The sequence below is a fragment of the Lithobates pipiens genome, unplaced genomic scaffold (assembly GCF_037356315.1).
Source record: "Lithobates pipiens isolate NorthernLeopardFrog02 unplaced genomic scaffold, aLitPip1_a1.2 Scaffold_19, whole genome shotgun sequence".
Classification (NCBI taxonomy): Eukaryota; Metazoa; Chordata; class Amphibia; order Anura; family Ranidae; genus Lithobates; species Lithobates pipiens.
Window position 1 is genome coordinate 458,665,313 of NW_027507764.1, and position 144,179 is coordinate 458,809,491.

At 43.8% G+C, this 144,179-nt stretch overlaps 1 protein-coding gene across 1 annotated transcript; it reads right to left on the reverse strand.

Moving 5' to 3' along the window:
- Nucleotides 1–14,264: 14,264 nt before the first annotated feature.
- Nucleotides 14,265–71,791, reverse strand: TTPA (alpha tocopherol transfer protein). Its single transcript, XM_077492776.1, has 5 exons — nucleotides 71,517–71,791; nucleotides 42,054–42,207; nucleotides 39,687–39,880; nucleotides 25,163–25,273; nucleotides 14,265–22,237 (listed from the first exon to the last, which is right to left on the reverse strand). Exons 1-5 carry the CDS (start codon nucleotides 71,718–71,720, stop codon nucleotides 22,064–22,066), a joined length of 837 nt encoding a protein of 278 aa, XP_077348902.1. The 5' UTR covers nucleotides 71,721–71,791; the 3' UTR covers nucleotides 14,265–22,063.
- Nucleotides 71,792–144,179: the final 72,388 nt, after the last annotated feature.

Below are 144,179 nucleotides of genomic sequence, written 5' to 3' on the forward strand. Positions count from 1 at the left end.
CCGCAAGGCGCTTCTTAAAGGGCAATGTACAGGTGTGCGATTCTGACTGTACGTGCCCTTCTGCCGCAGGATATGTGTGTGAAGTAGAGAAGGTATGTATGTTGTAATCACCAAGCTGTTAGAGCCTCAGCATTAGAGGGATAGAGCACACAGACCTCATCCAGCTGCTGCCTATGCAGCTAAAAGGGTAGCAGTTGGGGGTGGTAAAAATGTTGCTCGATTGAATAATTTTACAGCTCCCTAACCACTAGTGTGAATGAGCCCTAACATTGCTGGTGTGGTGTCACAATCAATCTCAATATATGTAAAGTGAACTTTCCCTCGCCCTCCTCCTGTTACCATAAAGGTTTTTTTTTTTACTAATCTGATAAATTATATATGCCACAAATGTAAGGGCTCATTAGGCCTCATGTACACTGCTGGTAAACGGATGTTCAGGAAGTAGTTGGGCATTTTTTTCCAACTGCTCCTGAACCCTCCTCTATGTTATCTTATCAGTACATGTACACAGGGTCGCTTATAGCCGTTTCTAGGCAGTTGCATTTAAAGGTTTTTTTTGGAACCCAAAAAATGCGTTTAGAAGCTGAGACATTTCAAACGCTAAATGTGGCTACCCACGTTTAGGCGTGTTTTTTCATGTAATAGCGTTTTTAAAGGGAAACATTTTATTTATTATTTTTGAGCCTGGAAAATGCTAAAAACACACCAAAAACTCTATCACTGTATGCAAGCGTGATATACCATGTGATATTCCTCTCATCAGCCAATTATGCTGTACAATACACAACTTGCATTACTTGACGCTGAAGTTGAATAGGAATTTCAGTCACCCGTCAACCATTGAGAACTTGCAAACTAGATGGGGTTCAACCTTTCCCAAGAGAACGTCAAAGGTGGCAATTGACATGCGTGTAAAATTAAACCATTTCTCTGGGTAATTACACAGCTGAACGTACATATTAGAAGAGTATCCTGTGGACATGCGTTGAACCATCAATGGATGTGTCTAGTAGTGACGAACTCTGGTCCTCTCACACAATTTTCTACGTCTTTGGAGCCTCAGCGAAAGCAACATCAGGAGCATTTCCTGACAAATCAGGAGCATTTCCTCACACATGCTCATCATGGGATCCATATTAACAAACCAACCAAAAAATAACAGCTAGCTACAAGCACACTGCTTTTTTCAGCTGAACTCACATGGTTCTCTCACAAAATGGCTGAAATAGTCAATAAATACTTGTTTTTAGTGCTTTCTAGTCATTTGGGAGTGTCTCCTGAGGTTATCTTTAGTAAACGCATCTCAATGCAAAAGCGGCTTGTAAACGCTGCTAAACACGCGTATTTAAATGTGAATTATTAGAGCTGTGATGTTCCACGTTCAGGAGAGGTTGACAAACATCCCGTGTACATGAAGCCTTACATTTGCTGTAAGGGGGCAAAAAAGCAGGCATTCGAGCTATGGTTTTATTGCCACCTGAACTGCTGGTCATTATCCCTGCAGAGCCTGGACCCGCTCTGTGACATCAGCCGACAGTGGGCTTTAGTGGAGGGGCAGAGCTGAGGCAGCAATGTCCAGCGTGGCGTGCACTTTGTGGATTGTCTGTGGTGTAAGCCTATTACTGGTTGGAAGCCTCTGTGGAGGCTCTCAAAATTTAGAGTTAGGACTACAGAAAACGGGGTGCCTTGATGGAGCTCTGTAGCATATAAATGTATTTGTAAATGTATGCTAACTAAACCCCTGATTTCAATGCACACTGTTAGACAGAATAATTTGGTTGGTTAGCAGGCTGGTCAGTAAGTTGATCTGGGAATTTCTTTGGTTTTGTTTTGCATGTGTTGCCCTTCTATGTGCTCCTTGCCGCAAGGACCAGTTATAGGTGAGGGCAGTGGCCATTTGTACTGAAATTTGAAAGTACAATACTTGAACTTTCAAATAAATACTCTTTGAAAGGGTTTTATGCACTATGGTAAATTTTATTTTTCATGCATATATCATAGCTCCCAACTGTCCCTGATTTGGAGCACTGTCCCTCTGTCCCCCTTTCCCTCCTCATTTGTCCCTCATTTTGGTCTAATCTATAGAATTGTATATAAAATGCACTTTTTATCTTTCAAAAAAAGTGTTTCCAAGTGCTAAACCTTTCATCTGATTTCTAAATTGCTGCATTTGTACGTTTTAAAAGCCAATATAAAGAAATTGTGGTGGTTAAAAAGTCCTTGTGGATTTAACCTTTTTTTGGGGTAATTCTCCTTTAAGAGGGTGTGGCAGAGCGCATGTTCTATGCCTACATACGTTTGTTAGTAGGTGTCCCTCATTCCCAATGCAAAATGTTGGGAGGTATGTATATATTATGACTGCAGCTACCGTGTGATGATGTCAGTTGGCGAGTCTTTGAAAACTGAAATGCAGCTTATTCATTTGGAGCCAGTCAGTGGGATGGTGATGCCGGATTACAATTAAATGTGTTTGGGCCTATGTATTGTGGCTGCAACCTCTGGTAGCGCCCTGTATGCTCACAGTTGTGGTGGCGGCGGCGGCGCACCAAAGTGGGTGTAAATATCTCAAATATCCAGATGAACTTTTGTTTTATTGCACATGCCACATTATTTTTGGTGGAGGAACAAAAAATAGCCGTCAGGATATCCGCTTTTGTTTGTAATGCATAAATTAATTTAATCTGATGGTTTCAACTTTATTCACTTATTCTAGTTATGTATGTATCACTTTGTTTGCACTCAGCACTTCAAATCATTTTGCACAGCATGAAATCGGCACATTTAATATTTAGGTATTTGTTTGTTCATTCACACTTAATGCAATGTGCTGTTTTCTCCATGTTATTATCATTTTCTAAAATGTTTGGGTGAATTACTTTAGTTACTATTTAACCTATTTCTCTTAGGCCACTCCCACTGTCAGGTGTTATATCTGCATGCAAAGTACTTTATTTTTTTTTTTGTGCCCTAGGTCTTTCACAATCCTACCAACACCCATGCACCATAGGGAGAGGCAGTATTTAGCTTTTCCTTGCTAATAAGCAATGATGGAGGGGTGTCAGGAACCTATCTGTGGTCTGCAGAGAAATCTTGCATCTCCTGCCATCTAGTCGATAGTAGCCTGCTGGGACTCAGGGCCGTCATCTTTGGCAGATTGATATGAGAAGGGCAGTTGTTTGTGGTGCACAGAGGAAGTGGTCTGGAAGAGCTTCTGGTGTTGGCATGGGACAAAATGTGACAGAGTTTACATGGTTCTCTGGCTTCTTTGCAGCCCTTAAAGTGGAAGTAAACCCTTTTTTGGCACCTGTTCCAAACTTGTAGGCAAAGTGAATATCTCTTAAAGTTGTTGTATAACCAAATTGTACACTTTTACCTACAGATAAGCCTATAATAAGGCTTACCTGTAGGTAAAATTAATATCTACTAAACCTGTATGGTTTAGGCGATATTCCCTTTGAATTCAGCCGCTGACATCAGAAGCTCAAGCTCTGGCCGGGAAGAAAACTCCTAGTGATGTAATCATGGCTCCAGTCACAGCATCGGAGCCTCAAACCCGGACGACACACCGAGGGCAAGATGTCAACTCCCTCGGCTTAGACTAGGCTCTGATACAGGACTGCGTTCTTCATTCTAGTTCATTGTGACTTTGCCTTGCCTGGGTTTTTTTGTTTTTTTTTTAATGTCTGGGTTTACTACCACTTTAAACCTGCTAGGTTTAGGAGATATTCATACTGCATGCAGGTGGTGACTTCACCAGTGCATGTACTCTGAAGGGACTGTATATCCGTGCCATCACTTCAGAGCTTTGTGCACAGCGGAGTGACATAAACCCGACACGGCCAGACAGCTGGAGGATGTGAACCCGGAAGACCAGGTGAAGATGGAAGCAATTGTCAGTGGTGACATCATGGCACTGGAGGGCTTTGTTCTAATGTAAGTATTTCATAATGTGCTAGTATGTGATGCATAGTAATATGCAAGGGAAATAAAAACCAGCATTTTAGCTTGCACATAATTGGATGATAAAAATCATCAGAGTTTCCCCTCATTTCAGATCTTCCCCTTAGATTTAGAGCGACTGCACTTACAGTGCAAAGTGGATTTACCTTTGTAAAATAACCCCCATTGTCTTTACTTTGCAGGGTTTAAAAAAAAAAAAAAAAAAAAAACACGCTTTAAATTTCTATAAGGATGGGTCTGTGGGACTTTATATGAGGAGAGGATGTTGTCATCAGCCTCCATCCCTATTTTATTAAAAAAAAACAAAAAAAAAAAAACCAAGGAGGTTGGACTTTAAATGAAGTACACAGAGGTTAGTGTTATGTGGCATTATAATCAACATATCTATAATATATGTAAAGGAGTAGGACATTTGTCTCATAATTCATATTCAATAGAAAATCGATATACCACACATATAATCGAATACCTGCATGGAGTAAGATATTAAATTAAAAACTTTATTTCGTGCAATACATAAATAATCCAAAAAATGGATGGCACATGATACGTATAGAAAAGCCCAAAATTGGATAGCACATGATTAAAATATAGTCAAATACATAATGCATGAACAGAATCCACAATGACGTGGTAGGATGAAGTATGCGATTTGTCACTCATCAGGAGAAAGCGCGTACATGTGCAGGAAGATATCTCTGTAATGATATATTGTGCATTTGTAGTTGGTCTATCAGAGGTGTGAAAAATATAAAAAGAAATGGGGGGGTAAAACACCTTATGATACTTACAGGGCATCCATGTGCAAATGGTACGGTATTGATGGTCATGAATATCCCCACATGGGAAACATCTCCTCCGGAAGCTGAGATGGTATGCTAAGCGGCAGTCAGCCCAACAGGCAACCCTCCAAGAGACGATCATGCATCAGGCTGTGATGTGTGAATGAGCTTGTGTGATCACAACAAGGTTATTGTTGGCTCTGGCACCTTGCTAGGGGTTATCATTGCTGGTCCTGACATGTGCTGGGGGCTCTTAATGCTGGCTTAAATGGAGCTTATTTTACTTCCACAATCTCTTCAATGTAACTCCAGGCCTTATTTAGCCGATAAAAAGAGGCAAAGGTGGCACTCTACGAGCTATAGACTCGGAAGAAACACACCATTTTGACCACATCCATATTTTAGCCACGCCCACACTTGTACTTCCAGAACCTGCACAGCACTCCCAAAAAATTTCGTCTGGAGCCGCCACTGTGTCTGCGCTCCTTGAAAAGTGACAGACCGAGCGCAAATTTATGAATACAACAAAAGGTCCAACTGCTGAGAGGGAAAAGGGTGGATATAATAGCTGGGGGATTTGGAGGAGGGAGCTGACATCTTTAATAAGGGAAAGGAGGAACATTACAGATCCACACAACCCCATATCCTCGTTTTATCAGTACATCAGACAGGAATTTCAGCATATTTTTATTCCCTAAAGCAGAAGGTAGACTATAGGAAGTCAGGAACGGGGCCAGCTCCAGCTAGAGGTGCTTCTGTGCCTTTTACCTGGTAAACATGAAATGATTGGTTTTCAGGGGGATGGGTGGGTCTGGTGAGAAGCAGGGCCATACAATAGCCACCTGATAAGCCAACATACAAATGGGATTGATGGGGTGGGGCTGCAGCTGGCGTGAGGAGGGGCTGTGCATGTCTTACCACCATTATTATTTTTATAGAACGCGTCCTCTTACCAGACGGGTTTCCTCATCTGACAGAACATCGTGTTCTGTCAAATTATCAAACCATTGCTAAGGGTTTCAAAGAGAAGGGGCAGGCACTTCTGAAGCTGAGTCGGCCATTTACAGTAAGGGATAAAGGGAAACCAGAGCAAATGTGAGATACGTGACGAATCAAAACCACAACCATATCATTATGTTAGCCTATATCAGGTGGTGATTAGATAAAATATATATATTTTATACCAAATTTTGTTAGTTGCACAAATGTGTATCGAAATGAGATGTTAAAGATCCACTACAATCACTATTAGCACACACTAATACAACATAGCTTGCAAAATTCCTATTAGGAATTCCATTAGGAATCTCAGCCAGTGAACATCTCTGCTCAGTTCCCTGGTGGAAGTCTCATCCAGCTCTGAATCTGATCACATAGATCACCCTTCTCATTTACTAATACTGCAGCAGAAGGGATCAACATAGCTCATAATATTGTATCTACTCCCCAACCTCGGCCATACCTGCTAATGGGCTGCCGTGTCATATGCCATTACATGTCTATAGTGTGTGTATGTGTGTATATTTTTTTGGATATGTATTATAGCAGAAAGTAAAAAAAAGTTTCACAAAATTGTCGCTCTTTTCTTGTTTTATAGCGCAAAAAGTAAAAACTGTAGAAGTGATCAAATACCACCAAAAAAAAGCTCTTTGTAGGGGAAAAAAAAAAAAAAAGGACGGAAATTTTGTGTGGGTACAGTGTCGCACGACCGTCAGTTAAAACGATGCAGTGCTGTATGGCAAAAACAAAATGCTCTGGTCATTAGGGCGTAAAACCTTTTTCGGGGCTGAAGTGGTTAAAGACACCCCGCAAACAGTTTGCAAAATGCAGCGTGTTGTTCACACCCATGCGATCAGATTCTGGTGCGAACACAAAAAAGGGTCCTGCACGAATTTGGTCCAAATGCAATGCAAATTCAGACAGTTTTTATGGCTGAATTTGCATCTCACAGACACCGTATGTGATCTGCACAGCAATGCGGTGCGAATCAGATGCAATGTTTGGAATCACACTAGTGTCAACTGGCCATACCATTTTTGAAATTTCTCATTTTATCATATTTCATTTACAGCTTTTTCACACTTTGTAAAAGATTCCCCAAACCACAGGACCAATAGAAGTAAAAAAAAACAAAAAAAAAAACAATTATAGATAGAGAGATATTATATATATTATATATGCACAAATTTTTATCGAAATGAGATGTTAAAGATACACTACAATCACTATTAGCACACACTAATACAACATAGCTTGCAAAATTCCTATTAAATCTCAAAGATAAAATGGAATCTCATTAATAGATCTTTAAAAATGATTAATTTTGGAATTGTGCCTTTTGTGAACAGATAAAATTAAAAAGTGCAAGACTGTAAATGAGCAAATATTGCAGCACAACATTGTAAACAGAGTTTTAAAAGAATGTTACTGCAGAACAAAAGTAAAAAAAAACAGCCTAAAGCTCATTGCCAAAAGGATTGCTTTAAATTAAATAACGTGGGGCAGCCGGGGTGCTGTGTCAGGGAGGGACATGCGGCGTACGTGAGAGGGGAGGAGCCTAACTGCGGCTTCCACGCGAGCGGATGGAGGAGGACCTGCCTTGCCGTCCGAAGCTGAGCGCAGTGAGAGAGCGCGGCGCTTCGTAATGATGCCTGTTCCTGTCCCATCGCACGCACTCGAACGTCCGCTCACTCGAGCCTGAGAGTTCCCTCGGCGGGACTCGGAGGAACATCGCCGGCAGACGACACGGAAGATCTTGCCGGAGCGGACGGAGCCCTGGTTCTCCCCCCCCCATATTCACCCACCAGACGCCCCAGCGCTGTGACATCCCTGTGAGCTGAAGAGCCTATCAGAAGTCTACAACCAGGTCAGACCCATCCACCTCATTTACTCGGTTTGTTATACAATGATCGGTTAATGACCAGCTAAATACACTGTGGCAGCATTTTCAGGAGTATCTGCACTTAAAGGAAGCCTGTAGACTTAAGTTACAAGAAGTGGCAATAGACATCTTTAAAACACGTGTCCTGGAGTAATCTTGCTGGAGGCGGTTGGATAGGAAGAAGGACGGGAAGGGCTGTCCCGGGCTCCACCACTCCTTGTCTGGAGAGGGTGTCCTTCTCCCCCTAGGACAGGGGTGTCCAAACTTTTTTCAAAGAGGGCCAGATTCGATGAAGTGAACATGTGTGAGGGCCGACCATTTTGCCTGACATTCTTTGAACCATTAAAATTCGGTCATTCGAGCACTCATACCTGGCCCAACAAAAATTCTTGTGCCTTTGTCGCGCTCGTTTGCCCGACACACAGACGCATGCTCTGTTCTTTAGGGGTACCGTTAAGTCTTAATGGTACCCCACACATTGGAAACATGGGGTGCTTTTGGTGCAGCGCAATTAAAAAAAAAAAAAAGCTCTGGGACTTCTTTCCCTGCATTTTTGTGGGTATGGAAGCCCATTGAAATGCATGGGCTGCCCTACACACAGCATGCAGCCATGCAGATGTGAGCCAAGGGCTTATTGGAGGGGCAGTAAAACTACATGGTTGAGCCGTTTTTACCACCCCCAACTTCTCCCCCTTTAGCTGCAGAGGGAGCAGCTGGGGGTGTACACATGCTGTGGCTGCAGCTGGAGGTATGCTCAGGGTGAATGGGCCTGCACTGCAACTACCCCGCAAATGTGTGGACTGCACAGTTGCGGTATAGTGATGCTACATTTACGGGCTTAAAACAGGTGGTGAGGAGGCAACATAATGCCTCTTTACCACCTTTCAAATGCCTCTAAAAAGCGATCTGTATATGGATTGCTTTTCAGAGGAGCAGCAATCCTGGCTGCTATCACACACACAAGCACCACAAAAGCAGTTCTGATGGTACAAGAATGGGGGGGGGGGTCTGGATTAAAAGTAACACACATGCATACACATACACACAGACATACACACATACAGACACATGCATATACTTACATACATACAGACACATGCACACACACACATACAGACACATGCACACACGTACGTACATACATACATACATACATACATACAGGCACATACATACATACACACACACACACACACACACACACACACACACACACACATACATACAGACACACATACATGCACACACATACAGACAGACATACACGCACATACATACAGACAGACATGCACATACGCATACATACAGACATACATGGACACACACACACATACAATCATACATGCACAGACACACACACACACATGCAATCATACATGCACAGACACACACACACATGCACTCATACATGCACAGACACACACACACACATGCACACACATGCACATACAGACACACATACACACACACACATACATACAGACAGACATGCACACACACACACATATAGACACACATGCACACACATACATACAGACATGCACACACATGCACAGACACACATACATACAGATACACATGCACACACACATACATACATACAGACACACATGCACACACATGCATACAAACATGCACACACATACATACATACATGCACACACACACATACAGACAGACATGCACACACACACATACAGACAGACATGCACACACACATACAGACACACATGCACATACATACAGACACACATGCACATACATACAGACACACATGCACATACATACAGACACACATGCACATACATACAGACAGACATGCACACATATACATACAGACACACATGCACACACATACATACATACACACATGCACACACATACATACATACAGACACACATGCACACACACACACACATACACATAAATGAAGCCTTTTTAAAACGAATCTAGCTTGTAGTACAGTACCTTTCCATTCCATTTCCTCATTCAGCTGGGTACTGCACTGTAGGGGGAAGCAGAGAGCACAGCACACTCCTCTGCACTTTACTTTCACTTTTGAAGCCGACTGAGCTTCACACAGTGCCGGGGATCGGCTCATTTGACAGCCCTGATCCCGCAGCACACCAGGCGGGCCGTTCAAAACCGGACTGCGGGCCGCGATTGGCCCGCGGGCCGGACTTTGGACATGCCTGCCCTAGGAGGTGGGGGATAAGGGGGGCAGAAGTGGAAGACCGTAGTTGGAGTTACACCCTAGAAGGTATTGCTTGTATTGGGGAGCTGTGCCCCCCAATGTGAAGTATAGGCCAGGTTTGGGCCAGGGATTGGGGAGGGGGGTGGGGGGAGGGATGGGGGGGGAGGGGGGTGGGGCGGGAGGAGAAATGCCTTGCAGAGGAGGAGACCAAAAGAAATGTGGAAATCGCGGGTAGATTAAAAAGGTGTAGATTAAGCAGGTCATCAGTTTGTCTTGGATGACCGAGGTAAAATTTATGTCATACAATGTGAAAGGATTAAATTCTCTTAACAAAAGGTAAACTTTTAAAGGAACTTCAGCATTACGGAGCAGAAGTAGTATTTTTGCAGGAGACACATTTATCCCAGGATACAAATATCAAGTTATTTTCAGATAGCTTTCCGACTTGGTTTTATGGGGATTCCCCAATAAGGAGGGCGAAGGGAGTGGCAATCGGATTTGAGAAACATACAAGATTTACTCTGCTCGATCGGCTGACTGACCCTGAGGGACGATTTTTGTTCCTCAAGGGGGAACTAGGAAAGAGGATATTTACTCTTGCAAATGTATACTGTCCAAATAAGAATCCCTTAGGATACATGAAACAGATTTTACGGAGATTAGCAGATTTTAAATCTGGTGATGTAATCCTAGCTGGGGACTTTAATTTCTGTATGGAACCAGTCTTGGATAGTACGTCCCGTGCAAGAGGGAGGAATGAGAGGACTTTGAAAAAAATTAAACATCACTTGAAACAACATCAAATGATGGATGTATGGCGGATTCAACATGAAAAAATGAAAGACTATACTTTCTATTCCCCTGTGCACGGGACACATTCCAGGCTGGATTATATACTGGTGGACCACAGGTTGTTGGAGGATGTTGTTGAGACAAGGATAGGAATAGTTTCTCTGTCGGACCATTCTCCAGTATTAATGAAGATGAGGATACCTGGTTTATATAGACAACCTTTTACTTGGCGCTTAAATGAAAATCTCCTACAGGATAAAGAAACCTCAGAGATAATTCGGAAAGAATTAGAATTCTACTTCTTGACGAATGATACAGGGGAAATTTCGGGGACCTCCCTATGGGAAGGACATAAAGCATACATCAGGGGTATCCTCATTTCCATAGGCGCAAATAAAAAAAAAAGTTAAAATACAGAAAAGGGAGAACTTGATAAAAGAAGTTCATAGATTAGAACAAGAGCATAAAAAACAAAAGGTCCAACAGCAGGAACTCTTTCACCTATTGCTCAACAAGAGAGAGGAACTTAAGGATCTCATGGAGTTGGAAACAAGGAAGGCACAGGAGGGGCGCGTCAGAGAGAGACACTATGGGAAAGATAAAACCGGTAAATATTTAGCGAGACAGTTAAAAGGGAGGAGGGAGATTAACTTTATTGATAAAATACAGGATAAGAATGGGAAGTTGGTCCATTCCTCAAAGGAAATCGCAGAGGTATTCAGGGAATATTATAATGCCCTATATAATGTACGCCAAAAAGGTGGGCATTGCAAAGGGGACAAGGAAATTATTAAAGAATTTTTGTATGATACCAATTTACCACATTTACAAGAGTGTGATAGATATAATATAGATAGACCTATTACAGAGGAGGAAATCTATCAAGCGTTAAAGGATACGGCATCGGGCAAAAGCCCGGGTCCCGACGGGTACACGATTATTTACTACAAAAAATTTAAGGATTTCTTAGTCCCCAGAATATGCAAATATATGAACGGTTTAGGTATGAAATGCAGGCCGAGGCCTTGCGGGCCTCGATTACGGTAATACCGAAGGAGGGAAAGGATCACTTACTCTGCTCTAGTTACAGGCCAATAGCTTTATTGAATGCGGATACAAAATTATTCGCCAAAATACTGGTGTCTAGGCTGAAGAATAAGATGTGCGAATTAGTGCACCCTGATCAGGTCGGATTTATACCCGAGAGAGAAGGTAGGGATAATGGTGTGAGGGCTTTACTCCTCCTCCAGGCCCTAAAAAATAGTGGGTCCCCAGGTCTATTCCTGTCTATAGATGCTGAGAAAGCATTTGACAGGGTAGACTGGGGACTCATGATAGAAACGTTGGAAGCCATGGGTATAGGCCCGAGAATGATCCAATGGATCCAGGTACTCTATAACCATCCGCAGGCCTCGGTAAAAATTAATGGAGAACCCTCTTCTCAATTTCAAATGGGAAACGGTACTAGACAGGGGTGCCCACTGTCCCCACTTCTCTTTGTTTTATCCTTGGAGCCATTATTGACTTTTATCCGAAAAAATCAGGATATAAGGGGGATTGAGATGGGAAGGGACGAACACAAATTAGCCGCTTACGCGGACGATGTGCTTTTTTTCATCACCAATCCTAGGATTACGATCCCGAACTTGCTGAGGGTGTTGGAAAAATTCGGCAAAATATCGAATTTAAAAATAAACCTCGGCAAGTCCGAAGTTATGAATGTTAATATTGGTAACCAGGAAGAAGAGAAACTCCGGGCAGAATTCCGCTTCCCCTGGTGCAAGAAGATTAGATATTTGGGAGTTTTTCTTTCGGATACCATAAAGAAAATATTTACGAATAATTATATCCCCTTACTAGATGAAATAAAAAGAGAAATAAAAAAAATCTCAACATGTCCCCTCTCCTGGTTAGGACGTATCAATGCAGTTAAAATGATAGTGGTCCCGAAGATCATATACAAGTTTCAAATGTTGCCCATTCCGCTCTCTCAGGCCTTCTTTAGATTAATGAAAAATATAATTTCGAAGTACATATGGCAACATAAAAAGCCGAGAATTGCCTCGGCCGTGTTAAGCAGGGGGAAAAGACAAGGGGGATTGGCAGTCCCGGACTTAAAAAGATATCACAATGCAGTGGTTTTGTCACGCGTAGTGGAATGGGCGAAAGAGGCAAACGAAAAGAGATGGGTGAGTGTAGAGAACACAATGAGTCAAGCACTATTAGGACGCACAATATGGAATCCTCCTCAGTTTAGGTCCATTGGACCAAAAGCACATGAGATAACACGTTTAGCACTAAAGATTTGGGATCGTACACATTCACAAAACAAATGGGGTTATAATTCACCCTTGATTTTTCTTAAAGAAAATGATTATTTCACACCTGGTAAACAGGAGGTGGGGGGCAACTGGATAATGAAAGAAAACGCACAATTAAAAGATATATTAGTTAGTGGTAAAATAGCCCCATTTCAAGTACTGTGTGCGGACACAGAACTTATGAAGATGGATGTATGGCGGTTCCTCCAGCTTAGTCATTTCATCTCAAATTTACCTCAGCCAATCCGTAGTGAAGAGGAATTGAGACCTCTGGAGCGGCTATGCCTGAGAGAAAAATCTAAAAAAAATATAAGCCTTTTATATAAGATTCTCTCAGAGGGAGATGAGCTGGAGGACCCGCCATACATCCAAAAGTGGGAAAAAGAGTTAGGGTCACGATGTAGTACACAAATCCGCAATAAGATATTTAAATTAATTCACTCAGGGGTTGCAGACAATAAGCTGATAGAAACAAACTACAAGTGCTTAGCTAGGTGGTACGCGACACCCGACAAAATGGCCAAATACGTAGTAGAGCAATCTGCGGATTGTTGGCGTGGGTGTAAAAAAATGGGGACCATGGCCCACATTTGGTGGGACTGCCCCATTATTAAAAATTATTGGAGAAAAATTTTAGAGATAATAAAAGTTGTAACTAAAAAGGAAATTAGAGAAGATCCGTGGACGGTCCTATTTCATGGGACAGACGAACCCACTAAGCAATATAAAACCTCGTTAATTCCCATACTGCTAGACACCGCCAAAAATCGAATCCCTAAAAAATGGAGAGAAAGTACGAGCCCCAAAATATCGGAATGGATTTTCCGTATAAATGAAATACAAAAAATTGAAAACTATAATGAGGGAGATGAAGCCTCAACAGTAGCTGAGGGAAGCTTAGATAAATGGGCCTCGTGGGAAGAATTTAAATTGTCTTGGAGATATGTTGAGGAAATTACACAATAAACACAAGAATAAATCAATACCCGGTTAGAAATAACGATCATAAATTAGAAACCCATTTGAAACCTGCAAGGAAAGGGGGGGGAGGGTAGGGGAAGGGGAAAGCAGAGGGGTATTTAATATTAGGATGGCGTAGGTCTTAATCACAAAGAAATTAAGGAATGTTTGTATATATATGTAAACAAGGTTCTTTCCTTTTTTTTAGTTTTGTTATTTTCTTTCTTTTTTCTGGTTTGAAATTGTCCTAAATACACTCTGCTGGATGGAAAAAAAAAAAAAATTTTTTTTTTTTTTTTTTTTTGAGATAAATAAAGAATAAAGAAAATTAAATAATGTGAATAGATTCCTTTAAATAAGGAGAGGAGGCATGTTAATGTTAAATTCCCAAACATTTATTTTTAAAAACAAAATGTATCAAATTTCAGCACAGTTTATAAAAGGTTCAGTACACAATTAAAGATGAATTATACATTTGAGATGAAAAGGGTTTATAAAATAAACTTCACCTTTGCATATGTATATTACTTCTAAAATACATTAGCAGCATCAGAGAATGGGACATGCTTGACCTTGCCTCATTACATTACAAATCAGCAGTGACAGATTTCAATGTTTACGGTTTCTTTTTAACTTTATACACGTTCTCTTAAAGCTAAACCTTTCCTTTTTCTAACTTTTCCTGCTGACATCATAAAAAATGTTTGGTACCTGGCTGTTATATTGATTATTCGGATTACTGACTTGGAACAGCAATGCACTTTAACCGTTTCCTGACCATGTCACGCAGATATACTGCGGCACAGTGGCTCTCCTGGGCAAAATCCCATACGGGTATGTCCTACCCTTTTTCAGCTACCAGAGGGTGAGCACGCGCCATGGGAGGTGCATGCCCGCCCGCTGCATGGCGGGGGGACATGATGCAAATGTCAGCAGGTGCATTTTTTTGGGGAGGCTGCAGCTATAGAATTCTAAGCACGGAATCCTTTGTTTAAATTCGTTAACAATTACACTTCATGTTCAATATCCTATATTTAAAACCTTATTATATAACCTTACTAAAATGCAATTAAATAAAAAGGCACCTAACAAATCTGCATTTCTCGTAAGTTACATCTATCATCACAATGAACATCAGTTCTTCTGCTCTTGCAGTGACTTACAGCAAGGCCTCATTTACACTTGCGATTGAGGCGTGGCAAAACCTCCAACTGCTCCCTCTGTTGCTGCCGAGGCAGCGGCCAGGGGTTTACACAAGCTGCAGCAGAAATTATACCCACTGTCACACTTAAAGTAAAGGGGGCCACTATGCAATCGCCGTTACTGTCACTGACCCCCGCCGCAGTCACTATACCCTTCACTGACCCCCGCCGCAGTCACTGTACCCGTCACTGACCCCCGCCGCAGTCACTGTACCCGTCACTGACCCCCGCCGCAGTCACTGTACCCGTCACTGGCCCCCGCCGCAGTCAGCGTTCCTGTCACTGGCCCCCGCCGCAGTCAGCGTTCCTGTCACTGGCCCCCGCCGCAGTCAGCGTTCCTGTCACTGGCCCCCGCCGCAGTCAGCGTTCCTGTCACTGGCCCCCGCCGCAGTCAGCGTTCCTGTCACTGGCCCCCGCCGCAGTCAGCGTTCCTGTCACTGGCCCCCGCCGCAGTCAGCGTTCCTGTCACTGGCCCCCGCCGCAGTCAGCGTTCCTGTCACTGGCCCCCGCCGCAGTCAGCGTTCCTGTCACTGGCCCCCGCCGCAGTCAGCGTTACTGTCACTGGCCCCCGCCGCAGTCAGCGTTACTGTCACTGGCCCCAGTGCAATGTTCTATCAGATGCAGACACAGTTCACGTATTCAGGCCGCCACTGGTGCAGCTGCTGCTTAATACAATAGCCATTTAGGCAACATCTATGCTGTAGCAAGTCTATGGGAGAATCAACAGATTTTCTCTTACGCAACTGTGGGCTGTACAAGAGAAAACCTTGCCATGTATAGCTAGCCTTTTACAGCAGGGAATAATGGGATAAATGGAAATTCCACCAAATAAGCACAAAGCGCTTCCTGAATCTGTCTGCAATGGATCATAACATGTCTCAGAATAAGATATATGTGAATGAGCAGTACTAGCATTACACATATTGCCCAAAGTTGCTAATGATATGTTGGCCATTGTTCATTGAAAAGAAAACCAAATCTCATATCCATTTGCCTGTTAAATATAATCACCTTCATTCTTCATAAAATCGGCACGCTCAATAATATTGGCCTTTTTAAAACCAATTTTGTGTTACTTCTATGAACCCTATACAGTGTCATCCACTGAACATTAGCAGCTCATTCAATTTGACAAGGTTTTACTGATGCAGAGAGCTTCGGTGGACAGTGGCTCCAATGGTTAACAGATAAAATAATGGGTACACAACAACAACATATACCATTGAACATATTCAACAAGTGAAGAACAATATGCCTGGTGCAATAATGGCAAACAATTATAAATGAATTCACTTGTCTGACTTCAGAATAGTAAAATGGTTACTATGAATCATAGCACTTTACACAAAAATAGTATTAGAGTTGCTTCACTAAATAAGCAGATACACACATACATTCAGTAAATATATAATTGGCCAGTCACCAAGAAAATAGATTATTCTATTAGATAATTTTTTTCACATTTCATTTAAGGCTACGTTCACGTTTCACAAAAAAATAACAAATGCACATATTTTTCAGATAAAAAAAAAAAAAGTGCAGTTATTTTTTTTTTTTATAGACAGAAGCCTGCAAGGTATTACACCCGCGATCAGCGGATATTGGGTGCAACGCCAGGCTCCTGCACGTTCTCTTCAACTTTCTGCTTGTACCTGTGTGCAGGCTATCAATTGGAAAGCTGGAGGAAGAGTTCAGGTAGTTCATTTATTTACAGATTGCTAGATACACCCCTAAATACGGGTGTAACATGTTCCATATTCAAAAAGGTGAACTTATTCTTGTTGCACCGATGCTCTAGCCGACTTCATGTATCCATTTAAAACTCCCTCCTTATTTAAAAATTAATTTACCTTTAAAAGAATGTATCACCTTAAAATGGAAAATATAGCATACATACTGTGATATTACAGTGTTTGGATGTGAATTCACATCAGTGTTTCATGTATCTATATAAAGTGCTTAAAAAAAAAAATATAATATATATATATATATATATATATATATATATATATATATATATATATATATATATATATATATATATAGGTTTTCTTTGTAAACTACAAAAAACTGAGCTCCAGTTACTACTCAAAGCACCGTTTAAAAAATGCCATCTGATCAAGGAAGGCACTGAAAAGTAGAAATCTTCATGTTGCTTAGGACTGTTGCCAGACCATTCATTTCAACAAAAATAACTGCATAGGACTTTGTGTGCAATTACCACAATTTATGCATGTTCTATACATGCAACCACCTCCCTAGTGTAGACACCCAAAATGCCTGAGTCTTCCGCTAGGTGTAGCCATGTTGGATGTGATGTCCGCAGTCCCAGCAGTCTCAGAGAGGTCACTCAAGTGACACTCTATAGCAGTGATGGCGAACCTTGGCACTCCAGATGTTTTGGAACTACATTTCCCATGATGCTCAACTACACTGCAGAGTGCATGAGCATCATGGGAAATGTAGTTCCAAAACATCTGGAGTGCCAAGGTTCGCCATCACTGCTCTATATTATTCCCCTTCGCTCCACTCCAACAGCTACATAAAAGGTTATGTAGGGAGGATGAAGGGATGGAGGACCTTGGCCAGCACCGTGTAATAAGGCACTCCAGCATGGGAGAGTAATAAGGCACATGGCAAGTGAAAAAAAAACATTTTTGGAAAGGAAAAAAAAATAATTAAAAAATTTAAGTGAACAATTTTACTTTTTTTTTCAGCCCTTTAACCTGCAATTTTAAAGTTGGTGACAGGATCTCTAAGGGAAAAATACAGTAAGACATGTAAACCAATTGTATAATCATTAAAATGATTAAACTGCAAAAGAACAGAAATGATCTTGCACAAAAAATTACAACTTACCAATAATACTCAGTTTAACTAAATATAATCATCCAACCGTTTCATTAATTCAGGAATGTATGGCATGGTCGTGTAGTACACAACAGTAACCAAAACCCCTCTTCAGCTACAGCAGTTTATATAGAAGACATATTGTAATAGGCAGTTTATCTGAACTATATTGCTTTTCGAAATGGTACACACCGGTTTTAAATGGCTATTGTCCATCAAATGTGGTTCTGAATAACCAAACAACATTTTGGCAGCATTTTAAGTCTAATGCCGCGTACACACGACCGGACTTTCTAGCAGACTAGGTCCAAAGGGTTAGTCCGAAAATGTGTGGGCTAGTCCGATCGTTGGAGAAAAAAAAAAAAATTTCAGACAGACCTCTCAATAGAGCAGGTTTCAAATCTATCAGATGGATTCAATTCCGACGGACTCAAAATCGGGAAAACCGTTTGTCTGTATGCTGGTCCAACGGACCAAATACGACGCAAGGGAAGCTATTGGCTACTGGCTGTTAAACTTCCTTGTTTAGTCCCGTTTACATGATCACGTTCAAAATGAACGGACTTTCGCACGGACTTAGTCCATTCGTGTGTGGCCAAGTCCATTCGTTTGGAAAGTCAGTCGAAACACCGCCGAAAGTCTGTCAGGAAGATCGGACCTAATCTGCCAGAAAGTCCGGTCTTTTCTACGCGGCATAAAGAATAAACAGGATGCCATATTTTAAAGAATTCCAGACATCAGCATGTTATACATAGTTACATTGGTCCAGCTGGCATACGATATACCTGGCTGATGCCACTGGAAGCTGGAAATCTCTGAAATAGATGCCGATAATTCAGTGATCTCCACTTGCTTCCAGGTCCTGCACTGAGCGGCTACTTTTCTGTATTGTGAATACAGGAGGCCAGCCACTCGGCACAGATGCAAAGCGTTCTCCGATTGGACGAGGTGGGGAGGTGATGTCACACTCTCCACCTCATCCACTTAGAGAAAGCTTTGCTTCATTCAGAAAATGCAAAGCATTCTGTGAATGGTGCCCGCGCTGAGCAGCCAGCTTCATGTATTCACAACACACCAAGCTTGCCACTCAACACGGGAATTGGAAACAAGTGGCGATCACTGGAGTAGCGATGCCTACTTCAGTGATTTCCACCTTTCAGGGGCATCAGCCAGGTATGTCAAATACATAGTTACATTGGTCCAAGATCTCAAAAAGAACAAAAGGGCTGTCAGATTGTTTAATGTGCTAATATACCGTTAATGTAGCATGGTTTTTAAAAAAAAAAAATAGAAGAATCTCTGAACAAAAGAATCCCCACTACCATAAAAAACAAAATCAAGTTTTTTCTCAGTACAAAATTAACGACTATTTATATAATCATAGTAAAAAGGAGATTCTTTGTACTAAAGACCCGCTAAACAATTAACTTCAACCTCTAGTACAAATAATGACAAGCCGTGAAGTTGTTACAACTTACTCAAGACAAAATTATCAATAATGCGTATAATGGAGAAGAGATTAGAGGGGGACTTCCAATATTATAGGATTTAGAGCTGTATTTTTCAACAGACTCCCTTTGCGCGCAAATTATCTTATTATTTGATGTATGCAATTCCTGCATTGTTTTGTCTAGGATTAAGCAATACACTCTTACTATGGATCACTGTGATTCATTAACAGTCCCCCCCCCCCCCCCAAAAAAAAACAAAAAACAAACAAACACACACACACACTAGCAAGTCACACACACACTAGCAATTAGCCATCACATGCACAGCCTGCCCACCTCATGCACTCTATTGCTGCTGAATGGCTTCCAATCCAGCTGCACATCAGTGAGTTCTGTGTGAGGGCTCAATATCTCCTCTTTCTTACCCCCATTTCCTATTAATAATCCACTTAGTTAAACATATTAAATAATACAGACTTTACTAATTTTTTTTCCCCCAACACGTTTACAACTTTTGCAAGATTTAAAAAAATATATATATATATTTTTCTCTGTAAACTCTCCTCTTTTAAAAAAAAATATATATGAGGTGTGTCCAGAATGTAATGAGAATGATATTTGAGAAATGATTTTAATTAAACAAGGTCTTCAAAGTATGCACCTTGTGAGTGTACACAACGCTCCAAGCAATATTTCCATTCTTCATAGCATTCCTGGAAGTCTTCGGGTGGGATGCGTAGTGGCTCTTTGGAGGTTATCCATACTACCAAAATGGTGTGAAATAGGAAGAAGGGAGCACCCACAATGCCAATCCCATCCAACACAGCATTGGGCTGTCTCCCAGGGGTATGCCTTCATTGTCGTCATAAAAATACTTTTACCTGTAGTCTTTATATGCTGTTTGGCCATACTATGTGTCACCAGCATCTACTAAGCTTTATGCGGATGGGATTATGTCCTCTATTGGCTGTCCCCATTGATGGTAATTTACTGAATGAGACTTCTTTCCTGCCATCAGAATGTGCCACTTGCTGTCCACTCTATCACAGCGTGGTTGACTGCCCCATATATTTTGATCTGTCCTGGTTGCTATGACATTTGTCCTTGAGGCACAGCTCATTTGAAGATAGTGAGATTTATTATTGTTCTCTCTTGCTACATCTTTGAACCTTTTTCCGTGTCCTGAGGAAGCCTTTACGGCGAAACGCGTAGACGCGATGCACAAGGGCTCATTGTACAAATATCATTTCATACGATTTTTATATTGTTTTTAACACTGTTATAATATTGTATTTTTCAATAAAATTGATTTTTTTTCTACTTCCCTATTTGCTTCCATGCCTTAAAAGTCCGACTGTTTGGTATCATCTTTGTTTTCCCTTGATACCAAAATTGTGTCTTTTCTCATGTTCAAATCCCGAGTCATGATTTCATAAACAATTGACTTGGCAATTCCCGTTTCCTCTGCAATCATTCTGACAGAGAAGTCGGTCAAAAACAGAACAGAATGTGGATGCAGTGAGGTCTGTTCTCAACCATGACCAACAGCTCATGACTGCAGAGGAAACGAGATTCACCAAGTAAATTGTTCATGAAATTTTGACTCAGGATTTGAACATGAGAAAGGACACCATTTTAGTAGCGTGGAGAACACCCAAAGAGCCATTAGTCATGCTCTGAACGTCATCCCATTTGAAGGTTTCCAGGGATGGTATGAAGAATGGAAAAGTCACCGGAAGCGTTGTGTACACTCACAGGGTGCATGCTTTTAAAAGGAAACAATGTGCAATTGTATTTACATATGTAAATACATTTTTCAATAAAATAATTTTTTTAATATTCTCATTACTTTCTGGAAACACCTCGTAAATCTACAGTTTATAAGTCTAGCAGTGCTTTGACCAATATTCTTTTGCATGAACAGGAATATAAATCCTTACACTACTGGACCAGTTTAATAGAATATTTACTATGCATTTTTATTAATAGTGTATTTGTATCTCCTTTCATATTTCAATGTATGCATAACATTTGATGTTAAAAAGTGAAATTCTCAAACACATCTTTCAGATCTACCCTACCATGTATTTATTTTTTCATATTTGCAGTATGGCTTATATCCATAAGGAATTTTTTTTTTTTATATCCTCTTACTGTAGGTTTGGAGTTTGTATTTGATTTTTTGAATGAAAACCATACCATTTTTACCTAACCCACTTTATTCGCTATAGAGCTTGCGCCACATCTGAAGAATTAATTCGTTGAGAAGCGCGATTGGTGCTCAATTAATTATCAGTTTTTTTTTATAAAGAGGCCTACACTTTCAGAAATATTATTTCTACATTCTGAAGACTCCACCCACCTATGGGCACCTCTGCTATCCCATGGGCTTTTTTGATCCTATATATCCACTTAAGAAATATGTATATTTGTGGTCATTTGGTGCTACACAAAATATTCACCCAGGTAATCTTGGAATATACAGTACATCCATGTTACTGATAACATGCTCTGTTCAATTAGCTGCTGGATTACCATACTCCCGCACCATTCCATAACCACAGTTTTTTTTTTTTAAGCTGGTTAAAAATGACAAATCACAGTAAATATATAACTAGCTTATTTCCCCACAGGGTCTGTTATATACAAAGTGCGTAATTTAGAGAAAGTTATACGTTCTCCGATATACTGAGCAGGTAATCCTCAGAATCCATGATGTAATCAGTCCATTCTTTGCAGAGATCCATGACTGGAGGTCCTGCTCCACCATATTCTGGAGGTAGGATATTCTCAGAAAAGTGCTGGTGTAGAGTTGGCATGTAATAGCTACCATGCATATGAATCTAAAATAACAGAACAAAATAACTGGTCAGGCTTTATTGTAAAGTGCTGGCTTCTTGTGAACAACTGGAACGATGGTCTATATCGCAGCGTTCCTTTTATTTTTTATAATAGCTGAATTTTATTGGGAAGAATGATGTCCAACCCCCTCACCCAAAAGGACATACCCATTTTTCCTTTGGTTGAAGTTATATCAGGGCCATGGCTGCAGTCATGACCCTGGCATCAAACTTTTCAGCCAGAGATGCTCCATAAAGTGCTGAAAGTTACGCAAGAGTTTGAAAAATGTATAAAAGGTGTTTAGCCTTCCTTAAGGTTAGCAGTCCCCACAACTTTTGCCTAATGGTTGATTTAGCCCTGGCACAGGTAAATTACAGCATCAAAGAAGAAATGGGGCTTTAATGCACCTGAGTGGCCAAGAAAGGGAAGATTTGTGGCTTGGGATGTAAACAATAGAGGCTGCAGAAGTCAGATCTGGTTAAATATACATCTGAGAATGGGGGTGGGTATGATCGGTTAGCTGAGGGCAAAAACAATAAGTGCACTTATCCTTTTAAAGTCCTGGTACCCAACAAGTGGCTGTGGGAAAGTCGATTTGTGGGTACACTTGGGGGATTTCTAGCGAATGGGGAACATTGATGGGAGCTGTGATTCCGAATAGGGCAGATGTAACCGATTGGCCAAGGAAGCTGCTGTGATGATTGGACACACTCAATTTTCTTTTTGTCCAGCATGCACAGCGAAAACAGGTAGGGCCACACACAGGTTGAAATTTGTCTGGTCCCTGCTCGAGCCGATTATACCCACCTTAAAGAATAGGTAAACCCAACATTTCATATTCCTAATATGTGCCTCCTGTACCACATTAAGGTGCATCTCATAAAATTCAAATATCATCAAAAAGTAAAATTTCAGCAATTAAAGTGAAATTCATATTTTATATAGGATTTGTTACACACAGGGTGATGTATTTCAAGCATGTATTTTTCATTTTGATGATTATGGCTTACAGCTAGTGAAAACCCAAAATTCAGTATCTCAGAAAAATAGATTACATAGGACCAATAAAAAAAGAAAGATTTTTAATACAGAAATATTAGCTTAGTGAAAAGTACTGCTATATCCATGTACAGTATAGTACACGCTCAATACTTGGTAGGGGCTTCTTTTGCATGAATTACTGCAGTGTGGCATGGAGGTGATCAGTCCCTGGCACTGCTGAGGTATTATGGAAGCCCAGGTTGCTCGGTTGGTGGCTTACAGCTCATCTGCATTGTTGGGTCTGGTAGAGGGATGCGCTGACGTTGGACTTGATAAAAACACAGTGGACCAACACCAGCAAATGACTTGGCTCCCCAAATCATCATGGACTGTGGAAAATTTTGCATCTCATTTGGAAATCAAGGTCCCAGAGTCTGGAGGAAGAGTGGAGAGGCATCTGCTGGTGTTGGTCCACCGTGTTTTATCAAGTCCAAAGTCAGCGCAGACCTCTACCAGGAAATTCTAGAGCACTTCATGCTTCCCTCTGGTGACCAGCTTTATGGAGATGGGGATTTCATTTTCCAACAGGACTTGGCACCTGCCCACACTGCCAAAAGTACCAATACCTGGTTAAATGATCATGGTGTCACTGTGCTTGATTGGCCAGCAAACTCGCCTGACCTAAACCCCATTGAGAATCTGTGGGGTATGGTCAAGAAAAAGATGAGACACACCAGACCCAACAATGCAGACGAGCTGAAGGCCGTTATCAAAAGAAACCTAGGCTTCCATAACCCCGCAGCAGTGCCACAGGTTGATCACCTCCATGCCACAACACATTGATGCAGTAATTCATGCAAAATGAGCCCCAACAAAGTATTGCGTGCATACTATACTGTACATGGACATACCCGTACTTTTCAGTAAGCCAAAGTTTCTATATAAAAAATCAGCTTTTTTGTTTTTTATTGGTCTTGTGGAATATTCTAATTTTTTGAGATGAATATGTGAGTTTCACTTTTTGAATTGAATTACAGAAATAAATGAACTTTTTGATAAAATTCTAATTCTATGAGATGCGCCTGTACTTGTATGAGAAAGTATCCTCTTCTCTTTGTATGGCTTCCTTTGTGTTAAATCACTGGCGTTCCTGCCAGCCCCTCTGCTTTCCTATCAAGAACTGACCACACAAAGCAGGAGAACACACTTTGGTCAGCTCACTGGGAAGTTCAGTGTGTTGCTCTTCCTACTCCCCCAGCTCCCATGCACCAGAGAACGCAGGGAATTTGATCACTTATAAAAAAAAAAAAATTAAAAATAAAATAAAAGAAGGGGGGAAAAGGTGTTTATAATGGTTTATCTATACACAAATGTTTTGCCTTTTTTCTATTTTAAACTGAACTCATTGTTTTACAAGCACTTTAACAATGTGGATGTTTGCACCAAACAACACTACAAGGTTGATTTACTAAAACTGGGGAGTGCAAAATCTGGTGCAGCGCTGCATAGAAACCAGTCAGCTTGCAGGTTTCTCAAAGTTGAATTAAACAATCTGAAGTTAGAAGCAGATTGATTTCTATGCACAGCAGCACCAGATTTTGCACGCCAGTTTTACTACATCAACCCCCATGTGTGGATTTGCTTGTCTCAATTTCCCTTTGCCTAATGAGTCACATGACAATGGGGAGGGAAAATGGCTAATTGTGCCCAATTTGGCCATTTTTACTTAGGGGTGTACTCACTTTTGTTGCCAGCGGTTTTGACATTAATGGCTGTGTGTTGAGTTATTTTGAGGGGACGGCAAATTTACACTGTTATACAAGCTGTACACTCACTACTTTACATTGTAGCAAAGTGTAATTTCTTCAGTGTTGTCACATGAAAAGATAAAATATTGACAAAAATGTTTGAGATATATATAGATTTTTTTTTTTTAGCTTACTTACCCGTTCTTTGATCTTGTCAGGTAGGAACGGACTGATTAAGGCATATACTGGGTAGAAGAAAAAAGGCTCGTTTATGAAGTGTATTCCACGAACTTTAAGAGGGAAAGAGTCCTGAAAAACAACAAAATCTGCTTTAAAGAAAAAAAAAGCCCAAATCAACTTCCAATTATAATACACACCATTTCATGTACCCTTGTGCTGGCCAAAGACCACCAAATTATATTTTTGTTTTTAAACTAGTCCAAGTTAAAAAGGATCTTCACCCTAGAGAAAACTGTAGCTGCTGACTTTTAATAAAAAGACACTTACCTGTCCAGGGATCCAGTGCCATCCTCAACTGAGCCAGTTCTTCACCGGTCTTCGGGTCCCCGGCTGTAACTCCTTGCAGCTTCACAGCCAGCTTTCCAATGCACATGCATGTGCCACGCTGAGCTTTTGAATGGTCGCACAGCCTTCTGACACATGTAACATGTCCCAGAAGGGTGCGGGCCGAACTTCCTAGGCTAGCCAGGTGGAAGAGTGAGTATCAAAACTAGGTACCCCCCCCCCAAAAAACCTTAATAAACCAAATATGGTATGGTAAACATAAATGTAACTTAAAAGGGGAAGTTCTGCTTTCTCTATGGGGAGGAGAAAAAAAAAATCTATAAAAAGATCTAGGAGGTTGAAACAAAAAAAGCAGACATTGTTCTGCCTCCAGCAGGATATTAAGTTGTTTTACCTGCAATATCAGATTTGGCCACAAGATGGAGCCAGTGGTAAATTTACAGTTTTTTTTGCAGAAACTAGAAACCTTTAAAGCGGAGTTCCACCCATTTTTTTCATGATTATTGCAAGACAATGCCCACCTGCAGAACAGTATGCAATGGCAATTCTTTTTTTTATTATTGCTAAATACCTTATTTTCACTGTGTAGTCTGCACTTTCTGTCCCAGCCACCTAGGCAATTTCATCATTAGGCAATTCCCTAGGACACCTGGGATATCAGTGTCATCTATCCCAGAAGTCCTAGGGAGGACCAACAATGAAATCTCATGGTATTTCCAGACAGGAAGTTCTGTGTTGGATTGACAGGTTGCCATAGCAATGGGGCAGGAAACTCTACCGATGCCGACATTGTTATGGCAAATCTAAACAACATTCCGACGCTGCGCCATTACTGCGCAGGCGTGAGCCAGCTGCTCAGAATCCCGGTAGCAAATGGGAAAGAGCTTCAGGTGCCCACATCATGAATGGTCGCTGCCTGTCTTCTGGGATCCTGTGGATATGATGTGCTTTTTTGAAAGAAATTGTCAAGGAGGCTGGAACTCCGCTTTAACTAAAGTTCCCATCATTCTTAAGTCTAAGGAAGAGAAACAGGTGCATGCCGGGAGCTCAGACTCCATCCTAGAGACTGAAAGAAGGAACCAGCTATCAGAGCACATGTTGGACTAAAATTTGCATCTGCTTGCATCTCATAAAAACGCAGAATAATTTATCGCCATCTACAGCCTAGCGCATACATATACACATTATATATATATATATATATATATATATATATATATATATATATATATATACATATACATATACACACACACACACACACACACACACACACACATACACACATACACACATATATATATATATATATATATATATATATATATATATATATATATATATATATATATATATATATATATATATATATATATATATATATATATATATATATATATATATATATATATATATATATATATATATATACACACACACACACACATATACACACACATATACACACACACATACATACATACATATATATATATATATATATATACACACACACACACACACACACACTTATCAACCAGTAACTTTATAAATGAGATGTACACAAAAGCAATTTGTCATGCAACAGTTCAATGCTTGGGTTGACAATAGGTAAAATTTGGAAGCAAGACTGTAAATCACCAGGCAGGCTGCACAGCGGTCACGTTTTATAAAATATTAGAAACATGCACAACATGGGAAGGGTTGTAGGCAGCTCAGGATACTTCCCCAGCCCCTACGTCATTACAGAGCACAGTACAGATGTGGGAATTGGTGAAAATCCGCACTCCCAGAAGTGTTGTTTTCTGAAGACGACTTCAGCTGGCCATTTCTCTTCAAAAGAATGGTGTTCAGAAGTGCAGCCAGCTGGAGAGAAAGTATTTACTTTCTTCTTAACAGGTAACTGGTTTTATGGGCACTTACAGTTAACATGCCATACACTTACCACATTCCACCATCCACATAAGAGAGTGGATAAAGGAATATACCGAAGGGCTGGTTCACTACTGAATGAGGTGTGGGAAAGGTCACAATCTGTGCATATTTCTGGCACTGTGTTCAAAACGCACTGTCTTTGCGATCTGCTGCGGGTGCCAATACATAGTACGTAGTGCATTTGTGGGTACTGTGGTACCTTGCGATTTGGCAAAGTGCGTTTTTCAAAAGTAGTGCATGCACTACTTTGTGTGATTGGTGCAATTTCAGCTTTCAATTGAATGGGCTAAAAATGGCACGCCAGTAGATTGCATGGGTGTGAACTGGCTCAAATTTTTTTTTTTTTAATGCATTCATGCCCTAGCCTATTTCTGACATTTGTTGCTTACAAGTTAAAATCCATATTTTTTGCTAGAAAATTACTTAGAAACCTGTAGAGGTAAGATGCACTGAACGATCCTTGAAGTGCAAGCAATCTAGTCCCTCCCATGGACAGATATGTAGAAACAATGCGTATTGCTGCACAAAATTATTTTATTTCCAAAAAGTATTACATCAGATAGAAATATCTGATGTAATCCTTTTTGGAAATAAAAGAATTGTGTGCAGCAATCTGCATTGTTGTTTCTATATATAGAGATAAAGATGACATTTTTAGCAGAGACCCTAGAGAATAAAATGGCAATTGTTACAATATTTCACGTCACACAGTATTTGCGTAGCGGTCTTTCAAAAACTCAATTTTTTCTAAAGTTTACCCAATTTTGTATAATGTGAAAGATGTTACGCCGAATAGATAGATACCCCAACATGTCATGCTTTGAAAATGCACACTCGTGGAATGGCGACAGACGATGGTACCCAAAAATCTCCATAGACGACTATTTACATTTTTTTAGCGGTTACCAGGTTAGAGTTACAGAGGAAGTCTTTTGCTAGAATCATTGCTCTCACTCCAACGATCGCGGTGATACCTCACATGTGATTTGAACACTCTTTCCATTTGCGGGCGTGACTTACATATGCGTTTTTTTTGCTGCGCGAGCACAGGGGCGTTTTAAGTTATTTGTATTTTTTTCTTATATAATTTTATTGTTTGCATGGTCCCTTAAAAAAAATATATAATTTTATTCTGATCACTTTTATTGCTGTCACAAGGAATGTAAACATCCCTTGTGACAGTAATAGGTGGTGACAGGTACTCTTTATGGAGAGATCAGGGGTCTAAAAAGACCCCAAATCTTTGCACTTAAAAGTATTCAGATCGGCAAAATTGACGATTCTTTACACTGTCATTTTAAAAATCTGCGCCATTGGCAGCAGAGTGGACCGGAAGTGACCATGTTTCTGAGATATTACATCAGAGACCCGATCAAAGCCAAATCCGGCTTTGTTCAGGTCTCAGCCTAGGCGGCGGACATGCCGGCTGGTGGCTCGGGTCTCCCGGGAAGAGCGGTGGAAGGTGACACCCCCTCCTGCTCCTTAGGATAACAGCCGAGCGGCTTTTCGCCGCATCGGTTGTCATCACTAAAATGCCAAAAGCTGGCTCTAAAAAAAAAATAATAATAATAATAATAAAAAAAAAAAATGGCATCACCCCGGTTTAACCCCTTCAAGCCATGAACGCAAATTTGCATACGGTCGGTGATAAAGGGTTAATCTAACTTTATTTACAGATTTTTTCTTTACAAGTACAGAATAACAGACACTGTCACACAGAATAAAATAACTAAAAATAGAGAAATGTATAAAAATTTAAAAAAAAAAAAAAAGGAGGGAAAATGTATCAAATATATCAATGTAGCACCTGCTATAAAACATTAAATGGAACAAACAGAACAGATGTAAACGGACAACATCAGTTTATGTCTGAGAAAATGGGAAAGGATGCAAACCTTTTTCATTTTATTTTGAAAGCACAAATAAACTCAGATGTAAACAGACACTGTACCGTCTGTTTCCACCTCCTCAGATATACATTGTGGTTGAGTCTGGGCCTGTGTGAAAAACTGACAGACAGGTCCAGACTGAACACCCATGTGAAGGGCCCTCAGACGGCAGAATCGCCCTGAATAGTAAACCTTCAGTCAGGTTACAGCTTGTAGATTAGTTAACATAACTTGTCAACACATTTTTGCCTACGGTGAGCTCTGCTCGCTGTACTGATTACACGATTATTGGTAATCATTTTTGTTTGTGATTTGGAGGGCGGTTTACATTTTTTGGATTTTTGATAAACTTTACATAACTTGCAGATCTACTTGGGAGTCCCAAATCCAGGCATGCCCTTACCACACCTCGCTGTTGGTACCGTATATACTCGAGTATAAGCCGAGATTTTCAGCCTCTTTTTTGAGGCTGAAAGTGCCCCCTCGGCTTATACTCGAGTCACCGCTGTCTGACTGCTCGATCAGCGTATCGAGCAGACAGACGGCGGACATTCTAAAATTCAAAAGCCGCGCCTCCGTCTCCGCCTCCGCTTGTGATAGGCGGAACACTGAATTTCCCAGCAGTCAGTGTTCCGCCTATCACGGACATCCGCTCATCCTCGTACTACGGACGAGGATGAGAGGATGTCCGTGATAGGCGGAACACAGGCTGCTGGGAAATTGAGTGTTCCGCCTATCACAGGCGGAGGCGGAGGCGCGGCTTTTGAATTGTAGAATGGCCGCCGAGAAGAGCGGCGATCCTGGAGCGGCGATCCATCGGCACGACACGGGACGGAGGAGGCACGGGACGACGGAGGCTCGGGACGACGGCTCGGGACGGAGGAGGCTCGGGACACAGGTAGGCTGGACACACACACAGGGATGGATGGACGGACACACACAGGGATGGATGGACGGACACACACAGGGATGGATGGACGGACACACACACAGGGATGGACAGCCATGTCTCACCCTCGGCTTATACACGAGTCAATAAGTTTTCCAGTTTTTTGGGGGCCTCGGCTTATATTCGGGTCGGCCTATACTCGAGTATATACGGTACATTACTACTAATACACAATTAGAAATGCCTCAACCACTCCATACACCATAGATGGACAAATCTGACATAGCTATTGCAATCTCACAGCTGTCACAACACATGAACAGCAGCTCCATCTGATTGGATATTTTCCCTCATTTACTATCCCACTGTCAATTTCACCAGACGGGATTTGAGGAAAATCTTCAACAGCAAAACAGGCAGAATAAAAACACGTCTCTGCTGCAGACTCTCTCACTTCCTGTCTGGTGAGAACCTGGTCACAGCAGTAAAAACCTTGAGGGGTTCTAATCCTTCTCCACTCTAATCAAAACTAGAAGAAAAATAATAAAGAAAAAGAAAAAAAAATGGAGGTTTTGGCTGGGAATACACCGACTTGTATTTAAATTATGGGAAGTTGTAAACATATAATTAAACCTAGGCAGGCATATGCTGACATTTTTTAAACTTGGGTTATAGTTTTCGCTTTGCTGTGTTAAACAAGGGTTATGCTTTACTGCTCTCTCACTATGTAATGACATCAATACACTCCCTCAGATGTTATTTGTATACCAGAAGTTACCAAGCAGGAAGCTTGAGTCACACACCGAACTCCCTCTAGTGGTCCATCTAGAAATCACTACATTTAGTAAATTTGGGGGAAAAAAAAATGAAGAGCTTTTGAAAACATAAAAGGTCAAAGAATTTATTAAAAAAATTAAGATAGACATTGCCGTTATAAAAAAAAAAAAAAAAAAGTGAATGAAAAAGACAAAAAACTTTTTTTTTTAGTTTTGAGTAAGGATGAGCCGAACACTCCCTGTTCGGGTTTGCACCAGAACCTGCGAACAGACCTAAACTTCATGTGAACTTTACAAACCCTATTAAAGTCTATGGGACTCAAACGTTCAAAATCTAAAGTGCTAATTTTAAAGGCTAATATGCAAGTTATTGTCCTAAAAAGTGTTTGGGGGCCTGGGTCCTGCCCCAGGGGACATGGATCAATGCAAAAAAAATAAAAAATAAAAAAAAAATAAAAAGGAAGTTTTTTCAGCAGCAGTGATTTTAACCACTTAAGGACCGCCGCATGTAAATATACGTCGGCACAATGGCACCGACAGGCACAAGCACGTACCGGTACTTGCTTGCTTCCAGCGGGTGGGGGATCCAATCGGACCCCCTCCCGCTGGCTGCGGCGGTCCGTTTCGCTTCAGGAGCGATCCGGGATGAGGGGATGGCCGTTTGTTTCTGGCCATTTCCTATCGATCGCTCCTGGCAAATGAGAAGCTTCCCTTGCCTGTGTAGTGTAAACACAGGCAGGAAGTGATGTCATTCTCCTCGGGGCGGTCTTTTTGACCGGACTGCGAGGAGAGCAGAGATAGTAAGTGTGCACCAACTGACACTGACATGTAGGTACACATAGGCACACAAATCACCCCCCCCGATCGCCCCCCCCCCCCCCCCAGTCACACAGTGTCACTGATTGCAGTGATCATTTATTTACTGATCACTGCATTTAGTGTCAGTAAAAAGTATCAGGGCAGTTAGTGTTAGGTCCAGGGTAGCCCCCTACCCCCCCTAATAAAGGTTTAACCCCCTTATTGCCCCTAGAGTTAACCCTTTTACTCCCTTTTGCCAGTGTCACTAAGCGATAGTTTTTCTGATCGCTGCATTAGTGGCACTGGTGCCGCTAGGTAGCTAGTCATTTTTTTAGGTTCACCGCCAGGTTTTTATAGCATTAGGTACCCCCATATACTACCCAATAAAGGTTTTAACCCCCCTGATTGCCCCTAGATTTAACCCTTTCACCAGTGATCACCGTATAAGTGTCACTGGTGATGCTGGATAGCCAGTTAGTTATTTAGGTTCCCCGTCAGGTTTTTATATAGCGTCCGTGACCCCCATATACTACCTAATAAAGGTTTTAACCCCCCGATTGCCCCCAGGTAACCCTTTCACCCCCTTTTGCCAGTGTCACTAAGCGATCATTTTTCTGATCGCTGCATTAGTGTCACTGGTGCTGCTAGGTAGCTAGTTATTTTTTATGTTCACCGCCAGGTTTTTATAGCATTAGGTACCCCCATATACTACCTAATAAAGATTTTTAACCCCCTGATTGCCCCTAGAGTTAACCCTTTCACCAGCGATCACCGTATAAGTGTTACGGGTGACTCTGGTTAGTTAGTTTGCTTTTTATAGCAACCACCATTTATTACCCAATAAAGGTTTAACCCCGTGATCACCCGGCAGGTGATATCGATTAGGTTTTAGGGTCAGGGTCTGCGTCGCCCCAGGCAGAGCTAGGTTAGTACCAGTACCGCTAACACCCACGTGCAAAGCATAAACCTCCCGTAGTGGTATAGAATCAATATCTGATCAGATCTATACTAGCGTCCCCAGCAGTTTAGGGTTCCAAAAAAAAAAAAAAACGCATTGTTAGCGGGATCAGCCCAGATACCTGCTAGCACCTGCATTTTGCCCCTCCGCCCAGCCCACCCAAGTGCAGTATCGAGCGATCACTGTCACTTACAAAACACTAAACACATAACTGCAGCGATCGCAGAGTCAGGCCTGATCCCTGCGATCGATAACAGTTTTTTTTGGTAGCATTTTATATTTAAATCCTGAAGGCGGTGCTTGGTTTTTCGGGGTCCTGTACGTGGCTAGGCTCCCAAAAAGTCCCCCACATGTGGTATCCCCGTACTAGGGAGAAGCAGCAGAATTTATTTTGGGGTGTAATTTCACTTATGCCCATAGCATGTGTGAGCAATCAACTTTGTGTAAAAAAAAAAAGTTTGTAATATTCCCACAACTTGTGGCAAAATATAAAATATTTAATGGACTCAACATGCCTCTCAGTAAATAGCTTGGGGTGTCTACTTTCCAAAATGGGGTTTGTGCTATTGTGGCATTTTATGGCCTTCGAAACTGTGATAGGTAGTGAGGAGTGAAGTCAAAAATTTGCACCCTTAGAAATCCTGAAGGCAGTGATTGGTTTTCGGGGTGCCGTACAGGGCTAGTCTCCCAAAGAGTCCCACATATGTGGTATCCTCGTACTCAGGAGAAGCAGCAGAATATATTTTGGGGTGCAATTCCACATATAACTATGGCATGTGTGAGCAATATATCATTTAGTTACAACTTTTTGTAAACTTTTTTTTTTTTTGTGTCATTATTCAATCACTTGGGACAAAAATGAAAAAATATATTCAATGGGCTCATCGTGCCACATTTGGAGGGGGGGGGGGGGGGGGGTTTGTACTGCCCTGCCATTTTAGCCCCTCAAGAAATGAGATAGGCAGTCATAAATTAAGAGGCTGTGTAAATTCCAGAAAATGTACTCTAGTTTGTAGACGCTATAACTTTTGCGCAAACCAATAAATATACCCTTATTGACATTTTTTTTACTAAAGACATGTGGCTGAATACATTTTGGCCTAAATGTATGACTAAAATTTAGTTTATTCAATTTTCTTATAACAAAAAGTAGAATATATCTTTTTTTTTTTTTTTTCAAAATTTTCAGTCTTTTTACGATTATTAAAAAAAAAAAAAAAAAAATAAATAAATAAATAAAAAAAATAAAAAAAAAAAAATCGCAGAGGCAATCAAATACCATCAAAAGAAAGCTCTATTTGTGGGAAGAAAAGGACGCAAATTTCGTTTGGGTACAACATTGCAAGAGCGTGCAATTACCAGTTAAAGAAGTGCAGTGCCAAATTGTAAAAAGACCTCTGGTCCTTAGGCTGACAATTGGTCCGGGGCTTAAGTGGTTAATAATGCTTAAAGTGAAAGTAAGTGTAATATTCCTTTAAATTTCGTACCTGGGGGGCATTTCTGCAGGAAAAAAAGTCATTTAAAATCACTTGCGGCTATAATGAATTGTCGGCTCCCCGTAATACAGAGAACAGTCATTGATAAAAAACAAAAAACAAAACAAAAACAAACATGTGGGGTTCCCCCAAATTCAATTACCAGGCCCTTCAGGTCTGGTATGGATATTAAGGGGAACCCCGCGTCAAAAAAATAAATAAAAAAAGGATGACGTGGGGTTCCCCCTCAATATCCATACCGATTTTAAGAGGAACTCCATGCCAAATTTAAATAAAAAAATGGAGTTCCCCCTAAAAATCCATACCAGACCCTTTATCCAGGCCGCAGGAAAAGGGGGGGGGGGGGAGGAGAGAGCGCCCCCCCCTCCTGAACCGTACCAGGCCACATGCCCTTAACATTGGGCAGATGCTTTGGGGGGTCTGTGACCCCTCAAAACACCTTGTCCCCATGTTGATGAGGACAAGGGACTCATCCCCACAACCCTGGCTGGTGGTTGTGGGGGTCTGTGGACGGAGGGGGTGGCTTATCAGAATCTGGCCACGAGTGCGGTGGGCCGGCGAGAGAGAGCGGGTGTGTGGCATGAGAGACTGAGCGGGCAGGCGGACGAGAGACCAGAAAGATTACATTATCCCTCATCGCCCACCCTGTATCACCACAGTTCCACCCTCATACTGTGAAGCAGAGCAATTACATCATGTCTCACTGCCCGTCCTCACTCTGGGACCCAGACAATGCACATGTCCTGAAAACCTGGGGAGAGAAGCTGCTTTCTCTGCTGTCACTGTTGCCTGATAAATTGCTTTTACATTTAAAAAGTGACAAGTTGCATCTGGTATATTTTGGTGGCAGACAACAGTGGGAAGCTTCAGCTGGTGGCAGGATAGTGACAAGCTGCATCGGGTGGCAGGGGACGTGGCAAGTGACACACTCAGGTCTCCCACTGATTCTGCATTATGGCGAGTTTAACCATTTTATACCGTGTTTCCCCGATAGTAAGACACCCCCGATTGTAAGACGTATCAGGAGTTTCAGAGGGGTCGGCTAATATAAGCCGTACCCCGAAAGTAAGACATATGTCTTACTTTCGGGGAAACACGGGGGTATTGCCGCCTCCAGTGGCGTACTAAGAGTGGGGCGGGGGGTGCGGGCCGCACCGGGTGCCACACCCTGGGGGGGTGCCAGGCCAGCGCCCTCCCCCTCCGACTGAAGAGACAGCGCCGTTCTGATCAGTCTCGGGCAGCAGCTGTCACTCACAGCCGAGCAGAGTGAAGCCACCTCTCCCTCCTCTTGTATGGCTACACAGTGCTGTCCATGAAGGAGAAGGAGGGGGAGGCGGCTTCACTGAAGCCGCCCCCCCCTCCTCCTCCTCCTCCTCCATACACAGCACTGTGTAGCCATACAAGAGGAGGGAGAGGTGGCTTCACTCTGCTCGGCTGTGAGTGACAGCTGCTGCCCGAGACTGATCAGAACGGCGCGACGCAACCACAGAGAAGGGGATTATTGCGCCAGGTCCCGGATCACTGCCGACAGGTGTCACTGGCTCTGTGTCCTCCCGGTACAGGTCAGTGCTGGTCATACAGAGAGAGACCAAGGGGGGGAGGGGGGGTGTGAAGAGATTCTCTGCAGCTCTTATTATGTAACCGCAAGATGCAGCTGAGGAGGACTACAAGTCCCAACATACCGGGCTGTGTGGGCTTACAGTTCTCCTCTTCTGAGCATAGCAGCTTTGCATGCTTGGACTTTTAGTCCTCCATAGTGCAGCCTTGCATGCTGGGACTTGTAGTCCTCTGTAATGCAGTGCAGCCTTGCTTGCTGGGACTTGTAGTCCTCTTCTGTAGCGCAGTGCAGCTCTGCATGCTGGGATTTTTTTCCAATATAAGACATACCCCGAAAGTAAGACATAGTGGGGCTTTTGGGGATAAAAAGAAAGTAAGACACTGTCTTACTTTCGGGGAAACACGGTATTATAATGTAACAGAAATATTGGGCTTCAATCATCCTGACACCATATCAACGCATGATGTTGTGATGATTAAAAACAATAAAACACCAGCCATTGTCCTGACAAATTGCCAGTGAAAAAATGCTTCCCCCTCCCACTGACCCCCCCATCCCCAAATAGCTCAAGCAAAAAGATTTTACCAAGGAATTAGAAACACTAGGTCTCAAACAGAACAGTGCAAATATTTGCTCCTTGATAGTAATTAAAGCCAGAGACACCAGATTGCCAAAATGTGCCCCATGACATATGGTCAGGGATGAAACTTACAAGCCTCACACCTGACAAAGGGCTTTCCATGCATGATGCTACATCCTCCAGGAGGTCACTTGTTTGCCTTAAGGGAGGGTAGGAATAAAAAAAAAAAAAAAAAAAAAAAAAATCATAAACAGCCATGCTGTCAAAGGCTTGATTACCAAGAGATTTATCAGGCCTGCATACCACGTACTTCTTGGCCAAACAAGTACAATCAGAATCACTGTCCCGACCTTGATCCTGTGCAAAAGGTTAGGAAGAAGCTACAGGAAAGACATACTGTCTATCAGGGAAAAACCGATCCTACGGAGTCACCAGGCATCCATCAGAAAATGGCTGAGAATTCTTTGCCTGGGACAAAAAACCTTTTCTGTTGGTTGTTGAATCTTGCAACCAAGTTTCATAGTTTTATAGTTAGTAAGGTTGAATAAAGACACCAGTCCATCCAGTTCAACCTGAGTGAGTGTCTACAAATTGTCCCTATCCCTGTACACTGCACACTCACATCAGTCCCTACCCTCAAGGAGCCCACAATCCAAGGTCCCCATTCATATACTAGGGCCAATTTACCTACCTGCATGTCTTTAGACTGTTGGAGGAAACCGGAGAAAACCCACGTAGGCACAGGGAGAACATGCAAACTCCAGGCAGGTAGTGTCATGGTTGGGATTCGAACCAGCGACCTTACTGCTAGGCGAGAGTGCTAACCACTACACCACTGTGCCGCCCACATCCAGTGTCCCCCCACAACATACAAATATTTGAACAAATCTGGGTGAAGGGCCAATTCTGCTGGATTCAGTATATGATGACTGATAAAGCTGCCTGCCAATTTTTCAATGTGTACGGCAGAGGGCCAGAATATGAAATTCTGCCCAAGACAAGATCAGGTCCGCTTCTTCCTGAGCTGTGCACCTTCTTGTCCCTCTTGATTGTCGATGTATGCTACAGCCACGGCATGGTCTGACCCCTGAAAGTATACAGATCAGTGTAGGAGAGTGAAAGTGCCCCAAGTTCCAGGATATCAAATGCCAAAATCTGCTCGCTTTCCATGGGAGGTTTGACAGAACAACTCCCTAGTCCGAAAAGCTGGCATCCATTCTGGTAAATCAGAAAGAAGGATTGCCCAGTATCCAACATCTGAGCGCATAGCCACCATTCCAATGCCGACCTGGTCTTATACCAACATGATATTGAGCTAAAGAGCTCTGGAATGAAACTGGGCATAGGAGAATGCAAAGGCAGCTACCATCTTCACTGGTGCCCTCATGTAGGTCCAAGTTGAGAGACTTTACATGACCTGAAGAACCCCACCTTGGATGGAAAGGATGGGCCTGTGCCATGCGGAAGGCTAAACCCAAATACTCCAGATGTTTGGTCAGAACAGAAGCTAACTTCTGAAGGTTCAGTACTGGACTGAACCTTTTCAGGACATTTGAAATGAGCAACTAAGCCGATTGTTCCATGAGAAGTAGGTCGTCCATTTACCCACAATGGGAATACCTTAGAGCAACGCCCTCTGATTCCTCCTGTACTGAAGGCCCTCACGCTGTAAAGCGCTGTGCAAACTGTTGGAGCTACAGAATGTCAATATGGGGTGCTGTGTGTACATTAATGAGGAAAAAAATGAACTTAAATTATTTTAGCAAATGGCTGCAATATAACAAAGAGTGAAAAATTTAAGGGGGTCTGAATACTTTCCTTCTCCACTGTATATAAATCCTGTATAAGAATATTAATCTTCAATTACCCTGCAGCCAACACCTCTGGGACCATGGGCAGGCTGAATGAAAATGCTACAAATCACTAACACCAGGAAGTTCCCCTGAAGAGGCAAGGTAGACCAGGTAGACTCCATCTTCTACCTTGCCTCTGGACATTGGCTTCATACACTAGTTGCCTCTGGACAATGGTACCATATTCACGGCCAGGGCCGCTGATAGAAATCATGGGGCCCTGTACAGCCTACCTGACAAGGGCCCCCTTCAGCTCCACCCCTGGTCCCTCCTTCAGCCCCACCCCTGGCTCCGCCCGTGGCCCCTCCCCAGACCCCGCCTTGAAACTGTCTCTGCAGCACATTACGGCATTGGCAGCATGAGTGACCATAACGCATGTGCTACCTGCAGACAGTGTCACCCACGCGACCAATGCCATATTATGCTGCAGACAGTGCCACCCATTACGCTAATGCCATAATGCATGTGCTGCCTGCCGACAGTGCAACCCATGCCATATTGTGCTGCAGACAGTGCCACCCATTCCTTATGGCAATAGCGTCATGGGTACAACTGTCTGCAGCACATTACGACATTGGCGGCATGGGTGGCACTGTCTGCAGGCAGCAAATGCGTTATGGCCCATACCGCATGTGCTTCCTGCAGAGACAATGCCACCCATGCCACCAATGCTGTAATGTATAGATGCTGCTGCAGTAGTAGTAGATCTTTAATCCTCCCCCCAAGCAAGCACACACCTGTTAGACGGTTCCCAGGAGTCACTTCCTCCCTGATCCTGCTGCCTGGACTGGAGTGTCCACAAACTATCTAATTCAGATACCAGCTGCTTCTTTTTATTTTTTTCTCCCACCGGCGCCGCCAGTCGCCTCACTGATTCTACTCTCAAGCAGAGTGAGGAACAGAGCAGAGGGGGGAGGAATCACTCCGCGGCGCCAGGGAAGACACTACAGAGTACGCGCTGGCCAGGACTTAAGCCAGCATGAGGAGTGGGCACGGAAGAGACATTCTGACATTGTTCCACACCCTAAAATAGGAGAAATAGTCCCTCTCCCTGCCGCCACCTACACCGTAAAAAAATGTTTTAATGAAAAAGTACGGGGGGGGGGGGGGGGGGGGGAATGCTGTTGGGGGTTGTGTGTGAAGCGGTCGTGATAGTTGGCCGGGGGGGGGGGGGGCCTGGGTGGGACGTTGTTAGGTCTTGGTGGCTGGAAGAGTTTTTCTTTTTTACATTACATTAATTCGTTTTCTGTTAAGGTCGCCCGGGCCCCCCCTGCTGTTCAGGCCCAGTACAACGGGGCCAGTTGTACTGGCCTATCAGCAGCCCTGTTCACGGCTGCCTTTGCACACTGGTCTTATACAAAACTGCTGCCTATTGCAACCACTACCTTTTAATGCCCTCAAAGCACAAAGAACATAGTGATAGAAAATGGCTCTAAACTTTGCAGTTGTATAGATTTTAACTTACTGTCATAACTGAAGCTATTCTTCTAGCCAAAGTTGGAGAGACTTGAAATGCATGGGTCAGTCCAAATCCTTCCAAGTCAAATATAGCCTTAATGCCATTCCGTTGTGTGTCTGCATCTCTCACTAAAAGCTCAGAGGTTATCAAGCTTACTCGAAACACTTCATATGCTGTAAATTGCTTTGTGTCCCACTTATCTGTAAAAAAAAAAAAAAAAGTGTAAGAATACCATTTTGTTGTACAGTTATGTTACTTCAAAACAGAAAAACAAAACAAGCACCCACAGTTACTTGCTGCAGATCTCATCCTTTATTGTGGCTATTGCGTGGTTGAATACTTGTTCACGATCTAAGATTTAGAAGTAAATGCATTCTTCGATGGAGACCAGAAAGATCATCCCTTACATTTCTCTTAGATGTGCTATAAAATATCCAGTTCATACGATCAGGAGAATTAAAAGCGTCAACTCCCCAGAACTGATAATTTACTTATGTATATTTGCATTTAAGGTGCATATGAACCCAGATACCTAAAGGCCTATTTACAGGTGTGCCCTCTGGTGTGCATTGTGCACACACACTCTGTACAGTGCTTGCTGTTTTTTTTCATATATGCATACACTCGTTGTAAAAGGGGTTAAGGCGAGCGATTACACAAAGTGGAATTCTGCATGAATTGGCCTGCTTATTTTTTTTAACCGACTAGACTTTTTGGGAAAGAAAATATACATTTACAGCTCAAGTACAAACTCCTTTAATAAGCTTATACCAATAGTGATTGATTGCTTTGATTAACTGCTAAACATTTTACTAACCCAAATTGCCACAATAGCCTAGACTGAAAGTATCATAAATATTGAAAAAACAAAAGATAGCCTCAAGGTCCCCCTCTATCTCTATATCCTCAAAGAAAGGAGATTTGGGAGTCTCTTGTCATGAGAACATGAATTACCCAAGAATATAAATACTAGTTATGGACTTAACCAAAAAGAGTAGACATACGTCCGAGGCAGCTGGTAGAACCGGCGAAAATCGGTCAAGTTGGCGTTCTGTCCGCCACTTATCTTAATTTGGACGACCCGGTGACTTTACTATGGAAGCAAACATGGCTGAGAGAAAGTATATAGATTACGAGTATTGGGCAAACGGTTTGGCCCAAGCACAAGTTCGGGACGAACTTTAGCCGTTTGCCCCATTGGGGGAGCACTCGAATATGCAGGGTGCCTTCCATAAAGGCCAGATTTGTGAAATGCATGACTGATGGTTGTCCTGTGGACAAATTCTCCCACCCGAGCTGTGGATCTCTGCAGCTTCCCCAGAGTTACCATGGGCCTCTTGGCTGCTTCTCCAATTAATGATCTCCTTGCCCGGCCTGTCAGTTTAGGTGGATGACCATGTCTTGGTAGGTTTGCAGTTGTGCCATACTCTTTCCTTTTTCGGATGATGGGTTGAACAGTGCTCCGTGAGATGTTCAAAGTTATTTTTTATTTATTTATTTTTTTATTTTTTTTATAACCCAACCCTGCTTTAAAAAAATAAAATAAAAATAAAATACTTCTCTACTTTATCCCTAAATTTCTGACACTTGTTGCTTACAAGTTAAAATTTGTATTTTTTTCGCTAGTAAAATTACTTCGAACCCCCAAACATTATATATATATTTTTAGCAGACACCATAGAGAATAAAATGGCGGCAGTTGCAATATTTTATGTCAAACTGCATTCATGCAGTGGTCTTTTCAAACAATTTTTGGGGAAAAAATACACCTTAATGAATTTAAAAAAGATAAAGCGTAAAGTTAGCCCAATTTTTGTGTGTAATGTTATAGACGACGTTACGCCGCAAAAATCCTGATCTTTATTCTAAGCAAAAAAAATTGAGATTCTTATTTTAGCTAGAATAGTGCAGCTCTACTGTATGGTGACTTTTTTCACCTCTGTGGTGACTGGGGGGTTCAAAGTTTATGAAACCACATGGACACTAGTCTCTATATAGACCCTGCATGTGTTGTATCAAATCCATCAATGTAGGATCCTCATGGATATTTCCCAATATTTTTGTCATCACAATATATTATATAGGAGGTTTGCCATTGCAACCTCAATACCCTGTTCAAATTATATACAATAGGCACTTGGTTATCCGTTTATAAGTACAGTGGAAATCGGTTTCTACAATACATTTATGTACAATGAAGTGGATTTATACAGGGCTTTGGCTATCAAGATTGTTGTACATAAAAACACTTTCCATGTCTGGTTGAGCATTTATATTCTTGGCAATTCATCATACAGAATATACAGATTGTTAAACGAAGGGGCTGAGGGGGGGGGGGGGGGGGGGGGGGAAGGGAGGAAGCAAATCATTTACCAATCCTGTAAATAAGAACTTTGCTGCCATAAGCATCCCTTGACCTTAGGACACCATGGTAGCCAGCGTTGTACAGGTTAAGGAGAAGAGATGGCTTCAGGTCTGCAGTAATCTCCGGACATTCTTTCCTCCACCTTTGGTAGTTTTTCAATAACTGTAATAAAAACAGAAATCAAGATATTGAGCATTGCAAGTAATACATTTTACATACAGTATAACGAAGGAATCAGGTTACACTTATCGGAGATTACGGTGCATAATTATCTGTAGGTTAGGAAATGTTTAGAGAGCTGTGAAAATATGATATAGCAAAATAAAAATAAACCAACTGAATTTAAAACATAGTTTCATGTACTAACGTATGCAGTATTTTGCCACGGTCTACCAAAAAAATAAAAATAAAAAATAATACAAAAAATAAAATGAAGAAGAAGGGATAGATTTCAGAAGCAATAGGTCTTTTTCCAGGAACTCACACATCACATCATTTGAGATTACTCCCATCTGAGGAGGAGGAGTCTTGTCCTCTTCCATTGAGCTGTCAGATTGCAGAGCCTTTGTATCTAGTGAAGGTTCTGAAGGTTCTAGTGCTTTAACATGCATGCATGCATACAGGCTCCATTTGATGTTGCCACCTTTTCTTCAAGTCAAACCCAAGCCCTTTAGCAATGCATGGCAATTTTTGTTTTGTAGTACATACTATATGATTGTAAAAGATCTGGGACACCTTTGGGTGGCCCGAGGAGAGCAGCAATGTGACGTGCGTAGTGTGCCACTAGTAAGAGTCTCACAGATATGTATAAACCTCAGCACAATCATAAAAATAAAAACCCCACAACCTCTTCCATTACATACGATTTTATGTACATTGAAAAAAAAAAAAAACAGAAAGCTATCACTTCATCTGAGCCGACCTTAAAGAAAATCTTTATTAAAATAGTCAGGGACCGTTTAAAGTGGTAGTAAACGCTTTTAGGACTTACCTACAGGTAAGCTTAAAATAAAGCTTACCTGTAGGTACTGTGAAAATCTCCCAAACTTCCACTGTTTAGGAGATATTCAGAGTGCATGCAGCCAGTGGCGCATGCGCTTTGAAGGTCTGATATACCGTTCCATACCTTCAGAGCCTGTGCCGTAAAAGTCATTGCTACCCAGCCACTCATGTGGGTGGTGAACCCGGAAGGAAGACCGGGTGAAGATGGAAGCCCTCTCAGTGGTGACAGCGCGCCGCTGGAAGGCTTTGTTTTCATTATGACATTGCCTTGCAGGGAAATTTTTTTTCCTTCAACTGCGGTTTACTACTGCTTTAATTACCAGCATCTGTTGACAATTAACAATGACAATTACCACTTTGGTGAGAAGTATGTAATGTACAATATAGTGCAGGAGCCTGAAATGTTTGGGGGGAGGGGGGGGGGGTCTCCTAGTGTGTACAGTATGGTTGAAATGGGTGTAGTATTGGGGGAACGGGTCTTTTGGTTGACTAGGTAAAGCAGGACATTATTTGTTACTTAGGATATACAGTCCATTTTTTATTTCTATGTGTTCTATTGAGCCTGGGAATTCCCAATAGGCACCGTTTTGTATTTCAAACCTTTGAAATTGAAGAAAAAATAAAACAAAAAAATAAAAAAGTAAAAATAATAATAATAATAGCCAAAGCTCTATTGGCTATACTCCTCCTGTGGACCACAGCAGTGCACTTCATTCTTCACTTGCGTGAATTTTAAAGTCGGGATCCACCCAGATACCCAGACTTGCAAACTGCAGAGAGCCTCTCCCAGCCCTCCAGAATTATTATTTTTATTTTTTTACAAAAAAACTGAAGCTGAAAACAAAGATACTTGGATGAGGTTTGTAGCTGCAGGCATCGTACCGTTATAACCTCTTCAACCTGGCCACGTACCGGTACATCGGAGAGGCTGAAGTGGTTTATTCCTGAACCTTTTTTAAAATCCAAATTTAGATTTTTTTTTAAATACCTTGCTTCCATTCACAGTCGCAACATGAAATCTTTGGTTCTCTTCACCTACCAGCTGCCCATACATTTTTTTCTACTATTTTTTTTTTTTCTACTATTTTAGATCACATCTTGAAAAATAGAGTTGCATAAACGAATGATCCCTGAAGAACGCGTGTAATTAAAATCTGTAACGCGTAGGCTACATCATATGCATATGCATATCATCGATCTACCTGCTTTTGTATATGTGATTATGCAATATAGATGCTACATATATATCTTCTTGCAATAAGTTTGGTTGCATGTAACTAGGTTTTACATTAGAATATATTGAATTTTTTGTGTGTTTTTCACTTATGTTTTTTGATACATTGTCAAAATAAAGCTACTGTATGGTTTTATATTTATGTGTGCAAGTCTCACAGTTCATGCCTGTAAAAGTCCTGCTATTCTGAGGGGATTTGCTTTTTGGTAGAATCTCTACGTATTGGGATGTTGGCTTTAGAGAGCAGAGTATCTAGTATACCTCCACCTCTTTGATTTTTATCAGCTGCCCATAGCCAGTGAGGAGAATCATGGAATGCATAACCCAACTCCCCATTACAAACTGCCCTTTAGTGGCAGTTCAGCACAACTCACATTTTCAATGTTGCATGATGTCCTTCACGCTGCGCCCCATCCCAATACGGGTGCAACATGTAGCTGATACCAGTCAGGGGATGTGGGGCATGAATAAACCCATCCCCTCATTACACGTTGTTCAGAGGCAGTTTGGGGGGGGGTACCAAAATGCATCTTTGCCTATGTAGACAGAAATCCTTGTACCGGTCCTGACTGTATGTGCTGCTTTTACTAGGGGGAAGAGTTGAATTTTAAACACTGCAGACTTGCAGAATTCATCCCTTCCCCAGATCTCCGTTCTGTGTGTTTTACCGATGATCGACGGGTGCTGGGGGACATCCATCTATACACACACACACACACACACACACACACACACACACAAAGTTGTGCTCATAAGTTTACATACCCTGGCATAATTTATGATTTTTTGGACATTTTTCAGAGAATATGAATGATAACACAAAAAACATTTTTCACTCATGGTTAGAGTTTGGCTGAAGCAATTTATTATCAATCAACTGTTCACTCTTTTTCATCATCATAAAGACAACAGAAACTACCCAAATGACCTTGATCAAAAGTTTACATACCCTGGTAATTTTGGCCTGATAACATGCACACAAGTTGACACAAAGGGGTTTGTATGGCTATTAAAAAAAGATAACCATCCTCACCTGTGATCCAATTGCTTGGAACTTGTGTGTGCACGTGTGTATTCTGAGCCGTAGGGAAAGCAAAAGAATTGTCAAAAGGATCTGTGGGAAAGAAAGTTGAACTGTATAAAACAGGAAAGGGATATAAAAGATAGTCAAGTAATTGAGAATGCCAATCAGCAGTGTCCAAACTCTAATTAAGAAGTGGAAAATTAGGGATTCTGTTGATAGCAAACCATGGTCAGGTAGACCAACTAAAATTCCAACTACAACTACCAGGAAAAATGTTCGGGATGCAAAGAAAAAAAACTCACAAATAACTTTTGTTACAGGACTCTCTGAAAACATGTGGTGTGGCTGTTTCAAGATGCACAATAAAGAGGCACTTGAAGAAAGTTAGGCTGCATGGTCGAGTCACCATAAGAAAGTCATTACTATGAAAATGCCACAAAGTATCCCGCTCAAAATACGCCAAACGGCACAGAGACAAGCCTCAAACCTTCTGGCACAAAGTAATTTGGAGTGATGAGACCAACATTTTCCACTTCTTGATTAGAGTTTGAACACTGCTGATTGGCATTCTCAATTCCTTGGATATCTTTTTATATCCCTTTCCTGTTTTATACAGTTCAACTACCTTTTCCCGCAGATCCTTTGACAATTCTTTTGCTTTCCCCATACTCAGAATCCAGAAACATCAGTGCAGCACTGGATAAAAGATGCAAGGGTTTGTCAGGAGTCCAGAAACGCATTGACCTTTTATACACACACAGGATGAGGATGAGGATGGTTACCTTTAATAGCCATTCAAACCCCTTTGTTTCAACTTGTGTGCATGTTATCAGGCCAAAATCACCAGGGTATGTAAACTTTTGATCAGATTCATTTGATTCGTTTCTGTTGCGATTATGATTTAAAAAGAGTGAAAAACAGTTGATTGATAATAAATGGCTTCAGCCTAACACTAAGCATGAGTGAAAGAAAAGTTTGTGATATTCATACTCTCTGAAAAATAGCCAAGAAATCATAAATTCTTCCAGGGTATGTAAACTTTTGAGCACAACTGTATGTGTCAGGGCTCAGGAATGGTTAAAAAAGGATGACAAATATTTTGGCAGGCAGAGCAGCTACTATCTACATATTATAAATGTGTATTTAGCTGTTTGCTTGGAGGGAGCTTTAGGTAAAGAGTTTCAACCAAAATAAAAAAGCTAACAATTAATATTACCTCTTTTGGTGAAATACTCCAGGATTTCTGTGTGTTCTTTCTTGTCATTTAAAATAACTCCCAAGCCTTAAATTGCAAAGGAGGTGATCTTATTAGGGATCGGTACGGGAAAGAATTATAACCTACAGATCACTAAATCCTATGTCAACTGAATATTTTCCCATCTCTTACCAGTGTCAATGAGGCTCTAGATAAGCATTATGGAAAATAAAATAAAAATCAAAAAACAGGAAAATTATTTAAATCACCCCCCCCCCCCCCCCAACTTAAGAATGATCTAGACCTATTTACCTAGGGCAGTGATGGCGAACCTTGGCACTCCAGATGTTTTGGAACTACATTTCCCATGATGCTCCACTACACTGCAGAGTGCATGAGCATCATGGTAAATGTAGTTCCAAAACATCTGCAGTGCCAAGGTTCACCATCACTGACCTAGGGGATTTATTAACAGAGTAAATACTTTGACCCATGCTTTTTCAACAATTGGAGGTTTTCTGACCTCCAGAGCTGGAATGTGGGCAGGTGTTCCTATATCATCACGTATCATGCATGACACGCAACCACGTCAGCAGAAAGATCGCAGGACTGTGTAGTAAGGTATTACTCTAGCCCAGTGATGGCAAACCTTGGCACACCTGCCTCTCTCAACCAGGGAGTCATCTGAGGTTGTCAGTGGTGCTGCACCATCCTGTTTGAGAAGGGCTTCACTGTTCCCCGATCAAGCTCCCACTGTGTCGATGTACAGTTCCGATCTCCACCAGTCTCAGCCCTGAACTGTACATGAGCACAGCGAGAGCTCAATCAGGGGAAAAGTAGTGCAGAGCAGTGGATGGAGGCCTTAGACTGGGCTACCTCCAAAATGAAAATATCTTTAAAAGGGTGCCATGACTAAAAAAGGTTGAGAAACACTGCTCTAGACCACGGATCTCCAAACTTCCTAATCAAAGGGTCAGTTTACTGTCCTTCAGATTTTAGGGGGACTGGACTGTGGCCATTGAGAGTAGAAAAGGTCCGGACGTCAGTGGTAAAAAGAAAAAATACCCCATCGGTGTCAGTTGGAGGAATTATGCCTCATCATTGGGGTCAGTGGGAGGAATTTTGTGTCATCTGTGGTGTCATTAGAAGACATTGTGTCCCATCATTGGAGTCATTGGGCCCCATTGTTAGTGTCATTGGGAGAAATTGTGCCCCTTCCTTTGTGTCAGTGAGGGCAATTATGCCACATTGTTGGCATCAGTGGATGAAATAGGGCAGGGTAAGGGCCAGATAAACAAACGCAAAGGGTCAAATCTGGCCCCCAGGCCTCAGTTTGAAGGCCACAGGAGAACTAGACCCTTCATCAGCTGAGGAAGGAGACTTTTTTTTTTTTACCGCCCAATGTTAGGCTTTCATGGATTCTTTTGACCATATTTTCTTTAATTCATGCACACCAGCTTTAGTATTGGTAATGATACACTTACCTGTTTTAATGCAATTGCTTCCTCGCTAGTCAGACCAGCAAGGTGCTACTTCCATGCAAGTCAGCAATTCCACAGAGGTAGGGAAGCAGTTCTCAGGTAATTCTACTTCTCTATCCCAGATTTCTCAAATCCAAGGCCATTATTCTATCTATGCCACTTCCTTACAGCAGCTAGAGCTGTCATTCCCCAAGAGGCCTTTCACACCAAGGGCGTTTTGCAGGTGCTATAGCGTTAGAAATAGCGCCTGCAATCCACCCTCAAACTGCTGCACCATTCACTCCAGTGTGAAAGCCCGAGGGCTTTCACACCGGAGCGGTGCGCTGGCAGAAGTCAGGAAAAATCCTGGCAGCAGCTTCTTTGGAGTGGTGTGTTTACCGCTCCTCCACCACTGCTCCCCATTTAAATCAATAGGGCAGCACTGCAATACCACCGGCAAAATGCCGCTATTGCAGCGTATTGCGGGCGGTTTTAACCCTTTCTCAGCCGCTAGCGGGGGGGGGGGGGGTAAAAGCACCCCGCTAGAGGCCGAAATGCGCTGCAAATCCGACGGTAAAACGCAGCTAAAAATAGCTGCGTTTTACCGCCGACGCTATGGGCTCGGCAGTGTGAGAGGGGTGTCATACTGACAATCCCCACCATTGTGTAATGGGGGGGGGGGGGGCGCTACTAGACTTCATAATGCATCTAGAAACCAAAACGCAGCAGCGTATGATAGTATCATGTTTATTTTGGGCCACAGGAACAGTACTTGAACACTCGCCAGAGATCCTGAAACATATCCAACTAGGAAACCACTTGCCATCAATCTGGCAGTGAGGAAGGATTACCCACCGGCCCACTTTTTGCCTTTATTTTGAAATTTCCTTTATTGCATTTTGTTTACAATGAAAAACCCAATACAATCAGATCAAACAAAAAAGCCTGATGACATTGAAAAGAGATAACACATCTAAGGCACCTTTAGCTGGAAAGGACATTCTATAGCGATGTCCCATTTGATGTTTGTATTGGTTAATGTTTTAAAGATGGTTCAAAGAGCAGGCTAATTGCATGTTGTGAAATGTTATAAAATGATGCCTCTCACATTTCCAAACCATTTGTTTGCGGAGTTTCACTCTTTTCTTTCTAGTGCTCTCACCATGTGCACAGCTTGTATAACAAATCCTAAGTCGATCTTGGTGATTAGGTTAACGTTTCAAACAGGTTATGTAACAAGCAGCTCAATCACAAAGGAAGAAACATACTGTATAGCAGAAAAGCTGACCGATTTGGAAATAGGTACTGAAGGCATATACAGATTTCAATATGCAGGTAAGGGGCGTCTGGATAAAACAAACTGAAGCGCTGACTAAAGTTGAATAATACCTTTGCTATAGGTGTACCGGAAGCCATTTAAGTACCTCATGAAGCCTGACTGGAAAACTCCCAGGAGAGGCCCCGTTGTGACCGTTCACCGGAGTGGCGTCTCAAACTCTGAGTTCCGAGCTGCTGCATTAGAGGAGAGAACATGCATGTGAGGGGGGGTTTGAATTCCAGAAAGCGCTCACTCCTGCGTTAGTGAAGGCGAACAGTAATGCCCCTTATACACGATCGGAAATTCCGCCAACAAAAGTCCAATGTCAGCTTTTGGTCGGAAATTCCAACTATCTGTATGCTCCATTGGACTTTTGCTGGCTTCCACTTCTGCCATTCTTGCCCAGACAAGCATTATGGAATTTGGCCCCCCCTTCCCCTTACTTGCAACCTCCAAGACATGTCATATGTCCCTGGATGCTGCCAGACCAATCTCAAGCAGCCCAGCGCGTAGAACGAAAAAAAAATAAAAAGGGGGGGGGGGGAGGATTTGAACGTGTGGATGGGGGAATCCTCCACACTGAGCTATTGTATTCTGACAGCAGGGAAACTTACTTGCTATCAGTATACACTGATCAGTGCTGCTGGCTATAGTCTGCAGCACTGATCGAACAGGGAAAATCTGAGAGGGCAGTTGTACAGAAGTTGATCAGTAGATTGACTTCTGTACAACCTCCCTGCCCATACATGGATCAAAATTCATTCGGTCCCTACTGAACTGCCTGAATTTCCATCCTTGTATGACTGGCTTAACAGCACCTGTGCAGTGGGGAGCCGGCGGTGAAACACCACAAAGTCACAGCCGGCTCCCATAGCCAAGATGGTTGTGTCGGGGATCCGAAGATCCAGCTCAGGTAAAGATAGTGAGTGCTGAACTCCTGGACTAGTAAGTGTCTATCTAATAAAAGTCAGCAGCTACAGTTTTTTTTTGTTTTTACTATTGCAGTTCCTTTTTATGTTCCAATCATTTGACAGAAGTGAAAAGCCGCTATAATTTCTACAGTGACCAAAACGTGTTTCACAAGTCCTCTGACATACAGTGTAACTACAAGAATTGTGAAACTGCTCACAGCTCATGAGGTCATCAGGATAACCCTGACCCCAACTTCTCCTTATCGGTCAGCTGGACATATGCAGTACAGGATAAAGCTGACTTTCCCTGCTCTTTATCTAATCTTTTCTGTTAACCTCGGTTAAAAATTGCCCATACATGGATCTGTTTTTTCGTTCAGCCAGTGGGTTCAACAGAAAAAAACTGATGTGGATGTGAGGTATCTTCGTGCTGTTTCATTGTATTCTGACCGAAGGGACTCCCCTGACGTCGGAATACACTGATCAAATGAAAAATTTCAAATAATCCGGTTCATTACTGGGTGATTAGATCCACTTTTTATGAATGGGAATGGCCACACATGGATCGAAATTTGGCCTGTTCAGCAAGTACCAGCCAAATTTTGATCCATGTATGGCCAGCTAAAGGCTTCTAACTACTGAAAATGTAAAACTTTACCATAGAATGCATTAAATAACTATTTGACTTCAGAACCACTTAGTTTTCATATCCCTAGACTTATATGTATTCCATCACTGATAGTGTGAAAAACTCTGTGGGAGACCCGATATACAGAGGCTGTAAAAGCTGACCTCTCTTCAGAAAATGCCATAGTTATTAAGGTTGAATAAAGACATCAGTCCAAACTGTGTGAGTGTCTACAATTTTCCCTATCCCTGTACACTCACATCGCTCCCTACCCTCAAAGAGCCCCCAATCCAAGGTCCTCATCTGCCTGGCAGACTTGTTAGGTTTCCAATATATTACTAAGAACCAAGGTCCTCTGACATCAGAGACAGTCCACTGCCAGGCCATAGTAGAATGGCATATGTCAGGGAAGTGCAGGATCAGGTAAAGAAAAGTGAGAGCTGAACCACTTCAGCCTCGCTCACCAACTGCCCCAATAACCCCCCCCCCCCCCCCGCTCAAAGAGGTTGTAGACCTCTCTGGGAAAGTTGTACCTATAAGTACTGTATACATCTCCAAAACATCAAAAACATATGTTGTTTAACCACTTAAGGACCGGAAGGTTTTACCTCCTGTGACATTGGGGTGATTAGCTCAATTGGTAGATGCATTTTTTAGTCCACATCAGTCAGGCGTGTATGGTTAAGGGCCTGGTAGCCCACGTTTATTAGAAGAAAACAAAATATTAGTCCATCCAGTAATCCCACGCAGGGGTCCAAGCTTAAATTAAATACAGCAAAATCAGAACGAAAATGCTAGCCCACCTGGCTACTCTTCAGCAGTACTGCTGCTATAGGTACTTGCCCCGTCCAACAAACTGCTTGGACGCACACAGCTTCCAACCCTTCGACACACAGCACACGGCTCCTTGGACGCACACAGCTTCAAGTCCTTCACACAGCTTTGGACATGCACAGCTTCAAGCAGCAAGCTGCTCACACACACCCATCCTACACAAATCCCCTCGTTATATGGGCTGTGTGCAGCTGGGCACACACCCTGCTCGCTAGCCTCAAGACCCGGACACAGGGTTGGAGATCCCGTCCCACCCATAACTCTCAGGGATCTCCAAACTACAGAATCCCATCTGGAGCTAGCAAAACCTGGAGAAAACTGACAGAGCAGTTTTCTCCATTTAAACTCTACACTCTGTAGTCCTGCAGTCCGCAGATATGCAAACTCTGTGTCTCCTTTACCTCTAATTTCATAGGGACAGAGCCTCGCTCTGTCACACTCCTTAATGACCAGGCCATTTACGATACGACAATGTAGTTTTAACTGACAATTGTGCAGTCATGTTGTACCCAAACAAAATTGATGTTCTTTCTTTCCCACAAAGCTTTCTTTTGATGGTATCTGATCACTAATACGGTTTTTATATTTTGCACTATAAAAAAATAAAAAATAAAATAAACCCACAAAAAAACCACCACCACACAATATTTTTTACTTTATGCTATAATAGATATATAGCAAAAAAAATATAAAAAATAAGATATTAAAAAACAAAAAAAATATTCATCAGTTTAGGTCAAGAGAGAGAATAATATATATATTTTTGGGGTCAGACAAATCTGACCCCAAGTGACATTTTGGGGACCAGTGACATTATTACATTGATCAGTGCTAAAATAATGCACTAAACACTGTATAAATGACACTGGCAGGGAAGGAGTTAACACTAGGGGGCGATTAAGGGGTTAACCGTCCCTGGGTGTGATCTAACTGTGTGGGGGTTGGGCTGCCAGGGAAAACAAAGATCTGTTCCTGATCCTATCCTTTACAGCCAAGGAATCAGCTTCTGTTTGATCTGCAACTGCCATGGTGCTGCACGTGATTAGTTATGACACCAGCCATTTGATGGTTTGACAGTTTGGTTCAGGAAACAAGCCAATGTGAGTTAGCAATCCCGGCACTGCAGAAATATAACTGGTTTCTAACTGGTAAATCGATGGGTTTAGTTCTGCTTTATGATTTACTGCTGTTCAGGGGCTCTGGGCTTCAACAAAATGGCAGCCTTCAGCAAGAAGAAACAGGAACAATGCTGGAGGAAATTTACAGCACACACTGGTTTTGGTAGCATAATTATTAATGTGGAATGTATGTTCCTGGCTAAAGAACATTATTTTTTTTTATCTATAGAATGGGTAATAGGCAAACACACAATAGTCTAAAATGTTCACAATATAAGTTCTCAGTGATAGTCCATACACTTGTGTCAGCTTAAAAATCCAGAGCACAGCTCACTCTGTAGTAAACAGGCAAAAAGAAAGAGAAAAAAAAAAAAAAAAGTGCCACTAAGTGTAGTATTGGATGCAATTTAATACGGCCCTCATAATGGGTTAGTCACAAAAGGTAGGCAGTACACAGGCTCTTCAATATGGTACCACTATATGGGGTCTTTTCCGTCTATTCCACGTGCTCTGGGCAGCAGTGCATTTCATGCTGTTGGGGAGACAGGAGCTGTGCCGGGATGGTCACCACAGAAGCCCCGGAGCAGTTCCGGGATCTGAGATGGAACGAGTGGGGCAGAGGGTGTGGCGTTTACATATGTGGATGGGACTTGCATTCGCTTCTGTGTGCGAGCTACCGGGGACAGTGGCACTTGAAAAAAAAAATATTTTTTTTTTAATTGCTTATTTTACTTTATTTTTACACTTTGTTTTTTTTTATCACTTTTATTCCTATTACAAGGAACATCCCTTGTAATGGGAATGGTGTGTGACAGGTCCTCTTTATGGAGATATGTGGGGGTCAATAAGACCCCACATCTCTCCTCCATGCTGGAAAGCATGAGATTAAAAAAAAAAAAAAAATAATAAATCTCGATCCCATGCTTTCCAGCTGCGATTGCTTACAAACGCAGCCCGGACATGACGTCATAACCTGGTCACCGCAAACCCCTATGAACATTATCTGGCGGTGGCAGATTCTCTCTCCGGGTCCCCGATGGCACGGGAGAGCCCGGAGAGGCACCGGAGGGAGGTGGGGGGGTGTCCCCTCCAGTCACCTGTAAGAACGATCTAGTGGCTGAACTGCGGCTATGATTATTCTTGCGGTGCACAGAATCGTTGGCTGAAAAAGAGGATATCTGAATGATGCCTGTAGCTGCAGGCATCATTCAGATATTCCCACAGAAGGTCAAGGACGTCATATGATGTCTTTGGGCTGCAAGTGGATAACTTCGCCTAAAAGGAAACTTCTGCATGGGAGTTTGTATACTTTCCTGTATTCCTAAATCCATGTAGGTGACATGGCTTGTTTGCTAAACTGACCCAGGTTTGTACTTGTAAGCCCCTTTAGGCTGCATTCACACCTGAGCGTTTTTACCGCGATTTTGCTGTGTTTTTGTTCAGGTCACCAAATGTAAAGCGCAGAAAAACTCCTGTAATTTGCCCCAAAGAAGCTCATGTTCTTTTCTGAGTTTAGGGTGTTTTTCAGGCGTTTTGCTTCAGGTGACAAAAAAAATAAAAAATAAAAACTCTGAAATGAATGGGATTTTGCTTGCTAGGCTTTTTTCTGCGTGTTTTTGTGAGCTGAAAACACTCAGGCGTGAATGTAGCCTGAAAGAAGTGGATGAATACAATTTTCAGTTATTTTCATTATAAAGAGCACATTAGGAAAAGAAATGGGATGAGCCTGAACACCTTAAGGCTAGGTTCACACTATTGCGATGCGGGAACGCCGCGAATCCGCGGCGTTTTCCCGCATCGCATACCTCCCGCCGGCAGTTCACACTGCCCTATGCGGACGGCTGGGGGTGTCAATGTTATGTTAATGACACCCCCAGATCCGTCGGCATATCGCAGTGCGATCTGCCGACTCGCACAGGAATCGGATCGCATGGTGTGAACCCCCATGCGATCCGATTCCGTTGCGGACCCAAAAAAGGGTCCTGTGCGAGTTTGCTGCGGGACAGCTGCGAGTTCAGCCATACTATCTGTATGGCTGAACTCGCAGTGCTACGGAGATCGGATGTGATTTGCTGTGCGAATCACATCCGGATCTCCCCCCGCAGCAGTGTGAACCCAGCCTCAATGACACTCCATTTGTAGTACAGGTATTAAAAATTATGATTTTATTTTTTAAGTAAACAAAAGATAAAAAACTGATTATAACACGTGCTTAGTTCTTGATATTCATTGCATTAATGAAATAGCCCAGTTAGAAAAAACGTCAGGCAGCTTGAAACAATATAATATGGTTAACCAGTTCCTGACCGGCGCACGACTATGTACATCGGCAGAATGGCACGGGCAGGCATATTGGTGTACAGGTACGTCCATTTTTATATGCCACCCTGCCATCGCGTGCCGGTCGGGACCCCTGCGAGTCTGGTCGCGGGTCCCGCAGACTCGATCGCAGCGGGGATACCCGCGATCGTCTCACGGGGTGGCTGAACTGGGAGATGCCGTTGTAAACAGCATCTCCCCAAGATCTGGGAGTTGGCTAGAAGGCGTTTCTTGAGCCCCAACAAATGGTCCCCCCACTGCCCCTTGTGGGGGAATCCGTGCCTCCCCCACTTTAGGGCTGTTCCAGACTCACACCTGTGGGCCAGGTATGGCATCAAGCTCTTGAGGGATGTGGTCTCCAATGGGACACTCATTCAGTTCCGGGAACTTGCGGATAGGCATGGTATGCCGGTGGGCCTGCTCTTTAGGTACTTGCAGCTGCGGCATGCCTTCCAGGCGCAGTTTCCAGAGCCGCCTGTCCTCGGAATGGATGTGCTGGCCCAGAATTCCCTGGATAAGCCCCTCTCTGCGCTGTACTTGGTGTTGCTCAGTAGAGAGTCGCCAAGGATGGAGGCACTGTGGGCTCAGTGGAAGGCGGACATACCAACTTTGGATAGAGAGACGTGGGAGGAGTGCTTCGATAGGGGCTCTAGATTAGTGATATCCTCTAGGGATAGATTAATACAGACCAAATGTATGCATAGGGTACACTTCACGCCTCAGAGGCTGCACAGAATCTACCCAGAGAGATCCCCAAATTGCCTGAGCTGTCAGTCCCCTGAGGGTTTATATATACATATGTTTTGGGAGTGTCCGCGAATCTCTCGTTATTGGTCTGCTGTTATGGAGTGTATTAACGAGCGTCTTCAGCTGACCATACAAGATGATGAGCGGAGACCCCATTACACCAAATTACTGATTTCAGTTTTTTTTTTATGCAAAAAAGCAGATACTTCTTAGATGGACCTCCCCTTGCCACCCACATGAAGGGCTTGGGAGAAGTCGGTTGATGAAATTATGCCGACGTATAAAATTACATATATCAGCAGGGGATGCCCCCAAAAATTTACGAAAGTGTGGCAACCATGGATCGGCCCTATGTAAATTCCCAGGTGGGGGGCTTCTGTACCTCCCCCCCCCCGCTCTGGAAAATGGCGGTGATGAGGGGTTTGTGCTGTCTGCTCTCCCGTGCCCGGCCCCCCCCCTCCTCCTTTTTCCCTTCTAGTGACTTGGTTAATAAAATGTCCTTGGTGGGTGCTGGTCCCACCAGGCCTGCCCCCCACCTCCCCCTTTCTGGCGCAACACGTATATATTAACAAAGCACAGTTGCTGTATCTCTGAGATAAACGGGTTTATGTATGCTGCATTGTAAATTTTGGACTGTACAATGTTTTGTTTTACTCAGATTATGTATCGTCTCATTCCCAATAAAGACCAATTTTCTTGTAAAAAAAAAAAAAAAAAAAAAAAAAACACACACACAGCATCTCCCTGTTCTGCCTAGCAATAAGTGACGCTGATCTCTGCTCCATGTGATTGGAGCAGAGATCAGTGTTCACTAAAACAAAGCCCAGCCCCCCACAGTAACAACACCCCTAGGAACACTTAACCCCTACACTGCCACCCCCTGGTTAACCCCTTCACTGCCAGTGTCATCTACACAGGAATCACTGCATTTGTATAGCACTGATTGCTGTATAAATGACAATGGTCCCAAAAATGGGTCAAAAAATGTCCGATGTGTCCGCCATAATGTTGCAGTCACAACAAAAATCGCTGATCGTCGCCATTACTAATAAAAACTATCCCCTTTTTTGTAAACGCTATAACTTTTGCGCAAACCAATCAATAAAATCGCTTATTGATGATTTTTTTTTACCAAAAGTATGTAGAAGAATACATATCGGCCTAAACCGAGGGGAAAAAAATGTTTTGTTTTTTTATATATATTTTTGGGGGAGATTATAACAAATAGTAAAAAATAATGCGTTTTTTTCAAAATTGTCGCTCTATTTTTGTATATAGCTCTTTTTGTGGGGAAAAAAAAAAAAAAGAACATCAATTTTGTTTGGGAGCCACGTCGCACGACCGCGCAATTGTCAGTTAAAGCGACGCAGTGCCGAATCGTAAAAAGTGGTCTGGTCTTAAGCCAGCAAAATGGTCCGGGGCTGAAAGTGGTTAATATGTTCACAGTGTTGAAACTGAAAGTGAAGAAATATGACGGTTGCCTGTATGTCCGGACACAGGGGAGATGCCGTGATTTCCTACCACTTCCCCTAGTGACAGCTCAGGGCTGTATGATGCAACTGATATGCTATGGAAATCCTATGCCACTTCCCGACAGCAATACCGGATTTTACAGACACATGAATGAATTTCCTTCTGTAGCAAAATCTTTAAAGCTGAACTCCAGGCTAACTATTAAAAGCAGAACTATGCTGCATATGAGCACCACAAACCAAAAACAAAAGTAAAGAGGGATTCCCCTGGAAACAAAAATATTAAAAGCCAGCAGCTATAAATACTGCAGCTGCTGACTTTTAATAAATGGACACTCACCTGTCCCAGGGTCCAGCGATGTCGGCAGCCGAGGCCGATCGATCGCTCGGCTGCTGCTGCCGCCATTCTCGGCGAGGGAATCAGGAAGTGAAACGTTGCAGCTTCACTTCCCGGTTCCCTACTGCGCATGCACGAGTTGCGCAGCGCAATTGGAATGGTCCGCGCTGTCTCTGGGACCCGTGTGTGTCCCAGCAGACAGCACGGCAGGACAGGAAACAGCATAGACTCCTGTGGGAGTCTATGCCCGGAAGTGGGTATAAGACAGGTATCTGTACCCCCTCCCCCCAAAAAGGTGCCAACTGTGACACCGGAGGGGGGGGGGGGGTATCCGATGAGCGGAAGTTCCACTTTAGGGTGGGACCCTGCTTTAAATTCACTTTTATCATTCAAAGCAAACTCACCCATCAATCCATGTCTCTGTGCCTTATTATGCTGAGAAAATCAATCAGAAAAAATAAATAAATAAATAAATAAAAACCACACACACAAAACCACCCCCTGGCATTTCTTGTTGCGGCCATCGTGGGTAAGGTCAGCTGATTCATGTAGAATTTACTTCCTGGAATCCATCTGCTCTTAATTCAATGTGGACAGGAGGGGGTGCTTATCTGAGACTCCTGGGACATATGACATTTGCCTTGGTCTGGAAACCAACTGAAGATATGTTTAAAAAAATTAATTAAATATGATAAATTTTTCCCATTTACTTATTAGGCCCCTCCCACATGAGGCGGATCTGCTCAGGGGAGATCGCACCGTTGCTCTCCGCTGAGCCGGCGAATGACTGGTCCATCTCTGCTCACTGAACGGGGAGGGGCCTGTCAGAGCACCACCGATTCCTATGGAGAGAGGCTGCATGTACGTTTATAAGATCTCATCCAATCTGATAAGATGGATGGCAGACGTATCACCATACGTCTGTTTTTAGCGGATCGGATGGCAGATGGATGTCAGTGGACACATCTCCGCTGACATCCGTCTCCCCATAGGAGTCAATGGATAGGCCGCTTGGATCTGTTTGAAAAACAGACAGGTGGATCGGAGCGGGCTTGTCGTGTGAAAGGGGCCTTACATAGCAGGTAAGGTCGAAAGAAAACACCAGTCCAACCTATGGTGTGTGTTTATGTTAAATAGTATATCCCATTATGTTGTGGTCATTATGCTGCCCATCTAATGGTTTTTTGAAACTATCAACACTCCCTGCCGATATCACCGCTTGCGGAAGAGAATTCCACATCCATACCGCTCTGACAGTAAAGAACCCTCTATGCAGTTTAAGGTTAAACCACTTTTCCAATTTTAGTGAACGGCCGCGTGTCTTACTAAATTCCCTTTTACTGAAAAGTTTTTTCCTATGCTAGGGCCGCCAGTGCTGTATTTGTACACCGATATCATATCCTCTTCTCAAGCGTCTCCTTGCCAGAGAGAATAAGTTCAATGCTTATAGTCTTTCCCCATAGCCGAGGTCCTCCCAGTCCCTTAAGGGCCGGTTCACACTGCGGGCGATGCGAGGCGACACGACTCGCCGCAGTGTGACAATTCGCCCCCGTTCTGTACAATGGAACCGTTCTGAGAGGAGCGACTCGAGTCGCTCCGACTCAGAAAAAAGGTTCCTGTACTACTTCTGGGCGACCTCGGGGCGACTTGCATTGACTTCTATACAGAAGTCATCTGCAAGTTGCCGCTGAGGTCGCGGCAGGTCGCGGCGAGGCAAGTCGGTGTCGCCTCGCATCGCCTGCAGTGTGAACCGGCCCTTATTAGATTTATTGCCCTTATGCTAGCAGCATAAAAGAATAAAAAAAAAATTGTCAATGTTGATTGAGAAAGTGAAGTTCAACTTTAAAGATTTTTGAAAGTGTTTGTAAACATCCGACATAAAATATATACAAAGCATATCCTTCTATAGTGTATACTTGCTTTAATCCAAAGCACAGATTTCTCTCCGTTGTCTAGTTCCTCCATCAGGAGTTGACAGGTTTTCTGGACTCCAATTGATAAAAATGTGATTGGGTAAGGAGCTCCAGTACACAGCCTGTGACTGGCAGCCTCAGCTGTGCATCATTCCTGTGTACTGTGTGCAGTGGGTGTCTCTTCCCTCCAATCAGCTCTCAGAGCTCTCCTCACTGAGCTGTGCAGTGTGTGACTTGCGCTACACCCCTACTTTGTGCTTCTGTGAAAACTCCTCTCCCTCTGAGTTTTACAAGGCTGTACAGTAAAGAACAAATGGCTACAGATAAACAGGTGCAATTTATGTAGGAGGTCTTCTTTCCTCTGTGTATCACCTGAGGCCAGTCACTTCACTAGGTATATGTAAGGGTTTACAACCACTTTAAATACATAAACAGGAACTTTTAAAATTGCCAAAAGGAATTCATACTGTATTTATATCCATCCAGGTCTAACAATTTACACAGCTATGCCAGACAGTACAGTTGTTGGTGACCTTTTTCCCCCCTCTATTGCAGCTAAGCAATACTGTTTGGGCACCTTTTGGTCTTCAGGTTATAAATGGCAATGAAGAAGTTTCAGTTGACAAGTTTGTCTCTCTCCTCCAGTCAGCATATTCTTTGTCAGTGGAGGAGAACAATACACATCTGATTGGCTCCTAGTGCTGCTCCAGAAGTCAGTGCTGCTGTATAGGGGATGACAAGAGGCAAAGTGCAAGGCGTTGTCATGTACTTACATGAGCATATACAGTGCCTTGAAAAAGTAGTCACGCCCCTTAAAATTTTCCATGTTTTATCATGTCACAACCAAAAACGTAAATGTATTTTATTGGAATTTTATGTGATAGATCAACACAAAGTGGCACATAATTGTGAAGTGGAAGGAAAATGGTAAATGGTTTAAAAATTTTTTTACAAATAAATCTGTGAAAAGTGTGGCGTGTATTTATATTCAGCCCTGAGTCAATACTTTGTAGAGCCACCTTTCACTGCAATTACAGCTGCAAGTCTTTTTGGGGGAATATCTCTCTATCAGCTTTGCACATCTAGAGAGTGACATTTTTGACCATTCTTTGCAAAATAGCTCAAGATCTGTCAGATTGGATGGAGAGCGTCTGTGAACAGCAATTTTCAAGTCTTGCCACAGATTCTCAATTGGATTTAGGTCTGGCCTTTGACTGGGCCATTCTAAAACATGAATATACTTTGATCTAAAGCAGGGATATGCAATTAGCGGACCCCCAGCTGTTGCAGAACTACAAGTCCCATTAGGCATAGCAAGACTGACAGCCACAAGCATGATACCCAGAGGCAGAGGCATGATGGGACTTGTAGTTTTGCAACAGCTGGAGGTCCGCTAATTGCATATCCCTGATCTAAACCATTCCATTGTAGCTCTGGCTGTATGTTTAGGGTCATTGTCCTGCTGGAAGGTGAACCTCTGCACCAGTCTCAAGTCTTTTACAGACTAACAGGTTTTCTTTTAAGATTGCTCTGTATTTGGCTCCATCCATCTTCCCATCAACTCAGACCAGCTTCCCTGCTGAAGAAAAACATACCCACAACATGATCACGCTACCACCATGTTTCACGGTGGGGATGGTGTATTCAGGGTGATGTGCAGTGTTAGTTTCATGCCACAAATAAAGTTTTGCTAAAAAAGTTAAATTTTGGTCTTGCCTGACAAGATCACTTTCTTCCACATGTTTGCGGTGTTCCTCACATGGCTTCTTGCAAACTGTAAACCGTACTTATGGCTTTCTTTCAAAACAATGGCTTTCTTCTTGGCACTCTTCCATAAAGGCCAGATTTGTGGAGTGAAGGACCAATAGTTGTCCTGTGGACAGATTCTCCCACCTGAGCTGTGGATCTGTGCAGCTCCCCCAGAGTTACCATGGGCCTCTTGGCTGCTTCTCTGATTAATGCTCTCCTTGCCCGGCCTGTCAGTTTAGGTGGACGGTCATGTCTTGGTAGCTTTACAGTTGTGCCATACTCTTTCCATTTTCGGATGATGTGTCGGATCGGTGTCTATGTACTAATTAGGTGACTTCTGAAGGCAATTGGTTCCTCTAGATTTTAGTAAGGGATCAGAGTAAAGGGGGCTGAATACAAATGCATACCACACTTTTTAAAAAAAAAAAAAAAAATGTAAAGCAATTTATAATTTTCCTTCCATTTCACAATTTTGTGCCATTTTGTGTTGGTCCATCACATAAAATACATTTACGTTTTTGGTCCTAACATGACTACTTTTTCAAAGTTCATACTTACCTATGCTGCATCTGTCCCCTGTTGTCTCCGCACTGAGAACATTGAACATCGCCAATGGCTCGGTTCTCCCCAAGCAGAGAGCTGCTGTTGGTCAGTCAGCAGCTTTCCTCTCAGCTCCTCCTCGCTCACTGGAGCACCGAGCTGTGGAGCGCGGCCGGTCTCAGGCTCTCAGTGGCTTGCTGGGACGGCCATTAGTCCAGGCTCCTGGTGGATCCAGACTTCATTGTCGGGATGACGCAGTGCCTGGACTAATCTTGGTGACGTCAGCAGAGAGCGGACTTCAGACTGATCTCAGCTGAAAACAGGTCACAGGAGTACAAAAAACGAATTGCCCACCTGAGAAGCCCAACGAGCCCAGCCTGGACTTCTCCTTTAATGATTAAAACTACATAATTACATTCACCTGTGTGTTTCTATATCCGTTTGCCGTTCAGATTTACAAACTAATTAGAACAAAACATTTTTTTACAACTTTAATGGCTACCTTTCACACAAACAGATCTGAATGATCGGAGATGTTGTGGTAGCACATATAGTGATGACATTTGTAGTGCTAGGCTGGTCTAGGGTGGCATCATAAGATATTACAGAAGATCACATTTCTGCCTGTTCTACATACAAAGTTACTGTATTTGTTAGAATTTTACTTTATGTCATAAGGTGTTCCTGGCATATTTTACACATTACTCCCTACAATGTTAGCTTGCATCCAGGCTATGGATATTCAAATATTTATATATTCTTAAGGCCTTATTTACACAGGTATACCCAAGAGCCAGTTCACACAGGAGCGACTTGGGATCCGACTTGAAGTTGCCCCAAGTCACGCAACATGTCAAATTCCATGTTAGTCAAAGAGCCCCGTCTTAATGCACACTACTGAAGTCGCTCCGACTTCAGAAAAGGTTCCTGTACTACTTCAATCTGACTTCTAGGCGACTTGTACCCATTGATTTCAATGGAAGTCGCCTTCAAAGTCTGATCGGGTCTTAACTGAAGCAACAATACAGGAAGAGAAAATTGTTTTCTCAGGCAAACCCTTCCCTCCCATGGGGCTCATTGTTGTTTGATTGGCCACTGGAAAGTAGTTGCCTAATCCAGGTATTTGCTCTCACTTCCGGGCATAGATAGCCGCAGTATACGCCATGTCCAGCACCTCCTCTGCCCCCCCCCCTGCTGTCTTCCGGGAGACACACAGGTCCCAGAAGGCAGCAGGGACCAGTAAGATCATGCAGCGCGACTCACGCATGTGCAGTAGGGAACCAGGCTGTGAAGCTGCAAGGCTTCACTTCCTGATTCCCTTACCAAAGATGGTGGCACCTCCAACCGAGAGCCAGGTTGGCTTTGGGTGCCGACATTGCGGGCGCCCCAGACAGGCAAGTGTCATATATATAATATAATAATAATAATTTGGCGGAACTCCGCTTGAAAGAGGATCTTCCCCCTAGTGCGAGAGTCAGAAAAGTCTACACATCTCACAGGCTCCTCTCATATACGTTTAGGGATCTCTGATCCTCGGTCCAGTTTGGGTCTTGATCCTCTCCTCTGGGTCAATTTATACTCACCTGAGACAGACAGGCAGGCAGGCAGACAGACAGGCAGGCAGGCAGGCAGGCAGGCAGGCAGGCAGGCAGGCAGCTCTTGTACCTGGGGAATGGACAAGGCCTGTCTGAGAGAACTACTGAGATTGGTAAAAGGCAATCAAATTCTGTATACAAGGCCTAACAAGCAGTAGGCTTGTTCAGCCCGATAGAAAGGGCTGCATTTCTATAGTTAGCGCCGGGACACAGCTAGGATCTTGTTTTGGAGTTTTTGCCTTTTTCGTTTTTTGGCACTTTGTACAATACTTGTAAAAAAAACGTAATGTAAATAGTACCAATAAACACTGCACTGTTTGGACACTTCTTCACTGAACTGTTATCTGTGTCTGCAAGTTTGCTCACCCCAGAGAGTGGGTGTACCTGCTACCTAACCCCCAACTCACACTAGGGACAAATACTGTAGCTGCTTTTGATAAAAGGACACTTACTTATTCAAGGATCCAGCACCGTCCTCACCCGCACCGGATTTTCACCAGTTTTTGCACCCCCGACGCCAGCATGTTTGGTGTGGGAAGCCAGCTGTGACTTCTTGTGGCTTCCCGCTATGCATGCGTGAACCCCACTGCACTTTGTGAATTGCCGCGCAACCTTCTGGGACCTGTGACGCATCCCAAGGGGCTGTGGGCAGAGGCGGGTGCAAACTTCCGCTCAGATTGCTTAGGCACTCTGAGTGGATATGGGAGCAGGTACCTATCAAAACTAGGTATACCCACTCCGCCACCACAACCACCCCCCCCCCCCCAATGTAATGTGCCAAAAGTTGTAGAGGAAAAAAGAAGAACTTCCCCAGGCCTTAAAATCAGTAAGTGTGCTATAAAGCAAGCCCTCACTGACCTCTGTAGCTGTGAAACAATTAATCCTCAATATTCACTACAGAATCACTCAAGGTGGTCATTTAAAGCATTCTCTCAGCAGCTAAAGCTCAACCTGTGCCCCTACCAGCCTTCTAATCTCTGATGGTCTACAGCTCTTCCAGTTATTTAAAAAGCCCCCAATTTTCACTGCAGCATCACATATTGCAGGGATATGCATTTAGTGGACCTCCAGCTGTTGCAGAACTGCAAGTCCCATGAGGCACAGCAAGACTCTGACAGCCACAAGCATGACACCCAGAGGCAGAGGCATGATGGGACTTGTAGTTTTTCTAACAGCTGGTGGTACGCTAATTGCATATCCCCGACACATTATATGTTTCTTAGGCCTTGTTTAAACTTGCGATCAACCGTGCATTTTTTGATGCTCACCAACTGCCCCCCAGTTTAAAGAGGTTGGACTCTCTGGGGAAATTGTACCTATAGGTACTGTAAATATCTCCTAAACATAAGTGGTTTAACCACTTAAGGACCGGAAGGATCTGCCGCCTTAATGACCAGGCCATTTTTTTTTTTGCGATACAGCACTGCGTCCTTTAACTGACAATTGCGCAGTTGCATGAAAGTAGAAACAGCAGAGTAGTGCAGGAACTATTTTGAAGTTGCACAGATATGAACAGTTATCATAGGGAAACATGGGGGAGCGACTTGTCATGTGTACAAGAAGTGTGAATGATGCCCAAATGTCCCCTTATGAATCTGCAGTAATGTGATGTTGGCAGTCAGTGAGCATTGGGCACTGAATGAACCAAATACTTTTCCCCCACTGACCGCCATACACTGGAACAGACAGATAAGTTTAGAGGTTACAACATCTGGATTTCTGTCCAAACAAAAGCAGATAGGAATGTCAATATCACATGATTTAACATTTATAGCGAGATCAACATTATTCTAAAAGTGATTCAGGAACCAAAGTGCATTGCCCAAAATACGCTGCCTTGTTTCTGGTAATCCCAGTATTACTACACAGTGACAGGGTGTAAGATTGTAGATGAATGCCGTCTCAGTTTTCACAGTCCTTATAAAATTCATGCGTGCGATGTATTCTACAGAATTCTTTACCAAGGGTATGGTCTCATTCCGAAAAAAGAGGCCATAGCAAGTCTGCTATACTTCTGCTAAGCACTCCGCAGGCCCTGGGGCTGGAAAGGTATACAGAAAAATCGCATACACAGCGTCTTGCTGGTTGAATCATGTCTGAAGTAGAATCTTATGGGTGTCAATCCAGATCTTTTAAATGGATTTCCCCAATTAGCAAGTAACCTGTGCCCCACAAGCTTAAAGCGGTAGTAAACCCGCAATTTTTTTTTTTTTTTTTTTTTAAACCTGCAAAGCAAAAGGCATAATGAGCTAGTATGCACCGCATACTAGCTCATTATGAAATACTTACCTTAGAACGAGGCCCCGACATCTCGCCCGATCCACGCCGAGGGAGCCGACATGCTCCCTCGGCGTCTCTTCCGGGTATCGCGGCTCCGGCGCTGTGAGTGGCCGGAGCCGCGATATCGTCACTCCCACGCATGCGCGCGGGAGATTTAAATCCGGCCGGACGAGCGCTGCCGGATTTTCACGGAGAGAACCCCCTTGTGCGCATGCGCCGCTGCAGTCAGCGGCGCATACCGAGGGGAATATCTCCTAAACCGTACAGGTTTAGGAGATATTTTTTTTACCTACAGGTGAGCCTTATTATAGGCTTTCCTGTAGGTAAAAGTTAAAAAAGTGGGTATACAACCACTTTAAGTTAAAAACCAATGCACAGTATGGGTTATAATTTAATAGGCATGACCACCATTACAGTAAACTCTGAAAGTGCCCAAAGGAGAGATATATCTTCTCAGCCACTAGGTAGATACTGAAAGCGTGGCAGATCAGAAAAAAGGGTAACCTATAGTGGAACAAGCACTCACCGGTCCTCCAAGCAGGCATAATAATGTCACAGCTTAATCCCCGCCCTATGTGTTTTGTCCTATGGGACATCTTTCTCCATAGACCCTAGGAACGTGTAGGAAGGAGCTTAGGCAATGACGGAATAACACCCACTTGGAGGACTGGCAGATGCTTGTTCCATTCTTGTGTTTTTATTTCTGCTTGCAAGTGTATGTCTTTTTTTTTTTTTATAAAAATTCAGTTTTGGATGTATTTCACTATATGGACTCTCTTTGCTTTTCTTTATGTGTGAGAGGCATTGTGCAGTATACGAGCCAGAGTTCATCCTTTATTAGAGACCTGAGCAGTGCTTCCTGGAAGTATTGTGTACAATGCTATTACTGCAACTGGGGATTGAATACTGATGTCATCCATTCATTTGGGATTTGGGTTTTGTCCCCCATGTATTGTCAGTCCTCTTATATCATTGTTTGTAGCATTGAAACGGTCTATGACACAACACATTTTTTTTGTTTACTTGCATAGGAGATTTTGATAGGTGGTGCTGCCCGTCTAACTTGGCATCTAGCAGTGCAAAGCATTATACCCCCAGCAATGTGTACTCATGCAACTGGTATTATGTCTGGTTGTAGGTGGGTGATAAAAACGCGGAACCACCTGCAGTTTTTACTGCCCCCTGACCGCTCATATAAAAAGTGAGCTTAAAGTGTTACTAAATCCACACCAGTAAAATCAGTCTATGTATGCAGTAAAGCAGGGATATGCAATTAGCGGACCTCCATCTGTTGCAAAACTACAAATCCCATCACGCCTCTGCCTCTGGGTGTCATGGTTGTGGCTGTCAGAGTCTTGCTATGCCTCATGGGACTTGTAGTTCTGCAGCAGCTGGAGGTCCGCTAATTGCATATCCCTGCAGTAAAGCATGCTTGCTATACTCACTATGATGGAACATAAGGCATTAATCCTCTGCATTGTGTAAAAAAGCTGTCTGAGCCGGTCTTCTCTGATCCTCCCCTTTTACTGTCCCCAGTCCAACTGCTGATGAAGGGGTTAAGTTACATTCTGCAGAGCTTAGGGAGGAGAGCTCTGACAGCCAGGGCGGATTTAATTTAAATCATAATTTTTTAAATATCAACTGTCATCTCTGTCCCGCAGCAGCTCCTCCTCTGACCTCCTCCTGTTGACTCACCCGACAGTCCCATTTTCAGTAAACTCATTCAATGAATCCAAGCACCACATTGATGCATTCCCACAATTTCACAGTAACCATGAGATAAAGTTCAGGAATATTCCTTTATCCCATTGTTTTTCAAATCTATGTACACTCCAAACTGTATGATTGAATCGGTTCTGTTATCGCCGTTTTACTAACCTGACTGCTTATTCTAAATAGGAAACCTTCATTTTTTTTTGTTTTAAAATATTAAAGATTCTAACTACCAGCAACAATAAGTCCTTACATTTAAAGAGCACCTGTCATTTCACATCCATCACAGCAGTGGCTGTTAGCGGCATCCACTTGCCTGCTGCCGCCACGTCCCTCACCTTGTGTCACTGCCACATCACCAGCCATCCCATTAAAGTGAATGGGACTGTCGGTGAGTCAACAGCAAGTCAGAGGAGGAGCCGCTGCAGGACAGAGATGACAGCTGCTCTTTAAAAATTATGATTTAAATCAAATCCACCCCGGTCAGAAGTGACTCATGCATATAGCAGGGGAATGAAGCAGCAGACAGAAATGACACTTAGTGCTCTGGATTGAGACAAGTAATATAGAGCAGGGATATGCTCCCTCCAGCTGTTGCAGAACTACAAGTCCCATGAGGCATAGCAGGACACTGACAGCCACAAGCATGACACCCAGATGATTGGACTTGTAGTTTTGTAATAGCTGGAGGTCCACTAATTGCATATCCCCGCTATAGAGTGAAATGCTTTGTTCATATTTCATGTCTGAGCTTTACAACCTTAAAAGCGGTAGTATACCCAGCTTTCTTATTTTTACCTACAGGAAAGCCTAAAATAAGGGTTTCCTGTAGGCAACAGCGTTCATTTAGTCGACTAAATTATTATTTTAGTCGACTAAAACAACTGAGTTGAATAAAATACGACTAAAACTAAAATGCCATTTTAGTCAAAAGACTAAAACTAAATTGAAATTTGACTTCAAAATTAACCGCTTCCCGACCGCCTCACGCCGATATACGTCGGCAGAAGGGCACATGCAGGCAGAATCACGTACCTGTACGTTGCTCATTAAGAGGCGGCGGCGCGCCCGCAGGAAGCTCTACGAGTCCGGTCGCGGATCCCGTGGACTCGATCGCCGCAGGGATACCCGTGACCGTTTCACGGAGAGGAAGAACAGGGAGATGCTAAAGTAAACAAACATCTCCTTGTTCTGCCTAGCAACAGTGACACTGATCTCTGCTCCCCGTGATTGGAGCAGAGATCAGTGATGTGTAAAACACAGCCACGCCCCCCGCAGTAACACGCCCCTAGGACACATTTAACCCCTACACTGCCACCTAGTGGTTAACCTCTTCACTGCCAGTGTCATTTACACAGGAATTGCTGCATTTGTATAGCACTGATCACTTTATAAACGACAATGGTCCCAGAAATGTCCACCATAAAAAAAAAAAAAATATATATAATAATAATATATATATATATATATATATATATATATATATATATATATATATATATATATATATAAAATCGCGATATATATATTTTTATAAAAATATCCCCTATTTTGTAAAACGCTATAACTTTTGCGCAAATCAATCAATCGCTTATTGCGATTTTTTTTTTTTTTTTTTTTTTTTAACAAAAATATGTATAAGAATACGTATCGGCCTAAACTGAGGAAAAAAAAATAGAGATTTTTTTATATATTTTTGGGGGATATTATAGCAAAAAGTAAAACATTTGTTTTTTTTCAAAATTGTTGCTCTTTTTTTGTTTATAGTGCAAAAAATAAAACCGCAGGGGTGATCAAATACCGCCAAAAGAAAGCTCTATTTGTGGGGGGGAATAGATGTCAATTTTGTTTGGGAGCCACGTCGCAATTGTCAATTAAAGCGACGCAGTGCCGAATCGCAAAAAGTGCTCTGGTCGGGAAGGGGGATAAAATCTTCCGGGGCTGAAGTGGTTAACACTGGTGCATGTTCGTACCTAAATGCCATAATAAAATAACATATTAGATTTTTCACTCCAGCAATATATAATGAGTTTGGAAATTGTAGAGAAATGTTAACTAATGCATTACAATTTAGTTACACCTATTCGATTTTAGATGACTAAAATGAGTTTTAGTCGACTAAAATGTACTGGTGATTTAGTTGACTATATACGACTAAAAGAATCGCAGAAGACTAAAAATGGGACTAAATCTAAAAATTCCATTTTAGTCCTAAGACCCCTTTCACACTGTGGGCATTTTGCAGGCGCTATAGCGTTAAAAATAGCGACTGCAATCCATTCTCAAACAGCTGCACCATTGTCTCCAGTGTGAAAGCCTGAGGGTGTGCTGGCAGGGTGTCAGGAAAAGTCCTGCCAGCAGCTTCTTTGCAGCGGTGAAGGAGCGTTGTGTTTACCGCTCCTCCACAGCTGCTCCCCATTTAAATCAATGGGGCATCACTGCGATATCGTTGGCAAAATGACACTATTGCGGGCGGTTTTAACCCTTTCTCTGCCGCTAGCGGGGGTTAAAAGTGCCCCGCTAGCGGCTGAAATGCGCTGCAAATCTGACGGTAAAAGGCAGCTAAAACTAGCTGCGTTTTATTGCCGACGCTATGGGTGGCGCAGTGTGAAAGGGTTCTAAGACTAAATGAAAATTTGCCGCCAAAATTAACACTGGTAGGTAAAATTAATATATCTTAAACCTGTACAGTTTAGGAGATCTTGCATGCAGCCACTTATGTCAGCGGCGCGTGCGATTTAAAGGTCCGGCGTACTGTGATGGAACTTCAGAGCTTCTTGTTGGAACCGTCATCATGGAGGAGGAGGAGGAGGAGGAGGAGGAGGAGGAGGAGGAACACTGGAGCCTGTAATCGTGAAAGAAAGGACGGGCGATGCCAGCCCTCTCAGCGGTAACTGGGCGGTGCTGAGAGGGCTTAGCTCTAAGGCATTTCATAATGTGCTAGTATGTAACACATACTAGCACATTATGCCTTTAACTTTCTGGGTTTATTTTTTCCCAGCAGGTTTATAACCACTTTAAGCATTAGAGTCCTATACAATATACAACCCCCGGGACCCCCCCCATACAATATACAACCCCCGGGACCCCCGCCCCCCCCATACAATATACAACCCCCGGGACCCCCCGCCCCCCCATACAATAATATACAACCCCCGGGACCCCCCGCCCCCCCATACAATATACAACCCCCGGGACCCCCGCCCCCCCATACAATATACAACCCCCGGGACCCCCGCCCCCCCATACAATATACAACCCCCGGGACCCCCGCCCCCCCATACAATATACAACCCCCGGGACCCCCGCCCCCCCATACAATATACAACCCCCGGGACCCCCCCCCCCCCATACAATATACAACCCCCGGGACCCCCCCCCATACAATATACAACCCCCGAGACCCCCCCCCCCCATACAATATACAACCCCCGGGACCCCCGCCCCCCCATACAATATACAACCCCCGGGACCCCCGCCCCCCCATACAATATACAACCCCCGGGACCCCCCGCCCCCCCATACAATATACAACCCCCGGGACCCCCCGCCCCCCCATACAATATACAACCCCCGGGACCCCCGCCCCCCCATACAATATACAACCCCCGAGACCCCCCCCCCCCCATACAATATACAACCCCCGGGACCCCCGCCCCCCCATACAATATACAACCCCCGAGACCCCCCCCCCCCATACAATATACAACCCCCGGGACCCCCCCCCATACAATATACAACCCCCGGGACCCCCGCCCTATAGAATATACAACCCCCGGGACCCCCCCTATACAATATACAACCCCCGGGACATTGTGTCCCGATCTTCCGCCTGTCCTATGGAGAGTCCTGTGATAAGAGTTCACTGACTAAAGGTCCTGAGATTGTAATCTCATCATCTATACCAGGGATATCAGTGACAGGCAATCCACAATAATGGAGGGGTGTGTATATTAGTATACAGGTGGGGGCAGGGTTAGCAGCCCTGTAGATTTCAGTACACGATATACACACACACAGGGTGTCGGAGTGATCGCACACAATCCGAGTACACACGGCACACATTGCACTCCCCAGCATACCTTGTACGCCAGCTCTATACAGAAATCCCGGGCTCGGAGGAACCGGAGCAGGAAGTCATCGGACAGTCCATTGGCCCGGAGATCGCCGTCCTCCTCCGCTCTGCGCCTCAGCAGCCCGAGGGCTTCTATCACCACCGCACTCCGCTCCGGCAACGCGTTCAGCTCCGGGTTTCCCTTCACAAAGTCCTCCCGATCCTCCGACATCTTCCAACACAACACTGACAACTCCACTGAAGCATTCCTCCGCCTGCGGGGTGTGAGAGCCACGGTGTGGGCGGGGCCTGACAACACGTGTGACACGCCCCTTCCTCCTCCTCCGTACACACCAATAGTACTATGTGTGATCAGTGAGTAGGGAGGACTTGTGATTATATAATACCTCTATAACCGAAGAATAATACAAATCCCTGTGCTATGGAGACAATGCATTCAATAAATTGAAAACAGATATGTTTTGGGCTGTGATCAGGGCTGTCTTTAATATTGATTGGACCCTGGGCAAAACTTTTCTTGGGGGCCCCCTCCCCATGCAGTTTCGCTCTCCACCTGCTCTGAGACATACAATAAATTGCAGTTTACTGAATCAGATCAAGCAGCTATTGCGATTGGTTGCCAGAGGTTTCAGTGTATCATTACCGCTCACTGACTGGTTGCTAGAGGTTACAGAATACATTACAGCTCACTGGTTAGTTGCTAGAGGTTACAGCACATGATTTCTGCTTGTTGATTGGTTGCTAGAGATTACTGTGGATATGACCTCAGGGGGCATGATATACATATCAATGCCACCTGCTGCCTCTATTTACATATGAATGCTCGTAATTTACATGTAAACACAGGGTCTCCGGTGAGTCATCTGGGACACAGCACAGGACTAAAACCTCAAGAGGCGAGCGAATTTAAACCAGGATAGTTGGCAAGTATGAAGCAGCTGCTTTGGGCCCCATAACAATGTCAGGGCCCAGGGCAGCTGCCCCTTTTGCCCTGCCTTAAAAACGGCCCTGGCTGTGATAATGCAAGGTAAAAAAATACTCAGCGCTGCTCCAATAAACAATGAATAATAAAGTGATAAAGTGTCTACATTAATATAATCAAGATCATAGAATTTAATACCGTATTTATCGGAATATAACACGCACATTCATTTTACGAGGGAAGTTTCAGGAAAAAAAAACGTACATTTTAAATAAAGAACTTTGAAGCAAAATAAGGGTCAGTGCCCATCTGCAGCCTCACCATTGCCATCAATGCAGCCTGATCAATGCCCATCTGCAGCCTCACCATTGCCATCAATGCATCCTGATCAATGCCCATCTGCAGCCTCACCATTGCCATCAATGCAGCCTGATCGATGCCCATCTGCAGCCTCACAAGCACCATCAATGCCCGTCTCCAACCTCACAAGTGCCTTCAATGCAGCAACCTCAACATTGCCATCAGTGCATCCTGATCGATTCCCATCTCCAGCCTCACAAGTGCCATCAATGCAGCCTCATCAGTCATCATCAATGCAGCCTCATCAGTCATCATAAATGAAGCCTCATCAGTCATCATCAATGAAGCCTCATCAGTCATCATCAATGCAGCCTCACAAGTGCCATCAATGCAGCAGCCTCAACATTGCCATCAGTGCAGCCTGATCGATGCCCATCTGCAGCCTAGAGGGGACAGGACAAGCGCCAACAGATTACATACACTGAGAATCTCCTATGATAGACAGAACAGTGGTCCAATGGCGGCCCAGGAGATGGGACTTCCTATTACAGAGGCCGCCAAGTAAACAGGAGATTCTCTCTGTATGTAATCTGATGGCGCTCACCGCGCCCCCCCTCCCTGTCCCCTCCGAGGCAGCTAAAATTGAAGTAATACACACACACTATTTGCATCCGATTTTCAGGGTGAAAAAGTGCGTGTTATACGCCAATAAATACAGTATATAAAGCATACCTCCCAACTCTTTGAGATGGGAATGAAGGACACCTATCAGCAAAAGTATGCAGGCATAGGGCACACCCCTTGCCACACCCCTTAAAGGAGAATTGTACAAAAAAACAAGATTGGTTAAACCCACGAGTGCTTTTTTTTACCACTACTATTTTTTTATATTGGCTTTTGTAATTTATAAATGCAGCAATTTAGAATTTGGATGAAAGGTATAGCACTGGGAAACACTTTTTGATAGATAAAAAGTGCATTTTATATACATCTATAGAGATCAGACCAAAATGAGGGACAAACAAGGAGGAATCAGGGACAGAGGGACATTGCTCCAGATCAGACACAGTCCCTCGAAATCAGGGACAGTTGGGAGCTATGTATAGTGCTCAGTGCAAATATATAAAGTGCAATCATATGAAGTCCATCCATATAGTTATATGATGTGCTGATCTTATGCAACTTATACGGCTGATGCAGATTTTGGCAGCACTCCATGCTCCCCTCCTGGGTCCCCACTCACCAACAATAATCTTTAAATACACCTGGTATAAAAGTTGGGTTATCGCCTTTCACCAATCACTGGGACTGCTGGATGCATTCTGTGTATAAGTGCAGGCATCACCTTTCTTCCATTGATGAGCTAAAGACGTCAGGTATATCCTGTGTCCAGATGAACGTATCACCTTCCAAACTCTCCTGGTGGCCGGATATCTATATTATAGACATATGGCAATGAAGAGAAAAGGATATATAGAGTAATACTGCTAAATTTATTTGTTAAAAGCCTAAATCATTACACTTGCATCAAAAGATTAAAACCATGAGGGTGTGAAATCGTGCAAGTTCAGCTGAACTCAGACAATTTCTAACCCGCTGTCAGTGTAAACCTAGGCTACAGCCATTTGAAATCGCAGGCAAAATTGTGGCAATTCAGCCTTCGATCATGTGTGAATACAGTCTATTGATTATCTCCTTACAATGACATCTAAAGTGGGCAGGACATATTAGGCAGCAAATAAACATGTTGTCCCTGAAGTTTATGTGTTGAAAGCACAGGAAATGTACCGTATTTATCGGCATATAACACGCACCCTGATTTTAAGAGGGAAGTTTCAGGAAAAAAACTTTCCACAGCCCCCTGCACAGCACACGGACCCCCTGCACAGTACAAGCCTCCTGGACAGCCCTGCCAGCATAACATTAGGGGTTGAGAAGCTCCTCCTGTGTCTCACTCATTGTCGATGGGGGCTTCTGTGTGCCTCAATTAACGGTGCTCGCTCGTGGACCTGGTCATGTGACTCTCATCTGCTGTTTCATTGATGGTCATATTAGTATTATTATTATTATTCAGGATTTATATAGCGCCAACAGTTTGCGCAGCGCTTTACAATATGAGACAGTACACTTACTATACAAATCAATACAGGAGGGATCAGAGGGCCCTGCTCGTTAGAGCTTACAATCTATGACCGCTCTCCTCCTCCAATCAAAAGCTGCAACCGAGGAGGAGGTGGAGCGGGAGGAGAGCGGTCATTTGACCATCAATGAGCAGAGGAGAGTCACATAACAGGGTACACTTGAGAGCTCAATTGAGGCACACAGAAGCCACCTCCTCCAATGAAAATCTACAATTGAGGAGGAGGCGGCCAGAACGAGCGGCGTTGCTTAGGCTCCTGTTTACAGGTACAGGCATCAGGGGTGATGCGGGGGGGATACGGTGTGTGGGAAGGGGCTGGAATTGTTATTTTCTGAACCAGGGCTAGGAAGTGCAGGGCAGCCGGCCCAACACCTTCCCAATGAGGCGGACTGCCCGATCCCCGCCCCTCTCCATTGTTAAAAAATATATATATCGGCGTACAACACGCAGGCACCCTCTGTTTTCAGGGGGAAAAAGTGTGTGTTATACTCAGATAAATACGGTACCTGTTAGTTTGGTGTGTATGGGGCTGGGTAGCAGCAGACTGGTCATGGTTCTCATGCTGACCCGTATTCACAGCCAAAAAGAGCCTACAATGGGCACATGAGCATCAGAACTGGACCACAGAGCAATGGAAAAAGGTGGCCTGGTGTGATGAATCACATTTTCTTTTACATCATGTTAATGGCCAGGTGTGTGTCACCTACCTGCAGGGCTGGGACAAGGGGTGGGCGGAAGGGACACACGCCCTGGGCGCTGTGGTGAGGGGGGCACACGGTCATTCTCCTTCATGTTACTGCACAATGTACGGATTCCCCAACACTGCCTTTCCAGCCACTCCAACACTGCCTTATCTCTCCTTCTTACTGCAATTATTATTTCCTCTCCTCCTTCCAGCTCCACTTCTGCCCTCAACTTGTTCCAGGTCACCCGGCTCATCTCAACCCCAGCCGTCTTGTCTGTTCATCTCTCTACCTTCCATAGACAATCATGCAGTAAGTAGGAAGCGATCTTCCTGCTCCTCTCTCCTGTTGACTTTAACCCTTCTCTTTCTGTCTGCTCTCCCCTCCATAAATCATCACTGCACACATCCCTGCAGTCTCCAGTCTCTGCTCTGGACATTCCACACACCAATCTATCTGATACCCTTTCTATTCCAGTTTACTTTTATCTCTACTAACCTCTACAGTCTTGTCCCCATAATGAAGCCTTGCACATTCTCTTGACTCTTTTTCTCTGCTCTTCAATAACACATTCTCTTGCTACTCAGACCCCCACCTATTCACTCTTTTCTTATTCCTAATAGAAGGTTCACAGTAGACATGTGCATTCGTTTTCGTCCGAATGCATTTTCGTCCGAATTTCAGCTATTTTCGTTTTGACAAACGATCATGAAAGCACAAAATCCGAAAAACGAAAGATCCGACATAAATAAATGCTTTATTTTCGTTTTCATTGTTACAACAGTTCGATATAGAATAGGAGATTGGGTCCTGCCCCAGGGGACATGTATCAATGCAAAAAAAAGTTTTAAAAACGGCCGTTTTTTCGGGAGCAGTGATTTTAATAATGATTAAAGTGAAACAATAAAAGTGTAATATTCCTTTAAATTTCGTAGGGGGGGGGGGGTTGTCTATAGTATGCCTGTGAAGGGGCCCATGTTTCCCGTGCTTAGAATTGTCTCTGCACAAAGTGTCATTTATGCAGGAAAAAAAGTCCTTTAAAATCACTCGCAGCTATAATGAATTGTCGGCTCCGTAATACAGAGAACACTCATTGAAAGTCATTGATAAAAAAATAAATAAATAAAAATGCGTGGGGGTCCCCCAAATTCAATTACCAGGCCCTTCAGGTCTGGTATGGATATTAAGGGGAACCCTGCCTCAAATTTAAGAAAAAATTTAACGTGGGGTTCCCCCTAAATATCCATAACCAGACCCTTCAGGTCTGGTATGGATATTAAGGGGAACCCCGCATCAAATTTTAAAAACAATTGACTTGGGGTTCCCCCTAAAAATCCATACCAGACCCTTTATCCGAGCATGCAACCTGGCAGGCCGCAGGAAAAGAGGGGGGGGACGAGAGAGCGGCCCCCCCTCCCTCCTGAACTGTACCAGGCCACATGCCCTCAACATTGGGAGGATGCTTTGGGGGTCTGTGACCCCTCAAAGCACCTTGTCCCCATGTTGATGAGGACAAGGGCCTCATCCCCACAACCCTGGCCGGTGGTTGTGGAGGTCTGCGGGCGGGGGGCTTATCAGAATCTGGAAGCCCCCTTTAACAAGGGGACCCCCAGATCCCGGCCCCCCCCTGTTTGAAATGGTAAGGGGGTACAAAAGTACCCCTACCATTTCACAAAGAAAGTGTAAAAAATGGTTAAATAAAACAAACACACTTTTGAAAAATTCCTTTATTAAAAATAAAAAAATAAAAAAAAGATTCCAGCGGCGGTAATCCACTCTTGCTATCCAGCGACGGATGGTCATCTCTCCAACGATGTCTCATCTCATCCAGCGCAGCGAATACATCCTTCTTCTGTCTCCTCCACGGAGACACTGCAGGCATTCCGGCGGCTGACGTTTCTTATATACGGAGGGCGGGGCCACCCGTCACCTGACCTGCCCCCCTCTGACGCAAGGGGAAACCCGGGGTTCCCTGTGACGTAGGGGTGACCTGCACCCCTCTGATGTAACACAGGCAGGTTTCCGTTACATCAGAGGGGGGGCGGGGTCACCCATACGTCACGGGGAACCCCGGGTTTCCCCTTGCGTCAGAGGGGGGCGGGGTCAGGTGACGGGTGGCCCCGCCCTCCGTATATAAGAAACGACAGCCGCCGGAATGCCTGCAGTGTCTCCGTGGAGGAGACAGAAGAGGGATGTATTCGCTGCGCTGGATGAGATGAGACATCGCTGGAGAGATGACCGTCCGTCGCTGGATAGCAAGAGTGGATTACCGCCGCTGGAATCTTTTTTTTATTTTTTTATTTTTAATAAAGGAATTTTTCAAAAGTGTGTTTGTTTTATTTAACCATTTTTTACACTTTCTTTGTGAAATGGTAGGGGTACTTTTGTACCCCCTTACCATTTCAAACAGGGGGGGGGCCGGGATCTGGGGGCCCCCTTGTTAAAGGGGGCTTCCAGATTCTGATAAGCCCCCCGCCCGCAGACCTCCACAACCACCGGCCAGGGTTGTGGGGATGAGGCCCTTGTCCTCATCAACATGGGGACAAGGTGCTTTGAGGGGTCACAGACCCCCAAAGCATCCTCCCAATGTTGAGGGCATGTGGCCTGGTACGGTTCAGGAGGGAGGGGGGGCCGCTCTCTCGTCCCCCCCCTCTTTTCCTGCGGCCTGCCAGGTTGCGTGCTCGGATAAAGGGTCTGGTATGGATTTTTAGGGGGAACCCCACGTCAATTTTTTTTTAAATTTGATGCGGGGTTCCCCTTAATATCCATACCAGACCTGAAGGGTCTGGTTATGGATATTTAGGGGGAACCCCACGTCAAATTTTTTCTTAAATTTGAGGCAGGGTTCCCCTTAATTTCCATACCAGACCTGAAGGGCCTGGTAATTGAATTTGGGGGACCCCCACGCTTTTTTTTTTTTTTTTTTTTTTTTTTATCAATGACTTTCAATGAGTGTTCTCTGTATTACGGAGCCGACAATTCATTATAGCTGCGAGTGATTTTAAAGGACTTTTTTTCCTGCATAAATGACACTTTGTGCAGGGACAATTCTAAGCACGGGAAACATGGGCCCCTTCACAGGCATACTATAGACAACCCCCCCCCCCCCTACGAAATTTAAAGGAATATTACACTTTTATTGTTTCACTTTAATCATTATTAAAATCACTGCTCCCGAAAAAACGGCCGTTTTTAAAACTTTTTTTTGCATTGATACATGTCCCCTGGGGCAGGACCCGGGTCCCCAAACACTTTTTAGGACAGTAACTTGCAAATTAGCCTTTAAAATTAGCACTTTCGATTTTGAACGTTGGAGTCCCATAGACTTTAATAGGGTTCTAAAGTATGCTATATAGTTAGCTCTGTCAAATCTTCTTTATACATTGACAGACACCATAAGCCTTCCAAGACAGATTCGACCGTAATTCATGTGGATTTTCGGACGAATGCAATTTGTGAACGAAAAATGAAATAAATAAAAACGAATTTCGGGAGTAACTAAATAAATTAAGTTTTCGGACGAAAACGAAATTTCCGAAACGAAATATTTTACTCTGCACATGTCTAGTTCACAGTGCTGCTCTGCAGCTTGGCTGCACAGCGATTGCGTGGTTTACATGTGGTTTTAGGCACGCTCACACTGAATCCTATTAGACCGTACGTTTTCATGAAAGTGCATTAAAGTCCTGCATGCTGCATCTTTGATGCGCTTTTAGAAAATGCACAGGCTAATAAAATTCAATGAGAGCGCACCTAAAACCGCAGGTAACCACACATATAATCACAGCACACCGGTGTGATCCCACTATAAGGCCTGATTCACACCTATGCATTTTTGGTGCTATTTGAATTTTTCAGTTTTGCGCTACAGTCAATTTAACGTCCATGGTTTCCTTTGAAACACGTTCTGTAGTGCAAAATCTGCCAATAGCTGCGCTGCTATCAATCTATCCAATCAAGAGCCGAGAACCCTGGGCAGAGGAAGAGCCATGGGAAATTCCAGGGCTCAGGTTAGTAAAACGGGGCAGGGGGCTGGGGGGCCACTAGAAGAGGTTTTTTCATCTTAATGCATAGGATGCATTAAGATGAAAAAACATGAGGGTTTATAACCCCTTTAAGGGATCAGGATATCTATTTCTTTGGGGAGTTAACAACACTTTGGGCTTGGGCTTTGTTCTCTGAGGTGCGATGGGGTTTGAATTGCTCTTCAGGGACCATTTGACAGACTGAAAGGAGATGTATCACCTCCTCCATACCTCAATACCTTCTTTAACCCATTTAACCCTAGCATGCCAGAACCATGCACGTTGTACACAGTAGCTGGATGCTTGCAGAGCTTTGGTCTAATGAGAACCTCCAGAGTCGGGGACAGCTGACATCCTTCTCTGTAGAGTGGGTTACAAGGCATGGTGTATGTAATGCAAGATAGATTCATGGGTGCCAGACACTTCTTGAATGCAAAGAGATTTATTTTCTCTTAAACAGAACTGTGGGAGAGAGGGTTTAGGGCCAGGGCACCCTTTAGTAGTTGCAATGTTAATTAGCAGACTCTGATACTTCTCTAGGTAGACAGCCATGTAGGGAATGGCTCCCAGCCGGACAACACATTTGCATGTGTAGGAGCGCTGTGTCCTATGGCAACAGTCTTATAACAGTTTCTAACACAAGTTTTAACAAACTTCTGTACTTCCTCTACAATCAGTTCTTGTAGATCTTCACTCCACTGAGCTCCCAGTCTCTTTCACTAGACTTGCTGATCCACTGCCACTGGATCTCTCAAGCTCTTCCAACCTTCTCGCTGAGTATGTTCCTCAAGCGTCACCCCCACTACCCTGCTGGGTTCCTAGATTGGCACTCACAGATACTCCTCAAGCTTCATCCCACTGGTTTGCTCGGTCCCTGGCTTGGCACACAAGGCTGCTCTGCAAGCATTACCTCCATTGGCTGGGTCCCTGGTTTGACACCTGCTGAAGTTTCTTAATTCTTCACCTCCCCCGGTTGGTGAAAATACTGCTCCGGTACTTGCTTCAGCTACTTACTGTGGTCCCTGGTAATAAGGTGGTTGGTCCCTTAGTGGCGACAGCTTCCCCTCTACCTACGACCACAACAGGTTCTCCGGTCGGCAGAACCGTCCATGCAAATATTGCTTCTATAGTTCCACTTCCGATATACTCAGTGGGACTCTGTACAGGTGGCTGTCAGTTCCAAAAGAACCTGATGGTGTTTGGGCACCTGTAAATGGTCCCAGACAGCAGTCTTGTATCACTGCTGCCACTGTGCCTCTAAGGTATGAAACAAAGCTTCCAAGACATAGGGAAACTCAAGTCCATAGAGTTCCCTACCGTCTCTAATCATCCGCTGTTAGAGCCACAACAACCATGTGATGTGGCGGCTCTGTCCTTGTCCTAGGGGCAGGTAGGATGGTGGGCATTGGAGGGTCTCTGAGGCACTGCTGGTCTCCTCCCCTTCCTCCTCCTCTGACTCCATATAAGGAGGACACCAGGTGTTGGGGACCTTGTGATAGCACCCCCCTCTAAGGCAAAACGCCAGTGGGGACTGGTGAAGATGTTGCAGGTGAAACAACGAGAGTCAAAGATCATTCCAGGTCCTCTTTCATGGCCGTACCTTTAGGAGCATCCCACAAAGCTCCAGGCCAATCCTCAAGCTCCTCACAGTTGGCTGAAGGCCCACACACCACCACCAACTGTAATGGTTCCTTGGCAGGTAGGGCAGATGGATGTACCTCCGATGGTCCTAGAAAACCTAGAAAGGGGGGGGGGGGGGATGCAAGTAGATGGTCTTGCCTAGGGTACAAAATAGTCTAGCACTGGCCCTGTGTAGGTGTCATACCTGGCCAATCCCAGTGAAAGATGAAAATCACTGTAGCAGGCACAGTACTACAGTGATTGCTGCTAGCTTCTGGGTCCTGTGCTGAGCAGTTGCCATGCTGCTTAATGGACACAGGAGGTCACTCAGTACTGGTGTCATTCAGAGAACACGTTGCATTTTTCTCATTGAATGCAAAGCATTCTCTAATTGGACAGGGAGGAGAGGTGATGTCACGAGAAGATGCAAAGTAAATTAAATTTTAAAGTGTATGTCAAGGCAAAAACTTTTTTCTATTTTGAAAAAGAGACTGAACAGCAGTACTAGCCTGTCTCTCTCCTCTCTATCACTCTATTCTAAAAGAAAAAACTTTTGGCTGGACATACAAAAATCTGTACTGCTAGGTCATCTGTGGAACATTCTATTTACTCAGAACTGCGGACTGTGACCTGGATCATATTTACAGTACACCACTTGGGAACCAGTGCCTAGCAGTGTTGACAACATACCAGATTGAAATTTACTGACACAATACCCAAAATTTACTGGCACAGCCAAGTTTTTACTGGCATTTCCAAAATTACAGTTTTAAGTGCAAATTTCTGTATTTAGGCTACAAACAAGTACAATACGAAATTAGCAATGTGATTTAAAGGGGTTCAGTTTAAAAAAATAAAATAAATCAAACATGTCATACTTACCTCCGCTGTGCAGTTGGCTATGCACAGAGTTGCCCCGATCCTCCTCTTCTGGGGTCCCTCCATGACTCTTCTTCTTGAGTGTTCTGTCAGAGAAGCGCTCTCCTAAGGGACACCAGTGCAAGTCGCTCCGGTGTCCTGCTGCTGCGTCTGTTAACACAGACAGCAGGACTCGGCCTTGCCCCCCCCCAGTGCCCACGTCATAGGATTTGATTGACAGCAGTGGGAGCCAATGGTTGCGCTACTATCAATCTATCCAATCAGAACATGAGACACCGGCCAGAGCTGGTGTGCTCGTTCCCGTTGCCGGAATTACGGGGCTCAGGTAAGTATGAGGGGGGCTCGGGGGCGCTGCTGCAGTAAAGAAGGTTTTTCACCTTAATGCATAGAATGCATTAAGGTGAAAATGCTGATGGTTTACAACCCATTTATGATAGATATTATGACAAAAAACATATTTCTTATAGTAAGTCACAGCCATATTTTTTACTGGAAACCTTTTCCTTTCACTGGCATTTACTGGCAGGAGAAAAGTTCCCATTTTTTACTGGTTACTGGCTGCCAGTAAAAATACTGGTGGTTGGAAACACTGGTGCCTACACAGCAGGGTATTTCTGTCTTTTTTAACCAAACTGAAACAAAGTAGACAAAATGAACAAGGAACTATATATGGTATCATAGGGCTTGCATAAAAATGAATTAGCAACGAATCAGTGAAGCGATTAGCAACTGTTGAAGCTGGGGGAAGGGGGGTAGTAGACCAGAAGAACATAAACCAGTGACTAGGTGACAAGGTGAAAGAAACTAAAAGTTGAAACAGAAACTAGATATATATATCCAAACAAGGGGTGACCAGATAAAGGCTAGTGAGTAACAGTGTGAACCACAGGTACCTTAAATTATGATAAAAACAGTTGTTAATCACTTCACTGATTCATTGTTAATTCATTTGTATACAAGCCCTACGGGACCATATATGGCACCCACTGATTACCACAACTGTTTGCTGGGGATCTTATCTTAACAGAAGTTCAACCGCTGGTGTTGGTGCTGACGTTTTGCTGTTGCTTTCTCCACCTCTGCTCCTGGGGATGACGTTTTTCCACTTCGCCTCCAACTACTGATATTATCCATTTATCTGACCTATATACCAACCCTAGGTAAGAGTTGTTGGGAGCATTGTTTCCCCTCTTTCCCTTTCCCCCGATTTTTGTTTTCTATTTTCATTATACTATCTTGGCATTTTTTACCTTTTTGTTATAGATACATCTAATTTGCACTGGCTCCTGATGAGTGAAACAATCACGAAACGCCTAGAGCCTTCTTACAATGTTATGTCACAGCAACTATTTGTATCACATCAGTATTTTATCGTATACCATAATGAATCGTTTCTTTTTTATATTATTATGCCTTTATGTATATATCCATGCAGTGGCGGTGCATCCATAAGGGCGTATGGGCGCAGCCCCCTTTGTCCAGCCACCCCTCTAGCACCAATAGATAGATTCATGCATTGCAGGGGGTGGCAGTGTAGGGGTTAAGTGTGTCCTAGGGGCGTGTTACTAACTGTGGGGGGTCTGGGCTGTGTGTTAGTGAACACTGATCTCTGCTCCAATCACAGGGAGCAGAGATCAGTGTCACTTGTTGCTAGGCAGAACGGGGAGATGCTGTTTACATCGGCATCTCCCTGTTCAGCCTCCCCGTGGGACGATCGCGGGTATCCCCGCCGCGATCGAGTCCGCAGGACCCATGACCGGACTCACCGGGGTCCTGGCCGGCGATGCGCACGTGATGGCAGAGCTGCAATTTGAACTGGACGTACCTGTACACCAGTTTGCCTGCCCGTGCCATTCTGCCAACGTACATCGTCGTGCGCCGGTCAGGAACTGGTTAATAGCCATTAAAATCCCTTTGTGTCAAATTGTGTGCATGTTATCAGGCCAAAATTCCCAGATTATGTAAACTTTTTGTCAGGGTAATTTGGGTAGTTTCTGTTGCCATTACGATTTAAAAAGAGTAAACACGGTTGATTGATAATACATGGCTTCAGTCAAACACTAACCACAAGTGAAAGAAATGTTTTTGTGTTATCATTAATATTCTCTGAAAAATAGCCAAGAAATCATAAATTCTGCCAGGGTATGTAAACTTATGAGCACAACTGTATATACCTGTATATAATACCTGAAATAAATAAAATATTAATCTTATAACATGACTGGGTCCAAAAATGAAGGAGTTTGTATAATAACCATCAGGCTAAGTTTACACCAGATGTTGTGGGACCGCATTGGGCAGCTATCCCAGAGCAGTCCCACCCCATGACAAGGAAAAATGTCGGTGGTGTATGCTGAATAAAAAACACTGCATGCCGCGCCAAGATTTAATGACTGTCATCTCCCCCGTACCTTTACCTGACATGCCAACCCCATATCATCAATGATTATGGAAGTTCCAGCATCATCACCCTGCCCAATGCAGATTCGTAATTCATCTCTGAATATCACTTTTATCTAGTCATCCACAGTCCATGATTGCTTTTCTTTAGCCCACTGTAACTTTGTTTTTTTTTCTGTTTAGGTATTAATGATGGTCTCCATTAGTACAAATCAAATAAGAAGGTTTACTAAAAGGAAGCATACTGGTAGACCAAGGAAGACATCAAAGTGTCAAGATAAAAAACTTAAAGCAATATGCCTTGAAAACAGAAAATGTACAACAAAACAAATGAGTAACAAATGGTCAGAAACTGGAGTCAATGTCTGTGACCGAACTGTAATGCCCCGTACACACGAGCGGACTTAAGTCCGAAGGAGTTTCCGCCGGAGTTCCGCCGGAGTTCCGACAGAGTTCCGACAGAGTTCCGTGGAAACAGACTTGCCTACACACGATCCCACTAAAGTCCGCCCGTCTGGTACGCGGTGACGTACACCAGGTCCGACGAGACTATAAAACGGAAGTTCAATACCAAGTGTGCCACCCTTTGGGCTCCTTCTGCTAATTTCGTGTTTATCTCGTGTTAGTAGAAGTTTGGTGAGAGACGATTCGCGTTTTTCAGACTCGTATTTTTCAGAACGTTTTTCACTGCTTTTCAGTTTGTGCTTGTGAGGTTTGTATCTGTTTTTTAGTGCGTGTAGTCAGTTCGTCTCTGTATTTTGCAGTGCGATCTAACTGCGCTCGCTGACTTTCAGCTCGCTCTTCACAGGCCTTGCTGTTCTTCAGTGACGTCTGTTAAGTTCATTCTGACAATCCGACCGTTTTGAAGCCATGTTGCGTGTACGTACTCGTCGTCGAGTTCGTGCTTTGCTTGCGCTTGGTGTTGTAGTTCATTCTGCAACCCAAGAACAGTCCGTGGACGGGGTGTTGAGGAGTTCATGGACGAAGAATTGGTTGCTCCAGCGTGACCAGTTCTCGCACATGCCTTTGCTTCGTGAGATCCAGGAGAATAATCCTGATGATTTCAGGAATTATCTCCGGATGACGGACCCCGTTTTTCACCGTCTGCTGGCTTTGCTGACCCCTTATATCAGCAGGCAGGATACCTGCATGCGGCAAGCCATCACTCCGGAGCAGAGGCTCGTCGCCACGTTGCGCTACTTGGCGACAGGGAGAAGCCTTCAGGACCTCAAGTTCTCGACAGGCATCTCCCCCCAGGCTCTGGGGATCATTATCCCAGAGACCTGTTCTGCCATCATACAGGTCCTGCAGGAGGACTATATTAAGGTAAGATTTATCATTTAACATCACATTTTATTGTCTTTAATGTTTGCTAATGCCTTGTATTTCTTTCCTCAATCTCTAATTACCATGATTGCAATATGCTGTGAATGTCCCCTTTGTCCTCATGCATGCTGCAATCTTTTAATGCTCCTTTTTTGTCTTTCCTGCATATTTGCCTTCATTAAACCTCACCAACATGCTATGGTAGGCCCATATCCACCTAGTCTAGTCACTTAAAATGTCTTTTGTCAGCTCCATTCTATTGCTTTATCCTAAAACAAAACATTTAAAGATTATTCCAAATGGTCTGTGTCCCCTTAACTGAATCCCCCCCCCCCCCCCTTAATAGTATCCCAAATGGTCTGTGTGTCCTTTAACTGGATTCCCCCCCCCCACACTTAATATAATTCCAACGAGTCTGTGTGTCCTTAAATTAATGTTGAGTTATATATTGTATTTTTAACACACTTCAACCCTGGAATGATTTTCCCCCCTTCCTGACCTTCATCACTTTTTTGGGTGATTTGGCAGTGCGTTGTTTGAATTGACAATTGTGCGTCCTTGTAACATGGCTCCTCCTAGTAAATTATCTTCATTTTATTAGCACAAATAGATTTTGTATTTGGTTGTCTTTGATCAACTCTGCTTTTTTATTTTTGGTAATTAACCACCAACAAACCCAAAATGCATTTTTCAAAATATGCATTATTTTTCACTTTTCGCTCTAATAAGAAATATAGGCACAAAAATATATCACCATGATTTTTTTGGACATCATTTGATGCCGATACGTATTCTTTTAGTAAACAAATGTGTTAAAATGAATCACAATAAGCGTTTATTGATTGTTTTGTGCAAAAGTTCTATCGTTTCGTAAATATGGTCTATTTTGCTGGCATTTGTAAAATCTGGCCATTTTTGAAAATAGTAATGGCGTTGCTAACCGTTTTTATTTTTTATTTTTCTGGTGACTGCCACATTATGGCGGACACATTGGCCAATTTCCATACATTTTTGTGACCATTGTCATTAATACAGTGATCAATGCTGTAAAAAATTGTATGGATTACTGTAAAAATGTCACATGCAGTGAAGGTGTTATTAAGCACAAGGGAGCCGAGGAATGGTTTAAAGTGTGTTCTGGGTGAGTGTTTATTAACTGTCTGGGGGATGGGCTAGCAGTGACATGACCCTGATCACTGCTCCCAATGACAGGGAGCAGACGATCGGTGTCCTGTGACTAGGCAGAAGCGGGAAAGAAAGTTTGTGTTGTAATGTACAATGTTTAATGTGCAAAAGTACTTATTTTTGTTTTTTCTGCTTTGCCTCCCCAGTTTCCTTCATCGCCACAGGAATGGCAGACTGTGGCATCCCATTTTGCCACCCGTTGGGACTTTCCTAACTGCGGTGGTGCGATAGATGGGAAGCACGTCCACATTGTGCCACCACCCCATTCGGGGTCATACTATTATAACTACAAGGGGTTTCACAGTATTGTGTTAATGGCGGTGGTGTCGGCACAGTATGAATTTCTGTATGTGGACGTGGGGAAGAATGGCCGGATGTCGGATGGAGGAGTCTTCGCCCAGACGGAGTTCTACCGCCGTATACAGACAGGTGGACTGGGATTGCCACCTGATTCAGAGAATGTGGAAGAACTCCCCTTCGTGTTCATCGCTGATGAGGCTTTTGCTCTGGACGACCACATCATGAGGCCATTCCCCCAAAGAACCCTCACCCCGGAGAGGAGGGTTTTCAACTACCGGCTGGCCAGAGCGAGAAGAGTTGTGGAAAATGCGTTTGGAATAATGGCCAGCCGGTTCCGTGTTTTTCTGACTGCTATTAACCTAGCCGAATACAAACTGAACCATGTCGTACTTACGTGCTGCATTTTGCACAATTTTTTACATAAAAACTCCACAAATTATTTATCGACAATAATGCCTGAGGCTGGACTTGGTCCGGAATCGCTGACAGGCCTGGATACTGGCCGTACTGGCTTGGCCCCCCAAAGTGCCCGTGAAGTTCGGCAAAGATATGTCACTTATTTTAACGGTAGGGGGGGCATTGCAATGCCACAGATTATTTAATTTTTAAAAAGAGTAAAATAATAAAAGAACCTCAAATCTGAAATGTGTTTTCTTGCTTGCTTTTGGTTTGTGCTGTCTCCTATGTTATCCTAGTGCACTTGTAGTGCCAAGTGTATTTTCATTAATTCAATAAGGCCCATTGTCACTGGATACACAAAATCACTTTTCCCAAACTGGTATTGAGCATTGAAAGAATACGCCACACATTCTTGATTCTTCAAAATTTTAATTTGGCCACATTCACATGTGCCATTGAATATTTATTGATATAATTTTTTTTGGGTTAATTTAACTTTCTTTGCCAAACATTTTTTAGTTTCCTTTTTTTTTATAATTTTTAAAAACAATTTTTTTTTTGTGTTTTTTCTTTTTCTTAAAAAAATATGAAAAATGTAACAACAATCAGCCACAATCTTAAAAATTTTGGAAGTAACAATCTTTGAACTAAAACAAGGGAAATGAAGAACATGATCGATATTATGGAGAAACGGATTATATTCTCCCCAAAATATCGATCATGTTCTTCATTTCCAGCTGCATATTGTCAATCTGAGTCTTCATGAGATCCAGGCTAGTTCGCATGTCATCTAGTTCCCCATTCCAGCCCATTATCTGGCCAATCAGCCTATGTGCGCTGTCACTGGAAAATGGGGCCCTTTCCACAACCAGAACATCACCTACAATAGATGGTAAAAATTGGGTCAAAAATTATGCAGTCATACATGGATTTCAACAAGCTGGGGTGTCAGACACTCACCTGGTGGGGTGCCCATCTCCCCTACTTCCTCCACCTCTCCTTCCTCAACCTCTCCTTCCTCGACATCCTCGGGGGGGGCACTGGTGCTTGGAAATGTGTCGCTTTCCACAACCAGAACATCACCTAAAATAGATGTAAAAACATGTGTTTTGAAATATGCAGGTATACATCGATTACCTGAAGCTGTGGTGTCAGACACTCACCTGGTGGGGTGCCCATCTCCTCTCCTTCCTCCACCTCTCCTTCCTCCACATGCACATCCACGGGGGGGATGGGGCTAACCTCACATTCATGCTGGCAAGGGTGGCGGTCCCTGGGATCCTGCTTTGTGAGTCTTTTCTCCCCTATGAGAAATTAACAAACAAAAAGGTATACTTTAGCACACAGATATTTAAGGCCAGAACTAGGAAGATGAAACCTTGATTAGAAGTGTTGTACAATTGTCGGTTTATGAAGAGATGCAAAATGTGAAGACATGATAAATCAATTGACTTTGCCAAAAACTACAATAATTCGCTTTTTGTGCCAAGTTTCACACATGCCCAACCCCCCCCAAAGTATACCAGGGAACCCCGTGTGGTTTACCCTAATAAATGTTCTCTGGTGTCCCACACTTTTGCTCATGAGTGCAGATGTGTTTTTACCCAGCTGCCAAGTGTCCTCTCCTTCAATTCCACTGAATGTTCTTTTCTAGTCATTGTATTTTGAAACACATCTAAACCACAATGTCCTAATCTTTTTTTGTGTCCTAAAAATTACACAGTCAAAAAATGCTGTTTAAACCCTGTATCATAAACGAGGTTTGCCACGAACAATTTACGAGGGTTTGTTAAGAACGATACGATTCTTTTACTGTATCCAACATGAAAGCAGCAATTTTTTACATTGTACAAAGGTAAAGCATATGGCTCTGTATGCAATAATCATAAAATAGGAACACACGACAAGTACTTACTTTTTTTCAGAACTTTCTTGATCCTTCTGTATTGATCCGGCTCCCTCAATTTAAGGTCGGACCACCGTTTCCTCAATTGGTCTTTTGACCGTCGTACCCCAAAACTATTGTGCAGGGTCTTAACTACTTTGGCCATGATTTTGGCCTTGCGCAAGTTCGGATGGGTGTATGGTCCATGCTTGCCATCATAATCCTTACTTCGCAAGATTGCCACCATCTCCACCATCTCTTCAAATGCCATATTTGAGGCCTTAAATCTCCTCTTTCCGGATCGGGACGTTTGTGGCTCCGGGGATTCGTGACTACTGGAGTCGTTAATATCAAGCACCTGTTGTGTTTCCGCCATGTTTCTCCTACTGCGCACCGTAGAGAAAAGGGGGCGGGAAATATTCTTGGAAAAGAACATCATGGGCGGGCAAAGCAGGCGTAGTTCTACGCGTACGCATTGGATCTTACGCCAAAATGCACATGTCGTACGTACGTTAAGTGCGCAGAAAGGGCGGGAAAACAAGAACTTGACTAAAAGAACGTCAGGGGCGGGCAAAGCAGGCGTAGTTCTACGCGTACGCACTGTATACAACGCCAAAATGCACATGTCGTACGTACGTTAAGTGCGCAGAAAGGGGGCGGGAAAACAAGAACTTGACTAAAAGAACGTCAGGGGCGGGCAAAGCAGGCGTAGTTCTACGCGTACGCACTGTATACAATGCCAAAATGCACATGTCATACGTACGTTAAGTGCGCAGAAAGGGCGGGAAAACAAGAACTTGACTAAAAGAACGTCAGGGGCGGGCAAAGCAGGCGTAGTTCTACGCGTACGCACTGTATACAACGCCAAAATGCACATGTCGTACGTACGTTAAGTGCGCAGAAAGGGCGGGAAAACAAGAACTTGACTAAAAGAACGTCAGGGGCGGGCAACGCAGGCGTAGTTCTACGCGTACGCACTGTATACAACGCCAAAATGCACATGTCGTACGTACGTTAAGTGCGCAGAAAGGGCGGGAAAACAAGAACTTGACTAAAAGAACGTCAGGGGCGGGCAACGCAGGCGTAGTTCTACGCGTACGCACTGTATACAACGCCAAAATGCACATGTCGTACGTACGTTAAGTGCGCAGAAAGGGCGGGAAAACAAGAACTTGACTAAAAGAACGTCAGGGGCGGGCAAAGCAGGCGTAGTTCTACGCGTACGCACTGTATACAACGCCAAAATGCACATGTCGTACGTACGTTAAGTGCGCAGAAAGGGCGGGAAAACAAGAACTTGACTAAAAGAACGTCAGGGGCGGGCAAAGCAGGCGTAGTTCTACGCGTACGCACTGTATACAACGCCAAAATGCACATGTCGTACGTACGTTAAGTGCGCAGAAAGGGCGGGAAAACAAGAACTTGACTAAAAGAACGTCAGGGGCGGGCAAAGCAGGCGTAGTTCTACGCGTACGCACTGTATACAACGCCAAAATGCACATGTCGTACGTACGTTAAGTGCGCAGAAAGGGCGGGAAAACAAGAACTTGACTAAAAGAACGTCAGGGGCGGGCAAAGCAGGCGTAGTTCTACGCGTACGCACTGTATATAACGGCAAAAATCACATGTCGTATGTTCGTTTGCGAAAATAGGAACGGAAGTTGGGAGCAAGCAAAACGAAGGTAAGTTTAAACAATTTCCCCAAATAAGTGGCAGATCCTGGAGTCTATATTGGGCTAAGATTAGGAGAGTCTGAGCTAACATTATTGTTTTTGGCTTGTGTATTGTCTTCCAGAAAAATGAATCAGAAATTCAAGGATCCGGAATTTTTAAGTCTATTTATAGACAAATATAAAGAGATGACAAATCTGTGGCAAGCCAAGCACATAGATTATTATAATAAACCAGTAAGGAGGGCAACACTGGAGAAATTTGTGACATTTGTGCAGCCTTGGATCCCAGAGGCAGACGTGGACTTTGTGGAAAAGAAAATTCAATTATTGCGAAATATGTACCGAAAGGAGAATAAGAAAATCGAGAAATCCAAAACATCAGGAGCAGCACCAGGTGCTGTGTATGTACCCAGGCTGTGGTACTTTAACAAGCTACGGTTTATTGGCGACCAGTGTAAAGCCAGGGAGTCGCTTTCAACTCTTCCCTCCACCCTTCCCTGCAGCATTCCCTCCACCTCAGCAGAGGCTGATGAGCAAGCGGAGCCTTCCATCCTGGAAGAAGCGGATGCACCCAGCTGGAGCCAGGTATTTTGTTACAAAAAATAGTGATATTCATAATATTAATGATGTTAACTAGATGTTAGAATTTTAACGCTATTATTGATGTTAAAAAAACCTAAAAATTTGGACATATCAATTTACAGTAGTGGCCACAAATGTTTGTCACCAGCAGAAACAAGAAATAGTGGTGTCATAATGATACTCTTTTATATGTATTAACAGAATTTTGAAGTCAGGAGCTGAAAAATGTTTATGATTGATGAACAAAAAACTAAAACAATGTCCCTTTTTTATACACAGGATGAGCTCAGCCAGGAGGAAGGTGGGGAAAGTGGCAGGCAGGAGGAGGCTGGGCCCACTGTCAGCCAGGAGGTGGCCGGGCCCACTGTCAGCCAGGAGGTGGCCGGGCCTAGTAGAAGCCTGACAACATCACAGGTGCCTCCCCTCCGTCTTCCAGCAAAAAGGGCCAAAAAAAATTCAGTATCACAGTAGGAATCCCTGCGCCTAATTCGAGAGGCTACTAATGTCTTAAAGAGCCCCCCTGAGGCTGAAGAGGCCTATGGCTGCTACATCGCCAGCCGTCTGCAGCAATTAGAGATGGGCCAACGTCTCCAGTGTGAAAGGCTAATTTTCTTGGCGTTACAGAAGGGGCTGAGTGGCGAATTAACTGCCACCAGCAATATTGTGGAGCAAGTTCCTCCTGTTCCTCCTCCTCCTCCTCCTCCTACCACAAGTACACCACCGGAGACACAGCCTCCCAGGAAGGCTACAGGGAAGTCTGCAGGGAAGGGTGCAGTGAAGGGTGGAGCGAAGAGAAGAAGGTGCTGACCTGGCTTCACTCTGGTCTGACCAAAAAGACGCAGCCTGTTGTACCACAGCCTGGGGACATATATACCATCTGATGCTGCTCTTGATGTCTGGGATTCTGGGACCATATTGTATTTCGGAATATTTGAATTTTCTTTTCCACAGAGTTTAATGTTTGCCCTGGGGCCAAAAGGCTACACAAATGTCACAAGTTTCTCCAGTGTTGCCTTCATTTTTTTTGTTTGTTGAACCAGAATAAATGGATATTTTTGTTTGAAAATATAATTGCCTATGTGTTTTTTGGTCAAATACATTTCTAAAAGACAATGTGAAATTAACAAGGGACACTAACCTCCTTGAGGTTACAAACAAAATAAAAATGTTATTGTGGTAACTTGTCACCAGAATAAAAATAAATAGGTTATTGTGGTAATGAAAAACACAAAAAAAAAAAAAAAAAAGGTTTTTGGTGTTAACTTGACAGAATAATTAAATATGGAGATCACAAGAAAAAAATGGTAAAGAATTCTACCAAAAATATGGAGGAAAAAAATTACTCAACACCATTTTTTTTTTTTTGGAGTAATTTTTTCCTCCATATTTTTTTTAGAATTCTTTACCATTTTTTTTCTTGTGATCTCCATATTTAATTATTCTGTCAAATTAACAACTTTTTTTTTTTTTTTTTTTTTTTAACTTGACAGAATAATTAAATATGGAGATCACAAGAAAAAAATGGTAAAGAATTCTACCAAAAATATGGAGGAAAAAAATTACTCCAAAAAAAAAAAAAAAATTAAAATAAAAAAATATTAATGAGATGGGGCTTTAAAATAAAAACAAGATCATTCATCAGATGAGGAGAAATAAGACAGAAATGTGTTTTGTGAGAACTCTGTGAGTGAATATGAGCAGCAAAGCAACTTCGTTCTTCTAGCATTATAAATAAAGACTTCGTTCTTCTAGCATTATAAATAAAGACTTCGTTCTTCTAGCATTATAAAGAAGATGCGCTACATTTAAACGAGCACAGAATTTGCAGCATGACGAATGTGCTACTTCCAATACGAACTGGAGTTTTACAAGACCGAGCACTTCCGTCTCGTACTTGCTTCAGAGCATGCGTCGTTTTAGGTCTGTCGGAACAGCATACAGACGAGCGGACTTCTACATCGGACCTGGGTCCGACGGAGTTCCGTCGGAAAAATTTGAAGCATGTTCCATATTCTAAAGTCCGTCAGACTTTGGTGAATCAAAAGTCCGTTGCAGCCCACACACGATCGGATAGTCTGACGGACTCGGTCCTTCGGACTTTGGATGTTGAAAAGTCCGCTCGTGTGTACGCGGCATTAGACATCGCCTAAAGGAAATGGGGTTTGTATACAGAAAACCACCATAACACCTAAACAGAAGAAAACAGGGTTACAGTGGGATAAAGGAATGCAATCATGGACTGTGGATGACTGGATGAAAGCGATATTCAGCGATAAATTACAACTCTGCCCTTTGGTGGGGTAATGATGCTGGAACTTTTATTTGGTGCCATTCCAATGAAATGTATGAAGACGACTGCCTGAGGAAAACATGCAAATTTCCACAATCATTGATGATATGGGGTTGCATATCCGGAAAAGATATGGGTGAAATAACGGTCATTAAATCTTCAATAAATGCACACATTTACAGTGTCTTGAAAAAGCGTTTATCCCCCTTGAAATTTTCCACATTTTGTCATGTTACAACAAAAAATGTAAATGTATTTTATTGTGATTTTATGTGATAGACCAACACAAAGTTACACAAACACACGCATATAATTGGGAAGTGGAAGGAAAATTATAAATGTTTTTCAAAAATGTTTACAAATAAATGTAGCACCCTCTACCAATAGGTAGGTGCTAGTATGGGATTTTTTTTTACTAGGGAGCCTGTCACCACAGGTACATTTAGGCAGGCCTATGTTTTAAGCTTGGCCTGTCTGTTTTGATATGGGGGCTGGGAGTGGTCAGAGAAGCAGTGAGTGTGACCTCCTGTGCTCTAGTTCTGAGACGCCTCCCCTGCTTCCAGGTAGAATGTTCTGGAAGAGGGGCAGGGCCTGGAACTGGAGTGGCAGGCAGCTCATGTGGGAGCTCTGACCAATCCCCAATTGGTATTAGCAGGGGGCGGGCCTCCTATATAAGCTGAGGTAACAGGCCACTGGGGGGGAGTTGTCGGCCGAGCGAAGTGGAGAATGGAGTACTAGACAGCAGCAGGAGGGCACCCCCACCTCGGGGGGTTGTGCTGATCGCAGGAGGAGGTTTAGGGAGAACTGTGAGGATACTTCACTTTTACACGGTCATTAGTGAAGTCCTCATCATTACATGGTCATTGATGAGGAACTCCTGGAGCAGAGGGGGAGAGCAGAGAAAGCTGTCGGAATGTACACTCCAGTTAAGTTCTCCATCAAGGACTCGGGGCAGAGAAAGGTCGGTGAGTGTACCACAGTGGAGGGCTGGATGTGCCAGGAAGTCTGTGAGGGAACTTCACTTTTACACGGTCATTAGTGAAGTCCTCATCATTACAAGGTCATTGATGCGGAGTCCTTGATCAGAGAAGAGACTGTGGGGAGTAGTTTTAAATCGATGTGGCCTGAGGGCACAGGATTTGCAAGCTGGGCTAGCTGGGGACAGTAGTCCACCATTCAGAACATGCTTTTAAACTACTAGGCCTCCGGGGAGAGGTATCAGGCCTCTGACTTAGTAGCAGCGAGCAACCAGAGTCAGCATGAGAAACTATTCAGAGTGGGTTCTTTTGCTTACAGAAGAAGATGTGACAAGAAATTAATATACTACAGTATAAGTTTGTGCAGGAGGAGAGGATTCATTGATAAGGAAGTTCTGTCTGCAGGTGTTACACAGAGGAGGAGCAATAGTCTGCAGGGTGATGCAGGAAAAAGACTTTAGCTGTTAAACATGCCCATCATTCCTTCAGACTCAAATTATGTGCTAAATCTATAAAATCTATAAAATCTCTAAATATGATGGAAAAGTGATCTGTTCTATGGGCATCCCATATACCCCTTTCCCCAACAAAGTTGTACTCCACCAATAAACAAAACAATGCAAATGACTGTTCATTGTCTCTGCAAGATATATAGTCTGGCAGCGGGGTGATATGGTGGATGTATGTTAATAGTGGCAACTACACTGCTACATAAATATCTGAAAATTGTGGTGTGCATTTGTATTCAGCCCCCCCCCCTCCCCCCCGAGCGGGTAGTGGGACAGCTGGCACTGGAGCACGGTGGAGTAAGAGTGCCTGGGATAAGTCCTGAAGTCTGTGTAGGTAGAGGCCAGGAACACACAGGTGGAAAGCCAGACTTGGCTGATAGGGGGCTGGAGCATAGCCGGATCACAGGCAGGTCTTGGTAGCAGATGGGCAGATCAGGTGCAACAGCAGACAGGAGCGTGGTCAGGTCACAGGCAGGCTCGGCAACAAGTAGGCAGATCAGGAATGACAGCAGACGGGAACGTAGTCAGGTCATAGGCAGCTTTGGCAACAGGTAGGCAGATCAGGTATAACAGCAGGCAGGAGCGAAGTCACGTAGCAAGCGGTATTCAGGAACAACACAGGGTAACAAGATTTCAGGTAATGCTGTAGACCAAGCAGCAACCAGACAGTACTGAGTTCTGTGTTTAAATCGGCCATCTGGCGCCAGTTCTGGTGAGAGGCGCACCCACACGAGCACACATGGGAACGCGCAATTGCGTTCGTGCATGCGCATCTACTGATGCGCCTGTGGCAGAACTGTGTGTACTTTGTCGGCACCTGCGCACAGGTGCGCACCTGAGAATGTCAGCTGTATTCCGTGGACGACTTCCCTGACATTGCCCCCCCTTACAGGCAGCCTCCTGATGCCCAGTTGGTTCCTTTTCAGGGGATGGCTGCGGAAGAAGGCATGTATTAAGTCCATAGCATGTACATTCTGCTCTGACTCCCAGGAGTTATCCTCCGCCCCATAACCTCTCCATTTGATTAGGTATTGCAGTTGACCCCTTCTCCTCCTGCAGTCTACAATTGTTTCTACCTCGAATTCTTCGTCCCCATTGACCATCCTTGGTTCAGACGGTCTAGACCCCCAATTAGGGAAAGGATCGAGCAATGCAGGCTTTAACAAAGGCACATGAAATACCGGGTGTATGCTGAATGATTCCGGTAGAGACAGTTCGTAGGAGACATCATTAATCCTTCTCCTTACAGGAAACGGCCCAAGAAATTTAGGAGCGAGCTTCTTTGATGGACAGGTCAGTCTCAGATTGGTTGTAGCCAACCAGACCTGATCCCCTGGTTGCAGAATGAGTTCCCCTCTCTTCTTTCTATCAAAAGCTCTTTTATAATCCTCCTGTGCCTTGGTCATGGCCTCTTGCAACAGCTTGTTGTTGCGTTTGAAGAAATCCACAGTGCTTTGGATGGCTGGTAACGAAGACTCAGGGACAAAGTCTGGCAAAAAGGTGGGATGGAAGCCATAATTTGAAAAGAATGGGGATTGCTTGATGGATGCTTGGAACTGTCACGTAATTGGTGGCGAGCCTGACGTTTAGAGGTAGGCCTCCCGTACAACTCCGGCTCAAGGGCCGCTGGTAGTGGGACAGCTGGCTGGGGGCATGGTGGAGTAAGAGTACCTGGGATAATTTCTGAAGTCTGTGTAGGTAGTAGCCAGGAACACACAGGTGGAAAGCTGGACTTGGCTGCTAGCGGGCTGGAGCATAGCCGGATCACAGGGAGGCCTTGGCTGCAGACGGGCAGATCAGGTACAACAGCAGACAGGAGCGTGGTCAGGTCACAGGCAGGCTCGGCAACAAGTAGGCAGATCAGGAATGACAGCAGACAGGAACGTAGTCAGGTTACAGGAAAGCTTGGCAACAGGTAGGCAGATCAGGTATAACAGCAGGCAGGAGCATAGTCAGGTCACAGGCAGGTTTGGCAACAGGTAGGTAGATCAGGTATAACAGCAGGCAGGAGCGAAGTCACGTAGCAGGCTGGAATGGTATTCAGGAACAACACAGGGTAACAAGATTTCAGGTAATGCTGTAGACCAAGCAGCAACCAGACAGTACTGAGTTCTGTGTTTAAATAGGCCGTCTGGCCCCAATTCTGGTGACAGGCAGGGGCGGACTGACCATTTGGCCACTCGGGCACTACCCGAGGGCCCTGGGCCACTAGGAGGCCCCATCAGCATTGCCAGCCTCAGTAAAACCAAGGACAGTATGTAGAAATATCCCTTACTGACATCCTTTTGGTCTAAAAATCCAGAGATTATAGCTGCCCCACTTCTCCAGTACCTTCTCAGCCAATAGAAACATGTCTAAGTATACTGTGTGATTGTATACTGTGTGTGTGTATACCGTGTGGCCCCATAATCTCTGATTGCCTGGGGGCCCCATCATCTCCTATTGCCCGGGGGCCCCATGAGTTGTCAGTCCGCCCCTGGTGACAGGCATGCTTGCGAACACGAATTGCGCAATCGCGTTTGCGCACACGCATGCGTGTCTACTGATGCGCCTGTGGCAGATCTGTGTGTACTTTGTCGGCACAGGTGCGTGCCTGAGAATGTCAGCTGTATTCAGTGGACGACTTCCCTGACAGGATGTCTCTACCAGCTTTGCGCATCTAGAGAGTAACATTTTTGCCCATTCTTCTTTGCAAAATAGCTCACGCTCTACTAGAAAAGCATCCCCACAACATGATGCCACCACTACCATGTTTCACGGTGGGGATGGTGTGTCCAGGGTGATGTGCAGTGTTAATTTTTTTCCTCATATAACGTTTGGGTTTTAGGCAAAAAAGTTCAATTTTGGTCTCATCTAGCCAGAGCACCTTCTTCCACGTGTTTGCTGTGTAACCCCACACGGCTTCTCGCAAACTGCAAACAGCACTTCTTATGGCTATCTTTCAACAGTGGCTTTCTTCTTGCCACTCTTCCATATAGGCCAGATTTGTGAAGTGCAGGACTAATAGTCTCCCACTTGACCTGTGGATCTCTCCACCTCCTCCAGAGTTACCATGGGCCTCTTGACTGCTTCTCTGATTATTGCTCTCCTTGCCAGTTTAGGTGGACGCCCATGTCTTGGTAGGTTTGCAGTTGTGCCATAGTCTCCATTTTCAGATGATGGATTGAACAGTGCTCAGTGAGATGTTCAAAGCTTCGGATACTTTTTATAATCTAACCCTGCTTTAAACTTCTTCACAACTTTACACCTGACCTGTCTGGTGTGTCCCTTGGCCTTCATGATGCTGTTTGTTCACTAAGGTTCTCTAACAAACCTCTGTGGACTGCACAGAACAGCTGTATTTATACTGAGATTAAATTACACACAGGTGAACTCTATTTACTAATTAGGTGACTTCTGAAGGCAATTGGTTCCACTAAATTTTATGTAGGGGTATTAGAGTAAAGGGGGCTGAATACAAATGCACACCACACTTTTCAGATATTTATTTGTAAAAAAAATTGAAAAACATTTAATATTTTCCTTCCACTTCACGATTATGTGCCACTTTGTGTTGGTCTATCATATAAAATCCCAATAAAATACATTTACGTTTTTGGTTTTAACATGACAAAATGTTGAAAATTTCAAGGGGTGTGAATACTTTTTCAAGCCACTGTATATTGGGATTTCAGGCACTTTTTTTATTCCATCAATTGAAAGGATGTTTGGTGATGATGACATCATTTTTCAGGATTTAACCTGATGCAGATGTTAGTTTTAGAACTGCAAAGTACATTTTAAAGGGGAAGCAAACCCTGATGAGTTTACTTCCTCTTTCATTCCCTGCAAAGGCAAAGCATAGTAGTCCATTATGTGTCACTTACCTGACACAGGAGCCAGCGAAGTCACCGCTGTCCCCTGTAGTCCGGCGCATCCATCTTCTCGGTGGGGTCTCGCTGCTCCGCCGCTGTCATTCGGCAAAGCCGCGATGATGTCACTCCCGCGCATGCGCACGGGAGCTGACATGCGCGGCATCTTCGTCGTTGACAGTGCCGCGCTCAGTGCAACTGTGCGCCGCTGTCTACGGCGCATGCACCATAGACAGCGGTGCCTGCCTTTCGGCAAATATCTCCTAAACCGTGTAGGTTTAGGAGATATTACTTGGACCTACAGGTAAGCCTTAATCTAGGTTTACCTGTAGGTCAAAGTGTGTTGTAAGAGTTTACAACCACTTTAATCCCATATTTTTTTCCTCAGCTTTATCTGCAAAAACAGTTGCATCTGACTACAGTTTACTTTATTTTTTATTTTTGTAAGTGTTTCTTAAAGTCAGAAGGTTGGAATGTTAAATGAAAATAGCTTTGAAGCATGTCTCTGATTATTATGTGTTTTTTATATAATTAAACAATTGAATGAACATTTTCCAAGAGTGGTAATTTCATACTTTTTGCCAGGGGTTCTATCACCTGCAGAGTCTTGTAACGTTACAGTACAAAATAAGCCATTGCATCATTTCACAGGAGGGACAAGTTTGACCTGTCAACCCGGGACATGTCCAGCAATGAAATGCTTTTGACTCACAACAATTAGGATCAATAAACAAAGCTGTTTTATTCTTGTTCTGACATGCAACACCTTGTAGAGCTCATAGTTTTCCTCATACCATAACTTATATTGCTCATATCTATAAAAACGAATTTCTCAGTAATGTATAATACACTATATTTAGCCTGCTCTAGTCATCATATTTGACAACTAATGGTGCTATCAGAACAACTGAATGTTATTTTAATGGCTAATAAACTTAAAGTAGAACTATACGCAAAACTTGTTTTTTTTTTCATTTTGGATAGAATAAGGGAGGGTTATAACCCCTATCAGATTTTTTTTCTGCCATCTGTGTCACATTGCATAGATTTCCCTTCATTTCCTGTCCCATAGCCAAACAGGAAGTGAGAGCAAATCCCTGCAAATTGAGGTAGTTCCGTGGGCACCCCCAGGTCACCAGAACTAGTATCTCCATTGGAAGATTTCCCCTCTATTACTTTTCTGGGAATAACCCAAAATTTGGGATTTTCTTTTACTTTTACTTTCAATGATAATGGTAAACAGGACAAATAAAGATGGTGAATTTCCTTAACGGGGGAACAGACAGCAATACAAACTGACAAGCATTCTAATCCTCCTCCACTCTATACAAAACAAAAAAAAACATTTTGCCATTAGTTATACTTTAATGTAAATGTCAATTCACAAAGATAACTGCACAGGTTATCACTCTTAGCCCTTGTACAAACAGTCGGACATTCCGACAACAAAATCTTTTGTCCGAAACTTGTGTTGCATACACACGGTCAGACAAAGTTGTCGGAAAATCCGATCGCTCGGAACGTGATGACGTTATTTCGTTACGACAGGACTACGTTCAGGCTAGTAGCCAATAGCTTTGGTCTAGGAATTTGATCTGAGCATTCGTGGCACTTTGTCTGATTGGAATTCTCTACACACAACCGGACAAAGTCCGATCGGATCATGTTGTCGAAAAGTTTTATAGCCCAGCTCTAAAACTTTGTCCGTCAGATATTCTGATGAAAACAGTCCAATGGAGCCCACACACAGTCGGATTATCCGACAACACGGTCCGATCGGCTTTGGCCCTCAGTGATAGACTCATTCATTATACATGGATATATAGGGAGCGTGACCGGCCGGTGAGAGAGATGGCCGCATAGAATACTGCTCCGCACAATAACCGCCAATGCAAGTGTCAGCCGGCTCCCTGTATCTCTCCACAGCGCCCGATATGCCCGCACATCACAGCACCTGAGGGGAAGATCGGCAAAGAGGAAGGAGGATCGCATACCCCGCAAACTGACGGAATATATGTTCCAGCCGACAGCGCAGCATGGCTAAGATTGCGCTGTGGCCAGACTCAAAGGAGGAGAAGCAGTGGCACAAGCGGCGCACACAGCTCGTCCCACAGAGCAGCAACTAGCCTCCCTGGGCACAGGAGGGGAACACCAGCCTTCTCCGCCAGGCACCCCGAACACCAGCAGCCCTGCAAAGGGTAAGATGAGGCTGGATCTCCCCTCAGTCATCAGTGAGGTGAGTCACTCCCGAGCACCAACAAACATGCCACCTCCGCAAATGACACAAAACGACCCCATAGCTGCATTCCCCAAAGCAGGCAAGCCAGTACTGGATAACACACTTAAAGACATGTTAATGTACTTAACCACTTGACCACTGGGCACTTAAACACCTGAACAATTTTCAGCTTTCAGTGCTCTCACATTTTCAATGACAATTACTCAGTCATGCAACACTGTACCCATATGAAATTTTTGTCCTTTTTTTCACACAAATAGAGCTTTCTTTTGGTGGTATTTAATCACCATTGGGTTATTTTTTTTTGTGCTATAAAAGAAAAAAGACCGAAAATTCTGTAAAAAAAATAAATGAATTTTTCTTTGTTTCCGTTATAAAATCTAGCAGATTAGTAATTTTTCTTCATAAATTTTGGCCAAAATTTATACCACTACATATCTTTGGTAAAAATCAGTACAAATTAGGGGATATTATTTGGTCTTTGTGAAAGTTATAGAGTCCACCTGAAGTACTGACGGCCTATCTAATTTCTTGAGACCCTAACATGCCAGAAAAGTAAAAATACCCCCCAAATGACCCTTTTTTGGAAAGAAGACATTCCAAGGTATTTAGTAAGGCATGATGAGTTTTTTGAAGTTGTCATTTTTTTCCCACAATTCTTTGCAAAATCAAGATTTTTTTTTTCCTTTTTATTTTTTTTCACAAAATTGTCATATTATCAGGTTATTTCTCACACACAGCATATGCATACCACAAATTACACCCCAAAAAACATTCTGCTATTACTCCCGAGTACGGCGATACCACATGAGACTTTTACACAGCGTGGCCACATACAGAGGCCCAACGTGCAGGGAGCACCATCAGGCATTCTGGAGCACCCAGGCCAATTCTGACATTTTTCTCCTACATGTTAAAATCATAATTTATTTGCTAGAAAATTACATAGAACCCCAAAAACATTGTATATGTTTTTTTTAGCAAAGACGCTAGAGAATACAATGGTGGTCGCTGCAACTTTTTATCTCGCACGGTATTTGCGCAGCAATTTTTCGAATGCATTTTTTTGGGAAAAAAAACTGTTTTGTGCTTAAAAAACAAAAACAGTAAAGTTAGCCCAATGTTTTTGCATAATGTCAAAGATGAAATTACGCTGAGTAAATAGATACCTAACATCTCACTCTTCAAAATTGCACATGCTCGTGGAATGGAGCCAAACTTCGCTACTTAAAAATCCCCATAGGCGACGCTTTACATTTTTTTACTGGTTACATGTTTTGAGTTACAGAGGAGGTCTAGAACTAGAATTATTGCTCTTGCTCTAACTTTCGCAGCGATACCTCACATGTGTGGTTTGAACACCGTTTTCATATGTGGGCGGGACTTGCGTATGCGTTCGCTTCTGCATGCGAGCACATGGGGACAGGGGCGCTTTAAATTTATTTTTATTTTTTTTCATTTTACTTTATTTATTTTAGTTTGACATTTTTTTTTCCCCAAAAATAAATGTTTTGATCACTTTATTCCTATTACAAGGAATGTAAACATCCCTTGTAATAGGAATATGGCATGACAGGTCCTCTTTACAGTGATATATGGGGTCAATAGGATCCCACATCTCACCTCTAGGCTGGGAAGTCTGAAATAAAAAAAAACCAAAAAAAAACCGATTCTGGCTTTGATCATATTGGCGAGTTGGTAGAAGCACCAGAGGGCGGCGGGAGGGGGGGCATCCCTTCTCGCCTCCTGTAAGAATGATCAAACAGCCACTATGATTGTTCTTATGGTGTAGAGAATCGATGGCTGAAAAAGCTGATATCTGAATGATGCCTGTAGCTACCGGCATCATTCAGATATCCCCATACAAAGTCAAGGTCATCATATGACGGCTGGCAGGCGGGATGGTGGTTAAAATGCATTTTTTTTTACATAAAGTTGTCCATTTATACAATATTTCTAACACATAGCATGTACATACCAAAAATGACACCCCAAAATAGATTCTCCTACTCCTCCTGAGCACGGTGATACCACATGTGTGAGACTTCCACAGCCTGGTCACATACAGAGGCTGAGTACAGCCGAGCATGGCTGGGTATCACTGAGTATGGCTGGGTATTGCAGGGTATCACCGAGTATGACTGAGCTTGGCCGAGTATGGCTGGGTATTGTACGTTATCAGAGTATGACTGAGCATGGCCGAGTATGGCTGGGTATTGCAAAGTATCACCAGGTATGGTTGGGTATTGCAGAGTATCACCGAGTGGCTGGGTATTGCAGGGTATCACTGAGTATGGCTGGGTATTGCAGGGTATTACTGACTATGGCTGGGTATTGCAGGGTATCACCGACTATGGCTGGGTATTGCAGAGTATGGCTGGGTATTGCAGGGTATCTCCAAGTATAGCTGGGTATGGCAATTTATGGCAGAGTATTGGCAGGGTATTGCAGAGTATGGGCAGGGCATTGCTGGGTATTGCAGAGTATTGGCAGGGCATCACAGAGTATTGGCAGGGCATTGCTGGGTATAGCAGAGTATTGGCAGGGCATCGCAGAGTATTGTCAGGGTATTGCAGAGTATTGGCAGGGTATTTCAGAGTATTGGCAGGGCATTGCTGGGCATTGCAGAGTATTGGCAGGGCATTGCTGGGTATTGCAGAGTATTGGCAGGGCATTGCTGGGTATTGTAGAGTATTGGCAGGTATTGCAGAGTATTGTCAGGGCATTGCTGGGCATTGCAGAGTATTGGCAGGGCATTGCAGAGTATTGGCAGGACATTGCTGGGTATTGCAGAGTATTGGTAGGGCATTGCAGAGTATTGTCAGGGTATTGCAGAGTATTGCAGAGTATAAGAGCAGGGCATTGCTGGGTTTTGGGCATTGCTGGGTATTGCAGAGTATTGGTAGGGAATTGAGGGGTTAATTGTTGGTGAGCAGCACTGTGGGCACTGCAGATCCAGCCCACATCGCTGCTGACACCGATCTTTCCCCCTCCGCTGTACCGATCGGTACAGAGAGGGGAGGAAGGAACCGGCGTCATAACATGACGCCGGTTTGTTTACAAGTGATCGCTCTATGATGAGCGGACTTTTACCATGATCCGTGCTGCGGCGGGTCCTGTGGACCCAGCGGACACAGATGCTCTCGAGTGCGAGCCCCAGGGGACGCGTGATAACGGAATTCTGGGGGGACGTCATATGACGGCCTCCCAGAGTTAAACAACCACCCTGTAGCCATCATTCGGCTATGGGCCGGTTGTTTAGTGGTTAAGGAAGGAGCTCCCTGCAAGCAGATATGTTATTCCTCATTCAGAGATTGGCCACGACATAGAAGTGATTGAGGATAAAGTATCCCACATGGAAGTTACTATGGGAAACCTCACGCATACAGTAAATGATATTATAGATACAGAAGAAGACCAAGCCCGCGACAATACTTGGATTAAGGATAAAAACGCAGATATCGAGGATAAGTCGCAACAAAATAACGTTAAACTCTGCGGCATACCGGAAACCGTTCAGCCAGCAGACCTACCATCTTACACCAAAGGTCTAATTAAAACTATCGTGCCCGAAGCAAAAAATATTGAATTGGTCATTGACAGCATTCAGACTACCCAAACCCTCCTTTCTGTCGGAGGCGGTGCCCAGAGACGTAATTATGAGGGTCCATTTTTATCACATCAAGGAGCAATTTATGCAAAAAATCGAGAGCGCTGGGCACCCTGCCAGATCCATATGGCCAATTACAAATCTTCGCAGACCTTTCTCAACACACATTAAGCCACCGCAGGCAGCTCAATACCATCACCAAGACCTTACGCGACAACCATATCCAGTACCAATGGGTGGCAACCGCAAAAATCGCCATTACGTATAATGGTGCAAAACATGTAGTGACGACAGTACAAAATGGCTTAAACCTTTTGCAAAACTGGGGCATTATCCCTGACATGCAAGCAGCAACCCCTATGGAACATAGCGGTGGCAGAGAACAAACAAATCAGCCACTACCACAAAGGTACAATAGGAACCGTTAAGTTACCTAGCACATACAGGGATGTACGAACAATGTGGTTCAATGCAATTACCACTCACAATCGGTCAAATGGACTTTCATTCTTTCCCCCAATTTCGCAATCCTAGACACAGGCTGTGTCTGTACATAGGAAGCGATTCCTAGGTACTACCCTAGAACTGTTGCAGTTCCTGTTTGTTGGTTTTTTCATTCTATACGTTTTTTTTTTCTAGTTTTTTTTTTTTTTTTAGCAGCGTGATCATCAACCACACCTTATTTCTGCACATACACCTTGTGCTTTAACTTAGATCTATATAGCATTATATGATGTCTGGAGATGCTAACATGTAGAAGAACGTGACTATACTTTTTCTTCATGCCACAACACATATTCCTGCATCGATTTATTCTTGTTTGATTAGTGGACATTACAAAGAGTATCCACTTCTTCCATCCTCCTTACCTCCTGGTCAGACCATTCTCCGATTTGCATTACCATTGAAGATAATCCCTCACAACCTATCTTTGGAGAATGAACACTCAGATTTTACAAACTAAACCATACTCGGACATCCTACAGAAAAATATAGAGGAATTCTTCAAAATTAACAAGGGCTCAGTAAAGGACTAACATATGATATGGGCTGCACACAAAGCCTTTATAAGAGGCTTATTCATAACATTAGGTGCTCAGGACAAAAGCAGAGGAGGCACCACATCGATGAGGTTATATCCGACATTCAAGGCGCAGACACCCTTAACAAGCAAAATCCCTCATCAGAACTTAAATCTAAAATAATTCAACTCCGTCTTGAACTTCGTACACTCTTACTAGATAAATTCGAAAAAACGCAAAAAAGGCTAAAAATGCAATCAAATGCCTGTGGCAACAAGCCGGGAAAATTATTAGCATACCAAATTAAAGAACAACATTCTAAACCCACATTCCCTTTCTATACCATCCCACTACTAAACAAAAGTTAACAGACCCACAAGCCATTGCAAACGCTTTTAGCGAATATTATAGCAACCTGTACAACCTGAAAGATGATAAGCTCACAACCCAACCTTACAGTCACGATATTCAAGAATTCCTATACTCTGTTCAACTTCCTAGTCTAACGGAGGACCAATTGAACATGATAAATGCTCCATTTACACCACTAGAGATAGGAAAAGCTATTGATTCATTGCCTAATAACAAAGCCCAGATGGATTTGTAGGGGAATATTACAAAAAGTTTAAAGCCCTGCTTGTCGAACATATCGCCCCTGTATTCAATGCAGCTGCCTCCTCTGCTGCCTCCTCTTTCCCCCAGGAAATGTTAAGGGCTTTGATTGTTACCCTGCCGAAGCCGGGGAAGGATCCTACCATCCCACAAAATTTTCACCCAATCTCCTTTCTCAACCATGTTACTAAATTATACGCAAAATTAATTGCTTATAGACTAATTGACCTCCTTCCGAATCAAATTAACCCAGATCATTCAGGCTTTACAAAGGGACAGCAAACGTCTGCCGCCACTAGGAGGATGATAAATATTGTACACCATGCGGGATCCTGTGGAATGCCTTCTCTGCTCCTATCTTTGGATGCGGAGAAGGCATTTGACAGGGCCCACTGGGGATATGTGAACAAGACCCTAAAGAAGTTTGGATTTCAAGGACAAATTCTATTGGCCATATTAGCATTATATTCCCACCCCTCTGCCCAAGTTCACTGTTCCTCTAAGCTTTCCACACCCTTTACCATTACTAACGGCACAAGACAAGGGTGCCCCCTTTCACCTCTAATCTTTAACTTAATGATAGAGCCACTAGCAGAAAAAATCAGGTCCACACAAGAAATTAAAGGTTTAAAAATTGGGCCACAAGAACATAAAATCAATTTTTTTTGCCAATATTAATTCTGTCCAACCCCAGATCTTCCCTGGCTTCGGTAGGGGACATATTAGGATCCTTTAGTAGAATATCCTAATATAAGGTAAATGCTACCAAGTCATTCATGCTCCCTATATATCAGGGAAGTAATTTGTATCAAACTCACCATCTCCCTGCGCAAAGACGCACACAAATTTGCCATGGATCGGCGCTCCGGCTCACGCACATTCGCAGCCCTACTAAGAGGCATGCGTGAGTGTGCTCAAGCACGCACATAACGTGAATTCCCTGATCAGCCTATAAAAGGATCCTTAGCACACAGACAAGTTGCTGGTTTGTCTCAGCTCACCTGTGTTTCCCTGCTTCCTGTTCCTGTTTGCCACTTCCTGTTTTGACCCGGTTTGCCTGAAGACTATTCTGATTCTCTCCTGACCTGACCCCTGGCTTGTTTAAACGGACTTCCTGCTCTTAGTCTTGCTGCGCACTGGACTGATACTTGTGTTTGACCCTCGGCCTGCCTCTGGATTATTCTCTGTCTGCTGCACTTAGCCTTGCTGGTTCCAGGACTGATCACCTGTGTTTGACCCTCGGCCTGCCTCTGGATTATTCTCTGTCTGCTGCACTTAGCCTTGCTGGCTCCAGGACTGATCACCTGTGTTTGACCCTCGGCCTGCCTCTGGATTATCCTCTGCACTCAGCCTTGCTGGCTCCAGGACTGATTACTGGTGTTTGACCCTCGGCCTGTTTCTGCACTTTCTTTACTTGTTTTACAGACCTGCTGGCTGCTTACCTTCTGGACCGGTCCATCCTGCACAAGCCTTCCTCCAGACCTTCACACAAGTCAGGTATCCTGCTGGAGGCTTGTGCCTCTTGGTGCAACCCATTCCCTGTATCACCTCCAGGGGTGGTGTGCGCTGAGTCGCAACAGCCACCGCTCTCTGCATCTTGGCCTCGGTGAGTACCTCTTTGCTGATAGTACAAACCAGCCATGTCAGAGGCCAACAGAGCGGGTTCACCTTTGGAGATGTTGTGCCAGCAAGTTACAGCCCTTGCAGACGCTGTGCAGAAATTGCAAGAAGGGTACACCCAAATCGACAGCCGTCTTCAGCAATTAGCAGTAACACCTGCACCAGTTAACGCAGCACCAGCGTCCCCTGGCGGGGCCTCCCTACCACAGGCCCATTCACCGCCTGCCCTGGTGATGGCGACTCCTGAACCAAGGGTACCTACGCCTGAGCGATTTTCGGGCGACCGAACAAAAATTCAGGGCATTTAAAAATGCCTGCTCCTTATATCTGGCCCTGCAACCAAGGACTTTTTCTTCTGAAATAGTGAAAGTTGGATTTATCATCTCCTTACTATCCGAAGAACCCCAGGCATGGGCACATAGCCTTATGGAACAAAGAAGTCCTCTCCTGAACTCGGTGGAAACCTTCTTTAACTCCATGGGTCAGTTATATGATGACTCACAACGTACTGCTACAGCTGAAGCCACTCTGCACACCTTAACACAAGGAAAGAGACCAATGGAGGACTATACCGTCGAGTTCCGTAAGTGGTCAGCTGACACCGGCTGGAATGAGGCCGCCCTCAGGTACCAATACCGACAAGGCCTTTCCGAAACTTTGAAGGACGAATTAGCTAGAGTGGAGACCCCCGCCTCTTTGGAGGACCTGATTCAATTAGCCACCAAGCTGGACAGGCGCATGCGGGAGAGTCGCTCTGAGCGCCTTCAGATCCCTCGGCCCAGCTGGATGCTCCCCAAGTCGACCACTCCTTACCCTCCAATTCCGGTCCCTGCCGGCCCCTTGGCCGCGGAAGGGGAACCCATGCCGCTAGGACTTGTTCGCCCTCGTCTCACCCCAGATGAAAGGCAACGAAGACGACAGGCCAACCTATGTCTGTACTGCGGAGGGGTTGGCCATTACCTTTGCAACTGCCCAGTGAGACCTTGTAAGCCACCTCTGCAATTTGTTATGAACTATCAAGCCACAAACCTCACCCAGTCTTATGTTACTCTTTCTGTTTCTCTGCAGCTGGCGGAAGAGAGGATTCAACTACCGGCCGTAATTGACTCCGGAGCATGCAGTTGTTTCCTGGACATTTCTGTGGCTCAAAAACTTCACATCCCTTTCCAAGACAAAAAAGCTGTGCAAAGATTCATAGGCTTTGCTAACTTCTATCGAAGATTCATTGCCGGCTTCTCATCCATTGTTTCTCCGATTACGCAGCTGACCCGTCAATATGGACGCTTCCAGTGGTCCCAGGAATCTCAGGAAGCCTTCATTAAACTGAAATCTTTGTTGACTTCAGCACCCATTCTACAGCATCCAGACCCACTTTTGCCATTTGTGTTGGAAGTTGACGCTTCTGAAACCGCCACTGGAGCCATTCTTTCACAAAGATGGGGCCCCAAGGCCCTTTTGCATCCAGTAGCTTTTGCCTCTCGAAAGCTAAATCCTCCGGAAAAGAATTATGATGTCGGTGACCGAGAGCTATTGGCCATTAAGTTTGCCTTAGAAGAATGGAGGTATCTCTTAGAGGGTGCAACTCATCCTATTACAATTTTTACGGACCACAAGTACTTGGAATACCTCAGAACAGCCAAGCGCTTAAGACCACGACAAGCCCGTTGGGCACTTTTTTTTTCTAGGTTCACCTTCCACATTTCCTACCGTCCCGGGTCCAAAAATGGCAAAGCGGATGCACTCTCCCGGATGTTCCCTGAATCCCCCCAGTTTACTGAGCCCAGCACCATTCTGTCACCGCAAAATTTTCTCCTGCTTACACAATCCGACCTGGTAACCGCCATTAAAACAGCCTCAAGCCACTGTACCGATCCCGTAGTGTCTTCCTTGAAGAAACGCAATGATCTACTTTGGGCACATGATAAGATCTTTGTCCCTCAGGAAGTAAAGCCAGCAATCTTAAAGACTTTTCATGAACACAAGTTGGCCGGCCACTTCGGAATACGGAAGACGTCAGAATTGATTTCCCTTTCCTTCTGGTGGCCTGGTTGGAGGTGGGACTGTCAGAAATTTGTCTCCTCATGCATTCCGTGCCAACGCAACAAAGGATTTAAAGCCAAACCTTGGGGATTACTGAGACCCTCCTACCTATCCCTGAACGGCCATGGGCAGACATTTCTATGGACTTTATTGTGGACCTGCCACCCTCAGAAGGGTTTACCACCATCCTGGTCGTGGTTGACCGTCTTTCAAAAATGGCCCACTTCTTGCCCATGATTGGTACTCCCTCTGCCTTGGACACTGCCAATACTTTTATTAAGGAAATAGTCAGACTCCATGGAGTACCTAACAGTATCGTCTCAGATAGGGGCGCTTAGTTTACTTCTAAATTCTGGAAAGAACTCTGTAAGGTCTTGGAAATCAAGGTCTGTCTCTCATCCGCATACCATCCTCAGAGCAACGGTCAGACAGAAAGGACAAATCAATCTCTAGAACAATATCTCCGCTGTTTCTGTTCCGGCTCCCAGGATGACTGGTCTTCCCTTCTGTCTTATGCAGAATTTGCATACAACAATTCTGTACACACGGCTACTAACCAAACACCGTTTTGGTCGAATGTTGGATTCCATCCCTCCTTCCTCCCCAACTCCATCCCTGAAACGCCAGTCCCTGCTGTTCAGGATCGGATAGTCTCTATCCAATCAAATTTTCAAAAGATTCGAGAAACCATGCAAAGAGCTCAAGACGACTACAGGAAGTACTACGACAAAGGGAGAAATGAGAATCAAGCTTTTGGAATTGGCGAGAAGGTCTGGCTAGCCTCTACTCATCTCAAACTACCCTGCCCTTCACGTAAGTTAGGTCCTAGGTTCATAGGCCCATTCACAATTAAGAGAATGGTGAATCCTGTGGCCTTCGAGTTAGACTTACCCAGATCATACAGAATACATCCGGTTTTTCATGTATCTCTCTTAAAACCAGTGGTTCATAGTCCATTTCCCGGAAGAGAGGAGCCTCCCCCGCCTCCAGTTGTAATAGATGGGGAGGATGAATTTGAAGTGGAAGCCATACTTAGCTGCAGAAAGTCGGACAGACAACTTCAGTACCTAGTAAAATGGAAAGGGTACCCATCAGAAGACAACTCCTGGGAACCTTCTGGTAATCTTCATGCTCCAAGGTTGATTAGAGCTTTTCATCAGGAACATCCGGAGTTGATGGCCAGCTTGGGCGTCCGGAGGCCACCCCTTGGGGGGGGGGCACTATCAGGGAAGTAATTTGTATCAAACTCACCATCTCCCTGCGCAAAGACGCACACAAATTTGCCATGGATCGGCGCTCCGGCTCACGCACATTCGCAGCCCTACTGAGAGGCGTGCACGAGTGTGCTCAAGCACGCACATAACGTGAATTCCCTGACCAGCCTATAAAAGGATCCTTAGCACACAGACAAGTTGCTGGTTTGTCTCAGCTCACCTGTGTTTCCCTGCTTCCTGTTCCTGTTTGCCACTTCCTGTTTTGACCCGGATTGCCTTAAGACTATGCTGATTATCTCCTGACCTGACCCCTGGCTTGTTTAAACTGACTTCCTGCTCTTAGCCTTGCTGCGCACTGGACTGATACTTGTGTTTGACCCTCGGCCTGCCTCTGGATTATTCTCTGTCTGCTGCACTTAGCCTTGCTGGTTCCAGGACTGATCACCTGTGTTTGACCCTCGGCCTGCCTCTGGATTATTCTCTGTCTGCTGCACTTAGCCTTGCTGGCTCCAGGACTGATCACCTGTGTTTGACCCTCGGCCTGCCTCTGGATTATCCTCTGTCTGCTGCACTTAGCCTTGCTGGCTCCAGGACTGATCACCTGTGTTTGACCCTCGGCCTGCCTCTGGATTATCCTCTGCACTCAGCCTTGCTGGCTCCAGGACTGATTACTGGTGTTTGACCCTCGGCCTATTTCTGCACTTTCTTTACTTGTTTTACAGACCTGCTGGCTGCTTACCTTCTGGTCTGGTCCATCCTGCACAAGCCTTCCTCCAGACCTTCACACAAGTCAGGTATCCCGCTGGAGGCTTGTGCTTCTTGGTGCAACCCATTCCCTGTATCACCTCCAGGGGTGGTGTGCGCTGAGTCGCAACAGCCCCCGCTCTCTGCATCTTGGCCTCGGTGAGTACCTCTTTGCTGATACTATAGGGATATTGCCGGAATTGCAATCCCTGTTAAACAAGCAATATCCATATATTTGGGCCACACACTCAATAGACTATCTAGGAATCAAGCTAACCCAGCAAACGTCCTCCTTGTTTAATGTTAATTATACCCCATATATCGATGGCCTCACAAAAGATCTTCCAAAAATCTCCAAGCCATATCTCACGTGGTTGGGTAGGTTAGCTGCTTTTAAGATTCTTAAACTACCTCAGCTCCTTTATATTTTTAGGTCCCTTCCCATGCCGGTACCCACATCTTACTTCACACTACTTCAGAGAGAGTTAAGCAAATATGTATGGAATAAAGCCAAAGCTAGGAGCACAAGAACTAACCTAATGAAACATAGGTTTGCAGGTGGCGCAGGATACATAAATTTCAAAGACTACTATTACGCATCTATACTAGCACAACTCAAACACTGGGTCACCAACCAAGCAACTTGCCCCTGGAGAAATATGGAATCATCTCAAATTCCAGGCCAGGACCTTTGGTCATGGCTATTAAGTAATCCCCAACTGAAAAACAACAAAATTAAACTCTCCTCACCATCTATGCCTCAGTAACAGCATTGAACTACTGTATTAACAAGGCCAATAAGGGTGAAAGACCCTTCTGAGTACAAGTGCCCATTTCCGCACTATATCATTTAATACCAGATGTTTCCTTAGAAAAGTGTCAGGGTAGAGGTGTTACACATTTATCGGATTTTTATCTTAACGATGTGCTCAAACCCTTTAACATACTAAGCGAAGAATTTAATATCCCTCCCACTGAATATTTTAGGTATATCCAAATACCGTAATACATTGTTTCATTAATAACCCACGATTACAAATTTATGTTCATGAAAAAATAAGTACCTGTCTTGTGCATCCAAGAACTCTAAAGGCATATCAGTTTTTTATAACCTATTAGAAGACAAAAATATATTTAACAAATTACCCCCAATGCTAAAATGGGAAAGAGACATTGGTAAAACATTCACCCCCTCAAAATGGTCTACGGCAATACAAACTAGCAATAAAGCAAATAGGGCTTCCAACCTGAGGGAATTGATCATTAAAATAAATCTGAGATGGTATATTACTCCAGCCCAAATCCACACCTTCAACGCATCAATAGCACCCTACTGTTGGAGCAACTGTGGAGAAGTAGGAAATCTCATGCACATACTCTGGGACTGCATTCAAACTCAAACATTTTGGTCCAATGTCTTTGACTTAATTAATAGGGTCACTAAAACTTCTATAACCCCCTCACCTCAACTGGCCCTACTGAGCATAGGAATAGAACAAATACCCCCCCCCCCCCCCACTCCGTTATGTGACAAATCATATTCTGATAGCGGCAAGACTCATTATCACCAGACATTGGAAATCTGTAGACCCATTACAATTAGAATAAATCTGGTCCACTTGCATAGCTCATATGAATGCAGTTATGCATCTGCAATGAACAATCTGGTTTCTACCTGTAAAAATTGGAATCCCTGGGTCAAATGGTACCCTGCAATATCCAAAACTGGCACTCCTGTAGACTAGGGGAAAGCAATGTGTAATATACAAGTTTAATGGTCCTGTTTTCTTTTCTCCTCTTCTTTTCACTTTTTTCCTTTCCTTCAAATAACTCAGCTGTAAGGAATGTATATGTAGAGTGGTAATGACGATAATAACGCTTGTGATGGAAGATATGTAAACAGGAGCTACGGCACTCATCTTACTCAGACTGTAATTATAGTTGTTGTATTGAAATGCTCAAATATAGACGCTTAGGCTGTCCTCTGCCTGCTGACACAGCTAGTACTCAATTGGGGTGTCCATGGTGGAGGTCACGCCTCAGCAGATTATTACTACTTATACTACTTATACTACTGTTGTGCAAGCATAAAAGAGATATGTGATGTGTGACTATACAGCAGCAATTGACTGTTCACGTTTGTAATTTTTTTTCTTTGAAAAATTTAATAAAAGATATTGAAACATTATACATGGATGTAGTAAAACATTTCTAAAAAGGGATTACCAAAAAGCTTGCAGTCACCCACGTTCAGAACTTACCCTATTTTTAAACAGAACATTCGGGACCCCCTAATGAGTGACACTGTTAAATTTATCACTACTTATACTTACCATCATAGTATGATTAGACAAACGGTTCAAAAATTCTGGTTCCTTTTGAGTACTGATGACATCATAGGGAAATATGTCAAATTGAGTCCGGAAATAGTGTTTAGATGTAGTAGGTCTTTAAGAAGATGGTGGGCTATGATCTTGGCGGATGTGTCTGGCCACGCCCCCCCGCCCCTGCGTGCAAACATGCCCCGATTTCCGGGCTGTGCTTGCTATACTGGGGTGAGGGGAAATTTGTCCATTCCTCCTTCTTGATCCCAGCATGCCCATGTGCCGAATGGCGAGCAACGCCCGTCACGTGACGTGTGAGCATGCCAAGATGCATGCGCTAGTCCATCTGAAGCTGATGCGGCCATCTTTGGTATAGGTCCGGCTTCCAGATAATTGATTCTGGCCACCTGACTACAGCTGGGGACAATTTGGAGAACATTAGTTCTATTATATGGCACAGTGGGTTCCAGGGTATCTCTCTTTCTCCCCTCTCTACAGCCTGTAAATAGGCTAAGGACTTTTTTGTCAGTGTGGGATCAACACAGGTAGGACATATCTTTGGTGGGCTGCTCTTCTTAGCAAAAAGCTCTTTAATAACTGATAGTTTACTTATCTCCTTGTCTAATCTGCAGATTATGTCAACCTCTGCTCAAACCAGGCAGCACATGGCTGTCAGCATTGGAACTTGCTGTGTTTGAAATATTTAAAACCAGCATTACCTTCCCCTCTTTCTTGTCTTTATGATCGTTGGGTTCGTATTAATATTAGCTATTTAAAGCGGAGTTCCTCCCAAAAATGGAAACTCCGCTTTAAGGGAAGGTGACCCCCTGACATGCCACATTTGGGAAGAGGGTTTCAGCTCCCACTTCCTCCCGGGGCACTGCGGCGCCAGAAGTAAGTTCACCTCTCCCCCCTCCCTCTCAGCAATTATCTGGGACACATCACAGGCCCCAGATGATTACCCTGACAGTCACAGCGTGCAGTGCGGCTCGTACATGCACAGTGCGTGTATGTATGTGAGGCTCTTGCATGGGCAGGGCGCCCGTAGTGACAATGCCGGTGCCTCTTCGTTCCCCCGCATCGCTGGACCCTGGGACAGGTAAGTGTCCGATTATTAAAAGTCAGCAGCTGCAGCATTTGTAGTTGCTGAATTTTAATTATTATTTTTTGTCGGAACTCCGCTTTAATTACTGTGCAAAGGCAGTGTGGTTTCATAGAGGAATGTTATTCCTCGTTTAAGAACGTTATTCTGTCTACCAGTAACAGTACCATCATTATAGCTATCATCATCATTATTAGTAGTAGTATAATATTGCCATCACCATTATTGAATGATTATTATAATATCATTATTACTTCCATTGAGTGAATGTGAGACATTAAAATTACATTTAAATCATGGTTATTTTATAGACCGAATGTGAGGAACCCAAACTAAACATATGAGAGAAGTTTACTTGTCAACCGCCTGGTTAATGGACCTCCTGTGTAAAATCAAGGTATGTGTGACTTAATTCCTGATGGAGTCCCCTGGGAGGTGGGTACACACAGTCTGTTTTGAATATAAGATACATAAATAATTAAATAAATGAAGGTTTGAGTGGTATCTCTGGCACCCACCAATTGAAAGAACTAGTGAAACATTAAATAGAATCAATTAAGTTGGAGGTTGGAGGAGGGGGGGGGGGGGGGAGGGAGATCCCACACCCTTGGGACCCCTGTGCCATGTATAGTTGAACTGTGAAGAATATCTGGATACATGTTGCAGTTCTTGGAGAGGAGTTATGGCATGATTTATGAAAACGTATTCTATTGATATGATTACTTGAGATCAATTTTGTCACTTTATTTAGATGACAGAAATTCAACTCTGCTATCTCCTAATGAAGAGGACCATGTCCATAAAATGCGTTGAGCGGAAAGACTTGTTATAAATCATTGCAGTGGTTAAAATTACTGTTTTATAACTGTATCTTATATGTCTACTAGATGATACTTTTTTTTAAAAAGAAATGAAATAAAATGTTATAAATCTTACTAAAACATTGTGCCTCAAAAGTCCCACATGTTACTATATATATAGTTTCGATATACCTTTGCAAAGTGCAGTTGCACTCTGAAAGTGCAATTGTTTCAGAGCTTAGAAAATAAGGGGGAGCTCTGCTGACTTCCATCATCCAATCATGTGCAAGAAAAATTTTTTTTTATTTTTTCCTTGCATATGATTGACTATTTTTTTGCAAAGTTAAACTCTTCAAGTGCAGTTGCTAAAGATCTTTGTAAATTAAGTAAAGTTTAACTTTGCGAAGAATAACCAATCACATGCAAGGAGAATTAAAAAAAACTACATTTTTGCATGCACATGATGGAGGTCAGAAGAACTCTCCCTCATTTACTAAACTCTGGAGCAACTGCACTTGAAGAGTGCAACCATGCTTTTCAAAGTGCACAATCTGTTTTCCTTTAGTAAATTAACCCCCGTGGTCTCTACCATTTTCAGATTGTATTTCAGGCAGTTTAATCAATTAAATAACTTTTCTCTATGAAGGGGGAGGGGCCAAGTCCCCATCTTTACAGCTATTCTGCCTGAAGACCTGAAGCTTATAACTAGGGTTGCCACCTTTTCTTCAAGTCAAACCCGAACAGTTTTGTGGCCCACAGAAATTTCTTTTTTATAGTATAAGCTATACATATATTTTGCTACTAAATAACATTTCTAATCATATGTATATAAGTTAATAACAAAAGTCCTCTTTTACATCAGAGTCCACAGAGTTCCCCTTTTACCTCTGAACTCTGGGGACTCTGACATAAGGAATGCTCTGTGAACCCTGATTTATGGGGGAACACTGAGTACTCTGATGTACAGAGAGGACTCTGCTGTAAGGGGAAACACTGGTGTAAAGGGTAACTCTGATGTAAGGGGTGCTCTGAGAACCCTGATTTGACTTAGTGTACTCTCTCTGAGGAAGGAGAGGGAAGGGGGGAGACTTCATTCAGAGACAGGGATGGGTGGTGAGCTCACTCACCCCTTGGCAGTCTGCACCTCTCATTCAGATGGATCTGAGGCTGCTGGACTTCAAATTTCCAGCCTCAACTTTCCTTTTCTGAGGCACAGCACCGGGGATTGGAGTGTGGGCAGACACAGAGGGGTAGGGATGGGGGGGAAGAGGTGCAGATCAAGCCCTCTCTCTTCTCCCGTCTGTATGTGTTGGTGGGGGGGTGGGGGGTATGGTTTGTTAGTGGTGGCTTTGGGCAGTGTGAAAGACAGTGTAACAGACACTCTCAGCAGTGAAAACTGCAGCCAGAAACCCTGCTGGGAAACCATAGTCCAGTCTAAATAATGTGTCCGGGTTTCAGACAGTCTGAAACCTGGACGCATGATTCCAAACCCGAACTGTCCGGGTGAATCCTGGACAGGTGGCAACCCTACTTATAACCATTGTTTCACTGGAAACTCAGCAGCAGGATGAGGATAGGGCACCCTTGCAGTGATGATTTTTCCAGAGTCCAGCTGCCTGTGCAATGTGAGGGCGTTATTTCCTAAAGGCAAATCCACTGTGCACTTCAAAGTGCACTGCAAGAAGCAGCCAAAAGGCCCATGGCAACTCTGTAGAAGCTGCAGAGATCCACAGCTCAGATGGGAGAATCTGTCCACGGGACAAATATTAATCGTTCACGCCACACATCTGGCTGTTATGGAAGAGTGGCAAGAAGAAAGCCACTGTTGAAAGAAATCCATAAGAAGACCCATTTGCAGTTTGCGAGAAGCCATGTGGGGGACACAGCAAACATGTGGAAAAAGGTGCTCTCGTCAGATGAGACCAAAATTGAACAAAACGTAATGTGTGGCGAAAAACTGAGCACACCATCCCCACCGTGAAACATGGTGGTGGCAGCATCATGTTGTGGGGATGCTTTTCTTCAACAGGGACAAGGAAGCTGGTCAGAGTTGATGGGAAGATGGATGGAGCCAAATACAGAGCAATCTTAGAAGAAAACCTGTTAGAGTCTGCAAAAGACTCGAGACTGGGGTGGAGGTTCACCTTCCAGCAGGACAACGACCCTAAACATAAATCCAAAGCTACAATGTAATGGTTTAGATCAAAGCATATTCCTGTGTTACAATGGCCCAGTCAACATCAAGACCAAAATACAATTGAGAATCTGTGGCAAGACTTGAAAATTGCTGTTCACAGACGCTCTCTATCCAATCTGACAGAGCTTGAGCTATTTTGCAAAGAAGAATGGGCAAAAATGTCACTCTCTAGATGTGGAAAGCTGGAAGAGCCTAGCCCAAAAAGACTTGTAGTGGCAGTGAAAGGTGGTTTTACAAAGTATTTACTCAGGGGGGCTGAGTACAAACGCACGCAACACTTTTCACATAATTATTTGTAAAACATTTTGAAAACCATTTATCATTTTCTTTCCACTTCCCAATTATATGCAATTTTGTGATGATCTATTACAAAATATCCCAATAAAATACATTTACATTTTTGGTTGTACCATTACAAACTGCAGAAAATTTTAAGGAGTATGAATACTTTTTCAAGGCAATGTATTACATTTAGAAGAATTAGGATTGCATAATTCAATTGTACTTGACAAGTGCAGTTGCTCCAGAGCTTAGTAAATGACGTAAAGCTTCACTTGCAAAGAATACTCAATCACATGCAAGGACAATTTAAAAAAATAGGATTTTTATAGCAGCTTACCTGTAAAATCCTTTTCTTGGAGTACATCACGGGACAAAGAGCCATAGTAAGATCTATATGGGTATATAGGCCACCTTTATGTGATGGACACTGGCATGCCCTAATACAGGAATTTCACTCCCTATATAACCCCTCCCATTACTGGGAGTACCTCAGTTGTGTAGCCAAACAATACACGTGTAACCAAAGAGGTTAGGGACCTCTGTGTCCCGTGATGTACTCCAAGAAAAGGATTTTACAGGTACGCTGTTATTAAATCCTATTTTCTTTATCGTACATCACAGGACACAGAACCATAGTAATAACTATATGGGATGTTACAAAACAATGCTATCTGAGGGGAGGGAGACACAAACAAAAAAACAGGGCGCCATCAGACTTGAGGACCTATACTGCAGCCTGCAGCACACTGCGCCCAAAGGCGATATCCACATGCCTTTTTGCATCCGCCTGATAGAATCTAGTGAATGTATGGACTGAAGACAAAGTTGTGGCATTGCAGATTTGAGCCATGGAGGCATGGTGATGCACTGCCCACGAAGCACTAACAGCCCTGGTAGAGTGCACGTTGATTTGAAAAGGTGGACTCTTCCTCTTCAAACCACAATCTTGAACAATTACTTGCCAAATCCACTTAGAAATAGTAGACTTTGCTGCTGCCTGTCCTTTCCTAGGACCTTCAGGCAGCACGAACAAAACATTTGTTTTTTGAATCTGAGCAGCCGCTTTCAAATAGACTTTGACTGCTCTCACTACATCCAGAGACTGCAGTGACTCTTCCTACATAGAATAGGGTTCTGGAAAAAATTAAGGTAGAACAAGTTCCTGGTTTAGATGAAAACCTGACACTACCTTCAGTAGAAAGTTAGGATGAGGACACAATACTACCCTATCCTTGTGAATAATTAAATATGGCTCTTTACAAGAAAGAGCAGACAACCCTGATACCCTTCTTTCAGAAGATATGGCTACCATAAAAATTAGCTTCCTTGTCAAAAGGACCAAGGGAATATGTTGTATCTGCTCAAAAGGCTGTTTCTGCAATACCGACAGAACTAAATCCAAGTCCCAAGGGTTCAGGGGTGGATTAACCAGTGGATTAAGCCGGGTTACCCCCTGTAAAAAGTTACGGACCAAAGAATGCAAATTTAGCGCTGGTAAGGTAGGATAGAATACCGGACCCTGCGAGTGCAGGTCAGGACGTGGTGGAAGGGTCCATGGGTCCCCTACTGCCATCTTTACGATCGCTGCATACCAAGATCTACTGGGCCACAAGAACCACCAACTTTCTTTCCTGCTTGATCCTGCGAAGAAGTCACGGAAGCAGCAGAATAGGAGGGAATGCATAAATCAGTGAAAACTGATCCCGTGGAGTCACCAAGGCATCTGTCCCGCATGCTAGAGGATCCCTTGTTCTTGACACAAAGTTGTCGATCTTTTTTTTGAACCTGGACGTGAATAGATCTTCGTCCGTGAACCCCCATCTCTGGCATATTGCCAGGAATATACCGGGGTGAAGGCACCATTCCCCTGGGAACAACTGCTGGCGACTCAAGTAGTCCGCCTGTCAATTTTCTATTCCTGGAATGAAGACTGCAGATAGGCAAGGAACATGATTTTCTGCCCAAGCTAGGATATAGTTTACCTCTCTCTAGGCCGCAAGACTTCTTGTGCCCCCCTGGTGATTGATATAGGCCACTGCTGTGGCTGTGTCGGATTGAATTCTGACAAGACAATTCTATAATCTGTCCAGGCCCTCAGGGCCAAACGTGATGCCCGAATCTCTAGAATATTGATGGGAAAGGTCCTTTCGGATCTGGTACACTTCTCCTGGGCAGTCACCTCCTCCAGGACTGCTCCCCAATCGGAAAGGCTGGCATCTGTTGTTACCACTTTCCATGTGACCGTTAAGAAGGATTTCCCCTTCTGCAGATTCTTGGATAACCACCACCAACTGAGGCTCTGGTGCACCAATGGGGATAGATGCACTGGAAGGACTAAGGCTTGGACATTTTTGTTCCAAGCGGATAGGATTCTGTGTTGCAGCAGTCTCGAATGAAACTGAGCATAGGGAATGGCTTCGAACAAAGCCATCATCTTCCCTAACAACCTCATGCAAAGGCGAATAGGAGGGTCTTTCTTTGCTCTGACGACCTGGACCAGCTCCTTTATGGTGCTGATCTTTGTTTGTGGCAAAAATACTCTCTTCTGGTCTGTATCTATGATCAGACCCAATTATTCTAGCCTTCTTAATGGTTTTAAGGAAGATTTACAAATTGAGTTTTTCTTCCTTGAAACATAGAAATTTTGCATCCTTGATGTCGATTGATTCCAGAAGCTCTCCTCCTTTCAGGATGGAGACTACTGACCTGATTGATTCCATGTGAAACGAACGGAAATTTAAGAATTGGTTCAGGTCCTTGAGATCTAGAATGGGTCTGACATCCAAATTTTGTTTTGGCACCATGAAGAAGTTTGAATTATACCCCAACCCCTGCTCTTTCATGGGAACCTCCATGATCACTCTTTGAGAGAAAAGCCGGTCTAAAGTTTGAAAGAGAGACTGATCAAAGATCTGAATCTTGGGGACATTTGACCTCAGAAAACGAGGAGACAGAAACTCCTGGAACTCTAGTTTGTAACCCAGGGCTACTGTGGAGAGCACCCATCTGTCCCCGAAATTCTTCCTGCCAGACCTTTGAGAACTGCAGAAGTCTTCCCCCCACTCGCGCCCTTTCATAAAGAGGCCTTAGCATTCTGCTTTGTAGGTTTCCTTCCCCAGGACTTATGTCTCTGGGGTTGACCCTGAGGTTTACCCCCTTGAACCTGACAGCAGAGGCAGTCGCGACTGCCTAGAGGCTGATGCCCCCGACCCTGGAGAAGGAGCCCATTTAAATGAAGGAAGTTTATTCCTTTTCTTAACTGGCAAAAGGGCACTTTTCCCACTTGAAATTTTCTCAATGTATTTATCCAAATCCTCTCCAAACAGCCATTCACCGTGAAAAGGAAAACCATCCAGGAGTTTTTTGCATGGCGCTTCAGCTGAACGATTTTTCCACCATAAGATCCTATGCATATACACAAGTACAAGTGTCAGGCGTGAAGCCTGAAGGATAGAATCTCTAAGCCCTTGTACACACGGTCGGAAATTCCGTAAAGAAATGTCCGATCGGACCGTGTTGTCGGATAATCTGACCATGTGTGGGCTCCATCTGACTTTTTCCATCGGAATGTCTGACCGACAAAGTTTGAGAGCTGGATATAAAATTTTCCGACAACATGATCCGATCGGACTTTGTCCGATCGTTTGTAGATAATTCAGATCGGACAAAGTGCCACGCATGCTCAGATCAAATTACGAGACCAAAGCTATTGGCTACTAGCCTGAACGTAGTCCCGCCGTAACAAACGAACTTCATCACGTTCTGAACGATCGGATTTTCCAACAACTCTGTCCAACCATGTGTATGCAACACCAGTTTCGGACAAAATCCATCGGAAAAAATCAGACGGATTTTGTGGTCGGAAAAAATCAGACGGATTTTGTGGTTGGAATGTCCAACCGTGTGTACAAGGTCTAATGCCGCGTACACACGGGCGGAATTTTCAACATCAAAGGTCCGACGGAACAATTCCGGCAGACTATTCGATCGTGTATGGGCTGCAGCGAACTTTTGATTTTCAAAAGTCTGACAGACTTTAGAAATGGAACATGTTTCAAATTTTTTCCGACAGAACTCTGCCGGACCCAGTTCCTACCGAGAAATCCGCTCGTGTGTGTGCTAGTCTGACGGACTAAAACCGACGCTAGGGCAGCTATTGGCTACTGGCTATGAACTTCCTTATTCTAGTCCAGTCATACGTCATCACGTTCGAATCCGTCTGACTTTGGTGTGATTGTGTGTGGCCAAGTCCGTTCATTCGGAAAGTCCGTCAGAACTCTGTCAGAACTCTGTCAGAACTCCGTCAGAACTCCGTCGAAAGTCTGTCGGACCTAAGTCTGGTCGTGTGTACGCGGCATCATAGCGTCAATAGCAAAATATAATGCCCCTGGTAGCTAAATCCCGTGCCTGTTGATCGGGGATGACCTTGAGCACGTGTCTCAACTGGTCCTTCAGAGACTGACATACACCTATTGCCACCACTGCAGGTTGAGTTACTTTACCTGCCAAAGATAATGAGCTTTTAACAGGAATTCCAATCTTTTATCAGTTGGATCCTTAAGCATTTGAGCATTGTCTACTGGACAAGTTAAATTTTTATTCACAGAGGAAATAGCATCAGCATCAATTACCGGTATATAAAAAAATTTTGTGAATTTTTCCTCCATAGGATAAAGTGTAAAGAACTTTTTAGGAGGGAGAAAATGCTTATCTGGGTGATCCCATTCAGAATACATAAGCTGTTCCAATAGTGGATGGACAGGAAAAGCATGCATAGATTGGGGAGACTTTAGCAAACTCAAAGAAGAAGTGGGTTTTTCAGCTGACACTTATGCCGCGTACACACGCTTGGAATTTCCGACAACAAATGTTCGATGGGAGCTTGTTGTTGGAAATTCCGACCGTGAGTAGGCTCCATTGAACATTTGCTGTCGGAATTTCCGACAACAAATTTGGAGAGCTGGTTCTCAAATTTTCCGACAACAAAACTGATCGTGTGTACACAATTCTGACGCACAAAATTCCACGCATGCTCGGAATCAAGCAGAAGAGCCACACTGGCTATTGAACTTCATTTTTCTCATCTCGTTGAACGTCTTGTACGTCACCGCCTTCTTGACGTTTGGAATTTCCGACAACATTTGTTCGACCATGTGTAGGCAAAACAAGTTTGAGCCAACATCCAGGATTTTGTTGTCTGAATATCTGAGCGTGTGTACGCAGCATAAATGGTAGCTTAAATGTGGATTGAACCATTTCTGTCAGCGATTGCACCAGCAATTTTTTCAGATTGTGAAGCTGAAAAAGGCTCTTCCACAATTGATTCTTTGGAAGAGGAGTCTGCCTCCCCATGGTCCCCTGAGGGGGCCTCATCCTCCCCTGCCCACCGATCCTCTGCTTGAGGGTCCTGGGCAGTAGCAGGGGACCTATCGCGCTTTCTCCCATGCTGGAAAGATGTGTTTAGAGCAGTCATTCTTTCCTCCAGCCCCACCAAAGCTGAGGAGAAAACTATTATGCTTTTATGCTCTCGGCTTGTTGTGGAGTAAATGTGCCCTGGGGAATGCCTGTGTCCCACACTCACATGCCCAGGACTGCTTCTGTGTCCCTCCGTTAGTCCAATGAGACTGACAAATGGAGTTTATTTATAAGCGAATCCACCCTGAGCTGTGACGCCACGCCCCCTTACTTCCTCACTACGCCCCCTTCTCTTTAAAAAAAAGTGATTCTCGACCACACCCGGGCCTCTGATCGGACCAGCGTGGGGGGGGGGGGGTGGTTGGAGGATTAGAGCACAGGTGAGAGGAAAGCCACGGCTGCTGAGTGCGTTGAAGGGGGGAGCAAGATCTGAAAGCATGGAAGAAACAGGTACGTGCTCTTTACAGCCCTCAGTGGTGACTTTAGGCATGACAACATTTACTGTACAGGCGGGCCCCGGGTTACAAACAAGGTTCTGTAGGTTTGTTCTTAAGTTGAATTTGTTTGTAAGTCAGAACAAGTAAATTTTTTAAGTGTAGCTCTAGCCAAGAAAACATTTTTTAGGTTTTTTGCATAGCATAGGGATGGTTTAACACCCCTGAAACTTTTGTTTTGCTGTCTGTGCCCCTGTTCAGAAGATTTCACCTCACTTTGTCCCAATGACAATTGAATTTTGAAAATTTCGGGTTGTTGTGGAAATAAAAGATTGATGATAATGTTTCAGTGGAGACCCCCTTTTCCCACGATAACTCTTAGCCCCTGTACACACGGTCGGAGATTTCCACAACCAAATCCGTCGGATTTTGCCCGTCGGATTTTGTCCGTCGGATCTTGTCCGAAACTGTTGCATACAAACGGTCGGACAAAGTTGGCGAAAAATCAGATCTTTCAGAACGTGATGACGTAATTTCGTTACGATGGGACTACATTCAGGCTAGTAGCCAATAGCTTTGACGTAGGAATTTGATCTGAGCATGCGTGGCACTTGGTCCGATCAAAATTCTCTACACATGATCGGAGTATGTCTGACCGGCCAAGTTGGTTGGGAAATATTTCCAACATGTTGTAAAATTGAGTCCGACAGATATTCCGACGGAATCAATCCGATGCGTACCACACACAGTCGGATTATCCGACGACACGGTCCGATAGGACACATTCCGACGGATTCTCCGACCGTGTGTACAAGGGCTAAGAGGAGTGAATTTTCCTTCCTAGGGGTAGATTTCCTCACACTTCTTGTTTTCTCCCTCCGTTTGTAAGTAGGAGCCATTTGTAAGTCAGATGTTTGTAACTCGGGGACTGCCTGTATAGGAGAAATCCAAAGGAAATTATAATTTTTTTTTAAATTCCTTAGAAATCTCCATTTACCTTATCCCGCCGCAGGGTTCTGTGGTACGTACAACCAAACAGATCCAATCTTCACCCATCACGGCGGGCTCCATTAAAAAACCTTTAAGGACTGCGGTCCCTTTTTATCGGGGCTCCACTGCCCTGGACCCGTATAGCACCCAGTCAGTAAGCTTAATGGTACTGCAATCTGACTAAAGCACTGAATCCTAGGGTCCAGCTCTTGAAAGAGAAGCATTACAGGCAAAGCCTTGTTTCTTCCAGCACGAGGCTTGGGTACCAACCACCTTGGCCTCAATGGCATTTTGGATGGATTCGGCTGCAAAGGCTTGCTCCAGCAAGGAATACTCCAGTGGAGCCTCTGCATAGCACATCTTTACTCGTGACCAACACCTAAGACACTGGCGAAAAAACTGAAGTACTCCCAATAATGGGAGGGGTTATGTAGGGAGTGAACTTCCTGTCTTAGGGCATGGGCATGCCACCTAAAGGTGGCCTGTATACCCATATAATTATTACTATGGCTCTGTGTCCCATGATGTACGATAAAGAAAACTGAATTTTTTTCTTGCACATGATAGGATGATGGCAATCAGCTGAACTTCTGCTCATTTACTAAACACAGGAGCAACTTCTCTTGCAGAGTGCAACTGCGCTTTGCAAAGTACACAGTCTATTTGCCTTTAGTAAATTAACCCCTTTGTCTTGAATAGGCAAAAAAGGTATTGGAGTCCTAGGACAGACTGATTTGATTAGATGAGAAGGATGGTAAAGCGAGAGGTATTTTCAGCTTTTTAAATAGTCCTCTACATTTTAAATCTGCACAGTAACAGTGGGTACATCAGACTACAATGGCTGTTTGCATCTGTGTCCTCATTAGTGCCGTTGTTCATCAATAGTGTAGTGCAGGAAGCCCTCCACTACAGCACACTGCAATTCCTGCAGAGTTTATGGAATCTATAGTGTGTAGAAAGTCTAAAATATGCTTTGACTGCAAATATAAATATGTATCTTTCCATTTGTTCCATGAGCCTGGGGCACTCAACAGGCAAATATGTTCTCAGCAATTGCAGAGATGGTGCCAGAGCTGGCAAAAGTTATTTGCAAATGTGGAGGTTCCAGCTAAGGGAAAAGAGGCAGAACCCGTCACTTAAAGTGGTGTTGCCACCAAAAAATAAAAAATTGCTTAAAATTCTTTAAAAAAATAAATAAAAATAATTGGAAAAAAAATGTTTTACTCACCTCTAAATACCTGTTGCTAGGGGGTCCCTCGTAGTATGCCTTCTTCCTTGCTGGTGATATCTTTTCCCCTCGCGCCGCACAGTCATCTGGGACCTGTCACATGTCCCAGGTGACTGTGCGGCGTATCACGGCACCCCGCGCCGCTCGCGCATGCGTGAAGCCACAGCCGGGTGCCCACAGTACGAATGACGGCACCACGGAGCGGGGAACGAGGGGGGCTTTGTTCCCCCACATCACTGGACCCTGGGACAGGTAAGTGTTCAATTATTAAAAGTCAGCAGCTGCAGTATTTGTAGCTGCTCACTTTTAATATTTATTTTTTAGGGGCACTCCACTTTAAGCTTTTATACTTTTTTTTTTTTTTTACACAATACAGATTTACTTCACTCAAATGCCAGTTTGTTGTATCTGGCTTAAAGTGGTTCTAAAATCATAAGGTCTTTTTTACCTTAAAGTGATTGTAAAGTCTTTTTTTGTTATACTTACCTGCCCTGTTGCAGAACGTTTTTCACAGAGCAGCCTGTATCCTCCTCTTCTCTGGTCCCTCTTTACTGCTCCTGGCCCCTCCCTCCTGCTGAGTGCCCCCACAGCAAGCAGCTTGCTATGGGGGCACCTGAGCCGGGCTGCAGCTGATTGGCTAACTGACTTTGATTGACAGCTGTGAGAACCAATGACGCTGCTGTGTCTTAGGCAATCAGGGGGGAGAGTCCCCGACGGTCGAGGGACTCGTGGACATCACTGGACAGAGATGGAGCTTGGGTAAGTATTCTGGGGTGCTGGGGGGGCTGCTACACACAGAAGGCTTTTTATTTTAATGCATAGAATGCATTAAGATAAAAATCTTCTGCCTTTACAACTCCTTTAATGCAGTACCTGCATTAAGGTGACAAAAACTTTCACTAACTGTTTGGTTCCCCCTTTCCCTAAATACTTACCTGAGTCTTGTATGAATCCAGCACTGTACATGTCAGCAGCAGTGCTGCTCTCTCTTCTTAGTTTCACAGGGCAGATTTATAGCTACGGGAGCCATTGGCTCCTGCTGCTGTAAAAAAAAAACAATGAGGAGGGATTGGGGGACAGGGCAGATTCCTGTATTGAGCTGGTGCTATGCCCAGCTGCAGGTCTTCTCTTCCTGGTCTAACAGGCTTTGCTGAGAACAGTGGGAGCCATTGGTCAGTGAAATCCATTGAGTAGATAATGGAGGGTGGGGCGGGGCTGACAGGCTGTATGCGCATCTGTGTTGGGCCTGCGCCCACTTCACCAGTCCAGGGTCCTGCTGAGCAAATAGCGCAGACCTCATGCATGCTTCTTTCTCATACCTTGTGAACAGGCCATAGATCTCTGCATGGGCGTCCGCAGAACTTTTTTCATGGGGGGGGCATCATTTTAGGGTCACCCATTCACTGCACCTTTTCGACAATGTCACTATCATATTATCATGGTCAGAGACTACAGACGTAGTACAGTCCCTAGGATAAGTAATGGATAATGGCCAACAAGCCCTCTTACCAGACCCAGCGAAACTACAGCCGTGATCCCTCCGGCTGGACGATCGCTCACTCTGGGTTCCTCAGGCCAACTCTGGTCAGTAGTGTAGCAAGTCTGCACCCTGGTAGTGGCTCAGTGTTTCTCTCTCTGGTGGTGCTGGGCAGCATGGCTCTCTCTGGTTGCGCTGGTCAGTGTGGCTCTCTCTCTGGTGGTGCTGGGCAGCGTGGCTCTCTCTCTGGCTTCTGGCCAGCACATTCATTCTTTGTCCTGTAGCGCTCTCTCCCTCAGCTTTTTCCAGGCTGCAGTCTCTCAATCTCTCTCTTGATCGATGTAGCCTCCTCCCTGTGGAAAATGGGGCCACCAATCTTTGGGACTACATGTCCCATGATGCTCTCCTCTCCTAGTTTCCTTTGATTGGCCCTCAGTTATAGCCAATGAGGAAGTAACGGAGTGGGCAGGAAGCTGGGCGGGGAACCTGGTGAGAGCTGCCGTCTCTTCTCCCTGACAGGAGAAAGTGGGGGCACCTGGGGGAAACCTCTGACAGCCCGCAGCTTGCCTTTCTCCTGTCACAGCGCTGCCGAGTTCTCTGCTGGACTGAGTAGGCAAAAGAACTCACACTACACTGATGGGGGAGCTTGGCAGCACCTTGATGGGGGAGCTTGGCAGCACCTTGATGGTGTCACCCCACTGGCGGGTGGCAACCGGGTGCGGGCTGCCCGAACCCCGATAGCGATACAACTGTGCTGAATTTAAGATGTGATCCCTGATTCCAGGGGGGGGGGCACTGTAACGTGGGTTCGGTTCCAGTTGCTATTGGATACAGACCACTAGAGAGGGAGCCAGCATATTGACGCCCTCGCTACCAGAGGATCTGTCACCTTACCAAGTACCATGTCTTGAACTTGTACTTAGTTACTCATAGCAACTACACTCCTATTTCTTCCAGTGGCTCTTTTCATACTGGTGTTAATTCATACCCATTTGTGTTATACAGACCCTGGTTCTTTAGATACGCCAGAACCCACATGTGCCCCTTTGAATAAGTTCAAACAAGGCCTAGAACAGTTAATATAAATTAACAGCTGAAATGTCAACATTACAGTCCAATATGAACAATGTCCAATTGAAAACCCTAACTACAGTTATGCGGCTGCCTAGGCATACCTCCATTAGGTGATAGTCCATGCTGGTGTTCTTTATGACTTGGATGGCTTGTAAAAATCCTGGAGCCTTCAGAAAACAAACTGAAAGACTTAGCAGTCCCATCCCGATACCCCTAGCTGCAAGCAGGAATAGAACCAACGTACCCTGGATCTGAGACTTCCCCCTTTCTATAGAACAGGTGGGCTGGCTGGGACCAAAAAGCTTGGGAACTAAACACACATAACCCTTTCCCCCAGCCTGGGCCAGCCGCTAACTTACTGAACTAACAATTACAAAACCTGCTTACAGACATCTTATTGTAAGAAGTTCCTCAGACAGTTCAGCACTAAATGGAACATCTCACTCCATGTATAAATCTATTCACAGCACCAATAGGGTACTAGGGCACACAGCATACTGTAAGTACAACATACTGAGCAATTGTAGCTGTAGATCCTCAAACTTGGTATACCTGATATCATATACAAAATGCCCCACAGGACTCTATGTTGGGGATGGGTCAAATCCTTTGCCAATAAATGAACTGTCTGCCAGGACTAGGGTTGTTTGTTTGAATCCCAGTCACGACACTACCTGCATAGAGTTTGCATGTTCTCCCTGTGCTTGTTTGGATTTACTCTCACACTCCAAGGACATGTGGGTAGGAACCCTTTGAGGACCAAGGGACGTATTTGTCCCATGTTTTTAATTGCCTGTATCATCTGATTAAGAACTTAAAATACTTTTTTTTTTGGTTTGAGTCAAAATGTTAGTTCTTATCAACAAATTGATCTAGCTTTTTGCCAGTTATTTCATAAAATGGCTTAGTTATAGTAGCTGAAGTGTACGAACTTAAAAAAAAAAATTGCTTCTTTTGGCGTTCCATTAAAAGTGACCTAAATAGTCAGATTTTATTGGATTATAATTCCTCCAAAAATGACACAAATGTAGAAAAGGTTTTATTTATTGTTCAAATACATTCTTAAAGGGAAAAAATATAATTATTTTTATATTGATGACAGTAATCTTATGGTCCTCAAAGGGTTAATTGGCTCCTCTCTAAGTTGGCACTACTATGTGTATGTACAGTATGAATATAAATTAGGGACCTTAGACTGTAAGCTCCTTGAGGGCAGATACTGATACAAACGTACAATTTATATGTTTATAAAGTACTGCCTAAACTGTTGACACTATATAAATACCTATAATAAAATGACAATGACAACAATAAAACAAATGTTCCTGTTGTAGTCCATTTCTTTAGCAGAGGCCCCAGCATAAATGATCTCAGGATTATGGCACTGATGGGCAACAGAAAGCAGCTGGAATTGGAATGTGAATTCACACAAAAACAGAATTTCTAACCTTTGAAAATAATACCAGATTCTCTTAATACCTTTGATGAAGAGTATATGGGCATTTCAGCGGGAATCTCATTCTCACTCTCACTGTTATGGCAAATGTGCCTGGACTTCTTATCCCCTAGTTAATTAGTCCAATAATACATTTAAGCTCAATTACTTACAATGCCTATTACTAGTCAAGTGTGCCAAGAAAAATAGTTGTTTTTCATTAGCTGATGTATTTAATTGCTTCTCTGGTATGGGCAGTTAATATAAAAGATCCTTTATTGGAGGAGAGGACTGTGCTTGGACTTCTTATCTCAATTACTCCAATTACAGTCCCAATCTCTATCTTTATAGCCTAATCCTTTACAATAGCTTCTAATAATCAAGTGTGTCAAGAAAAAGTAGTTGCATTTTTAAATAGTTATAGTTCATCGCTCCCCTTGTAACTTTTGTATAATAATGTGTATTTCAACAAATTTCAAAAATGGATAAAGCCTCAAAAAGAGATCTAAATGGTCCCAGAAAGACTGCATCTTTAACCACTTGACCACTGGGCACTTAAACACCCTTAATAAGCAGACCAATTTTCAGCTTTCGGTGCTCTCACATTTTGAATGACAATTACTCATGCAACACTGTACCCATATGACATTTTTGTCCTTTTTTTTCACACAAATAGAGCTTTCTTTTGGTGGTATTTAATCACCGCTGGGTTTTTTATTTTTTGTGCTAGAAACGAAAAAAGACCGAAAATTCTGTAAAAAAATGAATTTTCTTCGTTTCTGTTATAAAATTGAGCAGATTAGTAATTTTTCTTCATAAATTTTGGCCAAAATTTATACTACTACATATCTTTGGTAAAAATAAATACAAATTGGTGGATATTATTTGGTCTTTGTGAAAGTTATAGAGTCCACAAGCTATGGTGCCAATATCTGAAAATGTATCACACCTGAAGGACTGACGGTCTATCTCATTTCTTGAGACCCTAACATGCCATAAAAGTACAAATACCCCCAGAGCCATCTTTAATATTGATTGGACCCTGGACAAAACTTTTCTTGGGGGCCCCCTTCCCATGCAGTTTCGCTCTCCACCTGCTCTGAGACATACAATAAATAGCAGTTTACTGAATCAGATCAGGCAGCTATTGCAATTGGTTGCCAGAGGTTTCAGTTTATCATTACCGCTCACTGACTGGTTGCTAGAGGTTACAGAACACATTACAGCTCACTGGTTAGTTGCTAGAGGTTACAGCACATGATTTCTGCTTGTTGATTGGTTGCTAGAGATTACTGTGGATATGACATCAGGGGGGCATGATATACATATCAATGCCACCGGCTGCCTCTATTTACATATGAATTGACATGTAAATACAGGGTATCCAGGTGAGTCATCTGGGACACAGTACAGGACTAAAACCTCAAGGGGCGAGCAAATTTAAACCAGGATAGTTGGCAAGTATGAAGCAGCTGCTTTGGGCCCCACAACAATGACAGGGCCCAGGGCAGCTGCCCCTTTTTCCCTGCCTTAAAAACGGCCCTGAATACACCGGCTTTCTTCTTCGCCGCCGCCCTCTTCCGACTTCAGCATCCTCTGGGACTGTGACATCATAATTGGCGGGGACATCATCCGGCGATGTCCCTATATAAGTCGCCGCACGCCGTTTGCCTGTCATTGTGGCCAGAGACAGTGACGAAGCAACAGCTCAAGAAGAGAAGAACAGAAGGCGGCGACAGAAGGCTGGGCCACTGCTTGTAAAAGAGCTAGAAGAAGGCGCAGTGGCCCGGCAAGAAGAACCGAAGAGGGGGACAAGACCCCCAAAGAGGGGGACAAGACCCCCGAAGTCGGAAGAAGAGGGCGGCAGTGAAGAAGAAAGCCGGTTTCCTCCGCTAGTAAAAGAGCTAGCAGAAGATAGCGGAGGAGTCCGGCGAGAAGACCCCCGAAGACGGAAGACCCCCACAGCTGTGCAATAAACTATTTTAACCCTTGTGTGTTGTGTTTTTTTTTACATTTTTTTCACAGGTGAATGGGTAGGGGTACATTGTACCCCATACTCATTCACATAGGGTGGGGGGCTGGGATCCGGGGCCCCCTTATTAAAGGGGGCTCCCGGATTCCGATAAGCCCCCCGCCCGCAGACCCCGACAACCAACGGCCAGGGTTGTCGGGAAGAGGCCCTTGTCCTCATCAACATGGGGACAAGGCACCCCCCATGTTGAGGGCACGCAGCCTGGTAAGGCTCAGGAGGGGGGTCGCTCGCTTGATCCCACCCCCTTTCCTGACCGGCCGGGTAGTGTGCTCGGATAAGGGTCTTATATGGACCTAGAGGGGGACCCCCACGCCGTTAACTCCATACCAGGTGACGGGGCCAGCGACGCCTCCTTCGCTGGTCCCGGTTACCTGGAGACGCGCTCAAAATGAGCGGACTTTTCTCTGGGCAGGAAAAGTCAGTTCATTTCAAAAGTACGGCGGACTAGCACACACACGGCCATATTGTCCGCCAAAATGCGAGTCCGGCGGACATATTTAGCTGCAAAACTACTTTCTTAGTCCGCTGGACTTTTGGGTAAAAAAAGTCCACCGGAGCCTACACATGGGCGGATTGTCTGGCGGACTCCGCCGGAATTTTCCAACGGATTGTTTGATCGTGTGTACGTGGATCAACTTTCACAGCCATAGGTTACTACTGGTAATACCATAGCTTTGACTATACAGCACTATACAGCACTCGGTAGGGTGTTGTCTCTGTTTTTTATAATGTCTAGGTTTGCCATTGCTTTCCCCTCTAGAAGCAAGTGTTTCTTTAATTCATGGCTACTGTTACCATCTGCTGTGATCTTGGAGCCTAGGAAGGTAAAATCTGTCATTGTTTCTATTTCTTCTCTTTCTATTTGCCAAAGAGTGATGGGGCTGGTTGCCATGATCTTAGTTTTCTTAATGTTCAATTTCAGGCCAGCTTTTGCGCTCTCCTCTTTCACCTTCATTAAGAGACTCTTTAGTTCTTCCTCTTCAGTTTCTGCCATTAGGGTCGTATCATCTGCATATCTCAGGTTGTTGATATTTCTCCCTGCAATCTTAATTCCGGCTTGTGATTCGTCGATCCTGGCATTTCACATGAGCACTCTGAAAATAATTTAAATAAGTAAGGTGACAATATACATCCTTGCCGCGCTCTTTTCTCAATTTTAAACCAGTCAGTTGTTCCATGTCCTGTTCTAACTGTTGCTTCTTGACTTGCATACAGGTTTTTCAGAAGACAGGTGAGGTGGTCTGGTATTCCCATTACTTTCAGTATTTGCCACATCTTGTTGTGATCCACACAATTGAAGGCTTTACTGTAGTCAATAAAGCAGAAGTAGACATTCTTCTGGAACTCCCTTGCCTTCTCCATGGTCCAGCAAATGTTGGCAATTTGATCTCTGGTTCCTCTGCCTCTTTGAAATCCAGGGGAACCCCACGCCAAAAAAAAAAATTGCGTGGGGGTTCCCCTCAAAATCCATACCAGACCCTTATCCGAGCACGCAATCAGGTAGGCCACAGGAAAAGAGGGGGGACGAGAGAGTGCTCCCCCTCCTGAACCGTACCAGGCCACATGCCCTCAACATTGGGAGGATGGTTTTGGGGTAGCCCCTCAAAGCACCTTGTCCCCATGTTGATGAGGACAAGGGCCTCATCCCCACAACCCTGGCCGGTGGTTGTGGGGGTCTGCGGGCGGGGGGCTTATTGGAATCTGGAAGCCCCCTTTAACAAGGGGACCCCCAGATCCCGGCCACCCCCCTGTGTGAAATGGTAAGGTGTTCGGCATCTTCCTCCATGGTGTCTCTTCTTTGTTCTTGGGCTGCTCCGCGCAATGGGAGACTCCCGCTGTGTAACGTTTCTCTTCTTCTGACAGTTCTTTTATAATGAAGGACGGGGCCACCCGGTGACTCCTCCCCCCTCTGATGCATGGAACTGTGCATACAGTTGCCCGAATATAGGTATTCCTTGCTGTGAGGGATTCCAAACTCTACCTAATTTATATCTATTGGCTGGTATTTCTGTTGGTCGTGGTGTGATTCACTTACTGGCATTCTTCGGTAAGACCATATATAGACCTACATCTAACAATTGTGTGATGAAATAAAAATTAGTTGGATAATGTATCTATTAAACAATGTAAACTGTAAACTCCTGAGGAAGCTCAAAGGAGCGAAACATGTCGAGTGGTATACCTTGAGTGATAAATATTTTGTGTGCTATTGTGTGTTGTAATACACTGGATGTGGATAAACAACAAATTTTAATCCGAATTGTAAATATTGCTCTATATTTGTTTGTAAATGGAATAAAAATTTATTTTTTATGATATATACTCCCTTTGATTCTATTTACTATAGAATATTTAGCACCTTTAAAGTCCCAGGGTTTATTGACCCTACCGTTTCCCCGTCTGTTTGTACAGACAATATCATCTTTTGACCGCACAAATACTATAACCTATTCATCTGTTTGTATCCTGTCATCTGCTGTAACCTGATGTTCAGAATAAAAGCACTTTTTTGTATTTGGTGAGTTCAAACTATCTGATGAGGTTTGTTCTCAGTGATTATAACTTATACAGGCCAGGCATAGAGGTCTCACAAGGGATAAATCGCTTCACAACAATCAGAGTCAAAATAGTCAAAAGATGTATAGAATTCCCACAGCCTGCTGTGTATATCTGTCCGCCTAATCTGCAATCAAGCTCAGTACCATCAGCCATCTTGTGAAGCACATGATCGCACAAGTTTACTGCACCTCATATGAATGTTAAAAATTGTTTCTCTGCGTTATCCCACCTGTCTAAGCTGCTGTTTGTCTTCTTAAAGAGACAGTATAATTTCTTGCAAAAACATGAAAAATGTCTTGAGAAGACTCCGAGCACCCTTTTGTGGCTGAACCAACACCGATTCATCATGCCTCTGAACCCGCAGATGTACAGGGATTGTGCAGATATTGTTGAACAGAGTGTAAGACCCAAACATACAATAAAACCTACACAGAAACTCAGAGAAAACTATGAAGCCACTAGAGATGAGTTCTCCAGCAATCTGTCAGACTTATGGGACAGAACTTCACACTGCATGTCAATTTTGTCAGACTTAATGATCAACCAGCTGAATTAAGAGACTCTATAGATCGCTTATCTGCCGGGTATGAACTCTACAACTGCTGTTTGCAAAATACACAGCTTTCTTACAGGACTGTAATATAGAGGACTCTTCAGCAGACCTGACCCGGGATGATGCACTAAACCAACAAAGGGATCTCTTAGTGCAAAATGTCAAGTGTAAGGCTGAACTCCGCATTGCTCAACTGAAGGACACCAGATCTCACATATCCACATGAACCAAGCACACTGCACGTTCTTCTAGATCATGATGGCAAACCTTGGCACCCCTGATGTTTTGGAACTATATATCCCATGATGCTCATGCACTCTACAGTGTAGTTGAGCATCATGGGAAATGTAGTTCCAAAACATCTGGAGTGCCAAGGTTCGCCATCACTGTTCTAGATCATCTCACTCCAGAAGTTCAACATTAAGCGACAAGCTAATAGAGGTCTGTGCACATCTGGAAGCAAATAAAGTGCAAAGCTCCTTTACCAGAAAGGAAGCAGAAATAGAAACACAAAAGGCAAAGATGGAAGCTCAACAAGCAGAGGCATATTCCCAATTAAAGACACAAAAGGCAAGGATGGAAGCTCAACAAGCAGAGGCAGATTCCCAAGTAAAGACACAAAAGTCAAAGATGAAAGCTCGACAAGCAGAGGCAGATACCCAATTAAAGATTCTGCAAATGAAAAGCATGAGGAAGCAGTTGCCTTAGCAATGGAAAAATTAGTTAGCTGGGTTGAAAAATTACAAGAATGTGATAACAACTTTTCAGTTGTTATCACATTCTTTGAATTTTTCAGCAAAGCTAACAAATTTTTCCATTGTTCTGTTCGGTGTGTGTATCTCACATATTTATATTAGCTAAATTTAAAAATAAAATAGAAATCTGGAAGAGACTCCCACTATCAGTTGCAGGGAGATGCAATCTGATTAAAATGCTGTGGATGCCTCAGTTATTGTATCTGCCGCACAACTCTCTGATATGGATAGATATAAAATGGTTTAAAAAAATGGAAACATTATTTCGAGAACTCATATGGAGAGGAGGTATTTCAACGATTGGCTTACAAATCCTGCAGCTACCAACAAGGAAAGGAGGAACGGCAGTACCACATCCAAGAAGCTATTTTTTAGCTGCCCAACTGCAGCATCTGGGGACGAGTAAGAAGCTTAGTGGAGGAACAAACACGGCATTAATTATTATAGGGACACCTCATAAGACTATAGTAGAGGCTTTGGAGGCAAATTCATTTCCCCATAGAATGCCCACAATAAAACTTGCTTTAAAAGTATGGAAGGCAGTAAAGGCGATAAAAGGCCTGGGAGGGATGACTAAAGAAACCCCCCTATGGAATAACTTGAATCTACAGGAAATGGAAATGATCGGAAGACATAAAGACTGGGAAACTAGGGGGATTGACAGGCTGGCCCAGCTGTACGAAGGAAATACAATAAAAACATTTAACGTGCTGAGAGCGGAATTTGATCTACCAAAACATTCATTTTATAAATACTTACAAATTAGACACGCCTTACGGAAACAATTTGATACACTAGGGCCAGTTTGGAGTAACTCCCCCATTTACAGTAGATTAAACTCCCAAGATAGAGTAATAGGTTTTATAGCAGAAATTTACCCATATATATGTGAAGGGAGTATAGAAAGCCCAGGAAAACTTAAAAGTAGAAGGAAATGGGAGGAGGCATTAGGAACATTTTCAGATGAGCAGTGAATGAGGATACTTGAGGGGGGGCATTCGATATCCGTTTCGCCTGCCCAGAAGGTGTCACATCTGATGCTGATACATAGAGCATATTACACGCCAAAGAGATTATTTAGCTTTGGGCGAAGAGTGGATGATGGATGCCCAAGATGTCAGGAGACTGGGGATCTGACACACATGTTCTGGTGGTGCCCTAAACTGTTTCGCTATTGGTCAGAAGTTATTGCCGATTTGAATGAAATATTCAGAGTGACGGCTAATGGGAACCCCAGAATGTGTGTGCTGGGCCTGAATGAAGGAATAGGGGGATCAGTTTGTATAAACAAAGCAGTAATGATGTGTATGTTTCAGGCAAGAAAACTGATAGCGCAGAGGTGGCAGGCAGAAAACCCCCCTTCGGTAGCAGATTGGAGGCAGTTAATTACAGGTAGTATATGTAAGGAGAGGAAATTTTAAAGAATTTAAAAAAATGTGGAAACCATGGTTGGATAGGTTGGGATATCCAGTGTAAGGGTTTGGAGTGACTGAGGATGGGGAGTAGGAAAGGTAGGAGGAGACGAGTGAGGGAATAAAGAAAGAGAAAATTTTTGAATAGGTGATAAGAAGGAGATGCTAGGAGAGTCACGATCACAGTCTGTGCAAGAGGGACTTTCTGACTTATCCTGCCATGTTCTAAAACGGGAGGGGGAGGGGAATAGGGGGGGAAAGGAAAGGGAAAATAAATTCTAATTTGTAAAACCGATTATTTAACTGTATAAAGTTTGTCTATTGTAAAATTATTATGAAAATAAATAAAGATTATGTAAATTTTAAAAAAAGTGTATCTCACATATTTTAGTTGCAGCAGATATATTTTATTTGTTTTTTTTGTGGTTTTTCACCTTGGTACACTTTTTTGGGACAGTGCAGTATCACACACTTTACAAAGTTGCCCCAGCAAGGCTAAGAGTCCTTGAACAAGCGATGGGAGAAAGTGTTAACTCAGACTGGTCCATCCCAGCGGAACTGCAAGACCCAGTTGAATGCACCAGTGAATATGTACTAAAACATATTGTTTGCAATGATACAGAATTATTTCCTGTACATCTTACTAACAACACTGTTCTGACTCTCAACACCGAGACCTCTTAGCCCCAAATGCCTGAGCCTTTTCAAGTCTACAACACAAGTGCATCTATGCAGCAAACTGCATCACCTCTTACTGACAACAAGGTGACTTCCAGTGACACGCCGCAGCTTAAGCCACACCCAGCACAAGCCTTAGGGACTACACCACAGTTAAACACTCCTACAACATCATTTCATCCTGGTAAACCTCACCCTACTTCACCAGAGAACTTTCACACCCCAGGGGTTCCACAAGTTATTTTGGCACCGAAGAGTGAGAGATCAGACTTGAATGACTTTGCCATATATATGGTATGTGGTGAGCTCATTAACACTACCCTCATAAGGTTTGAAAAACGTCCGGAGAGCTACAGGGCCTGGAGATCAACCTTCAAAGCTGCCATTGCTGATTTCAACCTTACCACCAAGGAGGAACTTGATTTGCTCATAAAGTGGCTGGGGCCAGAATCTGCAGATCGTGTTAGAAGACTAACAACAGTGCATGTTGACCACCCAGATGCAGGTCTTGATGCTGCATGGGCAAGACTTGAGCAAGCCTATGGTAGCTCTGAAGCCATAGAAAGCTCTCTATTCAAGAAACTGCAAAACTTCCAAAAAATAGGGAACAAAGACTATCGCAAGCTCCAAGATCTGAGTGATCTTCTCATGAAACTAGAGTTGGCAAAGACAGACCCACGTCTACCTGGACTAAGCTTCCTGGACACTGCTCATTGTGTCAATCCAGTGGTGTCTAAACTGCCATATGGCCTGCAAGAGGAATGGGCACAACAAGGCTCAAGGTACAAAAGAGACTATAATGTATCTTTTCCTCCACTCGCATATTTTTGCAGGTTCATCAGTGATCAAGCCTGGATGGGAAACGATCCCAGCTTCAGCTTCAGTGAACCCAACTTGCCTGCTTCATCATCATAATCTTCATCAAGGTATGATAACATAGCAGCTAAACGTAAAGACTTTAATAGAGCAATAATATCTGTTAAAAGGACAGACATCTCACCACCCGTATCCTCTCCTGCTCACCAGAGCGATTCGGGTGACAGAGATAAAGACCCTAATCATCAGTGCCTTATTCACAAGAAGCCTCATACCCTAAAGAAATGTTGTGGGCTTAGGGCAAAGATGTTACAAGAGCACAGAATGCAGTAGTATCTGCAGTAGTATCAGACATGTTACAGCTATACATCCAGGCCCACCCTCAGACAATTCACAGCAGCCTCCTACCTCCAGCCCTGTCTCAAGTTATGGCGGGGAGCTACAAGGTCATGCTCCAGCCACAGCTAACGTTTCTTCTTCATGCACAGATGTCTGCGGAGAAAGCTTAGATCACAAATTCTGTACTAAGATATGCCTAGTCAACATATACCCAAAGGGTCAACCTGAGGAAGCTATTAGGATGTATGCCATAATAGATGAACAGAGCAACAGATCCCTGGTTAAGCCTAAATTCTTTGAGATCTTTGGTATAGAGGGACAAGCATCACCGTATACTCTCAGAACCTGTTCAGGTCATTCAGAGACCTTCAGTGGAAGGTCCGATGGTCTCTCATATAAATAAGGGAGAGGGCATACCCCTACCAATATTATTCGAGTGTGACCAGATACCAGACGAAATGGAAGAAATTCCTACTCCAGAGGCTGCATATCACCATCCTCATTTGAGGTACCTTGTTAAGGAAATTCCTGCAATGGACATGAATGCTGAAATCTTGATCTTGCTAGGAAGAGACATTTCTCAGAGTACACAAATTACGCAAGCAGTATAACGGACCTGATGATGCCCCTTAAGCAGAAAAACGTTATCTAAGCTGGGTAATCGTGGGCAACGTATGCTTGGATAGAATGCCTACGTCATCCAAGATCTACTCCTTCAAAACTTACATGTTAGGAAATGGACCTGCATCTCACTTCAAACAGTGCCCTCGCCATTATGAAGTAAAAGAGAAGCCTCTTGACATCATCCAAGTAACTGATGTCACTCCTAACCTTTGTGATGACAACCTAGGTACCACAGTATTTTGTACTACAAGTGATGACAACAAAATAGCCTTGTCGAACACAGAGAGTTCTTCAAAATAATGGACAAAGAATGCTTCCAGGAGGAGTCTAAGGCCGCGTACACACGCGGGGACTGTTCGCCCAACTTTGTCCGTCAAACAGTTTCAGCAAACAGTCCGCTCAAAATTAGCATGGACGGACATGGCCACACACGACGAACGAACAGTTTGCTGAAACCGTGCGCGATGACGTGAACGGCACGTACGACGGGACGAAAAATACGACGTCCTATACACTGCATTATAACTTTCGGCGTGTAAATCCTTTCTGAGCATGCGCGGAACTTAGTTTGACGAACAAGCCTACACACGAGGGGACTGTTCGCTGAAACAAAGTTTCAGCGGACAGTTTTTCGGAATTTCCGAAAAACCTTGTTCAGCGGACTGTTCGCTGAAACTGTCCGCTGAAAGCCCACACACGGGCGGACTGTCCGCCGAAACACTGTTGGCCGAACAGTCCCCGCGTGTGTACGCGGCCTAACAGATAGGTTGCACCATTACCTCTTCGTGCTGCGAGGGTTAAACTCTCAACCAATCGTGAACAGGCTCTATCCAGAATCAACTCACTTTAACTAACACTAAAGAATAGGCCCGAAATTAAGGAACATTTCATCGCCTTTATGGAAAGGATCTTTGACAATGATCAAGGAAAAGGAATTTTTTGGTAAGGGGTTATTAAAGTAGCCGTTCACGCTAACTTCATTATAACCAACACAAACCAATAATTGATGTATGGACTATACCGGTACTTTATGTACAAAGAGAAGAAAAGATAAATGATAATAAAATGTAACACATGTTTAATAAATACAAAAAGGACAGAATACAGAATATCATAAAATCATGATACACCCCAGCGTCTTTAACATATATAGATACTCATAGAAGAGTTCAGTTCTGGTGGCGTATGAAAAAAGGGTCTCCTCTACTAGTTTCGCGGATCAGCCGCTTCTTCAGGAGGATATCTATGTGAATAGACATACAATTCATTAACAATCAACAAATTCACATGAGTAAAGAAATGGAACATTATTCAGCCAATATTTATATAGAATAAGAATAAAGGGAATAAGGGGACATTCACTCACCCAGAGGCTCAAAGAAGGTAAGGTAAAAACTGATTTCGCGTAAGTGGGCCCTCCTATATTCCCCCTCCGGTAGACATGGGGGATAAGGGGCGTGTAGCTCTGGTGGTGATAAAATAATGACCCAATTAGATAATAAAAGAAACGACCCAGACAAACAACTGCCTACGTCGGCCAATAATAAAAAAGGCTTACCGATCACAGTGGATGAAAATATATGTGGTAGCCAGAAAAGGGTATCACGCAAAAGTTTGATGGCATAAGCAATAAACTGAGCCTGCAACCAATGCAGTATGTTGGACAAAGATGGAGTATCGTTGCGTCTATGTCAAAGAATAATAAATAAAATGACGTAGAAAAGGGGGTATATGTAAATTACATCCATTGCATATAGTAGTAACACATTGTTAGAAAGTCTAAGTAAAACCAATATGTTACCTGGAGGGTGTACATAAACAGGACAAGAACCACCCATACTGCACTGTCGTCTATAGGCAATTCACTATGTTGGTTAAGGGTAAAACACCCCTATGCCTGCATCAAAGACAAACAGGAGACATGTATGCCCATATATCTAGTCTAAGGCCGCGTACACACGGGCGGACTGTCTGCCCAACTTAGTCCGCCGAAACACATTTCAGCGGACAATCCGCTCGTGTGTGGGCTTCAGCTGACTTTTTCAGCGGACAGTCTGACGGACTTTGTCTTTCGGAATTTCCGTAATTTTGTCCGTCCAAACTTGGTTTTGTCCGTCCAAACTTGGTTTCAGCGGACAGTCCGCTCGTGTGTAGGCAAGTTGGACGGACTAAGTATGGCGCATGCTCAGAAAGGATTTACACGGCCGAAGGTTGCATTGCAGTGTATTGGACATCGTTTTTCTAGTCCCGTCGTACGTGCTGTACACGTCATTGCGCAAGTTTTCAGCGGACTGTCTGTTCATCGTGTGTGGTCAAGTCCGTTCATTCAAAATTTGGATGGACTGTCTGTCGGATTGTCTGACGAACTTAGTTGGGCAGACAATCCGCCCGTGTGTACGCGGCCTAAGTCTTTCGGAATGTTGGAAAGACTGTCCGTCGGACTCGCATTTCAGCGGACAGTCCGCCCGTGTGTGTGCCAGTCCGCCCTACTTTTGAAATGAGCGGACTTTTCCCGCCCGGAGAAAAGTCCGCTCATTTCGAGCGGGTATCCAGGTAGGCGGGGCCCGCGACGGAGACGTCGCTGGCCCCGCTGCCTTGTATGGACTTAAAGGGGAACCCCCAACGCCCCCAAGTCCACAACAGACCCTTGTCCGAGCACGCTACCCGGCCGGCCAGGAAAGGGGGGCGTGCGAGCGCCCCCCCCTCCTGAGCCGTACCAGGCCGCGTGCCCTCAACATGGGGGGTGCCTTGTCCCCATGTTGATGAGGAAAAGGGCCTCTTCCCGACAACCCTGGCCGTTGGTTGTCGGGGTCTGCGGGCGGGGGGCTTATCGGAATCCGGGAGCCCCCTTTAATAAGGGGGCCCCCGGATACCGGCCCCCCACCCTATGTGAATGAGTATGGGGTACAATGTACCCCTACCCATTCACCTGTAAAATAAAAGTACCAAAAAAAAACACAACACACGAGATAAAATATTTTATTGCACAGCTCCGGGGGTCTTCCGTCTTCGGGGGTCTTCTCGCCGGACTCCTCCGCTATCTTCTTGTAGCTCTTTTGCTAGCGGAGGAGTCCGGCTTTCTTCCCCGCCGCCGGCC

Bases quoted from the DNA above. Each gene is read 5' to 3' on its own strand.
- TTPA (XM_077492776.1), bottom strand. From the start codon at position 71,720: ATGTCGGAGGATCGGGAGGACTTTGTGAAGGGAAACCCGGAGCTGAAC. The intron at 42,208-71,516 runs GTATGCTGGGGA...TTTTTATTACAG, and splicing joins GTATAGAGCTGGCGTACAAG to TTATTGAAAAACTACCAAAG. The intron at 22,238-25,162 runs GTAAGTAAGCTA...CTGTTATTTTAG, and splicing joins CTGACAAGATCAAAGAACGG to ATTCATATGCATGGTAGCTA.